This window comes from Cuculus canorus, chromosome 5 (genome assembly GCF_017976375.1).
Source record: "Cuculus canorus isolate bCucCan1 chromosome 5, bCucCan1.pri, whole genome shotgun sequence".
NCBI classification, from domain to species: Eukaryota; Metazoa; Chordata; class Aves; order Cuculiformes; family Cuculidae; genus Cuculus; species Cuculus canorus.
Window position 1 is genome coordinate 30,236,031 of NC_071405.1, and position 102,868 is coordinate 30,338,898.

Sequence of the window (102,868 nt, forward strand, 5' to 3'; positions counted from 1 at the left end):
CAGTGACACACCAAGCACCGGAACGAAAGCCGGGGACACCAAGGAGTGCCCATGAGTGGCAGGAGGAAGCATCATGACACATGAGTCATGATTTTTTCCTCACAATACTACATGATCCTCACAAAAGAAACATAAACCACACTCTCCATCTCTCCTTTTCAAGCCCACATTTTTCTCAAGGAAACCAAGCCCATGCCATCACCCGCTCTGCAGGCAGCACCCTGAGGCTGCTCCCAACTTCCCATGCTGATGCTGCCAGACTCTTGCTCCAGCTCTGCATGCATGACCACTCCTTGTGGGGTGATGGTGGGGGACCACGAGACAGGAGCACCTCACGGGCACCTCCAGTGAGGAGTCAGGCGCTGGAGGTTTTGAAAACCATGCTAGGCAGCAAACAGAACCTGATCACCCTGCATTTGAAAAGCTTGTCTGGAGACCTGAAATAACTCTCAGAAAACCCTACTTGCCTCAGTCTTTCTTTAGAGACTAGATAAAGCAAGAAAAAAGTTTGCACAGGAGCTGTTTTTGCCTTTTGACAGCCTTGTTTCTCCAGAAAAAAAAAGATAAAGGGAGCTCTATGGGGAAGAGAGTTTCACTGAAGAATATTTCTGAGTCACTGATCAGTGAAGGAAATAAAGGGCCTTAGAGCTTCTTTCTCACTTAAAGAAAAAAATGGATCATTGATTTTATTGGGACTCCCCTAGGCAAAGCAGTTAGCTAAAGTAGAATATATATTTTATTGTGCCGCTGGGAACTGGATGCAAACAGTTATAAATCTTCATTTTAAGAGGTTATCACTCAGCCATTTTAAATAGCTTTGTGTGATGCAAATATCCTTAAACCAGGCACCTGTTACATTTCAAAGATGCCTGGAGGGAGGCAAGGGTCCACATTTGGAAGTGCACTGCTTGCTTTCATGGATGAAGCCTCCCTCCCCAACAGGAGGCCCCCAGTGCTGGCACACAGTTCAGGACCCACTGGGGCTGGCCCAGCCTCAAAAGGGCAGTGCGCAGCTCCAGCTTCTGCGGAATCCCCGGGGACAGGCTGGAGCCAGCAGATCCCCACTTCAGCTTGACTGGATGCTGGGGCAGGCAGAAACACTATGGCTCAAGGCTACCGGAACCAGATGGGATTAGCTGCTGGGCACTACTATGAGGAACAGAGTTTACTCATTTAAAACTCACTCAGATATCCCTGCATTTACAATGCTCTCTTCAGGACTGCAAAGCCAGCACAGTGTTAGCAAGATGCAGCTGTGTTAAGATAGTGGCAGTCTAAGGTTGCAAGAGAAGTAAAATTGCAGGAAGATATATCTATTCTCATAGCAGCTGATATGTCAGAAGAACTGGAGAGGGCCATGTGGGACTCCTTGCTGCATGATGTTTTGTATGCTAAGAATCTGCATGAATTCAAGAGGAAGCTGGAGAAATTCCTGGAAAATGAATCTGCTAAGTACTTCTACACACATGCTGCAAACCACATTTAGCCCAGGAAGCCCCTGAGCTGAAAATTATTGGAGGCTGGAGGAGTATCTAATATATCCGATTTTTTCTTACTTTTCTCTGCTCACTTGTTTAAAATGGCTTTCAGAGACAGGATGCTGAGCTAGATGGACCTATGGCCAGATCCACTATTGCCAGATCTGTGCTCCTTTAGAACAAGCCACACTTTTCCAAATTGTCTTTACACCAGTGTGACAGTGTCTGTTCATTGTGATCAAAATAAACTACGTGGGACCTGTGTAAAGGAAGGGATGAGGGATGTAGGAATCTAAAACAAGAAGTGAGAAGAGAAGCCAGATCCCAGGAGCAGCTGTGCCACAGAAAGCAAAGTTTTTTCTGAATGATGCTCTAGCCCTTCTCTTTCTTCCTTGGGCCTCAATGAGGGCAGCTGCACCTCTCCAGCTCCTGGACCAGGATGGCCACAGTCCGCTTAGCAGCCCCAGAAGGGGACCCATCTTAAGGGACATAAAAATACAGATAGGAAAGGAGCAGTTCCTTTTTGGGCTGAGGGCCCACCATTGCTGCTGCTCATAGGGAGCCTTGTTTGCTTGCACAGCATATTTTGTACTTCTGTGTCTTGGAGTAGCAGCCCCAGATAGAGGAGCAGACGGGATACAATGCATGGAGTTCAAACGTACAGCTAATCCTCACCCCTAAACATAAGTAAAATAAAGTATTCTATGAGGCTGATGGTGCTTTTTCTCCATATTTTGAAAATGGTAAAAAAAGTAATTTCCACTTCTTCTGTTCCTGATGTTGCCCTTGCTTCCTAAACACTGATCTCTCCCCACCTGAGCACTCCAAGGTAGCAGTGCACATACTGTATTTGGAGGCATGAGCATAGTTTGGCCAGCAACACTCTGAGGTGGTCTCTCCTGACCAGGGAAGCCCAGCAGAAGCAGTGGAGTCCCTGGCCAATGCATGTGGGCAGAGAAGGGCGCAGGAGCAGGAGTCACTGGAGCTACTGGCAGTGCTGGGCAGCAGCACAATACTCCCAGCATGGGCCCATTAGAGCCAGTTTGCTCAGTTCTCAGACCTTCTCAGTTCTAAAGACCTTTCAGAAAACTCAAGGAATAACAGTAATTAAATGTAAACCAATGCCTGGACAAGATCAAGTAGTGCTGGCCTGAAGGATGTAGCAGAGGAAGCCAGCAAATGTGTACCGTAGGGTCAGAGTAGCGCGGGTCTGTTCCTGCACCACTGTGAGTCTCACCAAGGCCACCAAGCATCAGAGAAGCATGAAATCCAGTTGGCAATAGGCAGTCAGTCACAAGCATCTTCCTGGAGGCTGTTGACATTATTATTCTAGATCAAGAAGCAAATCCTGCTTGTTAGTTACTTAGTAGATGAAGTTACCATGCCAACTCATATGTTACCTTTTTATTATTATTATTATTATTATTATTATTATTATTATTATTATTGCAAGAGTAGGCAGCACCCCCTTGAGATTTCACAAAAGGGGAGGAAAAATGTCAAAGTGCCAAGAATATAATGGAATTTCTACTCTCAACCCTCTTCCCAATAGATCTGTTTTTCAGCATATACCCCTCTCCTTCTCATGGCAGCAGCAAGGCTAAGGCAAGAGACTCCCCGAATGGTAATTTATTGGCCAGCCCACATTATTGTGGTGTTACACTTCAGTAATCTACAGCTCTCTGCCCCCTCCTTGCACAGTTTTCAGGGGAGTAATGCAAGGAGATGGTGCCAAATGACTGCACAGCCTTGCCCCAACCTCTCCTTGACTTCTTTGTATTTATTTTTTTCTTGTTCACTGTTTCTCTCCCATCTTCCCCTCTGTCTTCTTTTCCTCTGCTGGAATTTTTTTATTTCTGCCAGTTACTTTACATTTTTTTTCTGCCATTATCTTTGTTTTCCTTCCCAAAACATATTACATTCCAGTCTCCCCTCCCCTCCCATGCTGCCCCTTCTGTTCTCCATCACCTCTAAGGCCCCCTGCAGAGAATGCACCCCACAGGGGAGCAGATGCAGGTGCCTCCAGCATGATGCTTGGAGACAGGGGATTAGCTGTTTGTACCAGTTACAACTTCAGATAGAAACCAGTTCAGCACAAACACAGGAAAACCTTTGCCTAACAGAGCATAAGTGCTGCTGCGCCTAACCTTGCTGGAAGCAGAGTCCAATGTCTACCGAAATTTAGTGCACTTTGCTTTCTGCCTTGGGATTAAAAGTCACTCAGGTTCAAGAACTGTGAGTGTTGCAGCCTCTCCTGGGGACATATGAAAAGAGAAGTGCTGCAGGAAAGAGACTGGAGGCAGGATGCAACCACTATCTTCCTACACCTCTCTGGAAACCCGCAGAAATCTTGTTTGTTGAGGAACAACGAGACTCGAGAGTCTACAGTAAAAAAGGGTACATTCTGTTAAATGCAGCCGCTCCTGGCACTGCCTCCTGGCACAGCTGTGAGTCCTGGCACAGCACTCAGTTGGATCAGCGCAGGAGACACTTGTACCCATACACCCAATGGTTGGTTGTGTCAATGTTGCTGTTTAATTGGAAGATATTTACCAGTGTCAGAAAGAGGATGCCCAGCAGGGGCTGCATGCCTGCAGGGAAAAGACAGGGACAGTGAGGGTCCCTGAGCTGCTCACAATGGTGGGACAAAGGGGGTTGGGCAGTTGCTGTTCCTCCAGCAGATGTGGGCAGGCGGACATCAACCACCATCTTCAGATTGTGGTCCAAATCTTACATCCCTTGTTGTATGAAGACGCTTGAACCCAAGGTTTACCTTCACCACCTGGGAGCTAACTCTGCCGCCTAAGAAGGAAAAGCACAGATATTTATATTAGTTTTATTCTCCATATTCTTTAAGACCTCCATGTGAACCAAAAAAATTAGGCACAGACCTTTTTATCAAGTAAAGGTTCTTTCAGGACTTGCCTTGCATCATTTACCCAGCTTGTCTGTTCACAATCTGGTAAATTGTGCTAAAGGATGTGATATGGGTCATGACTAAGCAGCTGGCTGCGGCCAGCACCAAACAGGATACCTTAATTTGTCCTGGTCAACATCCAAGGCCAAGTCCTGGTTTTTATCTTATTTAATGATCTTGGCTATTGACCATTGTATTCAAACACGGTCAAGCACAGTGAAGACAGGCCATCCAGAGGTGCTCCTTGGTTTTTCACAGACAACACAGCACAAAAATATGAATAATTACTACAGTTCTAATATTATGTAACGTATGCTGATGCCTGGCTTTTTGTGGTCAGGTTTCACACATCTATTTGATTTCTCATGTTACCACTAGATCCAGCAACACATGAAAGCCTGACCTAGGAAAGCATAACGGAGCTTCCCAAAAGTGGCCAGAGGCTGCCAGCTCTTCTCCCAGTGAGGCTAGTGGGCATGAGATAAATCCACACTGACTTCACACCACCTGCTTCCCCCTCAAATATAAGAAATATTTTAGAAGTATGAAGCTCAAGCAGAAGATATCCTTAGACTTTGGAGAGGCTGCTTACAGGAATGAGGACTAACCCCATATATCAGGGCTGCTGAAGGGTTGGAGAAATTGAAAGCTGTGATTCAAGGAATTACACTAATGCAATTACAGGTTTGCACATAATGACCCGAGTCACGACTTGTGAGGGGCTTATTTTCATCTCAGCGTAGTGCTGTAGCATGGTGGCATGTACAATGTGATGCAGTGTGTAGTAAATCTGAAACCAAACTGCACTTGCACTGAATAACTCGGAGCCTGCAATCACAGCTTGAGCAGAGGGTGAATTGCATTGCAGAAGATGTTGAAAAAACACCAAAATCAAACCAACAGAAGCCCAGAGAAGTTTAATAGGGAAATTTTAAAAAGCTTGTTGGTTATTTTCTTTCCATCTGACAAAAGTCAATAATGTATTAGAAAGAAGAGTTTAACAGGTCAAAGAAGAAGAGATGACTGATGTTCCTCTGTCATGTGGTACAAAAATCATAGAATCAGAATTATAGACCCACTTGTTTTGGAAAGATCTTTGAGATCATCAAGTCAAACCGCACCTGTCCACTACTAAGCCATATCCCTGAGTGCCTTATCCACCTGTCTTTTAAATACCTCCAGGGACAGTGACTCAACCACCTCCCTCAGCCTGTTCCAGTGCTTGATAATCCTTCCGGTGAAGAAATTTTTCCTAACATCCAGTATAAATCTTCCCTGGCATATCTTGAGGCCATTCCCTCCCATCCTGTCACCTGTCACTTGGGAAAAGAGATCAATACCCACCTCACTACAATCTCCTTTCAGACAGTTGTAGAGAGTGATAAAGTCTCCCCTCAGCCTCTTCTCCAGGCCAAACAACCCCAGTTCCCTCAGCTGCCTCTCATAAGACTTGTTCTCCAGCTCCTTCACCAGCTTCATTGCTCTTCTCTAGACACACTCCAGGACTTCAACATATTTCTTGTAGTGAGCGGCCCAAAGCTAAAAACAGTATTCGAGTTGCGGCCTCACCAGTGCTGAGTACAGGGTCACAATCTCTCCCCTGGTCCTGCTGGCCATGCTGTTTCTGCTACAGGCCAAGATGCCACTGGTCTTCTTGGCAACCTGGGCATGCTGCAGGCTCATTGTCATTCAGCTGTCAATCAACACGCTGAGGACATTCTCCACCAGGCAGCTTTCTAGCCACTTTCCCCCAACCCTATAGCACTGCAATGGGTTGTTGTGTCCCAAGTGCAGGACCGAGCATTGGGCCTTGTTGAATCTTGTAGCATTGGCCTCAGCCCATCGATCCAGCCTGTTCCAATCCCTCTGTAGACCCTCCCTACCCTCAAGCAGATCCACGCTTTCTCCCAGCTTAGCGTTATCCATGAACTTACTAAGAGTACATTCAATCCCTTCACCCAGGTCATTCATAAAGATATTGAACAGAACTGGACCCAGCACTGAACCCTGAGGGACACCACTTGTGACCGGCATCCAACTAGATTTAACTCTATTTGCCACCACGAATCACTGCAAGGCCAAATATTTTTCAACATCAGTTTAGCAGACGAAGCCAGAGAGAAAATTAAAATGCAGGAGACAAAATGTGCGATAGCCACAGAAGTAATACAAATTTGACTTCATTGTTTATCTTTTGATTTTTGAGCAGTCTGGGGAAGACATTTGTGTTTGGATTTAAAATGTGATTTATCAGTCCCGTTGCTATTTTACAGTCACAGAGAGGGTGGGTTTCTACACCTTAGTGTTGTCTTCTCTCATCCTCATTCTCCTCTTCCAAGAAAAGTTGTCTCAAATGGCTCATTAGAAAACAAAGAATGTGAAAACTGGAGGAACATCCTTGGACCTTTGTTAATTCAAACACTTCTATGTTTGAGCTTTTGGGGAATTGCTAGAAATGGCATAAAATCCAAATTCCTACATAAGAGAGAGCTGAAGCCTGACTCCAAGCAGAGCTGTGTGGTTCCAGCATGCTTGCAAGGTACTGCCCCAGAAGGAAAGTGTCAGCCTTGCTTTTGAAACCTGCTCTGCTTTGCACCAGCAACAAATCAGTCCCAGGTGCAAGCCTGCGCAGCTGCCTTTGGCTGGGTGACCATGTATATATCTAGGTGAGGGTCTGGCTGGCGAAGGTGTGCTTGCACGACAGGAGATGCCAAAGAGGACACCAAGGATCACATTCCATCATAGAATCATAGACTCCTTTAGGTTGGAAAAGACCTTTAAGATCATCAAATCCAACCATATACCTAATGCTGCCAAGTTCACCACCAAACCATGTCCCTAATCACCATATATAAACATCTTTTAAATAACTCCAGGCATGGTGACTCCACCATTTCCCCAGGTAGCCCGCTCAAATGCTTGACAACCCTTTCAGCGAAGAATTTTTCCCTAATATCCAGTCTAAACCTCCCCTGGCACAATCTGAGACCATTTCGTTTTGTCCTACTGCTTTTTACTTGGGAGAAAAAAACAACCTCCTTGCTACAACCTCCTGCTGAAAGCAAAATGGGGAGAGGGGCAGGAAAAATTGGGAAGGATTTCATACAAAACTCTAAAAAGAATCAAAAAAATAACCCAAAAATGACATTTAAAATTCAGTTGAGTCATTAATTGAGTTCTCTCTCCATCCTGCCCCAAACCATTGAGTGTGGCTGCTAGCCTGGGAAACCAGGCAAGAGAGATGCCCCGTGATATAGCATCAGGCTGCCATCCATGCTGTGGATCCCTCTGGATCCACTCATCTCCAAGATATCCATCTGTGAAGACATGGCAGAGCTCTGTAGCCCTGGTTGGAGTGTGGGATGAAGATTTGAAGCAGCAGGGTGCTGAGGAGGGAGATGCTGCTTCCCTGTGGGAGAATGGAAATATTCTCCCTTTGGGAAGGGACAATGCTGACAACCACTGAGACCCAAGGTCTCATACGGGGCTCCATAAAAATATAGAAATAGGCAGAAAGCTCAGCCCCCTCCCATCTGCTAACTTCAAGATTGCTTAGGTTTTTTTTCTATCATTTCTTTCCTCTGCAGCAAGAGTGGGAAGCCCATCCAGCACTGACGGCATTGAGAAGCAGCAGGGATCTCGGAGTTCCAGGGGGGGATGCCTGTCCCTGGTGATGATGTGGGTGCTGTGCCCATGGGGGTGCACTCAGCAGGGGCACTGCTGCTAACAGAGGGGCTGCCTGCAGGACACAGCTCCCAGGCAGAGGGATCAACACTCCCTGGAGAGCATAGCTCTGCAGTGGCACAGCTTAAGAGGGTTGCATACCCACAGCACTGAGAGCTTCCTCCATCTTCCAGCTTTCAAACTAATGCCAGGCTTTCCAGCACATTCTGAGCTCTACAGAGGCAAGTTTGGCTCAGCCCCGGGAGGGATGTGAACTGGAGTTTTCTGCATACCAAGGCTATGCTGTAGCTTGTAGGGCATATTGTGTCCTCAAGACGTTTGTCAATAGCATTAGGTCAAATTAAACCACATCTCTTGGTGAAAAAAAGAGAGGTTGGCAAGGTTTACTCAGAGAGGAGGCAGCACAGACTGATACAGGTTGCTCACCTCAGCCATTCGAGGGCTTTTTTGGTGCTGCAAAAAACACATAGACATCACTTGAAGGAGTTTTCCGTGAGCTCTTGGCCCCATCTTAGTAGTGAGGGGGACAAAGTATTCCAAGCCAGGCTGCTGGGCTTTGCTCTTGACAGTCATGTGAGTACCAGGGCAACAATAGGGCCTGGTCTGGCAGAACACAGGGCCATGGGGGATCGAGCCCTCCGAGATCTTCATCCTGCCCTCTCCTGCTTCTGCAAGCACTGCATTTCACCTTCCCAGCAGGGCAGAAAGAAAAGCTGGGTCTTAAGTCTGTTACCATGTTTTACTTCCGTTCCTGCAATATTTACTGGGCAGAGACAGACTGACTTTCTGACCCAGGAGAGGAAGATTTCTCACCAATGTAATTTAGAGAGTAAAAAAAAATAAGGTTGTGCTTTAATCCTCCTCACTCTATCAGTGTTAGAGCATTGCAGAAGGAAGGAAGCAGAGAGAAACACGGGAGTGAAATGTGCCCTGCTAGAGTCCATGTGGAGGGAGATGCAATGGCCTGTGGTCCTTCGGTGTCCCCTATATATGTATATGTGTTGAACACACCTGTCTATCTATGCCAGCACATGCAGTCAGATTAAAAATTCAGCATGCATTGGGGTAATGTAGTGGCACATGGAGTTAAGTAAATATTCAGTAGATCTGAAGCCTTTGTTTCCCAAGTTAGAACAAAATCAGCTTTGTCTCCCCCGGTCCAACACTGGAGAATATTTTTGATGCTGAAGCAGATAGTGGCAATAAAGCAGATCTTTTACCTTCTGGTTTTGGCTCCAGTGCAGTGAGACTTCTGCAAGAGCACCTCGGGAGCTTGGGACACCCACACAGCTCTGCCCCTCAGCGGCACAAACCCCGCAGCGGAGGGGAGTGCGCTGCCAGGCAGCCTTTCCTTGTTTCAGCCTGGATAAATCACAGCTTCCTGCTAACGCATGCACAAAGCCAGCCCGAGCATTGCAGAATTACATCTGCTTCACTTGCCTCTTTTTTTTTTCTCCCTGGGAAAATCTTATATATAGGGTTTCCTTAAAGGGCCACACGGCACATATAAATATCAGTCATCGGGGTGTGCACTGCAGCCCCATTTTGTGCAACAGCCCCGAAACACCACTGATCAGTAGGGGAATTGCTGCTGCTGTACCACACCATTTCCCCGTGGCATTGGCAGCCCTGGCTTGCTGGAGGAAGGCAGGGCTGGGGATGTGGAGGAAGGGGACAGCCAAGTGGTTTTCAGAGTGTTTGCTGACAGGAGCGATGCCAGAGGAACCAGGCTGCTGCCGCCCAGCAGGAGGACATGCATGGGAGCCCGTGAAGGCTGGCTGGGGAGTGATCCTCTTGAGCAGCTGGTCCCTGCTCTGCAGCAGGATGGCCCATGTCCCCAAAAAGCTGGTCTTCATAGGGGTGCCTGTACCCCAACAGTGGACTTCACCTATACCCCTGTGATCAGGGCTCAGTTGGACCACGGTAGCTGGCTGGCAGTCCCAGCTTCTCCAGCAGATGCGTGTGCCACCATACACTGCTTTTTCACCCATTTCTGCAAGAGCCGTAAGAAGGAGGGGCAAAATCTACCAGTGAGTGTCAGCAATTCATTGTGCTCCTGTCATCACTTTAAATCAAATTAAACTCTACAAAAAAGAAAACAGCATATTTACAGTAGCACCCGTTATGCTATTGCAATTAGGGCTCCATTATAGCCCTGAAAGGCTATATAAAGCCTGTTGGACTGAAAAAGAAAAAAATTGCCAGTGAGCAGGTCTGTCTGGAAAGAGCGGTGAACAAACAGGACTGACAGATGCCTCTCAGGGCTGAGTGCTTTGGGGGTACTCAAATTATACACCTGAGCTGCTTGACTGCAGAGGTGATATTCAGCCAGGGTATGAGCAATAGCCATTCCCACCAATCTCCTGGGCAGCTGCACACGCTCCTGCTCCTCCACAGGGGTTCTGAAGCCATTTTCTACTGGTCTGCAGTTTTCCATAGGGAGTATGCCTTTAATAAAATAAACAATAAATTCCTAGGACTGGTTTACAACATCATCATTAAATGCACTCCAGTCAGGCAGAAAAGGTGTCCAGTGTTTTGCAGCAGCAGCAACGGTTTGCAGAACACTAATGACTGGTTAGGAGTGACTGCCTTCGGCAGCTTAACAACCAGCTACAGCTTAACCAGTTCACTATGAAAAAGGCAACATCATGATTTCCATAGTGGCTGGATGCAGACATGCCAGAAGGGTCTGACAACCCCACCATTGCCACGCAGAAATGATGCACAACTTGCTGCAAATGAGAAGAAAGACTGTGAAGGTCAGATTGATGGATCGTACATGAAGTAGTCTGGGGCAAATCAACTGAAGAGAGTGACCGGGCTCTGATGCTCACTCTGAGCAAGGCTCAGTTATAAAACCTTCAGCTGCCTTACACCAATGAGGCCCCCCTGCCATTACTGACCACCCTCCCTCATCCCAGCAGCTCATTAAGTGAATTATCTCCACACTGATGAGCCTCTGCAGGCTTTCATTGGCACAATAGATTAGAACAGTTTCAGCAGATTTATGGATTTAGGGTTTATAGAGTCATTGATACATGAATTAAGCACTGACTGACTAACTCTTCAAAAGGACTCATTATAATCTCTACAGAAATATAATGATTTCAGTGACAACATCTTCAATGAAACTTCAAAAACACTTACTTAAAAAAAAAAGGTACAGAAATATATATTTAAATAAAGTGCTAGTTCTCAGTTTTTCCCAGCCTCCAAGTGCAAGGAAAATTCAGTTTTCCAAAGGTCGGACATTCAGGCTTCATCTGGGAAGATGTTCAGTAAAAGCTGTTTCCCACTTCCCTGGGGCATTGCTGTGGGCATCACAGCCCACAATTTTGGTCAATACAAAGGCAAGATACATGTGCCCCCTGGCACTGGGAGAAAGCAATGGACTCATAGTCTTATACAGATAAGAATCAGTCTGTACCTTCCCCCCTCAGTTAAACTAAGCCTAGGAATAATCTGGAGAAAATTCAGCCAGGAAGAAGAGGCCAAAGAGGATTCTCACAGCAGTGTGCTGTTTTTTATCAAAGTCCTTGTGCTTGAGAATATCCTGCAGCAATGTGGCAAACAAATATTAACCTGGTTTTGGTAAAGTAGCACTGTAGACTGGAAATTTTGGTACAGTAAAGCAAATCTCCAAAATGGAGGACAAGCTTCTGCTGAATTCCCCTCCTTCTGCAACAAAGGCAGTGCTGAGCTGTCAGCTCAGTCCTCAGCTTCGAGGACACATTTGCAACAGAAGACATCTAGCTGTGGTGATATGCCCAACAATCAGCTGCCTTTGCTCCAGAAGTGGTCTGCTGTTAGCCACATCATTTAAATAACGGAGTGGTTGAAGTTTGCTTGGATTGCTCAGCAGGGCTTAAACCCGCTCACAGGCTGCTGGCCACAGGGAGCAAAGGGGAAACTGTTCTGCTGGGTATAACCACCTCCAGGTGACGGGGCTGGTTACTCACCCAGTACTGACTAACCTCAGACTCCAGCCCACCGAAAACTATGGAGTCTTACCATGGTGAAAAACTGTGGCATCAGGCTGGTGTTTTGGTAAGGTGTAGGACAAATTACGAATGGAGGCACAGCCATTTAGATAAACCATGGTCACTGTCATGCACAAAGTACTTCTATTCCTTGAGGTCTGGCTCAGCAGCTCCTGCGATGAATGGGCTGAGGGTACCCTGCTTGGTAGAACAGCAGCCTCTTTCTGAAGTCAATGAGCTATGACATTTCAACCTCAAGGCTGCTGCAATGGTTGGGGTGACGGACTCTACCATGGCCTTGCTGAGGTTCACTGCAAACTAATTGGGCCATTGAGAGCACAACCTGGACAGCTAGTTCTTTAATTACCATCTACCCACTCATTGTCTCACGACTAATGAAAACAAGCAGAAGGAAACACTCAGCAGACAGCACTGCACCATTTCCCTTATGCACCAGCTGAGCATCTCCAGGAGCAGAGCTGCTGCCAGGGTAGAGGGGAGCACATCAGCACTGCACTGTGGTCCTGACTGCACCATGAGGCGCCCGAGCTGACAGGGACAGTCCATCTTGTGCTGGTGAAAAGTACTTGAGGGGCTGCTTCATTGAGTGGTGAGCACAGGATTTGTAGCTCAGACGGCCAGTACCAGATGAATGGGGAAGCCTGGATCTCAGCCATGCCATCCCCATTGGCCTCATCTGAGTGCCAGCACACTTCAGCACAGCTCCTGGCATAGCGCACAGGGCTGGTGGCTTGCTGAAAGTGTTAAACACTTTCATTACACTAAAAAAGAAGAAAAATAGCTCACACAGGCCTATTTCAGACCTTTCCTCAGAGGAGGGGAAGAAAAAAAAATTATGCTTATCCTTTAAAAACAGCTAGGACGGGCTTTTGCTGCAGCAGCAGCTTTCATGGAAAATCCTTTTGGACTACTTTTCTGCTATGAAATGAGCACTCATGGTTTCGTCACCCAGTGTAATATTTACTAATTCCAGTAGTCTCCTTCCATGGCTACATGTGGCTACACTCATCCTTGACTCAGGATCACCCAGGCAATATTCTTGTGCTTTGTGGAAATGCAACTCCTATATGCTTCCGTGGAAGCCCAAGGGCCAGCAACCCCTCTGCAAAAGTCAGTGTCCACATCACAACCTGCTAACTGACTCAAGGCTCCCCACCTCACCCCTACACCAGGATGGAAAAATATTGCAGGTACAGCAATATATCTCATTCCACTGCAAATCACCCACCAGGAGGCAATGGCTGCACAGGCACATGCAGCCTCTAATCATGCCTTTACTCATCCATCACCAACAATGCTGTTAAAAATATCAGACCACTTTCTCTGCTGCAATAAATCACTGCAGCTCCAGGCTCTCCTCTGCCCACACAGGCTGAGATTTTGGCCCCACCACAGGGTGAATAAAACCTGCAGAAAGAAGGTGGGTCATACCCCACTGAGGTCATGCCAATTGGGCTGCCGAGGCTGGGAGTGGGGATCTGGCATGGCTTTCTGCAATTGCATTGGAGCAGTATCTTCCCACAGCTTCAGCAATGGGTTTTTCTTCCGGTACTTGAAGCTGATTAAAACCTTAGGACTCCAGAGCAGTTTTTGAGGCCCCTCCATGCCACTTCCTCTGCTGTTCTACCCCACTAAGGAGCATTGCATCTCTGGAGACCTTCACCATGCTCCAAAGGTGTCAGATGCAAGAAAATAAATAAACAGGAAGAAAGTAAGTAGGAATAATTAATGCAGAGAAAGGAAGAGTGAGAAAATAAGCCTCAAACCAAATATTGAGAAGGGTCGAGAGGCAAAGTAGCAGCTGAAAGCCTCACAGATCTTAGTGCGTGCAGGGCATTATGGAGCTGTTGACCAGCAACACCACTGCAGATTTGGGCTGTACATGTCCTCCACATCATGGCCGAGGAAATCAGAACAGCCTGGAAATATTCTCATAGCAAGGGATCAAACACATTTAATCTATATGACCCTCCCAAGGAGAGTAAACCAAATATCTGCATTTCACAGATGGGGAAACAGGGGCCAAGTGCACAGCAACATGCTCCAGAGGTTGTCCTGCTTCCACTGTGCCTGTTAAACCCAGATTAAGCCACAGCAAGGAAAAGATAACTAAGCAAAAGGGCCAGGATCATCTGCAAGCTGTAAAAACACCCAGTGGGAATAATAGACTAATAGAATGGCTTGGTTTTGAAGGGACCTTAAAGACAGTCCAGTTCCAACCCCCCTGCCATGGGCAGAGACACCTCCTACCAGATCAGGCTGCTCAAGGCCCCATCCAACCTGACCTTGAACACCTCCATGGATGGGTCAGCCACAGCTTCCCTGGGCAACCTGTGCCAGCACCTCACCATCCTCATTCTGAACAACTTCTTCCTAATGTCTAATCTCCTAGCTCCTCTGCATCCACAGCAGCCTGGCATCCAGACATCAGCAACTCTTCACCATCATTGTCTATCAATAATTCAGCTTAACCTAAAAAGGTAGAGTGCAAACACTTTGATGCTACTGCATGATGAAGTATAGCGATAAAAAGGGAGCAACGTCACACAGCCAAGGAGCTGAGAGCAAGTTTGATTTTCCATTAAAGCTAGACTGCAAATTTCACATTGAAGGTAGCTCGCACAAACTGGCTGCTGAGTTGCAGCAGCCACTTGCCACTAGATCCCTGAGCACAGATCTGAGGCACTGGTGCTTTCACCTGGATTTGCTAGGTTTCCTCTTACTTGTGATTTCTCAACCCATTTTTGCCTCCTTTTCTGTCTCCTTCTCACGAGCTGAGTTGTCCTGTCTGGAAGATTCAAGCTGAGCGTGGTCCACCAGCCTGCTACCAGCTCAGGCTGAGAGCATCTATATTCAACCCCCTGGATGATGATTAAGCTGCTCTCACAAGATTAATCTGGTCTCCAGGAGACCTAAAAGGCTGGTGCTGCTGGGTGGAAGGTAATTTCACCATGTTTCTTCCAGATGGGCATACTTTTCCTTTTTCAGGAAAATGTATTCCCACAGACAACAGGGCTGAAAAATCCTATGAAGTGCTGGCTGGGATACAAAGGCTGGCACAGCTGGGATGCTGCATGGCTCTTGCTGCATTGGTAGGTGGATTAGCAAAGGCTGAGAAGAAGACAACCCAAAGCACAGCTGGGGAAAAACAATTGGGAGGTAGCTACTGCAAGGATTGGCTTTTCTCCCCTGTTCACTCATCCACTTCAAATTAAGAACATAAGTGTGAGTTAAGCATCAGAGGGCTGTGCCTTCCTGGTGCTTGGGAGGGATGGAGGAACATCATGGGCCTGCGATCCCTGGCAGGGCTGGCTTGGGTACCCCACAGCTCGCTGGAGATGGGGTGGTGCCCATGACACTAATGACCATGTGCTTTTTAGTGCAAAGTTTGCTGAACACTCACCAGCTCCACCATGGTACTGCTGAGAAAACATACACCTTATGATACTGCAGGGCTGTTAATGGTGGTGTGGGAGGGAGCAGGACTTGTTGAAGACTGTTTCTCTCCAGGGGCTACAAAGAGTAGGAAGGTATAGAACTATTATAACATCACCCAGCTTCACCATTTTATTCAACTTCACGATAATCAGTGTCTGTTTTTCTTTCAAACCCCCTGTTGGAGTAAAGAGACCCTTAGATTTCCTTTTTTAAAGCAAATTAACCCTCACAGCTAGCTTGAGGGTTATGACCTTCTAGCAAAATTGAAGGAAAATGGCAAATAACTACACAACATAGTAAATTTTTAAATTTTCATGAGCTTATGCAGCCAGACTCCTGGAATCAGCATTGCCCCAATGGCATTTCCAGGAGTAAGTGCACTTCTTGCAAGTTGGTGCTGGGAGAGAGTAGTGGAAAAAGCTGTGGGGAGAGAGGTGACCTATGCTGTGAGGTGCAGAGCTCCCCCCTGGTTGTGTTTATTAGCGTCTCAGCAGGCCCTGGTGCTATGTGTGTTTTGGGGTTGCTGGCAGCTCCCAGGGAGGTCCAGATCAGACTCCACCCATTTCAGACCTGCCTCCTGCTCTGGCTGCACCCCAGCTGTAGCAAGCCTGTCTGTACAAGCCAACATGCAGAACTGCCCAGCGGAAGAGACAATTACCAACAGGGATGGAGAGAGGTTTAGCTGGACTTTGTGTCTGAAGGAGATTTCCACACACTAGCATGTACCTGAGTAAACAGCTCCCTCTTTTTATCCCTGTTGTCACCCTGCCAGAGTAGCAGAAGTGTTATCCATTGAGCTCCATAGCCGCAGCATGGCAGAGCAGTCTCCGGCCTAAATGTAGCTTTGGAGAACATGAGGACAAAAATCTCAGGTCTGGGCCCCTGGGCTAGGGGAGGCTTCAGGCAGGACTCCCCATACCTTTAAGGCAGCCTCGAACAATGCTCTGCCCGTTCCAGTCTCACCATCAGGGAACCTTCCTGCAGCCTGCTCTACTATTTTTCCTTGTTTAGTTAATCACAATTTTCCCCACCCCATACACTCTCCATTACTCTTCTACCCTTAGGGAAGTTATGAAACTTTCTACTCTCGTCTACATAGAAAGAAGTTCAAATGCCACAGGACTTTATTTTATTGCATCAGTCCCTCACTAAACCCTTTGATGTCCCTTATCACTCTGGCATGTGATGCGCCAGCAGGCTCCTAAAGCAAAGGAATGCATGTTTCCCATGGCACAGTGGCACCTACTGATTTACCGCTCCTGCTTTACACCAGGGGTCTCGGCTGCCTGGGAAAGCTTGGTGTGCCCAGCCAGATAGCCTGGCTTGCTACTGTCACCACTCAATAACAAGACAAGTGACTATCCCTGAAGTTGTTCAAGGCCAGGTTGGATGGGGCCTTGGGCAGCCTGATCTAGTGGGAGGTGTCCCTGCCCATGGCAGGGGGGTTGGAACTAGATGATCTTTAAGGTCCCTTCCAACCTAAACTATTCTATGATTCTACGTCTAATGTAATTTAAACTTTCCAGATGCCTTTTTTTCTCCTTTGCTTTGAGTTTCCTCCAAGGTCCCCAAATACTCTAGGGATGGAGGGATGCAGGGCCAGTGTCCCTATGGAAATAAGTGCCCTTAAGGCAAAGCGAGGAGTGAGGAGGTGAATATATAAATGTATAACTGCAGGACACAGCTTTCCTTGTCACTCACCCACACCTGTTAATCATTACTGCGACTGAGCTACCCATGACCTCCAGAAATGGGGCAGAAGGGGGTGAAATGCAGCCATTCCTAGTCAGCAGCTCTGGAGCTGCTTTCGAACCCCAACACCCAGATACCATGGGGCTTCAACTTACCAGGTGAGGATCAGGTGCCAAAATCCTTCTCCCCTGGCTGCCCAGGGCCACCTCAGCCCAGCAGCTCACCCCGTTATCAAGACCCTGGTCTCACCTCCGTCTCCATCTGTAGGGTAAATAATTAACGTTGAACACTTGGAACATTTCTCCCCGGCCTCTTCCCTTCTTTTAAATGCCCTGACATAACGAAAGTGAAAACAGTGCCAGAGTCTTTTCTAGGAAGCAAACGGGTGAAAGTGCTGGAAATCTTTGGAAGGTAGGAACAGGCCTTTTTTCTCCTGCTTCCAACCACCCTTTTGCAGAAGGTAAAGGAGAATGGAGAGCGGCATCATGCCTGGAGGGAGCCCCTTAGCCAGAATGGGCGTGTGGGGTGATGCTCCAGTCAGCTGAGGTGGGTGAGCTCACCTGGACCTCAGCACTGCAGAGCTGGCCACCCACCACTGCATCTCCTTGGAATTTCCTGTGGCACGGAGGCACTCTCGACTTCTGTGGATTACACTTGCTTCATCTCAGCAGGCTGCAGAAAGGATCATTCAGTCAGTACCAAGGTATGTATCCCTTCTTCTCCCTTGACGATGGGGTCATATCTTATAGTCCTTCTGCCCTCCCTCCATCTCACAGCTCACCCCTTTGATTGCTGCTGTGGCTCTGCTCTGGCCAGTGATCCCCCTGCAGGATTCAAGCTGGGTACTTGGCCCCCTACCTACTGAAATCCCTGGAAAATGGGATGCCCTCCTCTCCTTCCACCCTCTGTATGGGCTGTGATGGGGTCAGCTCCTGAAAGAGGCAATGAATTCCCTGAATGGGGGTCTGACACAGGATCTCAGCCCCACTGCGCTAACAGTTCAGCAAAACCCCAGAAAGGCACAGTCCCTGCAGGTTATAACCTGCGAAATACCTCTGCACAAGGGAGTGAAAATTTGGCCCTACTCAGACTGAGAAAGGCTGAGGTGTATTTCCAGAGTCCAAACATGTCTGTTCACTATAACTGTATTTCAATCTCTGACTCTTGTGAGCTGGACGGACCTGAGGCAGGCAGTTCCTGGTGGCCTCAAACAATAGCTAATTCTAATCTGCTGTTTGTAAACTGTTTGCTGAGCTGCCTTGAGCCTGCTGTGGGGAAACGCAGCATTTTCCATCCTCAGAGCTCTACAGCACACAATGTCCCTGTGAGTGGGTTGGGTTAGTCAGTGACCTGGTGAGATGCCTTTGAAAGGGAGGGAAAGAAAGACAAAATCTCTCCTTCTGCCCCCTTCCCAAGCACCTGGGTCAGCCCTCAGCGTGGGCAGAGGGGAAACGAGCTGTCTGCAGCCAGGCAGGAGCTGAGCAAGTGCAGAGGGTGTGAATACAGCCCAGGAGAACGGACAGGAGCGCTTCTGTTGGTATCTGAAATCTCCTGCAGCGTCCCCTGCAGTTCATGCAGGGGCTTGTTTGGCCCTTGAGATACCCATTCTTAGCATGTCAGGATGCAGTGCTCTGAGGCAGGATGAGTGCTGAGAACCTTTACTGCATTGTACAGCCTCCTGCACTGTAACCATGACGATTCGAAGTGCAGATTTTGCCGTGAGTTTGGATGGAAGGGGCTAGACCAGAAGTCAACAACCTGCCACTGTGGACCACTCACCTCTGGGCCATCTTCCAGCAGTGGCAGATCAGGGCTCGAGCAGGGCAGAAGCAGCATGACCCAAAGTAGCCATAGCCACATCAGAAAGTGGCAACACCTCAGTGAGACTAGGGAAGCATTATCGTCCCTACATGGCTGGAAATACACCTAGAAGAATGGAAAGTAAAAACATAACTTTGTTACCAAACAAAATGGTATGTTTATGCAGTTTTCAGCACCTGTGTCATTTAGTGATTCCTTGGTACAGAGGAAATAGCTGACACCTGCCTGATATAAAGAGTTACATAGAGCCTTCCAGAGCTGAAAGCAGGACCGCTCCTGGTGTCTGTGGGTAGAGAGATCATTTCAGTAGCTATAGGGTAGAACAACTTGCTCTGTCCTTGGAAAGAGATGGGCCAGTTTTTCAGTTCAGCAACACAGCAATACTCTGTTATGAACCTCTCGTCTAATTCTGCTGTTTTGTGCATTCCAGCGATTAATGGCAACCAGTTTGGAAACCCCATCATTGAAAGGCAACAAGAGAAATAGAAATACGGAGTTAGACTCAAGTTGCATAACCTCAGAACAAACCTTTCCAACGAACAGAGTAGTGGAGGAAAAGATGGAGGTTGCTTCTGAACTGAGCAGGCGAAATTCGCACAGTGGGGGCAATGGGTTCTTTGAAAGAGGTGTTAAAACAATAATAAGCTTCCGGAAATCAAAACAAAGTCTGTACGGAGAGAAAGGAAAGGAAGGCACTGTTACTTGGAAAGGAATACGACTTTCTCTGCGATCCTCCAAGACCTGCGAGGAGGCCAAAACCACGATCTGTAATGGTGTGGACGAGATTAGTGAGAAGATAGCAGCAGAGCCCATTCAAGGAAAACCTCTTTCAGGTAAGAAGTGAAACCACCAGTGTAAATTGCCTGACAATATATATTAACGTTCAAGCAATTTACACTTTGCAAGTCTTGGACCCAACAGAGATGCTGAAGAGCCAGGCACCACACTACAGGGCAGAGGCAACTGTTACCCCTTGCACAGACTCATTAGGGTGTTACCTGGTAAGGGTGGGCTGGTCGCCACTGCTCCGTGGCCTCCACTACACTAGTTTAACCTTATCTACAACCTGCCTACAAACAACACATCAGCCGGCTGGCTCATATATCAGTGGATATATCACACATCATACGTAGCACTCACCAATATGCTGAGCCTAGTTTGGGAACTTTTGGTCTAACAGTGTCTAGTGGTTATTCCTACGCTATTGCCTACATTGCACTTTTGGACAATTTCTGCTCTTCAGCTGTCAGATTGATGGCCCCCAGAATGTAATCTGTAGGTTGCTGCAAGGTCTTGAAGGGGAAAAAAGATTGTTTAGATGTGATCTACTTTGGCAATTCCACCTTTGTTCCTAATCTCAGAGACTGCCTTGCAAAAGAACCTCTGCAGAGGCCTTTACTCTCTTACATTGGCTTTCAATATATTCTTCTCATGACAGCAGTGCTGCAAGTATGTTTTGTTTGGTTTCCCCAGGCTACTTATTCTCATGCATTTTGTAAGCATTATATAGTTAACTCTTAGTCGAATTATAATAAATAACTTCAGCATAGCTCTCGCCTTTCCCCAAGTTTGGGCAGACTGCAATGAATTTTATCTTGGTTTGAGCACAGTTTGAGCACTCCTCCACCTCCTCAAGGCAGAGGTACTACAACACATCCACCGGGAGATAGACTGAGGTGGGTTGACATTGCTTGACCTTTCCTCAGCCTAAATTTTTAGAAAGAAATCCTTGATCTACTGCATAGGATATCATGGGAATCAGATAGAAGGGAGGACATTACCTCACGTGCTCTGCTGTGCCTGGAATTCATTTACTGCTTTGCACTGACACATTGAGCGGTTGATAAGCTGCATCTGAGCCCATAAACTTTCCTAGTCCGTTCACAAAGGGTCATAGATGAGGAGAGACAAGAAATTTTACCATAGGCCCTTTTCATCTCCTGCAATAAACAAGCGGAGGAATTGCACAAACAAGGCCCATCCTGTGCACAATAACTCATGATTGGCCTTGACTAGAGCAGCTCTGTCAGAAACACTTCCCATTCTGAGATAAATGTCACAAGCGATGGAGATTCCACTATGTGCACCATTAAGCTGCATAATCATTAATTGCCTTTCAATTGTCTTCCTTCAACTACCAGCTGGTTGATCTTGTATTTCTAAACTAAAGATCCATTTAGCACCCAACATCACCTCCCTGAATAATTATCCTAGATAATGATTAAATGGTGTTTTCTCACTTTGATAAACAGAATAGAATGTATTCCTTCAGTCTCTTACTGCAAGGACTTGTGCAAACACAGGTTTTATATTAATTTGTCTAGAAGAGACTAAGTTAACTGGCATAATCTCCCTCCCTTCTGAGTGCAGAAGCAACTGTAGATCCATACAGGCACTCGGAGCTCAATGCCTTGTACGCTGCATCAATAGTTGGATTACTTGGTGTATTTCTGTCTTTACACAGATTTTCTTGCTCCACACAGGTTATTTGATGCATATGGTATAAAACCTGCGTGCAGACAAGACCAAGGGTATAAGTTATAGGCTATGAAATAGTCCTTCATGTGTTGAGTGCTTTCCAGTTTTCCTGTACCATTTTATACATCTATGTCCCAGAGGCCATGGCCACACATGTTTAAATAATACTCTTTTCCCTCTCCTCACTACTTGGAAAACTAGTGTCACTGGTGAGAGGTAGTGCTTGGCATTTGATTGTAGGTTTATATACAGGCGTGAACAGCCAGGTCATTCAACCCTGAACTACTCCAGGAGGGTGAAATTCACACACCTGGCATACTTTGGTGTTTTTCTGTTTCATCCCGCTGGGACCTTGGGATCACCATCGCAGAGACTCTCCTCTCTAGTCAAAGCATTATTGCAATTGCCAATAATTGCAGAGCTGAGAGGATGAGGTGTGTGGTCCTCCAGAAGTACCTCTTTTTGATTAAGAAAAGGATGAGGACCACAAACATTCACAGGACATCTCCTCAATGTCAGGAACAGGTAAGCAGCATCTTTCAGAGGCCATTTGCTTGGTAGGCACAGGCTGGAAAGGGTGGCCAGCCATGAACAGGCCATTGTCTGGCTTGCTACCTCAGTCCCTCCATCTCAAGAAGTCCTCATCATGCAAATCACCATCAACAACCTCTGCAATTTGTGTTAGCATTTTACTAAGTCTTTAGAAATTCAGGATCTAGTTTAACCATGGCATTAGTCGGGAAAGTGTCTTAGGAAAACTTGATAATGCACAAATTCAGGACAGGAGGAAAGACTAGGATTTGCTGAGGGTTACATCTGAACAGGCAATGTTCCCAAAAATTTAACAGGAGCATCCCCAAGCCAGTATCCCCCAGGACCTTAGTATCTTTGGAGGACATCCTAGTGAGTAGGCTGGGGTTAGACACAACTCTCTAGTGAGATGTCTGACCCAGGAGCTCACAGGGACCAAGAGGGTCATGTCCCACTATGCTCCATCTACCCATCCAGCTAGACCCTTGGGCACCCTCCTTGCCTTCTCAGGCAATGCGCTGAAATGCCCTTTCAGCCAGAGATACTGTGGCCGAAGCAGCAGCAGGGCTGTGCTGAGCACGCTGCTGTGCTGGGAAACAAGGGCATCCCCACTAAAGGAAATCTTGCAGGAAGGGTGCATCACAAACTGTTCCTGCTGCCAGTCCTACTTCAGCTCGACACTAGGAGAGGGGCAGAGCCAGACGTGGTTTTATGCAGCCTGAGACCCCGATGCCTCTCTATGCAGTCTCATTAACCATTGCTGGAGGATCTCCTGCAGGCCATAATCATTTTTTTTTGTATTTCCTACCTCTGAAACCAGCAGTTTAGAGATGTGGTTAAATTTGCGGTGAGTGCCTTTCCACTACTTTCCTCTCCTGTTTCAAATGGTCTCAGGGGTACTGCTGGGACCTGGTTATTCAGGCCCTGCAAGCCTCCCTGTGGGGCATCTTGTCCTCTTACAATCTGTCAATCTCCTAATGCCTGCTTTTTCCCAACCCGTTCCCCTCTTCTTTCTGCAGTCATGGAAATCAATGAACTTATACAGAAAAGGCAGCTTTTGGAAGCATTTGCAAGTATCAAGTACTTGGAAGATGAGACAATAGCTGAGCGAGATGCTGAGAAATACAAAGATAACCCCCAGGAGTTTGTGAGGAAATCCAGGGATGTGGATTTGCTTTATAACTCCATCACAAATGCAATCCAATCCATTGTGGTGGGAACACTGGAGCATCCCAGCGTAGAGGATACCATGCTGACCTCCCTGGTGACTTTAATCGCCCGTGAAGAAGCAGCTCATCCTAATACAGGCAATAATATTGGTCCTGGATTGGACTTGCTCGGCACACCCAGAAAGTGGAGGGAGGAGTGGAGGGAAGCTATCAAGGATAGTGCTAGAAAGAGAGTCCAGAGCATACCCATGACATCAAAGGAAGAAGAGAGTTCTTGGCTTGATCTCCACTTAGATGTCCTCCAGAAACACCTGAGGGAAGACTTACTGAAAATCAAGTTATCAGTAAAAAAGTGCTATCCAGAGGAGTACCAGGTGTGTGACGTGTATGTGGAGGCTTTTCACAAGGCTATTGCCTCACACTTGCAAGATCTCTCCCAGAGACTGCTGGACTTCAGTGAGCTCTACACCTTGCTCAACTGGGTGGCCAACACCTACCACAGGTAAGATACTGCACTTACCACACTGCTTCAGCAGGGGAGAGCACCAGGGCCTCAGGGTGCTTCAAAAGCACTGAGCTGTTTTCAGTTTCCTGAGTAAGCAAGAGAGACACAGTCAGTTCTACAGTAGAGCCAGATAGCTAATCTATTAATAGATGGGGACAAAGGTTTGTGGATAAAACACTTGCTGCTTTTCACAGATCTAAATTACCTTGTTTTCCCCTCCCTCTCCCACTTACTGTTCTTATATGCCAGGAAGCTCCTCCTTTGCGGCTCTGATAAACCTGCTCCCTTTCTGCAGATATTTCCCAAGGACCAGCAGCTGCTTGGTGACTTTTCCAGGCACAAGGAGGGACTTGTGGGGGAGCTCTAACTTCTTCCTGTTTAATTAAAACTATGATGCATTTGGAAACAGGCCATGTTACCTGCTGTGTTCAGGGGTCAGAGTCATCTTGAGGAGGTGCCAAGACATCGTCCTGTGGAATTAGCCACATTAAAATAAAGGCTCTGTATTGTACATGTCCACTAGTTGAATGGGTGGTCCATGGGTTTTAGGACCTCTTGAATCTCCCTGAAGTTCAGGGGTGACTAAAACACTCTAGAAGCTGCATAGACATATCAAGCACCATCCTCAGGGCATCCTGGGGTGGTGGGAGGAGTAAAGGCAGGAATTCTTCACAACAGTAAAATCTGTGCTGCTGGATGTGGCCTCCTTTTACAGCCAAAGGAGAAATATAAGACAGGCATCTGTTGAAGGTCCCTAAGAACTCCCAGACTAAAGCCCAGCAGAAACACACAGTGAGGTGGGAAGGAGCAGAGAGGCAACATCCACAGGACACGGGTCTACTTACAAGAACAGCCATGTCAAATTAAAATTGTGTCTGATCCATTAGCTTGCCTTCAGGAATGGCCTGAACTAGATGCCCAAGGATAGGACAAACACAAACCAATTAACAACCCTCAAACAAACAAACAAACAAACAAAAAGCGAATGGAGGCAGGAGTACCAACACAGAATCAAATAGCTAGCAAAATTTAATAGGGAGGGGCAGTGGTAGAACAGGGCAAGCACCAGCGACACCCGCCCAGAGCACTTCTAGCTTGGGGTGTCTTTTGGCTCAAGGACACTTGGACCACAGATGGTCATTGTTTTGAACAGCCCTTGACAGTTTCATTCTGTGAACTCAGCCAGTTGCTCCTAAAACCCCCGTTTACAGTGTGCTGACCATGATGACATGTGTGCAACTCCCTCAGCATCATGACACTGGCAGCACTGCTATGGCGATGACACTCCCACAGATTGCTCCTGTCCCTCAGTTGTCCCTGATGATCTCATCTGGAGGTAAATTCCTGCATGTCCCCAGCGCCTGGCAACTATACTGCACAAGAGTTTTGCAGAAAAGAGGGGAAGAAACAAGCTTTGGCATCCAGATTCCACACCAAAGAAAAGCATCCCAAATATATTTCTCTAACTTGTTGTGTAAGAGCTGATTGAGAGATTGCAGCAGTTTTGGGCACTGCTTGCAGTCACTTTGCTGAGTTGGGATGTTTCTATTTGATTTTCCCATTCTAAAAGAACTTCATTCCTGCTTATAACCTATCCCAAAAAGAAGAAATTAGTTGACTCAAACTCGTTATTGATGCTACAATTCGAACAAATGGACAAAAAGAAAGAGAGGGAAATAAGCTCCTCTGGTATACATTTGAGCCAGTCCTTTCAGTGATGGTGCAGAGTTTGTAGTTAGATCTGTAGCGCCCTTTTAAATGAACAGCAGACTCCTGCAACATCTGGGGTGTGGAATGCTCCACATATGCAGAGGTGCCTCTATGGGAAATCTGAACCATGACTGCAGGAACATTGATTCCAGGGCACTATCAGCAGGCTGATTCTTTTTCTGCTGAGCAGTCACTCTGCACCAGTCTGACTTTGTACAGTACAATCCTCACTTGGATCCAAACCTAATCGTGTGCTCAGCGCTGGTTTGGCAATGGGAACCCTTTTCAGTCGTCAAACAGACTGTGTGTAGGACAATGAAGTTGTGTTCCTTGAGAACCAGCTGATTCCTTGCAACTTATTCAAATGCCTGAATATTTTCTTCTTTCCCTTCTCCACCTTCCTCACTCTGAAAGATGCAGTACCTCCTTAGTCCATGGCAGATTTCAGGGGTAGCACATTTGATTGTACAGGCTAATAACAGGTTTCTCACCCTGGAAGGAGAAACACAAGCACTCCCTCTCTTACCCTGCCTCCCAACTAATAAGCTGGCCTAATTACATGGCAATCCAGAGGAAAGTGAGGGGCAAAGTGTCAGCTGAGTGTATTTTGGAGTCAGACTTAGCAGCTGCACATCTGCCCACCACATTCATTCTATGGAGGAACTGTGGTGCTGCCATGGCCCATGCCCCAGGTATGGGACTGCTTCCAGAAGCTGCCCTGTGCAGGACCCGCCTTGCCACCTCCCCTTGCTAGGGATAGCGCACAGGGAGAAATAACAGGCTGTCATAAGCCGTGAAGTGACACTGGAGATGAGCCAGGGAGATCAGCTAACTCCAAAGCAGCACGCTGCTACAGGAATTACCGTGAAAGGCATTTCGCAGGCTTGTAGTCAAATGAATCAGCTTCAGGTTGTTTATTTTAAAAAAGTAAATTCTCATAGCACTTTTCATGTCCAAACAACTCAGAAGTCTCATGATTTCTAAGGTGGGCTGGAACCTTAGATCATTTTGATTCTGAATAATTAGGATTTTGAATAGTGAGGAAAGATTTTCTTGTTAAATCTTGAAAATAAGCATTGCAATTTAAGCCTTAAGTATATTTCTCACGGCTTAATAATTATGTAGCTCATGCCACATGAATATTCCATCAGTTTACTCACACTCTGAGGCAACATAATTTGTTCATTTGAATCTTTCCAGTGAACTCTTTCTGGGTCACCCTGATCTCAAACCAGAAGTTAAAACAGAAAACCTGTCTCTGCTGTTAACACCAGATGACTGGGATAAACTGAAAAACAACTACGTCATTTCTGCAAAGGTGAGAGTTTCAACCTTATTCCCATATGTCCCCAGGGAGAGTATAGAAGCCCTCAGGCTCCCAGATAGAGGGCTCAGGTGGCTGCCTCATGGTTTGTAGCTCCACCAGGTGATGAGTCTTCTCAGCACCATGCAGAATGGCATTTAATGAGAAGCAAAAAATTCGTGACCACCAATTCTGGGACTGAAGTAGGCCATGAACTTGAACCTGGATGATCACAGAGCCAAATGGGTTGTACCAGACCCCATACATGGCAGAGGCTCATGGCAGAGGTCAGAGCTGGGATTCATCAGCTTGAATGCATGGTCAAGTTAGGTGTAAAGGCATTTTAACTGCTACTTGCATGACATGTGAGCTCCTCCAGCACTTCTGAGTTTTGCTGTAGACAGACAACTTTGGGCATGACCCCAACAGAGGACCTCCCCATGGTTCAGCTCCTCCTAGGAAGCCCTTTCTGCAGCTCTCTGCTGCCCTTGGCTGTGACCCTGTGCAAGAATACATGCTTTTCTGGCTCTTTGCTGGGCTCAGACATTTTCTTGCAAACCAATTCTGAAACAGGGCACTGTTCAAGGTGAGCTCAAGGTACCTAGCTGAATAAAATCAGTGTTGCTCCATCATGCTGGTGAAGGATCATTTTGTTTCACTGGCAACAAGATTGATTTATCAGCCTGGACTGAACAGTGCTGCAACTTACTCGAGCGGCTGTACTGCCAGAAAGGAACAGTTTGATCTTTAATCCTCCACACACTGGAGGACTTTGTGATCAAGCAGTCAAAAAGCTGACACAATATTTCTCTGCCAGAAGAACAATTGTCCCTTGATTTGTGAGTACCTTGCCCCCACATAGCACAGTTCCTGCTTTTTTGCAAGATCCTGTGTAGATTAATGGGGTCTGGACCAAGGTCTTCGATTCTTACCTTTCTGCACTGCACGCATGAGCCTTACACACATGCCGACAGAGCAAAACGCTGTGAGCCATTTTACTAATGCTTGCTTCATTATTCTAAGCTGTGTGTTTCCTTCCTACATTTAACATTTAGGAGAAAATCAAAAGCTATTTTGGAAATATCCTGAGACTGGAGGTCACGGAGAAGTGGCAGAAAGAAGTTCATCCAGAAGTGAAGGAAAATCTCTACCACTCCTCTCTCTCCTTTGATATTCAAACGGTATTTAATTAGCTGGGGCAAAGTGTGGGGGGCTCTATGGCTCTAGGGAAACTGGATTGTTGCATTCTGGGGTGGAGGTACCGCCTCCTGTGATAATTTATGTTAGTCACGCACTACCAGAATACATTAAAGCAGAAAATGCCATTTATTACAACTTTTAGCTCTCCTGCTTGCCTTCTAGCTGCAAATTAAACCTGCTGTCAATTGTGTCAGCAACATAATAGGCAACTGATTTTAAAGTCCTTAAATCTCTTTGATTAGAAAGATGAAAGAGAAAGAGAAAGGGGGGGGGGAAAGCAGAAAGAAAAGTTGTTTTAGAAAAACCCCTTGGCTGAAAGAGTGACTTTGTCCTGGGGCTGCTGCAGCCATGGAAAGGCTGTAGGCAGTGACAGCCACTCCAATTTAAACAGTACAAGAAACAAAAGCTCCTACTCACTTTAGGGTAATAATTCCAGGAGGGGTATGGATTCATTCTTCTCACTCGAAAGGTTGAGTCATTTCAATTAAATAATACCAAAAAGAAGAGAAGGAGAGAGAAAGAAAGAAAGAAAATCAAAGAGTTTTCCTGTTGCAGTGACTCTTTTTCCTTAGAGGAATATTGCACATTGTGTGACCACAGGGAAGGCAGGTCTGAATTGAATTAGCAGATGAGTAGAATGTCTCAGGAAGCACCAGAAGAGAACTGCAGCCTGCCGCACCCCAGAGAGGGAGCTGGGTTTATGGGAATGGGAATTAGGGAGAAGCCCCAGTGCAAGCAAGATTTTAGGGTGATGCCTGACCTTCTGTGCAGCCCTGTTATCACTCCTTGGCTTGCAGAGCCCCCCAGGGATGGTGCTTAAAGCCACCCTTAGCAGGACAACAGGGGGACAGCTCAATTCCCTTTGGATATTGTGTTGGGGACTGAACCCTCCCGCAAATCCCTCAAAAAGAGGAGGACAGCACAAGGGTGATTTGGGGCCTCAGTCATCACCATGTCTAACTCACATTCAGATGAATGAGTATGTCACAAATCAGCTTGTGCCTCTTGGCCCATTCTAGATTATTATTTTTAAAACTGCCAGAGAATAATGAAAATTGCCTGGCAACGAGTCATCTGTTTTCCCCTCTGGTAGGCGAGTCATTTTTGTTAACCAAAGCTGCATGAGATCCTTGTGAAGGATGTTTAGCCCGTGCTTATCACATTCACCAGAGTCTTTTCATGCCCTTTTCTAGATCATTGGGGAGTATATGAAGATATCTGGAGTGATCAGCAGAAGCCTGGAAAAGAAAATGCTTGAGCTGAGCATGGTAGAGCTGCATGAATTCATACCAAGGTCATTACTGCTCTGAGAAGCACATTCCTTCCAAATGAGTCCTACATTGGTAAAAAAGCAGGGAAAAAGTCCATGCACTGGGCCAGATGCTGGCACTGAGCAGGCATGAGCCTGTTCCTGCGAGAATTAGAGGTCACAATGAGCCCAGTAATTAGCAAGCTGCAAAACAACTTGGAAGGAGTCATAAACAGACCCAGATGGGACATTTGCAAGTTCCAGAATCTGAGGTCAGAGCTCCAGGAAGGAGCTGCTGGCTGGAAAGAGATGGGACCACTGCAGTCCCATCAGTCTGGGACATCTGTGGCATTGGATGCTGGTTGCTTGCAGCTGCAGCCAAGAGCAAGCAGCAGTTATGGAGGCCCAGCCACAGAGCCTGCTTGCCCAAAACATCATCTAGGTGTCCTGGATGAGTACTCCTGAGATCATTTTCACCTGCATCCCATAGCTATGGACATAGAAATGGCCAATGGGACCTTCTCTATTACAGCTGGGAAAGACATATAGCTAAGCTTCCTTCTGAGTCTTTTTAAAATTCGTCCCATGTCCAAATTATGCAGGAGCCTGTCCCTTTGCTGAAATAATGTTTTCCTGCTTGGTAGTCCACAAGTTATGGCCTCAGATCGTATCTCCCACGACATGATTTGGAGATGCTCCAGGGAAGGTTTTGGCTTGCAGAGGGTCATGGCACGGCAAGGTGCTGTCCCTTCCCATCAACGTGGCTGTATTTCAGGGGGTCACAGCTGCTTACCAGAGCCACAGTCCACAGAAAGGAAAAAGGCCATTCGGCATTATTCGACTCCCAGTGAGACTAAAAATAATTTCACGTTTAACCTTTGAAGTTTCCCATCTCTGGCAGGCACTGAGTGGGACAGTGCCATAGACATTTTGCAGGAGTAAGGGTGGGAAGCCCGAGTGCTGCTTTCACAGATCGTGAACCCAGGGCACAGCAGGTGTCCAAAGTGTGCTAAAGGCAATGCTTTCCTTTCTAACCCCTCATCTCTAATAGCCCAGCGATCTGCACTTGTTTTCAATACCCTGAGTGAGCAGGGTAGTTCAAAACAGTTATTTGACTTTGAAATCTGCCCAGGTTTTTGAGGAGAAATGTAGTACTGATGTTCCATTCTTTTTTTCTTCTTCCCCCCCCTTTTCTCTTTTTCTTCATTTTTCCTCTTATCTCTTCTTTTTTCTTTGTTCTCTTCTTTCCTTTTCTTTTTGTTTAAACAAAATTGTTGTAAAATGCAAGCCAGGGCAGCAAAGGCTTCCAGATGAAAAGGTCACTGAAATGTAAGCTTTTTCCTAAACACACCCTGAGGCCAGCCCAAGCAGCTTCCTTTACCTTGACAAAGAATGAGACCACCAGGCAAAGCCTGCCTGAGCACGCAGCCTCCTGCCAGCAGTGCAAACCTGGCTGCAAAACAGCTGTCAAAACGGTAAAAGCTGTGCTACAAAGAAAAAAGCTACCTAACACACCACACTGAGGTTACAGGGGGGAAAATGTAGGTGTGCTGCCCTGTTGCTATTCTCCTTCTGTTGTAAAATCAGCCCTGAGGTAAATCCCTTCCTTGTGTGCTTAGGAGACCAAATGTTGTATCGTCCCAAAAGCCAGAGAAACAAAGGACCAGACTGATAAACCTGAGTACCATGGCTGCAACTAATCCCTCAGCATGAAGAAAAGTCAGAGATTTGGCATGCTGAGATCTCTGGCATCTCTCCAAAAGTGCTGTGTACCAGCTCGGGCAAGCGCACCCTGTAATTATCTGCCATCTATTCCTCTCCAATGCACACGCATGTTATTACAACTGTAGAAAACATGTCCCCATATAGAAGGGTTGGGTTGGGCCAGCCATCAGTGTCTCCTAACACTGCAGTGTACACGGAAGATGAGCCATCCTCCATGTCCCCACTCTTAGCATTGCTTGTGTGTCTTCTCCTGCAGGTTTGGAGAGGAGTTTGTGGCTTGGAGCACTGCCCAGGACAGCTCCATCTTTGCACCCTATTTTGCTGCCTACATCAACAGCTTCTACGACCTGGTGTAAGTCTGCTCCCCCTGAGCTGAGCTGCCACATTGCTGGGATCTGGGAGGGTGGCAGCATCCAGAAAGGAAAGACCAAGTTCTCCTGGAGCGCCCAGTAGGGTGCTGAACCTTCAACCCTTCCTTACCTCATAGGGGGAATGTTCCCCAAGAGATGCAGTAAAAAGTCACTTCACTGAGTCGAAAGGGTGAAAAGACAGAATTGGGGATGGATCTGGTGTGGGAATGGACGTGCTTGCACAAAAGCTTTGAACTAATTTTTACCCCATCTTTTTCAGCCTCAGAAAAGGTTGGGTTTTTTTTGTTCTGGAGGTTAGCAGAATAAACCAAGCTACACAGTTTGATAGCTGCTTTTGGTGATGGGCTGGAAGAAACTCTATGAAAGCACTCAACCTGCAAATAAACCCCTGCCACAGCTGCTGGCAGGAGGAACTTCTAGAGCTTTGCATGTGTTAATTAGTTATTTGAAGCCATGCATTGAAAAGGCTTCTGATAAACAGGTATGCCCACCAGCCCTGACTACAAAAGTAGTTTCAGGAGAGGGGCACTCCCCACATAAGTAGGACGGTGCCAGCTACTGTGTGTCCCAGGGACTGGTCCATCAGCCCAGTGCCGTGTCACATGGTGACCCTGCACTTCCCACCCTATATCCGCCTGTACAGCTGGTCCAGCGCTCCAATGCCAGTGCCGTAGGAAACTGGGGCTGTTCACAGGGCATCTACCCCAAGGGCATGATCTGCAGTGACACAGGGACACAGCCCACTGAGGCCCTGGGGCTCTTCAGCATCTGAGGGTCATTCCTGTCATACAGATGTTGTACTTCAGAGGCCAACCCAGACAGCTGACACACAGCTAACATCAGGGATCTGGCCACTGGGAAGCCTGGGTTGCCTCCAGCTCTTGCCACCGCATTGCTGCCCGGCACTGCCTGCAGCAGGGATGCTATATGCCAAATATTATTCAGTGGATGCAGAGTATTTCATGTTACAGTGTCTCACAGGAGCTGACAGCTCCAGCCGCAGTGAGCACTACAAGTCTCTAGATGGCACGGTCTCTCCAGCGATGCTAACCACGTGGAGGAGATGGCTTTCCCTCCTCCTGCCCCTGTGGAATATTGCTTCCTCCTTCCCTGCAGGGGACTGGAGAGATGGTGAGGGGAGAAGCCAGACACAGAAAGGGAGTTGGCAGAGATTTAAATGCTGGATTTGCTCCGCTGGGTTTATTTCTGCATTGAGGTAAATATTTGTCATTCTGGGGTCACGAGTTGCTGAGCAGAGGTAGGTGCCCTGGTGCACGATTTTGTGGATGCTGGATGTGTTCAGGTGTTTAGCAGGAGTTATGGACATGAGCCACAGCCTGGGGTGAAAGGGATGCTGCTCCTGGACAGCCTCAGAGATCTAAACTAGCTATCAGGCAGTGACAGGAACCCGCCACACTTTCTGACCAGGGAAGCCCTAGACCACTACCATTTTGGTGGTGCTGCCTCGGTTCCCCCCAGGGTAGGGATGGAAAGTGAGAAGAAAGTCAGGAGCGTCCAGTGCCCCAAAGCCCACACATATTTATTTCATTAACCTCTCAGAAGTTGTTTTTTCTTCCTTGTTAGCATGAAACCTTGCAGAAGTACGCACTGTCCGCTGGAAACTCCACAGGTTTCCACAGTTCACTGTCCCAGTGATACTCATATATGCTCCATGGAGTGAGTCAGTTGGGCTCTGGGGGATGCAGGATCAACAGCTTTCCCTTCTCTGGGCCCTTGGTGCTCTCTCAGGTACCTGCAGATCATTTAGCAAAAGCGTTGCTCAAGTGAAAAAATAACCAGACTGCGCAATTGCTCCGTACTGGTTGAATCGTCCCACCTGATGAGGAAATAGGTAGTTTTTTAAGCACAGTTACTCAGTTGTGATTAATTTTCATCATGTAGGATCGTGTAAAAAGACTCACTATTTAGATCGATTGTTTCCAAAAGGAAGTATGAGGTACACAAATTTATTTCAAAATAATGCTCAAGATGTCCATCTGGCCAAAATGCTTAGGGAAGTGTAAGAGTTTACATTTCAATATGAAACCACTGGTGGTATCTCTCTCTTTCTCTAGGTCAGGGTTAGAAAAAGCATTTAAAGTCAACACTGATGAACTACAGAAGATTTTGGCAGCTCTGACAAGGAACTTCACAAATATATTTTTAAACAAATTAAGAACAAAAGCACAGGTAAGAGGATCTTGCCAGCGTTATTCTTTAAATGTAAGGGGTATGTGCAAGAGCACTGCAGAAGCTGAGGTCCATTTCCCTTTCCCTGTATCACCAACTAGACCTCATTTTGCAATGCATGACATTATGGTCCCTCTGAAATGCATTGTGCCTAACATTGGTACAAATCATCCTTTAATCACTTTAACCTAAAGTGCTAACTTCCAGCATCCTCAGAGTTTTCACTATGAGCAATGTTATATTTGTCAAGCTATTTATTTTAGTGCAATGGCAACCAAAGGAAAAGGGGGTGTAGTGGCTTCTAGCATCTTGGGCAAAGCAGTGTGTTTGGGGAAACCTCACCTGTAGTGAAGCACTGAGGAAGTCAGCCAGGCAACACCAATGGAACATTTTTTCCTTCGATCAAAACATTTGTATTTTTCAGGACTTCGATTTTCTCTTACCTATTCATAGATCTGCCATCATGGTCCGTTATCAACTTTTTTCAGACAGAACAGAATTCATTCTGGTAGAGGTGATTTTTCCAGGCTGTTTCCATGGTGAAGAAAGACTGATTCTTTCAGCCTGAGGATAATAAATTTGTGGTACTGGCTGACAAAGTTCTGGTACCAGCTTAAATTCTGTTAAGAGGCCTAAGAGGCAATGTGCTGCTATGCAGTTTGTGCTTCCCATGTGCTGTAGATGGGGTCTTTCTGCTCTCAGTTTGACTGGGGTCCACTAGCTATACCTGGTATAATGTGAGAGATGGGGGAAATTAAGCCTTTGGTGCCACTCTTTTTCACTCATCCTCATTCACTTTCTAAATCACTGAGCATAACCTTCAGAAATCAAGAGAGTCACGCAACTGCTCCAATCGAAGCCAAGGTTGCCTGGCCAAGGGGACTTTCCAGTGACTGCAGAGCTTGGCTCAAAGGCTAAGGGGCAGGCAAGGAAGGAATCAAGCCAAGGCATTGAGCAAGAGAGACAAAATGCCGTGAGAACTGAGAGTGGCTGAGGCAAAGCATTTCTAAACACCCCTCCAGCAGGCTGGGAGCTCAGCAGGAGGACACAAGTAGGGGAAAAAAATTGGGAAGGATATTGCCAGGAATCTAAAGACTGAGATCCTGAGGGCTAACAGAAGTTCAAAGGGGATGTGCCATAGAAGGGATATTTTGAATATGGCCCTTAGGGGAGTCTCTTCCAGGTGCCATCAGAAGCTTTTAGCAGATATTGCTGTGTTTCTATTACATGTGGAGGCACATTATCTCTAGGGACCTGGCAAGGGAACTAACCTACTGGAGAGACTTGGTCAGAGCACCCCGTACCCAGGGCAGATGGGAAACGAGGGCATCACTCCTATGTCATCACTGACCACTGGGCATCAAGTTTGGGATGCTTCCGGTTGCTATTCCTCCACCACCACATCAGAACAATGAGCAGAAGGAAAACCCCAGTGAGATCTGAATTCCCTGGTGTGGAGAGAGAAACACAGCCGCCCCTGTGCTCCTGGTTCCTAACTCCTGATGTGTGTTCACACACAGCAGATGCGCCATCAGCACTCTGTGCTTTCTGTTCAAGCTCCCCCGAGCAGGCAAGCAGCTGTGTGCCTTCAGCTAGTCTGAATATTACTGGTGCCATCAGTGAGTTGGTCTTTTTTTTCAGCCCCTCCTTAAGAAAATCCTGACCAAGGACTGGATTTTGGCGACGGAAAGGCCAGACTCACTGGCGTTAGCAGTCTCACAGTTCTCCAAGCACCTGCAGCACATGAGGGATCCTATGGGGCAGGTAGGCATCTGGTCTCACATCCAGGCACAGTGATGCTGTGGGTTCCCACTGTCATTTGCAGGTTGTGGGTTGGACTCCTCTATAGCTGCGGCAGCTGTTTATAAATGTGGGAACTACTGAGGTCAGGGAGTTCAGGTATTTTTTACTTCCATATAAGAATAAGCAACAACTTTCCTTTCTGCTTAAAACACAGTTTAAATACAGGAACTGATTTCTTTAAAGAGGAACAAAAAGGTTCAGTGAACCTTGCCACTGAACATTGTAGTTCCACATGTTGCAGTTTTATATATTCCTTTCACATCTGTGCAGTTGTGAAATAACTGGGTTATCATTGTAACTGACAACAACTCAATGTTTGAAATCTGCAAGCACCATCAATACCTATTTTTAAAACAACCCTAAATATCCCCTTTCAGCTACCAAGGAGCCAAACTGCCAACACAAAATCATGGGCTATTTTAAGATGAGGAGTATTTCCATGGCATTGGACAGGTACAGTTGGAATTGATGATCTCAAAGGTCTTTTCCAACCTAATGATTCTAGGATTCTATTCCCCTGGGCACTGCCACTGCTCTGTGCTGGAGCAAGAGTCTGTGAGCCACTGGTTCCCTTCAGCATGGCTGGCCTGAGCAGCATTTGTGTATCATCTTCTGGGTGTCCTTGCCTGATGCTAAAGAACTCAGGGTTTTCTCTGCCCTCTCTCGCTGCTGTGGCCTTGCATAGGAACTACAGAAAAAAAAAATATGAAGTTTTCTTTTTTTTAATCAGGAGCTTCTGCGTGATATTCATAAGTACATGGTGAAGCAATACATCATGCAGGTCATCAAAACCAGACGGCAAATGAATGGGGAGACACGTCAGCAAGTGAGTGAAAAGATGAACCAGGAAGCCAAAATCCTTAATAATACACTCATTGATCAGGTATGTGATTTCCTTCCTGGCATTCCCTAGCTGGCCCATTCCCAGAAGTGCAATATCCCTGCGTGGGATGGGGACGCAAGCCTGAAAAAATTTGATAGTGCTTAAAAGAGTGAAAGCAAGGTGGTTACTGCAGGTTCGTGATATGGACTTCCAGCCCAGTGGCTACTCTGCAGTAGTGACTTGTGTGTGCTCAGTTGGTGGCTCTCCAATTGCAGCATCTGGTATTGAAACACACCCCCCCAATGCACAGGCACTTTGCACAGAGTGGCTCGTGTTCTGTAGGATCCCACTCATCCCATGGCAACTTCTTCCTGGGCCTGTTCCCTTGGGCCATGGGATGCACCTTGTCTCCAAACTCTGCCCTAGGTGCAGGTCATGGAGATGAGTCCATTGAGAAGGTTCACCCAGGCACATGGTCTGCTTGGGTGATGAGGAGCAAATTGTGGCTGCAGTTTTTTGTGATTAGGCAACATCAGTCAGGGATTTTCAGGGAAGTCAATGTTGAATTCATTGGATTTTGCAGAAAGTCAGGTGTCTGGGGCACTAAATCCCACTGGGACAGACTCCTCTCAGAGATGAGGCACACAAAACTTATTAGACCATAGGAGGTGAAGTCTCTGGCATCCGCTGCTGTGCCAGACCACAGTCATAATGCCCTGTCCAGGGTCCAGCTCGCTGGGGTGCTTGTGAGCATCGGGGAGTGCAGAGTCAGGTCTCAGCAGAGTTCCCAGAGATGCCTTGCCATTGCCACCCAGCACCCCACTGAGCCCCTGGCTGCACCATCCTGCCCAAGGGCAGCCTGTCCTGCCTGCACCAGTACTTTCTTACACCAGTGAAAACAATCAGCTGTCATGCTCTGTGCTGCAGGTAAAAAGCATTTTGCAGGTGCTCAACTCCTCTGACATCCTCGTATATCCTTGTTCTCAGGGCTCTGACTCCGACTGGCTGCTTCCTGCCATACATCACATTGCCAACATTATTGGGGAGAAGAAAAAAGACAAGATCAAGGAGTATGTCAAGGACCTGTGTCAAGATTACCCAGATATCAGGTACATGAATCAGCAGTCACCAAAACTGCTGGGCTCCAACCCAAACAGCATGAGCTCACCCCATGCCTTCCTTAAGCTCTTCAGCTTCTCTTCTCTGCTGTTAGCCACATGTTAGTGGTCAAGGTGCCAACAACAGGGGGAATATCACTTTATTTTTCTTTCTTTATGGCAGCATCCTTTCTCTTTTTTTTTCCTTGTCTGTTGGATCTTATAATGTACACAAGTTACTTTAAAAGCCCTTATAGACCAGACCGGAATGGAACGGAATGGAACGGAATAGAATAGAATAGAATAGAATAGAATAGAATAGAATAGAATAGAATAGAATAGAATAGAATAGAATAGAATAGAATGAGTTGAATTGAATTTTTTGGTTGGAAAGGAACACTTCAGGGCTGACAAAAAGTTAAAGCGTGTTATTAAGGGCATTGTCCAAATGCCTTTTAAACACTGACAAGCTGGGTGCATCTACCACCTCTCTAGGAAGCATGTTCCAGTGTGTGACCACCTTCTTGGTAAATAAATGATTAATTAAGTCTAAACCTCCCTTGACACAGCTTTGAGCTATTCCCATGTGCCCTATCATTGGATGACATTTTATTGCTCCAAATGAATCTTGTTTCTCTGTAAAGCTCCAGGTAACTTTTCAGCGCATGACCAGTATTAGCCCAGTTGGCCAATTTGCAGGCTCCAGCTTTGGAGCAAATAGTTTCTCCCCTGTTCTCATACTCAGACTTTAAAGTGCAGTAGACATTGACACAGTTCATCTGCTGTTTCTGAAAGGGCCTCAACACAACCACTATATTTTGGAACAGACTACAAATTCTTTCTTTTGTACATTCCATTTGCTGTTCCAAAGCAGCATCTGCAAAATTTAAGGCTACTGGAAAAGTAAACAAACAAAGTGATGAGCAGCTGCATATCAGAAGTTACCTCCTCTTCTATAGCTCTTCTAACAAACAGTGAGAAGGAGTATCAGTGGCACAGCTTGCAAAAGATTCCATTGCAAAAGAGTAATTTCAGAAAAAGACCAAAGGTCTTCGCACTGTGTTACAAAGTTCCTGCTGTCTAACATTTATACAATCAAAATAAACTATAAATTTAATTAATTGCTCAGAACACTGAAATGGACCCTCAAATATTCAGAAAAAAAATTACATTAAGTATATTTTCCTCTCCGCAAAACTGAGGTTCCAAATTTTTCGCAAGCATATATAATTTGAGTGATTCAGGTATGCTTTAGTTTGGGCTTGTCTGTATGGGAAAATTCAAGACACAGACATCAAAGAGAATAATTGTTCCTGAGTAATTTGCTGGGTGAACACATCTATCTTAAAAAAAACACAAAAACCACAAACCAACAAACAAAGAAAAAAAACAAAACCAAAACCACCTTAATCCCAGTGGCCAGACTAAGATGACAAAGGAGGCAATGCCTGTTCTGGGAAGGATGTCAGAAGTAAATGATGGCAAGTCAGCTATCTGAAAATAATTTTCCAAGCAGAAAAGCCATTTACAAGGCTATGATTTGTGATACTTTTTCATCAGTAGCCTTAGACTAAAGCCAGGTTTTAAGGCTCGTCCTCTTGGTTGATCTATTTCCTGACTTTCCATTATTGAATAATATTATTTTTCACAATTAAGTTTGGAAAACGAGGCGGAAACTCCTGGACCTCCATTGCTTCCTGTTCATGTCTCTGTTAATTCTTCCCCTGAGCTCTCAGAGACATTACTGAAATTGTATATATCAAGATTACTGGAACCAGGGTATGTTTCCAAGTTGGCTTTCCTATCTGTAATCTAATTAGTGCCTGTCAGCTTCCTAAATATTAGCACTTCCATTACTCAACTCAAAATAATCATTAAGTAAAAGGTCTGCAGCCTCTCAGGCAAACTTGCAAAAGAAGTCATGTGTGTAAGGAGATGGAGGAGGAAATTCCCGAAGCACCAGCAGCAACAGACTGTCCACCAGCACAGGGGTTGGGAGCTGATGCTTGCTGGCTCTGAGGGCTGCAGACTCCCATCTTGGTGGCTCCTTCCACATTCCCTAGTGCTTTGCTATAGCCTCGTTCTGTCTCCAGAGTGGTTGTTGCTTTCTTATCTCTGGCTTGGTTTTGCTTGCCAGAACTGAGCAAGGTCTTGTTTGGCTTCTGCAGGAAGGAGCACATCCAGGCGATCCTCACGCTCCGGGGGCTAGGGCGCACCAGGAGAGCAGCAATTCTTCAGCAAGGTTACTGGGTGCTGGACAGCCCCGATAGCAGGGAAGGCAACACACTCTTCGCTGACATAGATGCCCCTGTGATCATCAGCTGCTTCTAAAACACAAATAAACCAGCATCCTCCCTCTTCCTACGCCACCTCTATGGCATGACCCCAAATCTGCCACCATACCTTGCTCCTCTGCAAACACAACTGACTGCTGTGGGAAAGTCATTTTCGGAACTTGATACCATGAATTCAGAAAACAAAGGCAACGACTGTGCCAAGACACTGACCTCCAGCAAGAGCCCTTGAGCAGCAACTCCAGTCCAGACGTCATGTCCACCCTGCACTCAAAATACAGATTTTATTGCCTGGAGGCTGCTCTGTTGTTTAGTCCAAGACTGAATCTCTACTCAGAGAACAGGAGAAAACCAAATGCAGTTCACTCAGAGCTATATTAAGGCTTTGACTGTGTTGCATAATTATACAGCAGGAGAGCAAGAGCCTCCTTCATTAGTGTCGCTGAGCAACCACGAGGGCAGAGCTTCAGCAGGGATGTGGTAGTGCACAAGTCTTATTTCCTTCCTGGTGAACCTGATGGCATCACACAAGGACATCGTGACCTGATGCCACAGACCACTGCCTGGGTGGGGAGGAAAACCTTGGAGGGTAACCAAACCCCACAGCCAGGATATGCAGTGCACAGACCTCTCTGGACTCCAGGATGGGCACTGTGGCCCTTGTCCCTTCTTATGTTCCAGTAGATTTTCCTCACTCATGGGCCACCTTGCAAAATTCACACTGGACTGAAGATCTTTCATGTCATCACACTCTCTCAGTGCAGGCAGAAATGCCGCGAACAGAGATGCTGTGGGGAAGGAGGCTCCAAGTCCTCCTTGCTCCGGGAAAAAGGGTCACCATGCCCCTAGTCCATTTTCTTGTATGTTCAAACATATTTTAACAAATCTGGTAAAATCTGACTGCAGTATGCTAATGTGGGCAGACATAGTGCTGTGGATTAGATCCTTATCTGGTGCAAAAAAGCATGACCCCATTGATTGTCATGAAACATCACTGGTTTAACTCTGAGGAATCCAAAGCTTTACATCCAGCATCTGCAGGGAAGACTAAAAGAAACATGAAGCAGCCTGCAGACACACAAATCTAATTGTATTTAATCCAATTTATCCTTTAGGTTGCACTCTGCAGGAATGAATCCAAGACTCTGTACAGAGACATGTTTACTATCTATCAGTTAATGTGATATATATGGACATGGTATAGCCTTGAACACAGATTGCACCTTCACAATCATCATATGAAAAATTTTGTAAGGTAGGCTTGCTATCTACACAGTCAAGATGAGGGATTTTCTAACGATGGCTTTGAAAAATAGGGTATAAATTGAGACTTTGAGGCCGGAAGTATTGGGAGAAATGTTCTGCCCTGCATCATTCTTCAATACAGCTCATGACAATTCCTGCAAAACCTCATCTTGGTGACTCTCTATATTTGCTATTCAGAAGGAGAAGTAAAATATCATCTGCATCTCCCATTAGGTGTGCAGAGATCAGGAACACCTTGGAGCTCCCCTTCCCTGTCCTGGTGCAAGGAGGTAGCCCTGAATTACACCCCTCCATGGGTGTGTGAGCTACATCCTCCAGCCCAGGAGAGGGGCAGGATATCAGCACTGAGAGATTTACATTTATGTCAAAAGCATTGACTGAGTTGCAGAAATGAAATGGGAGATTTCAACTTTGGCATCCTCAGTCTGAGATACCTAAGACTGGATTTTCAGAGAAGCACAGGATTTGAGGCACACAACAAAGCCAGTGGGAGTTTTGGCGCATTAAAAATTTCCCTCTGCCTGTTAGCATTTTTTAACCAACCACCTCACGCAAGATGTCTCTGGCACAGGAGTTTTCCCAAGTGCATTAAATGTATACTTGGTTTTCAGTCTTATTATTTTACTGGCAATCTCTCCACAAAGCAGCTGCCTTTCCTCAGACTCTGGCTGATTGGCCCTGGGATTAGATAAGTCTTCCGTTTTCTAATAAAAGCAAGTTGCTACCCTGAAGTCAAGGAGGAAAGCTGGGCACAATGACCCACCTTTTGTGACAGGCTCTCTTGGGACACTCAAATCCTGCAGCCTGGTATCCTGTGAGCTGGCAGCAGGAGCACAGCTTACTTCCTCTGGGAGCTGCTGTGCTTCTGCTGCTTGCTTTGGAGCAAACCACAAACCAGTTTAAGGTTAAACCTATTAGAGAGAGACTACAGTTCAGTCTCCAACCTGTCCCAGTAGCCATGAAAGTGGAGAGGGAGATCCAGGGCAGGGAAGCAGGGTTGCCCCCTCAGTCAGGGCTGCAAGAGCAGCTGCCAGAGACACTGGAGCAAGGAGAGAGGAAAGGCTAGGAAAGGCTATACACTCCAAAATGAGCTGCTTCTCCAGCTGTCTTCTGTGAGACATCCAGTGTTGATTAGGACCACATTTTACATTCCAATAAAAGAGAAAACAAGGCCTCCCAGAGCTTTTATTGTGAAATATGTTGCTCTTGTAGGAAAATGCCAAGGATCTCACTTATTACCCTGTTAACTACCCCGGTTTGCTGTTACCCTATGGTTTCCACCATTACTCCTATTCCTTTCCTCACACAGAGTTACGTTCCCCACCAGGAGACACAGCTCTCTCTTACCCTGGACGTTCCAAGCTACCAAGTGCAGATATATCCTCTGATGAACAAGATTTCTCAAAAGTATCCAAGCAGCTGGAAAAGCCAAATTCTCTCCAGATTTAGCTTCTCAGAGGTGAATGCTGAGTTTAGGGGGAGAAGCGGTGAGGGGAAGATCTGGCACAGCTCACAGCACTGTGTGGGTGGTGACAGATTTTTTTTTTTCTTTTGTTTCAGAGGTCTCTGCTGTTTCACAATACTGTTTGTTTCTGGTTTGGGGTGAAAAGTAGTGCTTCCAGTACTCTCTGTCCAAGGGAACTGCGTCTGCTGCCAGGGTGGACTATGGGCTGGGGTTTGCCTTGTGTGACCAGCCTTCAGGTACCGTAGTTTAAGCAATTTCACTTGGTGAAATTGTCTTTTCCTGGGAGCAAACTACCGCTCTTTTTGTCACCCCTATAGATGGAAAAGTTTCAAATTGCCCATCAGAGCAGCTCCAGCCCGCAGCGATTCCTCCACAGGGAAGGGCAGGAAAGGGCTTATAGGGAGAGGCACTAGTCACAGCTCCTGGCTCCTCTCCAGGCTCTGCCAGTGCTGATGCTCCTGCAGCCAGGCTCACTCACCATGGGCATCACCTCTGGCTGCAAAAGGGAAAGCAGGAGCTGGGCTAGCAGTCACTGACTTCTTCAGCCTGTGCCCCTGCCACAAGCAGAGGTGCTCAGTCTGCTGTACAGATGCTGGCATAGGCAAAATCTAAGTTTCAGGCCTCTACATTCAACCGTTAATTATTTTGCAAGGCAAGTGAAGAACTATGCTGCTTTAAGATGTGGAAAACAGGTTCTCTCCAAGAAATAAAGGAACAATACAAAGACATTACAGTGAAAGCACAGGAGGCTGCCCCTGAGCTGAGGATCCTAATCAATCAGTCAAAATATTCAAGAAAAAGCCTTTTAGTGCAGTAGCACTACAACATTTATCTCCCTCCCGTGCTACCTCACAGCAAAGAGCTCTCAATTGGAATAAAATATTATGGATGTTCAGTGAGAAATGGATTGCAATATTACATCCACTTTATGAGCTGGGCTATGTGGCCAGACACCACCCAGCCAACACGGCTGGGATGAAAGTAAGCACCAAGATGTTATTATCTTAGACGTGGCAGAAACGTAAAGCTGTATTAGTTTTTGGCTTAACTACTTTCATAATGACACATCAGAGTTCTCCTAAGCACTGGTGTTCAGCAAACATTTATCTTCTGTATTTTGCAAATCTCTCCAGGAAATCTTGACAGAGTTGGATTTACAACCCCAGGGCTGGTCATTTCATTTTCCTAGGCAGATACAGGAGCGCTCTGCTTAGCATCACAGTGCACTTCCACCTCTTACGGACATTTTTATGTGATACTGCTAATGATGACATAATGTTAGCACTGGGGTTGGCCCACCTCTCCCATAAAACCTATCCAAGAGATCAGTCAGATTGCCGGAGCACTCATTGGATATATTATGTTTAAACTATTTGCTACTACTACTACAATAATAAAGGCATATTGGGAAAATCTAAAGACTGTTGTCAATTAATGTGGGGCAAAAGTGTATTAATATTAACTTTCAAAGTACTACAAGAACTTTCTCTACTCCCACAGGCACATAACTGGTCCCACAGGACACTGAGCAAATGCAAACTTCGCCCCTTGTATTCATCCCGGTCACACACAGCAGTGCAAAATAGCCTCTAATATTCTTCCAGTGTAGCACCCTCCATTTATATTTATAAAATCGTATCAAATAATTCAAATATATTATTCCAGAAAAGGAGTAAAGCAAGCAGAGAAACCTCTAGGAAAAGGCTGTTGTAGTTTTTTTGCCATCTTGATACTACATGACGACTCTCAAAATGCCTGTGTAAGGCTGTTAGCTGCACAGAGATTAAACCTCTTGCTAAATGAGGCAGAAAAAGAGAATGGCAGATCAAAGATGAGCACCTAAGTCCCAAGGTATCTGACCAGGCATAGCTTACATTTAGCCATACACGAAATTGTGCCTGGCAACACAAGCAGGTCTGTAGCCTGAGCTGTGTAATGAACGCGGGGCTGGGGAGCTGCCATGAGCTTCATTACAGGATGGAGGATTATGCCTTAAGTCCCATGGCTATGATGAGACTGGCATCAAGAGAGACAGAACTGCTTTTTTTGTGGACAGTGTTACACAAGTACAGTAAAGGCACATCAAGCCAGAAGGCACAAAGCGATCCCCCAGCTGCACTCAGGACTGGCAAACTGCAGTCAGGAGAAAGATATTCAGAAGAAAGCTTAGAAAACAGGAATGATCTCACAAACTGCATCCGCAGAAAAAGACAGGTGTGCTTAACACCTGTCAGTGCAGAGCAGTGGCCTTCAGACTATTTCTGTCTTTGGACTAAAAAGTACTTTCAGGGAAGGCACATAATAAAGACATGATAATCATCTTCCAGTCATTTAAAACATGACAGCTAAAGGGAAGGAATAAGTTCTTCTGGTCAGGTGCAGAGAAGCAAGCTTCTGCTACAGCAAGTAGATACAAGTTAGATGTAGCAAAACCACTGCTCATGCTGACGGGGCTGAAGCACTGAGGACAGCATGGCACCCGCATCATCAGTGCCCTTAGCAGCAGGCCCCACAAATACCTGCGAGAGATGTGCAGGCATAGCAGGTCCTGCTCTGCAATGAGGACAGATGTGCTGAGTACCTTTCAGTAGCACTTCATGACCACATGGACACAGGAGCAGAAGTGTATTTGTGACCTGAGCCACCAGGCTGATAACATGCCGTGACACCAACACCGTTGCTTTCTTGGGCTGCAGTGATGCAAGGGACCATGGGGCCATAACCAGCCCTAGGGGGCTATTTTACCTACAGTTGTCAACCTACAACGAGGAGCTGCATCTTCAGTGGCCCACAGGGCCAGCAGCAAGGAGAAGACCCAGGAGCTTCTCTCACTTTCACATGCCCATACCAAACACTACTTTCTGCTGACATTCATACTAGAACTGACATTAAAGAAAATCAAGGTAATCATAAGAGGGTGGCATCCTGAGCAAGGCACAAACCGAAGGGCATCATTTCCTGAGAGAGAGAAAGCACCACTTTACAATACTTCTTCTAGAACTTGTGGAAAAAATATTTCCTGGAGAAACAGTGCTATGAACGGAAGCCCATTGAGTAGATAAGAGTCAATCATGGAATTAATCATCAGGGACTCATTAGGAGGAGCAAGGCCAAAAAAGCTGGTGCTTTTATCTCCAAAAGCACGTCACTTGCACACGTGGACTGTCGTCTTCCCCTCAAATCACTGATTAGAGCGCAAGAATGCAATACACATGCTTTCACCTTGAGAGCTCTTTAAATGAATGGACCTTGAGCCCTCCAAAGCACTAGAAAGCCCACAGTGCCTCTTCCCCTCAGTGATCTCAAGGCTGAATCTACTCTGCACGTGTTCTCGCTAAGCAGCTGTTAGTCACCGTCTGAAGCAAAGACCGTACTCCAGGATAACATGCTGTCTTTAAGGAGATGTGTAGAGAAATAACAACCCAAAGGGCCAGGCCAGTCTCACTTTGCCCATGGTAAGAAGTTCTACCAGCAAGCTCAGGGAGGATCCGTTATTTGGAAGCACAATTGCTTATGACTGCTGAAGGATGCACAAGATACAAGGATCGGGACACCTTCTTCTGGATCTGATAAACTGGGTCCTGATGGCAAAGAGAGGGGCAAAGGGCAGACAGCAGGGTGCATGGAGGGGAAGCATTGATAAATAGTTTGTGCCACTCATCCCATACATCTCCTGCCTGCAGCCCAGCCCTCCACCTGTATTGGCCCAGCAGAAGATGATGGCCCTAAATATAGAGACACCTACAAAGCTCTGGTCCTGCATCCCACCTAGCTCAGGAGTGTCTCTGGCCCTAAGACTTGATGTGCAGCTTTGAGGCATCACATGTAAAATGCCAATTTTGGTTTTGTTTGTCTGCAGTTCTGTTTTATCTGAAAAAAACAACTCTTTTTTTTCCTCTTTTGTTAACCATATGACCTCTGCTCATAACTTCACTACCAAAGAGCACAGAACCAAATTCAGCCTGAGCACAAGAAAAAATAGATTCATGGGACTGTATCAAGTTATGGTCTAAATCTTGACCTGATTGTGCAAGGAAAAAGCCACCCTTGAGAGGAACCTGTGCTTGCAGTGCTAGCCAGAATCTCGGAGCAGCTGTAGCACTCCCCTAGGCTGCGCATGCCTTTGGTATGGCAGCACCAAGCTTTGAGGCAAAGGCTACATATGCCATGGCAAGAGAGCACTCCCAGGAGTGCCCATGGTGGAGTCTCATACATGACATTTGAGTGCTGACATGACATGGGGCGGGGGCTGACCCTGAACACACCATTTCCTCTGGTTCTGGACCCAATCCTCAGGTCTGGGGTTTCTCATTTCCATAAAAATATCTTTTGCAAGTGATTAAATACTGAAACAGCTCAAGGTTGTCTCTTCTGAGTGAATTAATTAAAAAAAAACCAACAAGAATTCATTTGGCTTGCAGCAGGGCAGGAATACTTGAATGGATGCCTAGTTTTTCTCTATTAAATATCAGAGTAGGAGAAAATCTTGAGTTAACAAAATTGTTTACAGACAGGCAGCACAACTCACAGCAATATTATTCAATATCCCCAAGTTATTTCCAATCCATTGCAAACAACAACTCTTGTGTCTCCACAAGCAGTTAACTTTGGGCCCTGGTGTGTGGATTTAGATACCATTGTTTTAGTCATGAAATGAAAAAAAGAATTGCCGTGTTGCTGTTACAGCTCTGTTTCCTGGAAAATGCTTGCATAGGATGTACCAAACAGAATCCTCAAATGACTATTATTTTCCACAGTTAAAAAAAGATAAACTTTAGCACTGTATGTAACAGCCTTTTCAAGCTCTTATAAGTGAAGCTGCTTCTTCTTAATGCAGGTGGACAGGAGCCAGAAGGAGTTAAAACTGCACACATGAGGTTTCCCTTCAAATACTGCATCCAATATACTGCCTTTAAATAGAATCATAGAATCATAGAATCTGAGAATAGTTTGTGTTGGAAGGGACCTTAAAGACCCTCTAGTTCCAACCCCCCTGCCATGGACAGGGACACCTCCCACTAGATCAGGCTGCCCTAAGGCCCCATCCAACCTGGCCTTGGACACCTCCAGGGATGGGGCAGTCACAGCTTCCCTGGGCAACCTGTGCCAGTGTCTCACCACCCTCATCGTGAAGCAATTCCTCCTTATGTCTAGTCTAAATTTGCCCCCCTCCAGTTTATACCCATTGCCCCTCGTCCTATTACTATAAACCTTTGTAAACAGTCCCTCCCCAGCTTTCTTGTAGCCCCTTCAGGTACTGAAAGGTCACTATAAGATCTCCTCTGAGCCTTTTCTTCTCCAGGCTGAACAATAGGCATTGCAATATTTGTTTTCATATCCATCACTCATCTTTACTTGCTTCAGAGCTTTTCCTCTGTTATGAAGAGAAACAGTACAACAACCTCATCTCACACTGGAATGGTTTAAGAAGGATCTGTGTCTGGCCACTGCCCTGTTGGGACAACTCCCAGGAGAGCAAATATGTACAAAGCACCTTACCCAGCTCAGCAGTGCAGGCACTGCCAAGGCGGGGGAAGGCAAAGGAGAAGGTTATCATGCTTAAGAGCTGGCAGAATTCCTTAGACGTTTGTTGAGGAAAGAGGAATATTTTATTGCAAGGTCAGTGAGAACTCCAGTCCTTGGGAGATCTGTAAATCTCATTCAGGAATATGTCACTACTTATGAACAGATAAAGAGCGTCTCTCTACTGCCAGTAAATTTGATAGCTACACCTCAGTTGATTTCAACAGTGCAAGATAAGAAATTAATTCTTTGCTGAGTCAGAGGGTTTGAAACACAGGCTATTGAGTCCTCACTACCACTTGGATTTCCCCTGGAAACTTCCCTCTGTGCCACTCACTGAGCCTGAATTTGCTTGGACATATGAGGATAACCCAGCAGGAGAAAGCCCAGAAAGAGCAATGGGCAAACCTCGAGGATCCAAAAGGAAGTTTAAAATAGAACTTCTTGGTGTCTTGCTTTCAAGATCTCAAAAGGAGTACTGCTTTTGCAGTTTCCCACATGGTTTCCCCCCAGTACTTTCCACCACGTAGTGATGGGGAGTTTCTGGGCAGTCTTTCCTGTTGGGCAAAGAGACACCCCAAGACAGCAAGGCCTAGGGCAGGGAAAGTGCCTGGGCTGGAGGAAAACAACTGCAATGAAAAGGCTTCCTGATCAGTCCCACCAGGTCTGAACACAATGCTGCTACCCTCCTGAGGGCCAGCTTGGATTTGGTCCCATCCAGTGACCTTTGGGATCACTGTTGCCTTCCCTGATCTAAAATTAGGCCTCTAATCCCCTGCAAACAAGCTGTGTGCCAGCCCAAGCACAGCCATCAGCATCTGCAGAGGACCCATGAGCTGAGAACTAAGGAGGACAGGCATGCCCTCGCCCCAGCTTTTAGACATTGACGAGCACATTTCTCCCACACCCATGGGCAGCAGGTATTCAAGTAGCATCTCTGGCATGGCTGAAGCAGCTCTGGCAGCCACAGGGTGGTTTTGGCAGTGCCAGGGCTCAGCTGGCAGCTGGCAAGTCTTGTTTTGAGGTGGCTATTGAGGATTACCTGACTTAAAGGCAGCCCAGTGCAAGCGTTAGTCTCAAGCTTGGTTTTGTATTCAAGACCTGACACTGCAGAGCAGGCACATCAGGACCAGGAGATGGGCAACCCAGACCTGTGCCGTGCAGCACAGCTGTGCTACCACATCTGGGAGCACCGAGCCCCGCATCAGGGAGAGTGCAGGTGTCTGGTGCTGACCAGGATGTGGCTTCCTACACCATTTCTTGTGAGGCAGTTCCCCTTTGCCTTCCCTCAGACCCTGGCTGTGCTGACCTCTTAGGGTATCTGCATCAAAAATGGCCCTTTCTTAGTGACACAGTTTTAATGCAGGAACACTGTGAGAAAAACAACATGCATCTTGCAAGCTTGTGTGCAAGCACACACATGTCTGGCTTTACAGAGAGCTGATCTTTGCGTGTTTATGCAGCACACCCCCAGCCCTCAAGGTCATTAAGAAGCTGTAAACCGAGAAGCTGCATTATATAAAGGAGCAAGAGTAAGCTGGAAAAAATAAAGAAGAACTATGGTGTAGGAAGCGCTGGAGTACCTGGAAAATAGGGTCATAAGAACAACAGCGCTTTTCTGATCGAGGGTCTCTGAGGCTTCTCCAAAGCAGTAAAGTTTCCCAAAACATCTCTAGCACCGGCAGACTCTCCCCTGATTCCCCCAGCTCACAGCTCTTGCATACCTGCTCAGAGCATCTCGTCCTGCCCTGTTCCAGACCCAAGACTTGTGCTGTGACCCCACAACATGCCCTCCATTTCCCAGCAAGAGTAGGATGGTAAGAAGAATGAGAACCCACTCCTCTGGACTGAGATGTGTTGAGACCACTGGACTTCCACACCAGGAAAAATCACTGCGATTTCCTTCAGGCAAAGAGTAAGAAGCTATACCCTTTCCTCAGTGCCCAGCACTCCTTCCCAAGGAGAAGCACGGCAGATGTTGAGGATGCCCGTCAGTCTGCAAGCAGCTTCAAACATGGGGACAATCTCACTGTCTCCATTTCATGGAGGAGGGCTATTTGTCCCCAAGCTATGAAGCTGCTTGGCTGAAGGTCTAGGGATAGCAAACTGGGAATGCCCAGTTGCCAGGGTTGTCAGGACAAGGGGATCTCACTTCCACCACATGATGTCCCCTGCCCACTGTGAACGTGACAGCAATAGCTGGGCCCAGCCATACCCTCCAATATGGATCCCTCCTTCAGTCTCCATGTCAGGGCAGACCAACCTCAAAAATGCATACCTCCCTCACACAAACATGAAAGGGAGGGTGCCAGAGTGGCCTCAGAAACTGATGCCTTCTCTACCAGAAATATTGTAGTGAAGGTGTCATCAACTTCAGCTATGGACCACTCCTCAAGCAGAAATATCAGGCTGGGAATGCAGCCCACGCTTGGATACAAGCCTTTCCTTTGATGAAGATTTAGGACATTCCTGTCAGTTTTGAATTCTTCGTTACTGAGACATGTAGGATTTTTAAGGCCAGTAGAAACCAAAACTGGAAAAGCTCTGTACAGTTAGTTCACTTCAGATGTGTCTGGAGATGGTAAAACTATCATGATGTGAGTTTGTGACATAAGTAGCGAAGTTCTCAAAAGGGGTTCACACAACTGATGCTACCAAATGACAGCTTTGCTGCAGGTCAAACCGCAAACACGAACCTCCCTCGGATAGATGGGTAAAAACATGCATATTCACCATTTGGGGAGAAAGAGAAGGGAGCCAGAACTAGAGGAGAAGAATGAAAATACACTGCTGAGAGGCCTGTTGCTGCTGAATATGGTTGGTGAAGGTTAGCCTGCCTGGCTTACATATCTAGAGCAAAGCCTGACTAGATTAATCTTCTCAGCACAAGGAGAGGCTTTTCCCTGGGGCAACAGAGCCTGTGTTGGAAAACATACAGGATATTGTAGAAGAAAATGAATAGTAGAAGTTCGTTTCTTGGTGTGTTTCTCTGATCATATTGAAAGTCAAGGGATATTGCACTTATAACCATATATGTTAGCAGGTGTCTTCAGGCAAAAAAATCATTACAAATGCATCATTTTCAAGAGCTGCAGAGCACAAATGAAAACAAAGTTGAGCCAGGAAAGCAGTTGATGAAATAAGATGAAAAATGGAAGGTTACATCCTGTATCTCACACAGGAACGCAATCTAAATACTAAATGTTTCTCTAAATACTGTGGTGAACTTGCTAACTACTTGGCTATCTTGGAGCTGATGTACTAATTTCTGCTTGCTGTACCTCCCTTTTCCTAAAGCTCCCTTGGTTAAAGTATAGAATCATAGAATGGTTTGTGTTGGAAGGGATCTTAAAGATCACCTAGATCCAACCTCCCTGCCATGGGAGGGACACCAGAATGACCCATACTGGCTAGAAACAACAGTCTAACCAGCCTAAAAGGCTTCAGACTTCTGTCCCAGCAGAATTCTCCCCACCAAGAGGTGCTCTCCACTCATCCATTGAAGCTGGGCCCTAGGACATCCAGAACCAGTTCAGTTAGCTGCAATCTAAGAGGTTCTTGGTTCATTGTCAACATAGAGAAACTGCAAGAGGAAGCAAATTTCATCATAGTGATTTTGAGTACTGCCTGGAAGGGGAAGTCCTGGGTCCTCCATCTTTGCTCACCACTACATATTTATGTCTTTTACATGAAGCAGTCATCACCTGTCGTAGGATCTCTTCTCACAGTGGTTAGTACAGTGTGACACAACCTGCATGTGAACTCAGATTCTCTCACCTCTGACTTTCCATGCTCTGTTCCTACTGTTCACAACTACCCTGTTCCTGTGCCATAAGGCAGATATTTGGATATATCATCACAACTCTTCTGAGCCCAGTTGCTGATGGAGAAAAAGAGCTCTTGTTTCCATTACTTGCAGCCATCATGAATACTGGAAAGGAAGACACCTCAACCAATCAGAAGTAACATATTTTGGTGAGCACATCACCCAAGCAATCCTTTTAAGACCTGAGTCGTCTACGTTAAAAAGCACAACAGCTTTGAGAGCTGGATCCATCACCTCTCAACTCACCAGTTACCAGCTGCTTTGCCTTAGCTGCTGAGCAGTGACAGTATTTTTTGAGCCAGCAAGTTCCTCCACAACTTAATGATCTGCCATGTCTCAGTACTCATGAAGAGGAGCTGAGGCCTCTCGCAACCTTGCTGCCATTGCTCCAGCCTGCAGATCTGACTCAGACTTCAGAATTAAAACTTTCAGCCTTTTTGCTGACCCCAAACTTTATAAACTTCTGGGCAGACCTGGATAAATGTGGTTAGTGTTACCTCTTGGTCTTTTAGCCCCTAGTTTAATGAGGCCTCCAAATTCTCCTCCGTTAACCCTGTTTGCACATGCCCCCAGTTCTATCAAAATATTGCACAGTGAGCAGAAATAAAAGAAATAAATTTCTGTGCACAGAAGCAGTGAAGCAATCAGCTACAAGCAGCTCGGGGCACAGGAGATGCAGCCCCCATCACATATTCACTCACATGCCTCCCCCAGCACTGCAGGGAGGTCAGCCAGCACGGTGACCTCCTTTCCCATCCCTCTCCCTGAGCTGCTGCACCCTCAATCCCCCATGTCACATGGAAAAGTGAATATTACCTGGCTCAGGTTTTCCAGTCAAATTCCACACTGAGAGCAGTTTCTGATTCCTTAAGTTTTGTCTCAGTCAGGTCTATCTGCACCAGCCGCCCCATGTGCCCCACCAGCTCTGGGAAATGGTTCCCAAATCCTCAACAGAAGGTGAGAGAGTGGTGTCTGCTCATCCAGAGGGCTGCTGCCAGCCACCTGCACCCAGACCAGCTGCCTTCCTAGCACTGAAACATGCATGGCTGGTACTGCTTAGGACAAATGAGTTACAATCATGGAAAATCCCATAGAAAAACTGACAGGTCCTTTGTCTGGTAATAATGGTAATTGAAACAAGCCTGAACAAAATTCTCAAATACCATTCAATGAATAAGCATGTCGAATTAATAGATTCCAGGAAGAAAAACTTCCTGCACCAGGAAGAAAACCTTTACCCCCATAACAATTTCCTCCTCAGCTGGCACCTCCACCTGGCAACAAAGGATAACACTCTCTGGCATCCTGAAAGAGGAAATTAGAACTTCACTTCAAAAGTAATCTCCTCATCCACACCTCTTGTTTATAGTCTCTTCATTTCTACAGGTAAGACAAATTTCCATTGCCTAGTGCAAAGGATTCACAACATTTTTTTAGTAGAGGAACATTGCCTTTGTAGACTTTTGCCCAGCTAAATTTGGATGTTAGGACTGATACTGAGAAAGTCTTTGATGCACAAAATAGAAGAGCTGAACCATCCCATGAAGTTCGCTGTTCAAATTTAAATTGTGTTGCTGCTAAATGAAGTTACAGATCTCTGAAGTACCTCTTGCTTTTAAGCGCAGATTGCAGCTGAGAAATATATAATTTATATTATGGAAGTTAAGCGCAACCGCCCCAGACTTCTAAAAAGCAGAGATTTACAATAACTTCTCAGATAGCATAAACTATAAACACAGAACATCAGTGTAGCCCTGTGCAATACACTCTTGAGTAGATGCAGAGCACAGAACAATTCCCATGTGGCACTAGAAGATGTGCAGCCTGGTATAACTTGGTTAGCCACTACTCAATATTCTATAAGTAAATACAAGATGCTTATCAGGGAAATCACACTAGACAGACAATGTCATGCTAGAGTATCACCAGGAAGTCAAAGTGCAGCGACAGGTTTGTTTCAGTTTAACAAGGGCTCTGCCCTAAGCTCTAGTTTTTAATTTAAGATCCAATTACAAGATGCTTCTTGTTCTCCTGACTCCAGTGAGGTTAACTTACAGTAGATAAAGACAAGGCCCAGCAACAGATTCTTCTATGTGAATCAACTCTGGATCCCACATAACTGTTCTGCACAGATATTTACCCAATAAAACAATCAAGGCTGTCTGCAGCTTTGCAGCACATTTGCTAACATCAGCTAAGCCTCAGGCTCTCTTGGTCTCTCCCACATCACTTGCTCCAGGACTCTCCCACAGTCAGGGCCTCCTGTATTAAGCTGGGGATGAGATATAGGTCTCATAAACCAGTAGTGCTGCTGCTGAGCCAAATGGAAAGACTCTCTAAATATTTAAAGAGAGGTTTCAGCAGGTCTGAGATACAGTCACTTCCCACTGCAGATTCACAACACACCAGACAGCAGAAACCCTTGTGTCCTGCAGAGACCATACAACTGAAGATGCCGGAAGTGAACCAGCCCCAGGGTCCTCCCTGCATCCAGAACAGCATCCTCTGCCTTCAGACAGCCATGAATCCTGCCTGCCTGGCCATGCCAAGACCTATGTGTGTCTGTAAACCCCAGGAATGATGTCCTTTTGCCTCCTTCTCAAAAGGTTCATTGGATGCAGCACCAAGCTCACCTCCAGCTGTGCTGTGCTGCCCTAAAACCAGCTTTAACTGCAGACCGCAAACCTTGCCTCTCCCCTTATGTTTCCATTGGAGGAGGCAATGAAGCACAAAGAAAGTTACTGCACTTCAGGGCCAAATCTCACACCATTTCATGTTTCCAATGATTTTCCAACTGACGTGGCAGCTAGCATTTCTGTCCCATGACAGTTGTTGTTTCTGGCCACCAGTTGTCAAGCAGCAAGGGCATTCAACCTTAGGGCAATCCCAGAAGGGGATCCTGCATCCAGCTCAGCTACAGGCTGGACTGAGATGAATCATTGTTTTCAAGAGACCAGAGATCATGGGTTTGTCCATTGCAGTGGCCCCTCCACTTCTGCTTCCTGTTTCGGGAGATGTTGGAGGGGAAAGTTCTTCTCCCAGGTACCATGGTCTTTTGGGGGATAGAGTCTCAGAGCAGAAAGCAGCAGCCTCGAGGATGTCTGCCAAAATGGCACAGACTGGGAGAAGCATCTGCTCTCCAGCATCACGTCTGCTCAGCCAGGCGCTTCCTTCTTGCACAAATGTTGGCCCCAGACCATGTCTGCCGCTGGAGGAAGACCTTGTGCTGGGCCTGCATAAAATCATAGAATCATAGAATAGTTAGGGTTGGAAGGGACCTTAAAGATCATCCAGTTCCAACCCTCCTGCCATGGGCAGGAACATCCCATTAGATCAGGCTGCCCAAAGCCCCATCCAACCTGGCCTTGAACACCTCCAGGGATGGGGCATCGACTACTGGATGAAAAGTGACTTGACTGCTGGATGAGGGAAAGGCTGTGGGTGTAGTCTTCTTGGGCTTCAGTAAAGCCTTTGACACAGTTTCTCACAGCATTCTGCTTCAGAAACTGTCAGCCTCTGGCCTGGACAGGCGCACACTCTCCTGGGTTGAAAACTGGTTGGATGGCCGGGCCCAGAGAGTGGTGGTCAATGGAGTTAACTCCAGATGGAGAGCAGTTACAAGTGGGGTTCCCCAGGGCTCGGTACTGGGTCCAGCTCTGTTCGATGTCTTTATCAATGACCTGGATGAAGGCATTGAGTGCACCCTCAGTAAGTTTGCAGATGACACTAAGCTGGGTGGAAGCGTGGATCTGCTGGAGGGTAGGGAGGCTCTGCAAAGGGATCTGAACAGGTGGACCACTGGGCTGAGACCAATCAGATGAGGTTTAACAAGGCCAAATGCCGGGTCCTGCACTTGGGGCATAACAACCCTATGCAGTGCTACAGACTAGGAGAAGAGTGGCTAGAAAGCTGCCTAGAGGAGAAGGACCTAGGGGTGTTGGTTGACCGCCGACTGAACATGAGCCAGCAGTGTGCCCAGGTGGCCAAGAAGGCAAATGGAATCTTGGCTTGGATCAGAAACGGCGTGACCAGCAGGTCCAGGGAGTTCTCGCTCTGTACTCGGCACTGGTGAGACCGCACCTTGAGTACTATGTTCATTTCTGGGCCCCTCACCACAAGAAGGATGTTGAGGCTCTGGAGCGTGTCCAGAGAAGAGCAACAAAGCTGGTGAGAGGGCTGGAGAAAAAGTCTTATGAGGAGCGGCTGAGAGAGCTGGCGTTGTTTAGCCTGGAGAAGAGGAGGCTGAGGGGAGACCTTATTGCTCTCTACACCTACCTGAAAGGAGGTTGTGGAGAGGAGGGACCTGACCTTTTCTTCCAAGTGACAGGGAACAGGACAAGGGGGAATGGCCTCAAGCTCTGCCATGTGAGGTTCAGGCTTGACATCAGGAAAAAAATTTTCATGGAAAGGGTCATTGGGCACTGGAATAGGCTGCTCAGGGAGGTGGTTGAGTCACCTTCCCTGGAGGTGTTTAAGGGACGGGTGGATGAGGTGCTGAGGGGCATGGTTTAGGGAGTGTTAGGAATGGTTGGACTCAATGACCCAGTGGGTCCCTTCCAACCTAGTGATTCTATGATTCTATCCACAACTTCCCTTGGCAACCTGTTCCAGTGTCTCACCACTCTCATAGTGAAGAAATTCTTCCTAATCTGTAGTCTAAATCTGCCCCTCTCCAGTTTACACCAGTTCCCCCTCATCCTATCACCACAAGCCTTTATGAATAGCCCCTCTCCAGCTTTCCTGTAGGCCCCTTCAGGTACTGGAAGGTCGCTATAAGATCTCCTCTGAGCCTTTTCTTCTCCAGGCTGAACAAGCCCAACTCTCTCAGCCTGTCCTCATATGCAAGGTGCTCCAGCCCTCCGATCATCTTTGTAGTTCTCTTCTGGACCTGTTCCAACAGCTCCATATCCTTCTTATGTTGAGGATTCCAGAACTGGACACAGATGAGACCAGATAAGGTCTCACAAGAGAGGAATAGAGGGGCAGAATCACTTCTCTTGACCTGCTGCATAGCCCCCCAAAGTTGTGCAGCCACACAGGCACCGAGTGTGAGCATCAGCAGCACTATAAAAGCTCATTGTTCATGCTCAACTTTAAGGCTCAGGAATTTTTTTTTCCATTTTTTTTTATTAGCTCACAGCTGTCAGATGCAAATTAGAAATTGTCCCGGGCACAGTAACCAGGCACTGGGACCTGATGGCTGACTCTTCCCTGCCCCACAGAGGCTTCCCAGGAAAGGAGAGAGTTCAGGCTCTGCAGGACCACAATATTTTGATTTTCTGCCTGCAGGGCAGCTGCTTCAGTTCAGATCTCACCCACGTGGGTGCAAAGATGCTCCACATTGAGGCTATGTAGGCAGGAGAGAGCAAAGCCACGGCAGCCTTCCTGAAGCCTCTGCAATTGCGCCCACAGCCATTGCTGTCACGCAGCTATCCCCTGGCTGTCCTCCAGCCACCCCTTGCCATGGCAGCACACATGCTGTCCCAGCCAACGGGCTCACCAAACCTCGATGGACAGAGACGTGCGCGCCTAGGAAATCAGGAAGACAAATGTCGTTTCTGCAAGGTTCAGAGAGGCTTTGGGGTGAGTAAGGAAGCCCGTGTCTCCCAGTCCCTAGGCAGAGACTCACAACCATCATACTGAAGGTGCCTGATAATATTAATACCTCCTAGGAGCACCACAAGCCCCACTCCAGGAAAGGCGCTTCACCTTGGGCATGATGCAGGGCTATAGAATCATAGAATAGTTAGTGTTGGAAGGGACTTTAAAGATTATCCAGTTCCAACTCCCCTGCCATGGACAGGGACACCTCCCACAGGACCAGGCTGCCCAAGGCCCCATCCAACCTGGCCTTGAACATCTCCAGGGATGGGGCATCCACTGCTTCCCTGGGCAACCTGTGCCAGTGCCTCACCACTCTCACCATGAAGAAATTCCTCCTAATGTCTAGTCTAAATCTGCCCCTCTCCAGTTTATATCCATTGTCCTTCGTCCTATTACTACAAACCTTTGTAAACAGTCCCTTCCCAGCTTTCTTGTAGCCCCTTCAGGTACTGGAAGGTCACTATAAGATCTCCTCTGAGCCTTTTTTCCAGGCTGAACAGTCCCAACTCTCTCAGCCTGTCCTCGTAGGGAAGGTGCTCCAGCCCTCTGATCATCTTTGTAGCCCTCCTCTGGACCTGTTCCAACAGCTCCATATCCTTCTTACATTGGAGATTCCAGAACTGGACCTGACAGTACTCCAGATGAATTCTCACAAGAGAGGAATAGAGGGGCAGAATTACCTCCCTTGACCTGCTGGCCACTCTTCTTTGGGTGCAGCCGGGGACACGGTTGGCCGCCTGGGCTGATGCGGCAGGCTGTGCTTTCAGGCACACAGACCACCCCTGACAGCCTGCCCTTGGCAATGCCCTGCGCACGGGGCACAGCTTTTGGGAGGTACCCTCTCCATCCCTAACGCCAGGTTTCCAAGGCTGCAGTGGAGGACAGACACATCATATACGTTTCACAAAACGCTGGGGCAGCGAGGACAGGGTGCTCCATCCACTGACCCACTGGGACGGGACCCTGGGACTCAGCCCCTCTGCAGGGACCGAACTGGGTCAGCCGCGCCAGCCCTAACCCCCCTGCGCGGGGACTTCTTCCCCAGCGGAGGGGATTTCTAGCTTCCCGTTGCCTCGTGCCCATTTTCCAGAGCGGGAGGAGGGATTTTCCCAGCCACGGGGCTCCCCGCGGGTCTCCGCCTTCTGCTCCCTCCCCTTATAGCGCGGCTGCCCCGGGGCTCCGCAGCCAGCGCCGCCCGCAGCCAGCGCCGACGGGACCCGCCGCGCAGTAAGTCCTTCGAGCCTCCCCTCCGTCCTGCCCAGCGCGGCGCTTTCCCCTTCCCCGTGGGGCTGGTGTCTCTCGCTTTTCCCGAGCCTCTGCCTCCCCGCGGGCTCACTTTGTTGCAAGGCAAGCGAACGCCAAGCCTCTCTGTTGTGTCTGAGAGAGGGGGGTTGGAAATAAGTGGAAGGTGTGAAAGGATGGATTCCTGGACGAAGCAACTGATTTCAGCCCCACCTTGTAATTAGCAGAATAGAGAATAACTCGAACTGCTGTTCCAGCAGCTGCGAGAAGTGCAGCGGTTCCAGACACGTCGCAGGGCTGGGGACCACAAGAATATGTGTCTGGCAATTGCATTTTGGCAGCTGGATCCGATTTCTGCTGCTCATCCCTCAAATGTCAGGGCATGAATGTAGGCTGTGAGCGGTGATTCCTGTTACGCCGGACTCCCCAAGCCCTTCTCCAAAGCCTGTTCATAGGTCTTGGGCACCAAAGCATCCTAAACCCAGATCAGGCACCAGGATCCAGATTCAGCATGATGCTTTCCACACGCTCCTCTTTGTTCAGAATGAAATGGTTTTCCCTCAGATCACAGGGAAATAATTGGATTATGACTCATTCAGCTCTACTGCTCTGGAAAAATGTAATTTCAGTGCCTTGATCCTGGATGGTCACAGGCAGCCTCCGTATCCTGCACGCTGCCAGGGTCACTGTGCCAACCTGGTGCACTTCTGCATTGCTGTTTTCCCCATTTTGTGACTATTTTTCCCCCAGTCATGGAAGTGCCACTGCCACTAGGACATGCCTTTTCCTAGAGTACAGAAGAGCCTGTTGAAATTTTCCCTTATCCTTGGGCAGCTTCCCCACATCCACTGTTTCGATTCCTCTGGTACAAATTTTCAATTAAGATCCTCGCTGTGTTTAATGTAGGACTACTTCTTGAGGCTGCTGCAAAGTAGGGAGATTTTTGAGTGGAGCATATGGCTTATCTAGAAGCCACGGTCCCTTGTCATCATACCCAAGTTCGGAGCAGAAAACCTGAAGACAGCGTCATTCTCCAAAGCCTTTAACTACCTGCCCCACCAAGGGACTTTGAGCCTTCCCAGTTCCAATTAGAGCCGATCAAATAGAAGCAGAGAGCTTTGAAAAACTGAAGTTTGGATTTGCTTTTGTCACCCGCTCTGTAAAAAGAGGCCTGGGAAGCCAAAGAATCTGAACGTGCCAGCAGACATGAGTGCTCCAGGAGCTCTAGGTCTAGCTCCCAGGGAATTTGTGTGTCTTCTTGGTCACTGTTAGCTCTAGCAATGAATTTTGGAAACCCCAGGCATGAATGCAGAATGTTCCTTTAGGAATAGTAATAGGAAAACAAAACCGTAGACAGCAGCATCTGTTTTCTCTTTCAGCAGCAGCAGTTTAAAATTATACTACCTAGATTTGAATTGAGAAGAAAAAGAAGCATATTATGCTGCATTTTCTCTACTTTTTCCCAATAACAATATTTATGTGTAATTTTCTCTTCTATTTTGCTCTTTGAAAAATTCTCACTAGCAACAGGAGACACTGGTTTACAGAACCATTTTCAGTTGTGCCTCAGTAATTTAGGGAAACAAATTCTCATTTGAAATGCCTCAGTAATTTAGGGAAACAAATTCTCATTTGAAAATGACGAAGGCACTGTGTAGCAATATCTATGCTGTTCTCAAGTCCAGTGACAACATGGTTTAAAGTACCCCATGCTAGGTGAGGTGCCTTGGAATCTTCTGCCTGGTTTGCCACTGCCATTCTCCTGGGTCCGTTGAATCCCCCATCATCCCCAGCCCTATGGAGATGCCCAGCACTGCTGAGGTACATGAATTTGGGTCCACTGGGGATGCTCTGCTCCTGCTTGACTTCTTTACCAGAGACATAGGTTTTGTTTCCCCCTCAGTTTTGACCCCATTAGGACCAGAGGCTGGCCACTAGCAGGATGGTGCTGGAGTTCATGGGATGGTTGGTGTCCCATAGGAGTCCACAGGAAGGAGCATGGATTTGAGCAGCACAGTCAGATTTGAAGGTGGGAGCGTTGGTGGCCAAGTTCATCTATGAACTGTGATTTCCCAGGCAGAACCAAGTGGGTTCCCCCAGCTTCATTGTGTCTCCAATGAGTATCCAATCCAGCTAACAAAAATTGGTAGGAAAAACCCACCCCCTAGGAGGGCTTCCCAACTTGCAAATATTGGAGCTGCATCTCTGTAGACCCTTTGCTTTAGTTTATTCGTAGGTTATTTAGGTGTCATTGCATATCCTTAGGTACACTAAACTCATACTGGCCGTGCTGCTGTACTGCTTCAAAAGATGGTTTGATCCAGTGTGGTTTTTCTCATGTGGGCAGGAGTGACCCCGCTGCCATGGGGAACGAGGAGGGGAAAGAAAAAGCTGATGCAAATTCAGAGAACAAACTTCAGAAAATAACTGGATTTCTGAGAGGCTGTGGGAGAGTGGGGTATTTCCACTAATACGAGACATAAATCCTTGTGGCCTAGGATATCAGCAGGTTGGAGAGGACTAAAAATCCAAACAAATGCTTGCTCATACTGGCAACAGCTCAGGAAAAAGTGATCAAGAAAAAGATCAGCAAAAGTTTGAGAATAGGGGAAATTAGGAGATCTCTTCCCCCCGGGAGCTCTCTGACACAGCACGAGTCACCTCTCATGAATAAGGTCATTCCTAAGAATGCGGCATGAGAGTTGTTTCCTTCAGGGAGAAAACTGAGAAAATGGGAAGCCACCATGCCCAGAGTCTGTATTGCGTCCTTCTGTGTCATGGCTGCACTCCAGCTGTCTCCCTTGCCCTTACTGCCCATACCAGAAAGCCTCCAGCTCATGGGTGTGCAGTGTGATCAGCACCATGTGGAGAGCTCGCTGCGTCCCTCTCCAGCTGTGCCAACAGTCAACAGCACTGCAGTCCTCATGGTACCGGGCCTCTGTACAGGGCAGCAGAGGAAACCAGAACTGGATATACTATGTCAGAAATAATTGGAGCTAAAGAATCCACCACCACAAACTATAGTTCTACTTAATAAGAATGACGATCATGATGATGTAACAGTAAATTAGTAATAATAATGAGTTGGGATCTATGTCAAGTCTTGACATTAAATTGTAAAATTTGCTGAGATTTGAATTCAAGCTCTATGCCTGGGAATTGATTCAGTGTTTCCCAAATCGTTAACTGCTAAAATAATTAGGAGCCTGCTGCAGTTTCTATACATTTTGATTTGGGAGCTCCTGGCGTGTCCTGTCTGCTGTAGTGGGCAGGAGCAGGTGCTGGGGCAGGGGGAAAGGAGCAGCGCCTGCATGGGCATCTCCTGCCTGTGGCCTCCAGCTGTAGCCGGTACTACCTCCTTTTAGCTCAGTGTTTTTTATATAAATTGGGGGGTGTTTCTAAATTTCTTATAAGCATTTCTTACAGGAAGTACTTGGCCATTTAGTGATAAAAAGGAGAGATGGAGAGGGAGTTTTTGGTACCACTTGTCATAAGCAACCTAGGCTGCATTTCAAGGCAGAACTGAGAGCTGGGATTTACTAGCGTTCTCTGCTGGAGGTACAGTCATATGCCACAGTGGCAAACTGATAAATGCTAGGTGAGCATTCAAGTTGGCCGAATGTGAGTGAGCTTGGCAGCTATTGCATTAACAGCCTCACTCAGATGCTTAACTCCTTGGGTGTTTATTAGTTCAAGATGAAAAGCACACCCTGACATGCCAATATCATCAGCAGTTCTCATGCGGTTCTCTAATGGGCAGCCCTGAGCAGAAACACTGGAGTTGATTTTTTCTTCTAATTTGGCTGTAGGACACTCCTTAGGCCCATCAGGGCATAGGGGTGGGCTGCTGTTAGTGGCTCTGTGTGCTCCACAGAGGGACCACAAAGTCTCACGCAGGGTGCAGCCCCCAGCAGCATGCACTCAGCCTCCCAGGCATCACCAGATCCTGCACGCAACCCTGCAACTCTTTCAGAGCATTACCAGGGCAAAGTTCTACCAGCCTTTAAAAACTAAGCTTTTAACCAGCTCAGTTGTTCCTTTATGGATTCCTTTACGTGTAGTGTTGTTCCAATGGTTTTCAAAGATACATGACATTTATCTTAGTGTTGAAGAAGCAGCAAAACCATTTTGAAATCCACTTTTCTGATAGTCATTCATAAAAATAAAAGACTCTGACAGTCATCTTTGGCTATAGGAAAGGGAGAGGTACTTTCTCTGTTTAGAAACAAGAAAAAAAAAAAACAATAAATGCTCTGTTTGGAATAATAGGAGAGGGAGAAAGGAATCAGCTGGGTCTGTGCTTGAACAAACAGGAATGAAGAGATTTGGCAGAATTAATCCAAACATAGCATCATCATACTGGGAAATGCAGGCTAGGAAAACAGCCCTACAAAAAGTGGGAAAGTCCCAAGCACTTACAGAGAACCCCTGTTATGATGATATTTTTTGGAAATGAAAATGTATAGCTCTTTTCCACTGTTTTTAGGATTCTAGTGGGGCATCCTGACTAGAGTAGCCAGAGTGAACTGCACGGGGTTTTCCTCCCTCCCCAGTCGGTTTGCTAGGGGAAGAAGTAGGTGCATAGCTTCATCCTTGGCTCACTGGTGCTGGGCAGCTCTGCTGGTGGGGCCCCCTTTGCTTGCCCACACAAATGGCCCCGCAGCCCTGGGGAATGAGGGCATTGCTGTGCAGCGACCTGATGCCTCTTGGCAGCCACCACAGTCCCACTCAGCAGTAGCAGCACCTTAAGTTTAGATTCGCACTTTGTCCTGGGTCACAAAGCACTGGTTTAGCTGAAAGCCAGCCAGATCTTGCACGCTCACACCTTTTTCTCTCCTTCCTAAAGGAGTTTTCATCTTCACTGTGTCTTAAAAGCAATAGCATTACGAATTCTGAACGTGACCTGGAAATCACAGCACAGAGGAGGAAAGCTTTTCAGCGACACCAGACTCTAAGCACATTAACTTGATTTTCTGAAGCTTGCCAAGGTGCCAGGAGACAGCAGGAGGAATCACAATTAAAATGAAAAGCCACAGTATCCCAACCAGTTTGTCCAGAAATGAGTATCATGGTTTGTATCAGCATGATACATGTCAACAGCGTAAACTTAACAAGGGTATTTGAAGATCACCACATTGTGGCCTTATGGCTGAAGCCCAAATTCCTCCTTTATTTAACAGTCTAATTCCTCTCCCCTATGCAGTACAAATAAGCCAGAACTTATCTCACAGGTGTTCATAAAGAAGTATACTGGTCTCCCAGAAAGTCATTTTAAAAGTACATTATTAGAACAAGGACTGGAAACTATGAATCACTTTATTTATTTATAATAATTATGTAATTGCCATCATTATAAAAATATAATTATGCAAATAAATCTATAGCAATATATTAAATGATACCTGTAAAAAAATCTGAATGCAAATTCTAAAATTATGGTGTTACAATAACAAATTTGTATCGTTAGTTAAAAAACTTTCTATCACAGGAGCAAGCAGGAGTCTCAGTGGTGGAGCAGGACTGTGGCAGGATAACGTCTGTTTAAACAAGGCTAAACCACCCTTATGCTCTTGGCTTGTTCTTATTTCAGCCAGGTGAGAACTGTTCTTATGGCAGCAGCCCTGGTCACTGATTTCATTTAGCACCTTTGGGATAAGTTCCGTCTGCTTAATCCCTGCTGTCAGAACCTTCCCTCCTCCCACCACCCCATTTGACTAGCATTTCGTTCTGCATAAGCCACGTCATGCGCTACAGTCCCAGATTTCAACATAAACACATGGGACAATAATTGCTCCCAGGCGTTTGAAAACACCCTACAAGGTACAGTGAAGTTGCAACAAACTGTGCTGAAAGTACCTTGTGCAGGGATGCTGTAGTCACCCCGGGACTGTTTCGGAAGTGAGGTTACGTAGACTGTGAGTGGGTTTGAAGGGTCTGAACGCATCCCTGAGCTTGTGTCTGTCGCTGTAAGGAGGCAGGCAGCATGTAGAGTGTTGAAGTTGTGTTTTTGAATGGGATTTTTGGGCTTCAAGTGATAACTCTAGTAATGCTCCTATCAGGAGATACTGCTGTGCTTCCCGCATTCCCATCCTTTCAACCATATTTTTCCCATTTCTGATGTTTCTGAACTCTCATCCACCTTGTCAGGGACCTCTTCATAGTAAAGCTAAGAATTTTATTACTAAGTTCAATGAGGACACAGTTAAACAAGCAGAACTTTTGCTCAGTTGGACTGATTCCTCAGCAAAGGTTGCCACATACCTGGCTTGGTAGGCTCATCTCATTTTCATGCTGTGCTTGCAAACTCAGCATGCAAGAAGCTACGTGGGTACTTCCACAACCAGATCTGCAGCCAGATGAGCAGACATCAGCAAAAACAGATTCTGAGGAAGGGTATAATTGATCCCAGTGCCAGTACAGGAGTTTTGTGGTTGCTTTCAATAGGCACAGGACACTTCTCCCACCTACGCACAGTTTTTGTGTGCAGCATCCCATGGGGGAGCCCTGCTCTCCTCTATCTAGGCAGGATCAAGGTCTCAAACCAGGCTGTCTGAATGACTCTTAGAATCACTCATTGATTTTCAAGAAGTTATTTTTTAGACCAGAGAGCGGCTTCTATCTCTCAGTCACCTGAGGTGACGTTGCTCAGGAGCTCTCCTGCAGAGCTGTGCTCATACTAGACACGTGTAGCGCGCCCCACACTACCCACGCAGGGATGAGTCATCAGAGATATTTTCTTTTTAATGGGAATACACCTTGCCACATTGTGCCATGGTAGTTTTTATGCAAACTGTTGTAATCTGACCAATTCTTTCTGAAATTTACAGGCTAGAAGGAAATGATGAAAATGTTACCTTTTTTCCAAAGTGGTCCTACTGGAATACGCAATGGATCAGAGGGTTGCATTGGTGTAAACAGGCAGCTTGCAAACCCTTTGACATCAGTAGCTGAGCAAGTCCCGGCCTGTTCTGAACCTTCTGGGGACAAGTTCTGGTCCAGAGACCAGGAGAAGATGAGTAAAAGGCCAGAGACAGCCTGCAGAGCCTCACGTGCATCTTCCATCACAAGCAATGAGAGCTACACCTCTGCTGGGGACAGCCCTGAAAAGGCGAAGAAAGGAATAAAAGAAATCCTTACAGGTGCATTTAAGAAGATTAAAAAAAACAAGCCACCCAGTGGTAAGTGCTCCTCCTTGCCCCACCTCATAGGACACAGTTATCTCTAGAAGGGTAGCACAAGGTGGAGAATTGTCCTCTTGAGAAACAAGGGCATTGACAGATTCAAGGGACTTACCCAAGGAGTCTGGGGAAACATGGGCTGAGGGGGACATGACCTCAAGTCTTACTCCTTTGTTACCAACATCACACTCCTTGAGGAACCACCTGTTTGCAGGCTTTCTAACCAAAACAAAATTTATTTCTGCCTCTCATGGTGGCACAGAGATCTATGGGTGCGCAAGAAACCAAGGCATACCTCTCTGCTCTGTTCCTCCATGAAACCACTACCCTATGAAATCATCTCTTCCACCAGAGACTGCAGTGAGCACCATGCGTAGGCCTTTCCCAGGGGCTGATATCTGAACAAATAGATCCTCCAGTTGCAGGTACCATCCCTGCAGAGTGCTGAGAGAAGCAGAAAAATACCCGCTCAGAGAAACCCAGAACTGAAAAGAAAAGTGCCCCTTGGCACTCCCAAGGCTCACCTGCCACCTCAGATGATGTATCTCATTACCTGGTTCATAAACTTAGCAAGCTCTGCTTTAAAATAAGCTCATTTTTCAGTCTTACCTCATTTACTGGGGGGCTCTTCCTTAGTCTTACTGGTTTCAGTACAAATGATCTCATTTCCAGGCAATCCTTTACCTGTCTAATTGCCTTCTCTTTCTCCGTGTGTCAAATATTTTCCCTAAGTGATGGTTTTCCTTCTTGTCCTTGAATTTGCTCAGCTAAATGAGCTGAGTCTACTGAAAGCAGACCATTCATGCCTTTGTTCTTACTGCTGCATTGCCCCATTCCCAATGTCTTTTTTTGAAATAAAGCAATCATGATTGCAGAAATGAGACACCACCAATGCCTGGTACAATATGCTGCCATTTTCCTATCTCAGTTGAACATTCCTCACTGGGTACATCCTGGGGTCATATCTGACTTTTTTGCCATCATCTCACAGTAATGATTTACTAATTCTCCAGGCATCTGTCTTTCTCCTCCATCTCAAGCTGATTCACATCCCGCTTGCAGCAGAAAATTCTATTTGTTGCTAAGTAACTTTTGTTCTATTGAATCGGTATCTTATATTTGTGCTATTAAATTTCAACCCATCTACCATTCAAGTTATCCCATTGTCCCTGTATAATAGACCAAGCCCTCAGTTTCGGTAATGTCTCTGAACTTTGTGTAATCAGCAGACACTGGTAGGGCACTCCCATCGTTTGTGCCACAATCTCAAAGAAGAATATGAAGTAAGATGAGTTTCATGAATAATGTAACTTTCTCCACCCAAGGTTTTCCATACAGACCGTACACACCTAAAAACCCCTAATTTGTGAGTATTACTTCACCGGTTTAACTAATAATTTTCTAGATTGCACAGTATCGGGTAACTGGCTATAGTTCAGATAGGATAATTCAGTTGTATTTATCTTGACCGCTAAATGTATCCTCCAAAAACACGTCAGATTTTGCTAACCTGGTTCTAGAAAATCCATGTGGTGTTTCGTCTAGCACATTGTATTTAGCTGCATATTTCTGTCTACATTTTCTTCTAAAGCCATACTTCTTACTTGAGGCCATATTAATGGGAAGGGGAATAATAAATAAATAAATAAATAAATAAATAAATAATGAATAAATAATAAATAATAAATAAACCCCCCAAATCTAAATTTTTTAAATTATGAGTCCATATGAAACACACTGGTACTGGGTATCTAAATTTCCATTGTCCCAGTTAGATGCAGGCTAGAAATAATCTGATCTTTAAATAAAATGAAAGATTTTCGGTATGGTGAAGGAGACTAAAATCAAGCATTATAGAAAGACAAACATTTTTTAAAAAGTATTCCAGAGCCATTATTTTTTATATAATAGAATTTTAAAAATTCACTATCATCGGGTAAAGAAAGGCTTTTTCTTTTTTCTCCAGTCAAACAAATCATGGATCTCCTTGAAGAACAAAAGCTTTGCGATGCTGCTCAGCATCTTATTGTCCTGGAGAAGAGCCTGTCTAGCAAAAGTGAGGAGGGACTGAATGCCAGTCAGCAAGACATTGAGTGCGTCTATGAAGTTCTGAAGCACAAAGTCTTCAGCATCTTGAAAGACTCAATCCTTCTCGCAAGAACAAACCTAGAACTGCTGCAGCAGGCAGTAGAGGCACTGAAAGAGCAGGAGAAAGAAGATCAGAACTATGCATTAGAGAATCCACCTGACCAAAACAAGCCATTTAGACCTAGAAAATGGAAGGAGCTTTGGATGGCTACAGTAAAGGAGTCAGTGGAGACTCAAATGAAAGACACAAGTCGTACTCCTAAAACTGAGAACCTCTCTACAGTTGGCCAGAACCTCCTGCACATGGGGAAAACAATGAAAGAGGACTTGACAATAGTTGTAAAGTACATTAAACAGCTATATCCTCCTGAGTTTAGCGTTTTCAGCACATATGCAGTACTCTATCACAATTATTTTGCTGCCCAAGCAAAGAAAAATGCTGAGTCTCAACTAGAAGACAAGGATATTTACCTTCTCCTCTCCTGGGTACACAACATTTATCCAAAGTAAGTGAAGCTTTTACACATCTTTATTGCTGGTGATCAGCATAGGTTCACTGTCTGCAAAACCAGACATTTGCTCGGTGTATGAATCAATATCACTGCAATGGAGTCTAGTCTGTGGCTAGGTTTTGGTGTCACTGGTGTTGTGCAGATGTACAGCAGCTGGCCAGGAGAGTTGGAAAGGGACGCACTCAAGGCTGCTAGTCTGTAAGACAAGGGTTGACCCCACCCACAGACACACAGGTGTTTATGGCTTCACTTACGGAGTAAATTGGGCAGGTTTGTTGCCCCGATCTCTATTCCAGTTGCAGACCTGAACTCATTCTTGGAAAATTTGGAAATTTCAGCCCTCTGGACCAGAGGGCAGCCAATAAATAGAAAAAAAACTGTGGTGCTTTTATCCTGAGCATGGAGGATATTGCTGAGGCATTGCCCACAGACTGTGCTCTCCTCAGTGTTAGGAGACCAAAGAATGGATTCCTGTGAGAGGACATTATCAGCCAAAGGTTGACCTTCATTATCACAAGCCCTGTATGTTATAGAACCCAAAATATTCGTTGTTGTGGCTTACAGTACTGATGGATAATTGAGGGTTCTCAATTCTTAGGTGAAAACCAGTAAATACACCAGCAGTGTTTCTTCCACTGCTGTAAAGCCATCCAACCTTCACCTCCGCTTTTTCTTTCTGTTGTTTCACTGACAGAGTATAATGAGTCAGTGTTGGTCCTGGAAGCTTTCCAGGGTCAGTGCTGTGCTCTCAATCAGGATATTCAGGCCTGAACCAGCATGTGTTTGGAAATCAGTAGCTGCAAGGAGCAGGGCTCAGCCAGAGCTGGGGACCGCATTGGCTAGGGCAGCAGCTGCTTTGCAGGGTGTTCCCAGGAGCCACATCTAGGGGTCTGCTGAGGGAGCACCTCTCTTCATGGATGGCAGTGACAGGAGCAGTGAGGAGGAGCAGGAGGTTTGCACAAAAGCTTGGCCCTAGCTTCCAGCATCATATCAGAAACAGCCCATGTGTGGGAAGCACAGCGGTGTACCCCCATGGTGCTGGGTGATGTGCAAACACAGGACTTGGATGATGTTCAGCATTATTCTCTGCAGCCCAGAGGGAGAGGCTGCTTCCAAATCAGTCCCACCCCCACCCAAGTTCTGGCCTAAGCCCCCACAGCTGGCCAGGTCCTTTCCCTCGAAGCTGATCAGGAGCTCCAGGCTTTGCCAGCATGCGGTGGGGATGTGACAACAAGGAATGAAACTGCCTGCTCCATTCATAGCTAGCCACAAAAATGCCAGCTTCTCATCTGATCTTCTCTCTATACTGAGGGAGAGAGGCTGTGTCCTGGGACTAGCCCCTCCTGTTGCTCTGGGTCCTCCATACCCAGAACAGTAGCTGGTGCTCAGAAGGTTGGCAGAAAATGACTCGATTCTCTGGGGTTGCTCAGGATCCCACACTCACTGGTCTCAACATATTCAGCTCCTCAAAGTCCTGACTGGACTAAGGACAATGCATATTCCAATCTGTTTTTTTCACTGATATCCTCAAAAGAGTTTTAGTAATTTGCATCAACAGCTGTCATGAATTACACTGCCCTTGGAGAATGTGATTGTTTGGCTTTTTCATTCCAGAGATATGAGGAAAGATCATGCTTTAGCAGAGGAGTTGGAAAAAGTTAAACTTGGAAGCCTTTTGCCATCAGATCTGATCAAAAAGCTTGAAAATAAATACCTTGACAATGAAGAGGTGAGAATCTGTTCAGACCCTCCTCTTCCCATTACTGCTTCTCTATGACTTCTTGGAGGAGCTCTGACTTGTTCTGCATGCACACTTGTCAACTATGAGTCACATACACTTCTAGAGAGAAGCAAAAACAAGAACGCTTTTGTTTGTTTCTGGACACAAGTCGGCTTTCTGCTAGATGAGACTTTCAGAGCAAACTTCTGGTTAGCCCTAGGAGCCATCAGAAGAGAGTTGCTTTGTTGTTGCAAACCTCACGGTAGGAAGGCGGGAAAAAATCCAACGAAAATTCTTTATGAGTAACTTTCCAGTTGTCTGTTAAATTCCCAGAGGGACTTAGGCTCCCTCTGTCAGATGTTGGATTCAGAATTACTTCTGAAGCAATACCAAACCTTCTATGAGTGCAAAGCATGAAGGTCTGGTCTTCAAAACTCTGGTCTTTGATGGACAGTCACCTGCTCCACAGAAAATAACAGTTGGTCTGGTTTTTGGATCACTCTTTCCTTAATAGAAACAAGAAGCAACCTTTACGCTACTCCCATAGCTTAGTGCTTTTGGCAGTTTGGCCTGGAATTCTGGGAAAATGGGAAGACAAATTCCAGATATAGCTGTAACCTGTGATGGTTTGCAGATGGGAGAGGTGGGTGTGAGGGCTGCAAAGCACATGAATGATTCACTTGGTCATCAAAGATAGTTGCCAGCCACTGTACAGACCATTTCCAAAGCCCTGCTGCACAGTGTGCTTGCCAGAGGGGTCAGAGCAGAGAAAAACGGAGAACATCTTGTTTCACTCTCTAGTGCTTCTAAGACGTCAGAAGTGGTCATGAAAAGGATTGCAAAACGAGGCCCAGAGGGTAGCACTGACCGTGACACAGAGGCGATGCGTGGCTGGGGGAATTTGGGCTCTGGCACACATAGCTGCCTGCGACCTTCCTACCCACCACTCCCCTCTCCTGCCTTCAAGATTGCCAGTGACGTTGTGGGAAGGGACGTAGATCTTGATCTTGATTCCTACCCCAAAATATTCAACGCACTGTTGCATTGGATATTGTGAGGGGATTATCCTTGTGGCTGTGAAGCTGTGGATAAGGCATCTGATAACAAAAAGCCTTTATTTCTCAGCCAGTGCTGAGGGGAAAGTTTGCTCAGTCATACAAATAGTGGGTGGGCAGGTAAAACTTGGATAAGGGAGGAGCTGCTACATCTATTTTGTGGTAAATGCTGTTGTTCTTCCTTCCCTAAAGGCTACTATCAAAAATTCGCTGAGCAAATGTTTAGATAAAGAAATACAAAGATGGAAAGAAGACAAAGAACCAGAGAAACTAAATGGACATTTTGAGAGTGAACTACTAGGAATATTTGTTATTCAGGTAATACAGATATATATGAAAAATAAACAATTTCACCCTGCACATGTTTAGGATTTGAAACTAACAATAGTCAATGCAGGAGAGCAAAATGCCAAGTTGCTTGTCTAGGGTTGTAGCAGAGGTGGACGGCATGAGGGACGCCAAGCACTTGATCTGCCATGGTCCTGATCTGGCATTTACTGGACACAAACTTCTATAGACAAAATTAGCAGGAAAGCTGCCTTTGTTTCTCCCTGTTCAGTCTCTTCTGCACCCCCGGCCAAAGTTAAGCCATTAAACGTTTGATAACCTAACGGTGGAGAGACAAGAAACAGGTTTAGCTGGGCGAGGAAGCAGCGCTGTGCTGTGGCCCTGCCGGCTCCCAGGGAGGCTGTCATGGGCAGAGCTGCTCCGAGTGCTCATGCCCTTTCCCCAAGCTCAATGTTCTCCCTCTTCTGGCTGCAGATGATTAGCAGTTTATTTTTTAAAAAAACAAACCTTTCACATGTTGAGGTTGTTGTGCTTAATTTTTTTTTTAATGCAATCATATGACATTTGGTGAAAAAAAGCAAAAACCCATATCACTTTCTGCAATTTCTCAGCTGTTTTGTAGATTTTCTTTAATGCTTCATTCTTTTTCACTTCTCTCCCTATTTGAAAATGGAGTTCAAAGTTGGCTTGAACCCACCAAATAAGTGTTGCTGCTCTGCATGGTCCCTGCCTCAGTCCCAGGGAAGGGTGCAGGAGACCTGGGCACAGTTACTGCAGTGAAGGATCTGTAGCATTTTTAACCAGCAAACCTGGCCTTGTTGGAGCAGATAGTATTTTAAATTGATCTTGTTTTTTTCATTTGTTAGAGTATCTACAGTGGGCAGAAGCGAGCCAAGGACATCAGTGCGGCAGTGGGCGAGGAGCTGTCGCATCGCCTGTCGAAGGAGCTGCATGCCTTCCTGAAAAGGTGCGGTATGGCAGCATTGGGCAGCAGGGCTGGCAGAACTGCCCGGGCCGTGCACTCATCTACCTCTCTTCTTTTATCTCCCCTCCAGCTACAAGGATGCTTTTGAAGACTTTAAGGAGAAGGGCAAGAAGCACAGATACTACAAGCCCATACTTATCGCAAATATTAACAACTGCTGGAATTTTAGGTAGGAGTCCAAAAGAAAAGGCTTTGCTCTTTCCTCTACAGATGAAGGCCCATCTCCCTGCAGAGGAAGGTTTGGACACCTCTGAATTTCTGTATATCTCTTTTGAGAACAGATTATTCTCACCCTGCTGATATTTCCTTGCAGAGACTACACAGAGAAGAACATGGCAGAGAAGGATGAGAATAAAGCCAGTATCCTCAGCACTCTTAGTGATGTTGAAAACAGTGGTTTTGACGTGCTGCTTCAACCGCTGTTTGCACAGCTGAAGGTATCCACACCCCATACCCTCCAGCCCTATGACTCAGCCTGTGCCAGTGCCTGGCATGTTCTCCCACTGTGCTATCGCTTGCTCAAATCTCTGCCTTAAATGCAGCAAAGTTCAGAAGGGCTGTGGAGCAGGTCACCTCTTGGCATCAGTCAGAAAACTCCTGATTGCCTCTCCTTGAACTTGTCCTCAAGCCTGCAGGGAAAATTGGCACAGCTACATAGGCATGCCTGTGCAAATGGACATGAAATGTGCTGATCATATCTCAGATAACTGCTGCAGGAGTCTCAGCCTGCGAGAGTTTACACTCCAAACTGTAGGAAGCAATCACAAATTACGTGAACTGCAATTACACAGCTTTTGGCTTCTTAAAGGTGACCTGGAAGGCACTTTTGGATTCTTTGTTTTTTTCCTCCCTTTTTTTATATATAATGCAAGCTTTTTAAGTTACACAGGAGTAACTTAAAAAGTGTGGTGGAGGGGAAGATGTAAGATTCAGGAATGTTCAGCCAGTCTCTCCTGCTTTCTCTGCAGGGCCTTTTGGAAGGCCTCTGACAGTGCAGGGGTGCTTTTCTTCATTTTCATGTTTATTTACTGTGGACAAGAAAAATTGTGATTGAAAACATCTTATAGTGATTCTTTTTCTTCCCTGATGGTTCCATAATCCTGGACAAGGTGGTGTGGACAAAGCATTAAAAATGTGGAAATTAAAAAAGCATCTCCGATATGAGCCTTTCAAGTCCTCAGTTTTCTTCATCACGAGGAACCAAGAAGAGGTTACAAACCCAATATAGCCCCCTCTTCCCCTCCCCTGTAAGTCATCATCACACATCTCTGCACAGGACTGCATGCTGCGCTGTCACTATGTAGGATACGGCACATATATAAATGCTAAATATGCATGTGCATAGAATTTGTTTTGAGGGAATTAAAACAGATTTTCCTTTTTTCAGCCAATCTTTAAGAAGTTTACAGAAAATAAGTGGGACTCCAGCAATGAAATTATGAATGAGATCATTAAAATAACCGGCAAACATATTTCTGACTTCCAGACCCTAAAGAACCCTTTCTACCATGTAAGTCAAAGAGAAATGTTGGAGGGGTTCTGGGATGCTAAGGCTGCTTTTTCAGCTCCGATACTCTGCAGCTGGAGTTGTCTTGACCATGTTAAGCTGGTGAGCTGACCTGGCATTAGAGAACCCTCTCAGGCAGTATTTCCATCAGTGTGCAGTTTACCCAGATTAGCTATATCAATCTTACTCCTCTTCAGAGAAGCTGTAGCTCTGCTGCAGTGTTTGCAGAGAAAACCACCCTTACTGCAGAGAAAGTGCCTTAAGGATCACCAAAATAGATCTTTATTTGCGTATGGATTTGATTTAGCAACCTTGAAACACAGATGCAATCACACAGTTCTGTCTCCTAGCTCCTTTGATTATCCTAAGAACTGGAGGAAATGGATGCAACTGGGACAAGTCCCAGATAACTGAGCCACAACCACATTTTCAGTGGTGCTGGTGTATACACGAAACATCACCATATAAAAAAATCTTTTATTTCCTGCCTTTGTCTTTTTAGTAGATTAAAGAAAAAATATGGTGTTTTGTGTATTAGAGAGAGGAACAGGAGGGGCAGCATGAATTCCTGTTTCTCTGAAGTACTGCTGCTTCTTCTCTAACATGTTACATCTTTTCTTCAACTCTTCCCAGAATGAAACAACATTTGGAAATTCCCACACCTCATTAGTTTTAGTATAAAGAAATTCTCGGCATCTAGGATGTCATATAGCCAGTCATGGCGAGGCTGACAGCCAGCACCATTCCTCCCATGCAATCAGCAGTAGGCATTTGATGGGATATGTCTTACAGCACCTAAGATGTTTTGTACCCAAGCAAAAATAGAGATGGATGATCTTCCCTCTCCTTCCCAACAGGCTATTATTGAGAAAATCCACACCCGTTTGGTTAAAGACTACATTGTGAGGCTGCTGAAGAGGAAAGTCAGCCTGAAAACTCCTGCACAACAACAAAACTTGGCCCAAAACATCTCCAAAAACGCTGCTGACCTGGAAGCCTTCTGCATCAGCAATGTACGTGAGTGCTCACTGCATCTGAAACAGCACAGGGCATGGGCTCACAGAAAAACAGGAAAATAAATTTTCTGAGATCTCTCATTAACCTTTCCAACTCAGTTTAATTTCCTGAAAGGCAGAACTAGGTTTCCTAGTGCTTGTGGGCAGGACGGCTCCCCTGCCACCAGTCTGCCCTAGCCTGAATGCAGAACAATGATTTCATCCTCCTTTGTCCTGTAGGCAGGAGTTTCCTTTTGAAGGTTTATATTAATAGGGTCAGACAATTTAGCTAATCATCTCCAGCTTTAGTACAATTTGCATGGAGTCTGAGTTTTGATTCTTCCCTCTCACCTTTGATTTCCCTCACTCTGCTGCTTTAAGGTCAGGCAGAGGCTGGAATGGGCAATGCGAGTTCTCTGGTACAGGACGGTTTCCTCCTTGAGAGGCATGGCTGAAACACCCCTCTCTGTCCTCTGAGATCACCTCCCACCTTTCTTGCCTCTAAATTTTAATAAATTAAAAGTTAAGCCGTACGTTGTCTGTTGCCGCCCCATGCACGTTTCACTGCAGAAGGAACAAGCCTGAGCATCACTCGGCATGGGCAGGAGACCAAGTAGCTGGTGCCTTGGGATATCCAATGGTCACAAAGCAGGTCCAGTCAGGGCTTTTACCTCAGTGGACAGAGAGTGGATTTTGACAATGCCTGGTGATATTAAAGGCAGGGTTATGTGCGGAGCTGGGAGAAGGCAGCACATGGCAGTGCATTAGCTGGACCATCAGACCTCGTACGCACGCCAGGCAACATAGAAACACAAGGGATGGAAAACATGATGAGGTTGTTGAGCAGAGAGAGTCTGTTGAGATGGATGTGGGAACCCTATACCACTTGTGTAAAAGGATTTACAACAACCACAGAACTAATTCAATTTCTCCAAGACTGGCTCAGGCAAAGTCTGGGATATAAGCATCACTAAAAACAATGAGACACCTAAAATCGCTGCCATGTACTTCAACTCTTCACCAGGAAACAGCCTCGGGAACTGGCTTGGTTACACCCCTGGTGAAACATAGCTCCTGGGCTGGCAGAGGTTTCCACCTCCACAATACCCTACTGACCACTTTCTTTTCTAGCAGGGATCTCAAGCCACGTGGCTGAATTCAGCTCTCCCCAAACTGGCTGAAATAATCCGACTTCAGGATTTAGGTGCTATTAAGATTGAGGTTGCAACACTCGCCACAACATACCCAGATATCCGGTAAGACATGCTGAAGCTGTTTTGCAAAAACCTATATGGAATTTTAATTGAGTGAGGAAACAGTCAAATAGGATCATAGATGAGGTTCATATAGCATGAGTCTATAGGAATGGGTTAGGGGATGCCTGCTGGGCGATCCCAGTGCCATTGGACAACAAAATAAGCCAATAAAAAGGGCCTATTTATGTGTTCCAAATTCTGGTTTGATTTTCTCCTTTGCCTTGGAGATTCCCTGCTCTGCCCTAGACCTCCTTGGTCAGTGCAGTGGTCCCGTGTAAGACTGCCGGATGACATCTGCTGGGGACCTGAGCACTGCTACAGTGTGGGGGATGCATCCTGGTGTAAGGAAGCCAATGCGCAGAGATCTATGGGAGGAGATAACACCTGCCTCTTTCTCTCGCACAGCAAAAGACACCTGGAAGCGTTCCTGTACATCAAAGCCAACTTGTCACGTGGTGAACTCAAAAGCATCCTGGGCTACTTGGCAGACAGCACAGCATCCACACTGCCCGGGGTGCCGCTCTTCTCCAACATAAACGTGTCGTAGGCCAAGGCACTCCTGGGCACCCTCCTTGTGCTGGACTGTAGGCTAAGCCAGGGATGGAGACAGTTCCATGGAGCGATGCACAGTGCACACTGCCACCTTTTCCTACGGAAAGTACCTTGTCCTAATACGGTGCTCAGTATCTCTATGGGAATCATGGTCCTCCATGCACAGCCAGGAAAACAGGGCATCAGTGGGAGGATCAGTCCTTACAAGGACTGGGGCTGCTCCCTGCAGCAGCCACAGTGCCCTCCAAGGTCTCCTTGGTGCCTCCACATTGTCTGTCTGGATGCTGTCCTGGTGTTCTGATCTCCATCTACCTCACAGGGTGCCATGAAGGACATGTTGCCGATTCCCCAGCTAGTCCAGACTGAGCAGACACCTCCTGTCTAGCTTTTTGTTTTCTAAGGAAACAGAGGGGGAAAATGAAGCCAAAATTTAGAGATGCTGGAAAAAATCCCATGTGAGCATGCTTGTACCCCATCTGCTTTCCTCTGAGCTGGGCAGGGGTGGCTGGGCAGGTTGGGCTGAAGGGAGAGGCACCAGGTTTCAGGTCAGCAGGAGCTGCCACTCAGCCATGCCAGGATTCCTGCAGTCCCGCTGCACTGCAGCATCCCAACATGCGGGGCTTGGAGTAGCTCTGGCTGCATGCTCTGCTCCATGCAGCAGTGTTGTCCAGGGTCATTGTGGTTTCCAACCCAGCCCTGGACAGCCTTGGCTGGCCTCACAGCAGCGGTCCAGCCAGGGCAGCGTATGCTTCCTTCACATTGGTGAGATAGGAGCACCCAGTGCTGCCAGGAGTCACCAGCCCACCTACAGTGACCCTGTCCAGGGCATCTGCACTGGAGTGACACCCCACTAACAGAGGATTAGGAGGAAACTGCCTATTGCAATGGATGATGTGGGCTAAGCCCTAGCATCTAGTAAAGCACTTTGGATATTGCTTAAGCCTTATTTGTCATGGAGACGACTTTTCCAGACCCTGCTGACATCATAAGCTTTGAATGGGTGGTGGAACTGGTGTCCAATACATTATACTGTATAGAGCATCCTGTACGTATCACCATTTCATTGCTTGCTCTTTCCACTTTTGCTTTGTGATAGATATGATGTGAAAACACAAATGGGTCTGTTGTGAAACTGTTTTGTTTTTACAGCCTAGTTTTTTTGGGAAGCGAATCGCTTGCCAAAACAGGTTTAGTTGAACACCTTTCCCTTCTGTTTTTCTCTGTTGCAACTTCTATATCAGGCTGAGGAAAGTCAATACGGAGGGAAAACACATAATGACTGTGCAAACCATATAATGTATTTATATACATATGCAGTATACCACTGGTGTATTTTTGCATCCAATTTTATTTTTTCTCAGTTAGAGATATTCATTTGCAATGTTTATATTTAAACACTATTCAAATATGCTAGAGAAGTGACTCATTTATTCTGTCTCTGGCTGTTTTTTACTGCATCGTCACATGTAGTCCTATGTACCCTTTTGGAAAGTGCCAATTCTTGCACTCCCAGCCTACTTTGCTAAATGTCACCCATTGGTTCCAGGTAGAGTGGGTCTTCCTGGACAACAGACAAGCTGGAAAAGCAGAGGCATCCTCTGTTTGTGTTGTATATTTGTCCTATAGCATGGCTTTTCTTGCTGCCTACAGCAAGGACTGTCATGTCCACCGTGTTTATGATACCATAACAAGGTCCAAAACATTGGACTTTAAGCACTACCACGGTCTCAATGTTGAATAATAAAAAGATATATATTTGACACACATCTGATCCTTAGTGCTTTGGCATCCTCCTTCCACCATCTTAGTTGACTCCTCCTGTTCATACTAGTCTCTAGCAGATGCAGCCCACCAGAATTTGGCCCCGGCTGGCTCTGCTGGCCCCCTTTTACCCTCCTAGCAGCTGCTATTAAACCTGTGGCTTTGCTGCTGTCTGTGATGAGACAGATGCAGGAGTCCTCCTCTGCCAACAGGTTAGGTGAAAATTTTGTACACTGGGTGGAAAACTGTGCTTTGGCTTCAGTCTGCTGCCTGGCCATGGGTAGTGGAAACCTCCTTCCATAAGCACATTCATGGTCTCACAAAACTTAATATATACATGTAATTTTACTACACATTATTTAAACACTCACCCCAGCAACAATTTAAAGGCAAATGCAGATATAACTTCTGACAGTGCTGAGCATTCATGACAACTGTCACCTATTGCGACACATATTCTTTCCCAATTAGTGAAAGGCCATGTTATTGCTATAAATGATTACATTTTGATTTAGAGACCTGTTGAGGACTTACAGAAATGCATCGTACAAGTGATTACACTGGTCTTTAAAAAAAAAGATTCCCACTAAGTCCGTGCTCAAAGGAAAATAGTGGATTTATTTATATAATTAGGTTGGGTAGGAGAAAATGGTTTTCATAAACGCTTCATAAGCCATATGGAACTGCATTGTGCAGTTCTTTTCATCCTGCTATAAAACTCCAGCTTTCAGCTCTAATGAGCTCAGGAAACATCTTTATTTATCTTCCTGTATGACTCAACATACACAATGGCATATTACACATGGTCAGGTACTTCCAGGAGGTTGCCCGAATGTCTTCTGATAACAGTGTTAGATTAATTCTGATAAACAGCACTCCTATAAATGAACTAAATAAAATTTTCTGAGGTCAGTGTGGCTGGATTTTCTTTATCATGCAACATCTGCTAATGTTGATGTCTACCTCTCCTTGGAGGCAGAGCAGGCCAAGACGAGAAAAAAAACCAAATCAGCTTCATAAAACAGTTAAGAAAGCCGGTTTCTGGGCACAGTTGCTGGAGTGTTGCCAGATTACTAAGCTGGTTGTCTTCAGTGCCACCAGGACACCAGCCTGCATCAGCCATCACTTTGGACACAGGCTGAGCTCGTACACATACACATACTCCTTGCTCCCTACCCATCCATCCCACCAGGCTCTTCCATCATTTGCCATTAGAGTGGTAATTTGCAGTGCAAAAGACAGAGGGACACAAAGCACAGAATACCTAAGGGTGGACCGAGGCATTTCGCTCTTCCTCTGCTCCTGCAGGAACTATCTGCTGCACGCCAAGTCCCTGGCGACACCACAAGACCTCTGCCTTTGCTGCAGGGGAGGCCAAAACCAGCCAGAGAGCTCCTGGACTCCTCCCAGGTGTGACCATGGTGAAAAAAAAAATCCAAAATCTTCTGCTCGAGCCTGCTAGGGAACTCTGGGGTATCCAGACCTGGAAATGAAAAGTTAACAAACTAGAATGCCTGAAATGCCTCCCCTTTGAGGCTGGTTGTTCTCATGAGGTTACTCTAAGACATGGCAGCACTGGACTAAAGGCCATAGGAATTATTGATGTGCTGATTTTAAGAGAGGTACTCTAGACCAAAGTGCTTTGGTAACTGTGCCTTTCCAAATTCAGCCCGCATCTCCAAGCGCGCAGTCATGGCTTCATTCACGTGCACAGTGACATACACAGGTGACACAGCTCCTTACCTGCTAATCAATGTAAAGCACAAGGAATACATGCAATTACATATTTACAAATGGCATGGCAGCAATTTGCTGATGTCCATTTGCAAATCTTGTATTTAATTTCACTGGTACGAATTTTCATAGGAGAAAACCTGGAAAACCCAGCCTAGTAGTAAGACACCATGAAGCCTGGCAATATGTGGAGCATCCCAAAGGAAAGGCAGTCCTGCTATGAGCTGAGACAGCAGAGCCTCCTTCTCCAGGAGAATTAGGGCACACCAGCTGGGGGTCCCACATCTTCCAGCACAGCTCTTGTGCCGCCCCATCACCTGCCTCCACTTTGCACAGCTCAGGTCAAAAGCTGGTGCCAGAGACCAAATGGACAGAAGTTAGCATCACTGAACGTCAGGAAGGAAGGATATTTTGGGAGCAGGTTGGAGGCTGGTAAGCCTGGGTGTGACACTAACAAGATCCTGCTTGCATAAAGCTTTGCCACACTGTAGATTAAAACCCATGGTTTTGCTGCCTTCCTGAATGACTCAAAAGAGGATGTGGCCATACCACCCACACCGATATCCTTGAAATACAAAATAGCTCTTCTGCAGCCACAACAATAGACATGGCAGCTACTGTTGGGGGACATCAAGAATTACTCATCGGTGCAGCGACCACAGGTTTCCCACTTAGCAAAGGTGCAACTCCACATTGCTGGGGAGGAGATGAATCTCACTTCCTAAAAGGGAACCAGAGAAAATGCGATGGAGCAGATGCACACACCAGGCTGTTCGGGTGGACATTACTAGGGGAAGGTTAATTGTTTTCTAAACCAAGACAAAGTTTTTTAAGGCTACTGAGAAGTAAATGTTGCACCTACTGAACACCATTTCTCCTTGCTACCCACATCTTTCTCCTCTAGAACACAGGTTAAAAAAAGTCCTCTTGAACTGAACGTATTGCAAGCTTGTCTACAAACCCATTTTTCATCTCTTCTCTAGGTCTTGTCCTCATCCCCTCAGAGGTTTTCAGTTGCTTCTTTCACCTCTCTACAAATCCTAAATGTTTGCCCTAGATCCCCTCCCAACACTACCCAGTAGTGCCCTTGACCATGTTCTCCTAATTGTCCCACCCTTTGTTCAGCAGATGGGACACACCAGGGTATGTCATGTACCAGCACCAAGAAAGACCATTATTTGAGGACAAGGAATTCATTGCTATTTATCTAAGTAGTTTTTATCCAAATAGAGCACTTGAGCTATAATAACTCTCCTAATGGACTAATAAAAGAGGAAAACTTATCATTTAGCAGAAAAGCTGAGCTTTCAAAAGTACTCATTAATGTTGGAACAGATGCGATGGGGAGAGATTATCTGTGAAAGGGAGGAGATCATAACAAACTCTCGGGCAGAACAATATTGGTCCTGGAGTCTTGAAGAGCTTTTGAGTTCTATCCCAAAGGCTGGAGCCCTGTCCCAAAGGCTGGACGCCAATCCCGAAGTCCTACTGGCAAGAGCAGTGCAGCCTGAGAGATAAACCAAGGGTACAAATTAAATAAAGTATCAGGATAAAGTTAACAATGTTATGTCCTCGTTAACAGAGGGTTCTTTCTGCTCTTTGGTTTTGTTACAGTCCCCTCTGCCCTATACCAAGGCTACAAAAAGCAGCAATAGCCATCTGAGACATGGGGCAGAGACTGTTATCTTCACGCTCCTGCACAGCAGACTTCACAAGTTGTGACACAACCCCTTCACATTCTGCATGGGGCTATAAAGACCTAACCAGGTTTGTTGAAGCTACTCGCTCCCTCTGTTTAACATGTAGGGAGCGACAGGTATTTCCAGTGCCCCAAGAGAGACATTCAACCCAGCATGGTCCTGGCAGCCATCTGCCTGTGACAGGCTTGTGCAGACACTCCAGGACCACGGTGGCCTTTAGGGCGCTTGGTCAGAAACCAGATGTGAAGGGAATGTCATCTGCAGAGGCTGCACTTCATTCAGAGGCATTGTTGCTGTCCTGCCTGGGTTTGCAGAAAGCAGCTCTGAGCAACCCTGAGTCCCTTCCCCAGGGTGCTCAGGAAGGGGCATCCCATTCTACCTCCGAGGGATCACATCGCTTGGGATAACTCGAGAGAAGCAGGTAAGACCCACAGACTGGTCCTGTTATCTCACAGGGAAAAAGAGACCCATAAGAGTTACTGGAAAACAGGGGCAAATTGGATTAGGGTAACGACTCTGGCACATGCCAGGCAGGCTAGACCTGCCCCTGGAGGAACCTCAGCAGCTTTCAAAGATCTCGCAGGTAACACTTTCGAAACACAGCACAAGCAGTAATCTAGACAACCTTTGCTGTATATTACAGAGAAGTACAGGAGGTGCCCTAGAGAAACAAGCCTACAGAAGTAAAGAGTGAGAAGGTGGGATAGCAGCCTTCGAGTACCTATCATGCCTCTGGCTGTGCTCAAAAATCTTTTGTTCATCTTCAACTGTCCGGCTCAGCATCGCCTTCTGATCCATTAAAATATCACAAAGGCTAAAGTATTACTGTGGAATGCATGAACTGCCCAAGCTCCCATTTTTGTTTGATTTGATTTCTCTACAAAGTCTCCGTCAAGGAGCTCAGATTGCATTTACTTGGGGAACATTTTGCCAGATCAGCACATACTGCATGAAATCAATAGCAGCTTTTGACATAAGACCAGATTCATCCATTGTCCAGAACAACCTCTTAAGCCAACTTTTCTTGGGTAGAAACCACAGTTAAGAAAAGAAAAAGTTGCACTTTCCTTCCACCTACCTCAAAACCTCATCATCCATGTCCCTGTGGGTGAGTGGCAAAAGTCCATCTCTCCATGTAATACAATTTCTGTACAAAAAAAAAAACGTTTCTGTACAAAATAACACTATTTCTGGCCAGGTATGATGATGTTCTTTCCAGTGTAAGTTTCTGCTGTCTCATGTGAACTACTCAAGATCACAAGCTTCTGTTTATTATTCATAATCATACTAATTGTCCATTTTCATACATTTCAATATAGCTTGACTTGAAAAACAAATTTCTTCTTTCAGTGGTGCATGAGTAATGCTTTCACGCTAATGCGCAAATTATCATGAAGAGACTCAACACAGAGCAGATTTCTGCAGTCTGTTTACCTCTCTGTATACACAGAAAAAAATTGTCACAGGGCTGCTTTCAGGACAGAAATGGAGGCAATAGAATCTATAGGGTTTTGTGAGCTGATACTTGCTGTAGTAATGTATACTTAGATCATTTATTAGTCTCACTCCTGCATCACTCATGCACACCGTGGCTCCGCACAGATGCTACTACCAAAACATCTATTTTTCTTACAAACATTCTGCCTCCGGCCTTTTGCCCAGTTTCAGCCCTTCATAGAACACTCTTTTATGGAAATTCAACATTTTTCTCTATAGAAAGTGGATAAATCAGAGTATTTTGTTTGGCAAACTCAAACAGTCAAGTCTGGGATCTGACAGCTGATCATGCTAATTTGTGAAACCTCTTTCCTCTTCCCACACTCTGCCACAGAGTCTGCTTAGACAAGTCTCAGTGTGGGTTTTGGTCATTATTCCTTCTGGTCCCTTTCTCTTCAAGGAAAACATCAGAAACTTCAGGCCGTGCAAGTTCACAGTGTTGTAGGAGCTATGAGATATTCTGAAAGAAATACAAATAATGTACGGGGGGTTTCTCTGTCTTTTCCAGGTTTGTGAGCCATCCAGACCCTTAATATTTTCGTCATGCAATTCCCACCTAATGTGCAAAATAATTTAATAACCAGAAAACATATTACGATCTTACAATCTTACTCGATTTCCAGTACTCAGGACTGACAAGCTGGGAATCCTGATATTCTAAATTCCTTGAATTCTGAAGCTTTTGGCAGAAAGGGACAAATATAAGCAGGGTATGCCCAAAAAGTGGGCATCAGACCCAAGCGGGCGATGTGACTGGTCTTAGGAGCCAGTGATAAGCTAAGTGATTGTTCTTTTAAGTATTTCCCCTGTGTGTCATCAGGACAGCCTGTGAGGTCCAGTGGAGGAGATGTTCCTCTCTAGGACAGGCTGAGAAGCCACCCAAGTGTCCAGGCCAGTGTCACCTCTCCTGGCAGCAAAGAGCCATTTGTGAAACAGTCACTACAGTAGGGAAATCCCTGCCTACATGTGTAAGGATGGGAAATGACCATTGCCGTCATCAAGTGGTTGTCTGTCCCCTGGATAAAGAAGGAACAAGAAGACTTCCCAGGACAAAGGTGACAGGATGTCCTGGGATGATGTGAGAGGGATGGCTGTGCTGTGGGAGGGATGGGTGGCCTAACACCAGCATCAGGAAGGGGGACCCAGAGCTGATGTCTGAGCAAAGCCTTTTAAATATTGCCTCTATCAGAGGCTCCCAAAGGGCACGAGCCAGAGTGCAGGAGTGGGAAGAGGCAGGGCACCTTGCTGGTGTAGCATTAGTGCAAGCAGCAACACTTGCATATCTTTCATATCTTCATTTGCATCTCTCATGACCATGTGCAGCAATGTTTTCACATGAAAGAACGAATTATGAACAGCTGGCTCTACTTGTGCTCTTCCTTTAACCCGGCTTGGCTGACTGCAGTGTGAGGTGACTGAGTAGCAGTGGGTTATCCCAACAGACCGATGCACGCATTCTCCAAAAACATAGCAAACCCATAATCAGTTGCTGGATCAGAATAACACCTTGCCCCAGCTCCCTCAAATACTACTAGCCACAGCATGAGATGTGAGGGCAGAAAAGGCATCTCCTGGGGACCTGGTGGCTCTCCGGTACGCAGCACAAGCCAGGGGCAAGTGCTTGGACATGGGCAGAGCCACAGAACGGACGTCACAGCTGTGACTGAAAGCCAGAGAGACGCAGCCTTCAAGGCCAGATAATGACCAGCTTATGTTGTGTGGCTCTATATTTGGAGGTGATGCAACTAGCTAGAAGCAAGTGCTCATTTCCCATTGATCCGTAGGCAGGGCAGCCGTCACCAAAGGTAACATGAGCACTACCAGTGACAGACGATACGTTGTCAAGGTTCAGATGATCTGACTCTCCTGTCTTTCTGCATGCTCAACAGTTCTTAATGCAGTTTCACTTCTCTTGGGAAAAAAACAAGTAGAGAATGTATTGTTTCTTTCCTGCTATATAGTACTAACCATGTCAAGAGCTGGTGTGGTGTTTCCACAATCTGAGGCAGAGGTTTCCTTTCCTAGCCAAGATTTCTTTGTCAATCTGCAAAGCTTCAGTGTGGTCAGCCACAGCAGTGTTGCACACAGAAGCCACTCTGAGGCCAAACTGCTTTCAAAGACGAAGTTGCAGGCAGTGGTATGTGCAGAGCCCAAATTTAGCTAAACAGCAGGAGGAACCTGGAGCACAGAGTACCTTACTCTGTCCTTTGCTGCCCCGCAGCCACAGGAACCACAGCCCTGCAGATACACCTTCACCAGTCTGTAAGCAATCAGTCCCACAAACAACAGCATCTTGTCCTAAATTCAAACCTGCCTTCAGCCACAGCATTCAGAAAAGAGAGGCCTTTCTTGAGCTGCTTGGCCAAAACACTTTCCTAGCCCAAATTTTAGCTGCTGCTTGCCCAAGGCAAGGCACTTTCTTTATGGCAGAGGAGTGTGTTCCTCAGCATGTGTCTGCTCTCCCACCATTTTCTGCCCTTCATCCACCTGAATTCAAGTAATGCCATTAATGAAGGTCACCAAGCATCACTTATCATCTCTTACAGCCAGACCAAAATGTTTGAATGCTGAACACTATGCAGATCAGTCGAGGAGTGAGCAGGAAGAAGAGGGAGATGACTGCAGAATAAGAGAGTATTCACATGCACTGCACAACACTGGAGCCGTGGGACAGAAGTGCTTCTGATTTGCACCAAGCCAGAAATATGCTGAGCTGTGTCTGTTGGAGCCCCAGACCCACCACTCCCAATGGGCATTGACACTGCTCCAGCAACTCTGCTGGCCACCTGGCACGTGCAGTATCAGCTGATAGAGCCATGATCAGACACATTCAGGCCCCCCTGGCCCTGATTATGCTGTTATCTCACTAACTTCTGGCAACAACGCATCCAAGCGAGGAGGGAGAGGAAATCTAGGGATGAACTGTGTTTGTGCAGCAAGGGGAGCTGGCTGTGGGAGCTCAGAGTGCATGCTGCCAAAGTCTGGGGTGAAGACTGTGGCCACACTGCAAGAATGCTGAGTCCTGAAGCTTGGTGTCAGGGACAAATGGTGTACGTCCCAGAGGAGATCTGGTAGCTCTGGAAAGGAAATTGGTCTTTCTCCCTTCTCACCTGGAGGAGACAGGTAATTCATCAGTAATATGTGAAATTTTTAAGTCCCTGATGTGGCTGCTCAGCTGTGAAAAGAAGGAAACCTCTACAGTCTAAGCTGGGGTAGCAATTGCACCTTTGGCTAAAAACTGCTCCTTCCAAGAACTAACTAGAGGGACTGTCATGGGCAAACAGAGCACAGAGGTGCACAGGGAGCCACGGCAGCTGAGCATCCATCAGAACAGCAGCTGAGCAAGTGCTGTCTTCAGTCTCCCTCCAGCCCCTGCCACGGGACCATGGGCGCTGTGTTTACCCTGCACAGAAGCAAGACGGTGATTTCACCAGTCCAGGAATAGACATGCTCTACAAGCCCTTGGTCTCACATTTCTTCTGCTCTGTGCTCTCTCACTTTTCTCTCCTGCCCAACATCCTCTTTAGCCTGTAGCTCTTCAGGGAAGAGGCTATTGTGTGTGAGGCTGGCCTGATGCCCAGCCAAATCCAGTTTTCAAATACAAGCAAAGCTGTCAAGCATCTCCGACAGAGTCGCACACACAAGTTTCATTGTGCCCCAGTCCAGATTACACAGTCATAACGTGCACCCACCAGGTCAGCCCACAGCAAGCAAAAAATGGGGACATAGGCATTATTTTTATTGGCTTTCCTTCATGCACTTGAATTATGCTTGCTTCGCTTTTGGCCAGTTTCTTTTAATTTGCCCATCATTACAGGAAAGCATTGGCAAGAGAATTTTGAGCAATCTCAAGTGTCATTAACAATGGCTGGGAGAAATCAAACCCAAACACCCTGCATAATTCAGTCAAAGCCCAGTAAGTTGACTTAATATAATACAGTCCATATTGCTACGCCTATATTTAGTTTAACCCACACAAGTTATTTCAAGTCATTTTGTTCTGCATAGATTCAAGCACATACGTAAACTGGACAGGGCTGGGTTTAACAGCCTTTGCTACAGCATGCTACCTGCTTTATATTTGCAGGACAAAGCACTTACCTGCTACTACTGAAACACGATTCAATTCGCGATGTAAATGGAATCAAGTCAAAATATCCTTCCAGAAGTGGACTACGCTTTTTTCCAGACCAAATGCAGAGCAATAACCCTGCAGAAATCACATTATGTTCAGACTGTGTTGAACCACACTGTTGTTTCACTAGAGGAAGCGGTATTTGGCCTTGTTACTCCTTGGAACCACCTTGTGCAGGGGAGCTCACAAACTCAGTGTCACATATTTATTCTCTCTGCATACCAGGGAAAAGAGCTATGCTGCATTTTACAGACCAGGAGATGAAACACAGATGTGAACAGTTCTTGGACATATGTCACGAGCTCACAGAAGGACACAGACTTGAGCCCAGGCCCCAGGGTCCCTGTGCAATCTTCAACCACCACACCAGCTTTCATTTTCAATCAGGCTAAGGCAACAAGTTTGGAAATACAGAATAGTCTTCCTCCATCCTCCTTTCTGATGTCTATTATGCAATACTGATGGCAATGCAACGCAAAAAGTATAAGGAAGATGTAAGCTATGACTTGGCAAGTCCCTGTGTTGCATGCTACTTAGGGCTGGACGTGGCAGAGTGCATCACTGTGGGCATGCCTGGGTCTCAGATTCCTCCCCTGACCACCACGAATGGCTGGGTTTTGGTCACAGTGGTGGTTTGCTTTTTCTCTTTAACTGTTGCAAAACTTACGTGGCAAGGATAGCAGTGTGCATGAGGAATGGGCACACTATGAATAATATAAACCAGTTTAATCACAGACTACCTGGGTGGTTTCAGTTGTGTTGGACCATACTTGTTCCAAGATTTACATCAGATGATGCTGTTACCATATTACTGCCACCATCCCTGTTCATCTATGATGAGATGCATGGTGGGGTCTGTGTGTGAAATGGGGAGTCTACTTCAAAGAGCAGTTCCTACCCCAGTGTGGTTAAGTCTACCCCACCATCCTTGCAGAAAGACCTAGATATAATATTTTCCTTCTACACTTGCCGCCCTGCAACTCCCATTCCTCAGGACTCCCAGAGTCAGTCTTCACCCTTAAAAACTGCCATATCCAGGGAGTAAGAGAAACAACGGGTATGAGAATCAGAGAGTGTCTAAAGGTCTTGCAATCAATTATCATAATAAGCCTGTGGCTCTGCCACAACACCTTAATTCCCTTGTCACTGACTGTGAAGTGGATAACTCTGAGTTTCCTTGTTTATTGCTCAGCCCATTTCGCCTTTTTCAATTCTTTCCTTGAAATCCTCTGACCTCAAGCAAAGTCAGTGAACTAACAGCACAGGATTTAACAACAAGTTTTCTGTCTTCCTTGATCATATCTGTTCACATTGATCTTGGATGGCTGCAATGGCCCCCACACTGCCAGACACAACCTCAACCTGCAACACAATCAGCACGGATTGATTGGCCACATGGGCCAAACATGCTCAAGCTGTCTGTGCTGGATTAGGATCAGGGTGTAAAAGTCACTAGGTCTTGAAAGACTGTCTTTTTTCTCCATCCAGACAGCATATTTTAGGTCAGAATTGTCTTCCTGGAGCATTTTGATGGATTCCAGCAAGAGGTCAGTTTAGCTGAGGTCTGGGTATCATAGGTTTTGTTTCATTTGTAAATTGTCTTTTGCAGACAGGAACATACAAGTTTTTAACTACCCCATAGAAAGGAAGGGACAGAGAAAAGTCACTCTATTCTTGGCCATGGAGAACACACCAGCCAAGCCAGGCTGCACAACATGCAGAGGGAATAACCCAAACTGTACCCTGTGCCCCAGGGCAACTGTCCATCTCCACACCTGTCCAGAACCCCGGGACTCACCTGAAGAAACTTGACCGCTTTGGGGCAATTTTCTTTCTGGGGGCTTCTGGAAATCTGACAATTTAAATCATTTTCCTGGACCCAAAGTTCTCCGCATCTTGCTCTGAAGGGCCTCCCTTGAACCTCATGGGCTTTGCCCTGCTGTAAGCCAGCAGCAATCAGAGGCCAGCCTCATGTGGGACACACCGAGAGAGGATCACTCTCATATGAATGACATCCCCAAACATGTGCACTCCCTCCCATTCACAGCTGGGTCATTTTCCCATTGCAACTAAAAGGACTGTTTTTCTCATTAAGCAATCACAAAAAAGCATCTGAGTGTTTTCCTTAGTTGCCATCTATGAGTCTCTTCCATGGACACTCTTCTTGCCTGCTGTAACATGCTTCTAATATATTGGTTTTCAAACAAAAAAAAAAGCATCTCCCAAAAGGATACACAACTGGAGGCCCCTCTCTATGCATCCAGCTTTGCTTCAAATCCCATTTGCTTGAAATTGAGTGAACAGTCTCGAAGGTTGTCAGAAGGAAGGAGGAAAGCCATCATCATGGACTGGGTGATTTGGAGGAGAGGAGGTGCAAATGCTGTAGCCTAGTGAGATTTCCAAAAGGCAATTGACAAGTTGTTGCCAAAGGCTCTGAGAGAAACTGGGAAACAGGATGAAAAAGAAGGTCTCACAGGGATAAGCAACAGAGCAAATATGTGAAATAAGGAGTAATTTTCATGTTGGAGGTGTGTTCCCTTCCATGCAGGGTTGCACTGGGGTCTCTGCAGGGGTGGAAAGGCTGGTGACAATGTTTGTAGAAGAAACCAAATGACTCATGGCAGTAAAGGTGACCTTATGATGCTAAGGAAGCAGGTGTTCAAGTGGCAGAGGGGATCTATGCAAAGGGATGCAAAATCCTTGTGGTACAAACAAAACGGGGGAGCAAAACGAGACCCAGGGCAGATAGCTCTGCAGAAATGTTACCTAATGCAAGGAAGAGAGAAGAAATCACAAATGAAATGTGAAGAGTTAATAAGAGAGAAAGAAATTAACAGATTAAGAACAAGAAATTATGCCATAACAAAAACTCATGGCAGCCCCAGGTCGAGGCCTGTGCACAGTTAGAGTCCCCCCATTTCAAAGAGTTTCTAGCAGAGGAGCAGAAGGTCCAGAGCACAGGATTAGCAAAGACACGGCACAGCTTCTGAGGGAGCAGGACAGGACTCTCCAGGCTGGAAATGGGACAACTGAGGTTGCAGGTCTACAGAATAGTTGAGGACTAAACAAGCTGGAAAGAGGAAAACTGTCTCTTCCCATACAAGATGTAGCAGATGAAGGCAGTAGGTGCAAAATCCAAACCAAGAAAACTGAAGCTTTTATTTGGGCAGCGTGTAAGTGCACTGCAGAATATTCTGCTGCAGGACTCTGTGGTTGCTAAAAGCTAAGCTGTATGCAGAAAGCAGCCAGACAGGGACAGAAAGGGTGCAAGAGGGACAAAACAACATCCAAGAGTCTTAAATACAGACAGCTCTGGCTCAAAAAATATGTAAGCAGCAAATTGCTAATGTCTGGGAGAGTATTTGGGGATGGATCATGCTTTCCCTGTGTATCATTTCTGGCCGCTGTCGCAGAGAGGGCACTGGGCTAGAGACATGTGTGGCTTGACCCATGCAGCTATCCTGCACCCCTTCTTGGCTCCCCAGATGTTTGAGGCTTGTGGATTGTGTCATTTGACTCCATACTATCTGAATTCTGTGTTTATTTTAATAATTTTGATGTCGTGCCTAGAGATTCAGTAGGAGCAGTAAGTGTCTCTATGAAAGGACACCCTCTGACTCTGCCAAACCCCAAATGCACTCATTTTCAAGCTCAAAAGCAGCCTGGGAAGTCAGATTGGTAAATTAGCCTTCTCATAGTTCTCCATAGCCTAAACTACTTTAAATATTGAAAATATCTTTACAAGCGAAGAACTGCACTTATAAATTCAAGTCACCTCCTCAAAAACTCCCCAATCTTTTCACCGTGGAGTTTTGGTTTCAGGAGAGCCCAGAGCCCTGCCTTTCACCGCTGTGTACAGCTAGGACATATGTTTATGCTTCAGTCATGTCAACAAGAACAAACATCCAGAGCAAGAACCACTTCTTGGTTCAATGCCTTGAGAAAATAGGTCCTTGTGGGAAATTCTACCCTTGCCACAGATTTTTGGGAGGTCTTACTTCCCAGGAAGTGATACAAAAATGTAGGTCCTTGATGCCAATAACCTTCACGTGGGGAAGGACCATCAGTGGCACAAACAAATTCCTATCCTTCCATTTTGTTCTTATCTGGTCCCTGGCAGGAACTTTGGCTGTCCTACCCAGTGTGGTGTGTGGTGAAGAAAACACACTCCTGACTTTGAAGAGATACAGACCCCTCTAGTCTACTCTTAATTATGTTTTCCCTCTCTTTTCTTGCCCCTTCTTTTAGTACAATAGATTAATGTTTAAAAATTACAAAAGGATAAGAGTGTTCTTCACCCCAGGTCTCCACAGCACCAATCTTCCTGCTTGGGAAAACATTTCTTCAGAGAAAGTTCACAGACCCTTCACCTCCTGCTTCTTTTCAGACAGGTGAGAAGTGATGATGCATTACACATAAGCACTCAGACAAGGTATAAATGAGCTTGACCTGGCCATAAGTCTCACAAATGACAACACTGCTGGAAGGGTGCTCTGTGGGCCTCCAGCACACCTTTCCATTCAAAGCGGGATCATCATCAACACTTGCTCAAGTCAGCCCATGTGTTTACCTAGAAACATCTTGAAAACCTCTACTTGGAGTCCTCTGTCTTTCTGGGCTGCATTACCTGACAGGGAACAACTTTTTCCCTCATGTTGAACCTGAACTTTCTGAGCCACAGCCTGTGCCCACTTCCCCTTAGTATTTCATCTACTGCTACTGAGATGAGTTTGACTCTTGTCACCATTGTAACCACCCTTCATGTAGGTTGCTATCAAATTGTCCTTTATCTTCCTTTTTGTCAGGTTAAGCAAGCCCAGCTTCTGCAATCTGTTGGACCCTCTCACTGAAAATACATCCATTACTGGGGCAACTCTCTTTTGCAAGTGTTTTCGGATGTGGAGGACTTCAGCAGAGATCCTTCTGGCCAACAACTGTGACTTTACAAAACCAGTGGGTGTTCAAAGAAAAGCTGCTGCCTCTGTCTGCAAGTCCTGACATTGGTTCCTAGCTCAGCCGTGGGGAGGATGCTGGAGGTGTCAGCTCAGATAGGAGAATAGGTTTTGCTCTCAGTGTCTTTACAGAGTCAGCACCTCAGCGGTACAGGAATGCTGCACTGCCAATGTTGACGGAGCCCAATACTCTCAGGACAACCTGGCCAGCAGAGGAATTTGTCCCCAGCCGTCACATATGGCCAAGAGGGAGGAACCCAGCTGCATCCTCTCTGAGGCAAAAGGGGAATTTCATCAATGCTGAAACTGTAGGAGTCTAGCATTGTGCAAAACATTTGAGGCCAACATAAACATTTCTGCATTCATGAAAATGGAAATCAGATGGTGCCTAACTGAACCCAGAGTGCTCTTCCTTCAGGGCAATGCTCTATCATTTCTCCACGGGTAGAGGAGCTGCTTGTCTGGGAAAAGTATGGCTTTTCCAATCAAATTACTCACGCCACACTCTGCCTTTGTTAGTAGCTACAGCCTTGCTTTGATACAGTCCTTAAAGCATGCAGAAATGTGAGCTTGCATCATGCCTGGCAGCCGTAACTGTTTCCAAAGGCCTGGGGAGACTTGTGATTTCCCAGAATCACTTCTCTTCCCGTATTCCTCCAGCCATGCCAGGCCTTAAATAATACTCCAGCACTCTGCTGGGACAGGAGAAGGAAAGCCCTAAAGACAATCCTTAACCCTACTGGACTTGGCAGCTCCATCTCCTGTGAAGACCAGTACACACAAGAGCCAGACACCAGCTTGGCTTTGTCTGCATGGCCTTGCAACGAGGCCTCTTCCAGAGGCTCAACTTAGCCATAAAGGTGGGCTGCCCTAATTCGAACCCCAGGGATGCCCCTCATGAGCCTGAGCCTCCATAGGTGCTTGGAAAGTGCTTCTCGCCCCTGCACCATATAAGCAGAGCTCAGCACCACTTTCCTGATCCTGCTTTTCATGGGGTGGGAAAACAGACCTGGCCTTGGGCAGAGGAAGGCAGGCACCAGGGATGGGGACAGCAGAGAGACGCTGATTCTCAGGACAGGAGGAGCAGGAAAAATTAAGTCAATGGGGGCAGTTTGCAACAGGCAAAGATGAGACGGGAGAAGCCCTGGGGCAGGTCCATCTAGGAGGAACTAGAATTTAAAGGAGCAGGCAGATCCTCCGACAACAATATTTATGGCATGAAGAAATCTCCTAGTGCAAGAGGAGGACATGCAGTATGATGGGAATTCAGCTGAATCATAACTTACTTAATCCCCTGAAATTTAAGAAGGAATTATAGAAATAAGCAAGTTATTCAAATTCCAGGAGATCCAAGTGAAACTGTGGCACAGCCATCTGGGACTCAACTGGAAAACCAAAGCACAGATACTGGTACCAAGGAGGAGAATCACCAGGCAAACACAACTGTGAGTGCTGGAAGGTGCAGCTGCTCCAGATGCAGCCTTGGATCAAGCAGTCCCTTCCACCACCATCACCGCTGCCCCCTTCCCAGCCCCCAGCAGCTGCTTTAGCACAGGGAGGGGGGAACAGGCAGAGTGGGCTGCTTACATCAATGATGCTGCCAAAAAAATAAATGAAAGAAGATAATGCTAACAAACTGTGCATTCAGCTGCAGAGCCTAAATAAACCAGAGGCTTCCAGAGGCAAATTTCATCCTCCTACCTTATCCCATCACAGAGTGTCTGAAAAATCAGTTGAAGCCATCTGGCAGCCATCTACCACAATGGCCGAGAGCCAGGTGGCTCCCTGGGCAAGGGCAAACAGTGCTGATCTTAAAAGAAGGGAAGGAATAAGCCCTGGGGTTATTTCCTGGGAAAATGTTAGTACAATTAAAGAGTCTTAAGCATGAGAATGATACTAAGACAATACACCAAGACTGTTTTAATCAAATGTCTTCTGCACAAATCTATTTGCGTTCCTTCCATGGCAGAAGTTTATCCACCCTGCGTGCAGAGCAGCTGCATATGTTGGGAATTTTGGCTTTGGGTTTTAACACCGTCTCAAGTACCATTCGTATAAATAAGTGAGTGCCAGGCCATGCCCCTGACAGTGGCAGCAGGGCTGAGGCTGTGGGGCAGCAGGGGTGTCACTGCTGGTGTGGCTTGTTGCAGGTGTGGGGAGCATCTCACATCTCTCTGGGCATACAGACCTTGGGGTAGGGGGTCTGCTCTTGCGAAGTTGCTGGGAAGTAGACTCAAAACTGGAGTCATGATCAGAGCAAAACTGCATGGGATGTTGAGTTTGTCCACAGGAGTCTGATCTGAGCCAGGCTCATTAATGATTTGGATACCGAGATGCTGAGGATGCTCATGAGATCTTCAGTGACTGCAAATGTGGTGGCCATAGATAGGGGACAGAACCTGATCTTGCAGCTATCTAGAAAAAAATAAAATCAGTAGGATGCAATTCAACTAGAACAAGAACAGTACACGGCGATGACACAGAAGTAAACAACAGCACAAATACAGGGAGGGAATTGCACGCATACTAGTAATTCTGCAAAAAACCAAACACTATGGAGTAATGACGGGTCATGAACAGGCTGTGTCAACACATTGCTGTAAAAAAGGAAACCTCCAGCTGGTACTTGCAAAAAAGAGTGACACCTGGACAACACAGAAAGAAACTCTCCCGCTCCAGCTGTCATCGTCAGAGCTCAGCTACTGTACAGTGTCCACTCTTGGCATGTCAGAGCCCTAAAGACAAGAGAGATATTGACTGATGGTTCAGAAACATGACGTCTGAGAAAGCACTGAAGGAAATAATATACTTTAATTTAAGGAAAAATACAGGGCTAGTAGAGATGTTAGCTTTCAAACACATAAAATGTGCTTCTAGAAAGAAATGCAACAGCAGAAAGGCAAGCCAAGTCTGTCATTGGAGAAATTCAACTCCATGCTAGATTTGATCCCAAGTCCCGGACACACAATGGCAGCTTTTCCCCAGCCACTCTCAGGAAACCACTCACTTCAGACTTCCTTATATATTGTGAAGGTACAAGGTTTGCCAGCAGCTCTGCTCTCATCCTGGGCCCTGGTTTTTGAGCAGGCAATAGCGAAATCTGTGCCAGAACTCTGCCCTTCAGTCCCCTGTCTGCCCCACAGGACACGAGCACTTGGCTCCTGCAGTCACTGTCACCTCTCCTCCCTCCCCATGACAAGTGTCTGATACACAGAGACGTTTCCCACTGTGCCCACACAGTAATCCGGGCCCAGGCGGCTATCAGGTATTCTTGGGGAAAACACCTCCGTTGTGACTATTTTTAATTACAATCTCGTAACCTCAGCTCCACATGCCTGGGCTTGTTTTCTCGAAGAAGGAGCTAGAAGGACCTGCAGATAGGGCTGGTTATCAATGACATGTGGGACATAAAACAGCAGGAAGCTCCTCATTACCTCCCCACCAGCCAGGGGCGGTCTCTATAAAGAAGCCACCATAGGCCCAGGCTTCAACTGCATGCCCCCAAATCATAGAATGGTCTGGGCTAGAAGGGACCTCAAAGACCATCTAGTTCCACTAGACTAGGACTGAAGAACCAGGAACAAGCACCATGTACCAGGCACGGGGCTGAGCCAGGGCCAAGGGACAGCCAGGACGGACACCGCGCAAATTCCACAGTGGCAGAGAAGCTTGGATGCAGGGCTTTCCCTGGGGCAGAGGAGGAACAGGCTCCAGCCAGGCACCTCTGGGATCAGGTGAGATGTGACCACAAAGCAGGGCTAGGATGGACATGGACCAGCTGCAGCAGTTTTATTGTGGCTTATGCACCAGCAAGGAGTGAGCTGGTGGGGATTTACAGGAGACATAAGTGTAAGCAGAATGGCAAAATGAAGAACATCCATGGTAATCCTGCCAGTAAGGGGCTCCACAGCTCCCTAAGAGCTGGAGGACTGGGGAACCCAGGCCAGAGCCTGCAATGGGTATTTGGCAAGGACACAAGTATATCTCAGCCTCATAGTGCTCTGAATAGGAGACAGAGTTGCCTCTGCAAGCGACTCCAGCTCTGCTGTCCTGTGGTTTTAAGCTGAAAGATGGTGCGACTGGGCTCAAGAATACCAGATAACAGCAGTGGGGTGAGAGTTGGCCTGGCACTGGGCACGTGTTTGGAAGGAGAAACCCTCCGTGTCTGACACTGCTGACCGTGCCTGCTGTCCCCTGCACACAGGTGACCATCTTGAGTAGTGCAGTGAGGCAGGATGGTTTGCTATCCACTTCAAGGGGCTACAGGAAAAGCTGAGGAGGGGCTCTTTATCGGGCAGTGCAGGGATCAGATGAGGAGAAACAGTTTTAAGCTAAAAGAGGGGAGATTTAGATTAGATATTATTGTGAGGGTTGCCCAGAGAAGTAGCAGCTGCCCCATCCCTGGAGGCGTTCGAGGCCAGATTGGATGAAGCTTTGATCAGCCTGGTCTGGTGGGAGGTGTCCCTGCCCATGGCAGGGGGGTCGGAACTGGATGATCTTTAAGGCTCCTTCCAACCCCAACCATTCTATGATTATCTTCAGCAGTGATGGGCAGAGAGGAAAGGGGCCCCAGCATCTCCCCGGGATGAGAAGCATCCCTCCCCCGGGGCACAGCCCTGCTGCATCCCCGCAGCATCCCAGCCCCACGGGTGGCGCCGGGGGTTCCTGCGGGTTTTACCCCCATCTGGTGGCGAGCCCGGGCTTCGCAGGGACACCCCACCAGCAAAGAAATGCCATAAAAAAGCGCCTGCAGCCTTGCTTCAAGATGAGGCAATCAGGACTCCTCACTTTTAGGCGGGCAAGGTCACCACACGCGGGTGCGGATCTGCTCTAGAGCAGGCAATGGAGAGCAGCCCCTCTGGCAGGGCAGCTGCTCAGGCAGGGATAAGGCAATAAATAGCTCTTATTAACAGCTGAATTGCATTAAAGGGAAGGGAAGGTTGCAGCACCCCAAGCCCAGGGTTGCACCTTGGCATAGGGGTGGTCTCTGTCTTTGCAATTCCCTTTGTGCTGCTCTTAAGGTGAACCGGCAGAGCCAATCACCCACGCGTCCTTGCGGCTGGCCCAGGGCCACAGCCCGGTCATCCAAACAACATGCAAAAGACAGTTCATCATTAAAGGGTCTTGAAGCGGTTTACAATAAGGCCTCTGAGACCATTCACATACTGGTTATCAGTTGAGTCGGCCCTGGCAGGGGCCCTGCATCACCCATGGACACTCAGGGAGTGCAAACAGGCAGGAAGGTCAGATGTCCAGCTACCTGAGCAGCAATTGCCTGAGTCATCTCTCAAGACAGGCACATCACAGTACGGAGGAGAGGGTTCATGATCGTTTCACTGGGAGATCGGCCCTTTCCCACCTCCCACCCCACACTGCATAGGACCAAACTGCAGACAAGTGCTGCAACTGTGGGTGTCCTCTCCATCGCTTTGTGTGCTTCAGCCTTGTGTGTCCAGGCACCACAACTGCTGCCTGTCCACAGCTGCATCTGGGGCAGCCAGCACCTCCCACACTCCCTGTCTCCACTGACAAACCAAACCAGCCTCTGGCTGCTCCATCCAAACAGCTTAGCCTGGAGCTGCAGCAGGGAGAGCCATTGGTGTAATGAGCAGCTCAGACCTGGGGGGACAAGGGTGCCCTGGGACGGCTGCAGGCTGTATCTGCAGGAATAGATAGGTGCTGCCACCCACACCAGGCCGCTCATGGTATGATGTCACATGTGCAGCAAGGCGAAGCCACTGACATGTGTGGCAGTAACGTAAAATCCAGTCTTGTGCAATGACAAATCTTCCTCCATGCTGATCTTCATATGAGTGCTCCACATCAGGCAAAGTATAGCTCTTTGCCTGTGCACAGAAGAGCTCCCTGTCTTTGGCAGAGCTTTTAATGGAGAGTTTGTTTTCAATGGCTATGTCAGCTCCTTTCTGACCTGCTACACCTCAGCATGGGCTTCTTCCCCTTGTCAGATCCAGCTCTCCCTCCCAGGCTTGGTTCATGCTGGATGAGACCCCAGCAGACACAAACAAAATGGCCTGTGGTCCACGTGGCAGCATCAGCAGGAGCTGCAGCTAGTGCATGGGAATGGAGATTCAGATCTTCCCAGCACTGGGCAGTCTGGAAAGGAATTAAATGACATCATTTGGTATAGCTGAGGCCTGGTTTGTTGGACACAAAAGGTAAGTGTGGAGAAGTTTGGAGGATGTAATTCAGTGAAGGAAAAAAAAATCTGATACTCATCTGTGAACCAAGATTTGCTTTACATTTTTTCCAAAACCCAGCAAGGATGTGTGATATAACAAACCACTCCAGACAGTCTGCTCTTGCAAAAGTCCTTGCAAATACTTTGTGCCAGCCCTGAAACACAGGGGGTTTCCAGCAGCTGTTTCAAACCCAACTCTTTCATTTTAACTGCTTGCAGACTGGCATCAGCCCTGCTGCAGGGTGAGGGCTGGAGTGGGGGCAGCTGGAAACAGGCTGAAAACCACAGACCTAAAACCAACTAAAACCTTATCCTAAAGCCCTTGACCTGCTAGAGGAACCCAAACTCTTGCTGAGAGGGAAGAAATTAGTTCCTTGGGCCCTAGTTCTGCAGCACTGCCTCTTGACCCCTCCTCTATGCACTCACACACTCCAACTGTTTTTACAAAGCACAAGAAATATCCTGACAATTCTGCTCATTGTCTTTTGCAGTCTTTCCCAAAAATTGTTGGTTATTTGGCTGGAAGATACATCTACATACTCTGTGCATCCTAATTTACACCCAGATTCCCAACTCTGTTTCCCTGCAAGCCTCGCACCCCGATGAGGAGCCAAGGGGACATGAGCGACACTGTATACCACTCACACAAATGGCATGCCATGCAGGCAAATTCCCCATAGTGCTCTATAATACCGCGTAAAAATGCTACGAATAATAAATAGGAAAGAGATATGGCTCTTTCCGTGTCCCAGTACCACTAGATGGCACCAGGGGTGTAACTCTCCCAGCCCGTGCTGCCCTCAGGGCTACCGGGAGGCACTGGAAGGATCCAGCCCAGCCCCTGGTGCAGAGCAAGAGACCTCAGCAGATGCTGGTGCCTCCTCCTTCTCACGCAGACCACGGGGTGCTGAGGTGAAGGCAAACATTTAAGCCTTAAAAACAAACCTTCAGCCATGTGCTGTGGTGTTTTCCTGCAGGGGAATTACCTGTGATGGCTTTTCTCATGCTGCCGATCCCATGCACGCACCCCTTCCCAACCATGGGTCAGGCACTGCTCCCTAGATGGGTGCTGACAGAGCCTGAGGCTGGAGAGGAATGCTTCAAAGGCAGGTGCAAGTTTTTCCAGTTAATATTTTGATCAGTGTATGGCTTTCCCAGCATTGACAGGCTCCTCTTGGGAGGGGGGAGGAAAGGGAATAAAACATAATTTACTACATCATTCGCAGTGAGAAAGTAGCCTGCCTTCTCTGAGGCCGCCTAGGTTTAGGGATTGATCCTCTTTGTGCACATTTGCAATACAACAGAGCCCAGCATCTCCCAAATCCTCAGTGTGACCTGTGTTTTCATCACCAAGCTTTCCATTCACTGTCACATATCCTTGGCAAAGCCACTAAGTAAACTGGGGAAGCGCAGGTGGCAATTCAGCAATTGTCAGGTCTTTCCTCAGACCTTGCAGCATAATTAAGGAGTGTCTGTTTTCCATTCTCTTCAGCATCAAGCACTGAAGGTGACCCCCAGAGACAGGAGCTCAAATGACAGAGGTGGCTGGTGAGGCTCTGCTGCACACAGCACTTCAAAGAAACCAGCCAAACCCCAGCTCCAGGCAGTGTGGGGGACACTGGTGACAAATCATTGCTCAACACAGAACCCATCAGCCCAGTGGAGAGCCAGAGACGGGACGGACAGAGAGCTGCTTCCAAAAGAGCCAGAGTATCAAACCACTCCTTGCTGCCCATACTGTTTGGGTGGTAGGTGAGCGTGGTAATGGTAGGACCCTGCTGCCAAGGGAATCCCTGTAAATCAGTGGGTGTAGCAGGAGTGGGAGAGGGTCTTGGTGCAGGGAGTTTCTGGGTCCTCAGCTCTAAGTGATCCTATCCTGCTGACAGCAGTGGAGCTGCTGGACACAAGGGCAAGCGAGAGATGCTCGGCACAGCTCTGTGGTGGTCTTGGCACACTGATGGCAATGGCACTGCTCCCCCTGCCCACATCCCAAGGCCGCAAGATAATCCTGCAGAGCCCAGCTTGAGTGTGACACTGCTTCCCTGCCCTCCACAAAAAGCAGCACAAATCCCACCTGAACGCTTTAACCCCAGCCTAGGGTAAAGGCTACAAGGGAGGTGGCTGGATCACTTGGGAAGGTCAGGACATACAGCAAAGAGGGTTAGAATCCCCCCAAACAGGGGAAATCCATCATCCCCTTTCCCCACAGCCTTACCTCACCTCCCCGATTACCCTAGACAGCCCTAGTGAGTGACCCAGCATACCCTCTGCAGCTGCCTCCCCTCCTAGGAAGCCACCAGCAGCCTCTCCACACACCATATGCTCTCCCCAGGAGACTTGTGGGTGGCTGAGGACAACCCTCCCACACCGTCTGCCTCCACACCAGGCTGTGTCTTCCCATCACCCCCATGCCCACCCCAGACAACATCCCTCAGCCCTCCAGCTCCAGCCTGATCTAGTGGAATGTCCCTGCCCATGGCAGAGGGCTTGGAACGAAATGATCTTTAAGGTCCCTTCCAACCCTAACTATTCTATGATTCTATGTGCCACCAGTGCTAAACCTAGTGGACAAGTTCAAGTCTTTACTTGCCCTCTCCACAACTGGATGCTATACACAGGGTACATAAACTTGCTGTTGAGAAATCTTATTGAAAGTGTTGCTTCTACACACACACACATAGAGCAGAAGGTGCTGCCCATACTCTCCCCGCGCCGTGGGGACAGGCACAGCAGCAGCCGTGATGGCACAAAGCTTGTCCTCAACCATCTCATCCATAGGGTTGGAAGCTACAAGCTCAGCATCCCCCATGGCTCCCAGCTGCTGCTTGCAAGCAGAGTATACCCTCGTCTGCCTGCAAATGTCAAATGGCAGACGTACATAGACATCGAGATGTATGTGGCAGGAGCCATCCACATGCTGTGGGATTATTTTTAGCCTGGCCGTGATCGAGATGTCAAAGGGCTTTTTATTTATTTTCTCTGGAAGGCTTGCTGCTTGAAATCCCCATTGGCAGACGCTGACTCTGACCCTGCTGTCACAGTCGGGTTTGTCATCCATTCTTGCCCTTGAAAAATCTGTGCAATTAGGCGGGAGGGGAGGGGGACTGGTCCAGCACACCTGGCAGGGCTGTCACCCTTTGGAGCAGGTGCCCACCCAGTCCCACAGCCTGACCCATGCCCACCTGGCCAGGCTGCATCTCTGCCAGCTCCCCACATCCCGGGAAAGGTTTAACAGAAGCTGTAATGGACAGCTATAAAAAGCAAAGGACGCAGGAGCTAGACCTTTGAAGCAGATATGCAGTCAGGAAGAGCAGGCAGGCCATGGGATGCTCTTGCTGCCCTTTAATGATGTGAGGGATGGAGTGGAATGATGCTGAGGTCTCATGAATGAGTGCCCTGAGAGCCCACAGAGAACTCCTTGGAGATGGAGCAGCCTGCTCCTTCCTGCATCTTTGCCACTCATCCCATACTCAGAGCTGTGCCCGGAGCAAAGCTCATGACTGTTATAAACCTGCTCCAGCTCCCGTCAAGCTCACAGGACCCCATTTGCATGAAGGGCTCTGGGTGGACAAGCTGCCCTGAACTGGGACAACCACATTCCTGGGGGCAGCAAGGCACTGCACACTGTGGCAGCACCCAGCTAGGTCTGTACTTCCCCAAGGTCTAGGACCTGATATGACCCCAGCCATGCATACTGTTGGGTTATGCGTAAATGCCCCTTGTCTTGTTAGGGAAGCAGATTTGAGGGGGAATGGGCACTCAGAAAAGCACCAGCAGGTCTGAGGTAGCAGAGCTTTTTTGCTTGTTTACACAGCCAGAGAGGAGCGGTAATGGCCTATATTAACACAATAGCAAAGGAGGACCTTGAACCAAATCCAGCTTGGAGGTTGTGACCAGTCCATAGATAACTGGGAAGAAAAATCAGTGTTTTCCTGACAGAACTACCTATTTACATCTGAAAACGGCACAGACCTTGCCCAGAGGCTGGGACGAATGGCTCCTTTCACTGCCTGCTTCCCAGGAGGTCTTCCCCTCCCTCTCCAAGAGGAAATTTCCAGTAACTAAGGTATAAAAATGAACGCAAGACTCTCCTCCAGAGCCAGCTGTAAAACTCATACGGGAAGAGCTCCCCATCCCACAGTCAGTGCCATGGCAGGCTGCCCACAAAGCAGATCAGTCTTTGTGTATGCGGAGTGAGGGAAGAGGCAGCTTTGTCTGCACCCCCTCCTGGTGCAGGTCAGGCTTTGAGGGAGTGGATCCAGGTGCCAAAAAACCCACAGGCACTGCTAGCACTGTGGTCTAGACAGGATTCCCTAATGGAGGGTCCTGGATCCCTGGAGGAGGCT

General features: G+C 46.8%; 2 protein-coding genes and 1 long non-coding RNA gene across 5 annotated transcripts; 2 read left to right on the top strand and 1 right to left on the bottom strand.

The window, feature by feature from the left end:
* Window positions 1-17,773: 17,773 nt before the first annotated feature.
* LOC128852368 (uncharacterized) lies at window positions 17,774-42,236 on the bottom strand. Of its 2 annotated transcripts, none has more exons than XR_008450166.1 (4): window positions 42,096-42,236; window positions 23,733-23,803; window positions 18,993-19,139; window positions 17,774-17,885 (listed from the first exon to the last, which is right to left on the bottom strand). It is a non-coding gene; the product is annotated as an uncharacterized LOC128852368 (long non-coding RNA). The 2 variants fall into 2 exon arrangements; XR_008450167.1 differs by lacking the exon at window positions 42,096-42,236 and adding an exon at window positions 23,951-24,051.
* Window positions 17,781-42,096, top strand: EXOC3L4 (exocyst complex component 3 like 4). The gene is made up of 12 exons (XM_054068763.1): window positions 17,781-17,916; window positions 19,465-19,867; window positions 23,063-23,714; window positions 26,628-26,745; window positions 27,786-27,911; window positions 29,124-29,224; window positions 31,161-31,256; window positions 33,351-33,465; window positions 35,107-35,229; window positions 35,999-36,151; window positions 37,079-37,200; window positions 39,357-42,096. Exons 2-12 carry the CDS (start codon window positions 19,471-19,473, stop codon window positions 39,517-39,519), a joined length of 2,166 nt encoding a protein of 721 aa, XP_053924738.1. The 5' UTR covers window positions 17,781-17,916; window positions 19,465-19,470; the 3' UTR covers window positions 39,520-42,096.
* Window positions 42,237-58,252: 16,016 nt separating the features above from the next.
* TNFAIP2 (TNF alpha induced protein 2) lies at window positions 58,253-77,970 on the top strand. Of its 2 annotated transcripts, none has more exons than XM_054068542.1 (12): window positions 58,253-58,393; window positions 65,236-65,586; window positions 67,553-68,180; window positions 69,801-69,915; window positions 71,154-71,279; window positions 72,116-72,216; window positions 72,305-72,403; window positions 72,548-72,671; window positions 73,622-73,744; window positions 74,599-74,754; window positions 75,871-75,992; window positions 76,398-77,970. In XM_054068542.1, exons 2-12 carry the CDS (start codon window positions 65,247-65,249, stop codon window positions 76,537-76,539), a joined length of 2,076 nt encoding a protein of 691 aa, XP_053924517.1. In that variant the 5' UTR covers window positions 58,253-58,393; window positions 65,236-65,246; the 3' UTR covers window positions 76,540-77,970. The 2 variants fall into 2 exon arrangements, with proteins under 2 accessions (XP_053924517.1, XP_053924518.1); XM_054068543.1 differs by lacking the exon at window positions 58,253-58,393 and adding an exon at window positions 63,909-64,002.
* Window positions 77,971-102,868: the final 24,898 nt, after the last annotated feature.

Coding starts and splice junctions, on each gene's coding strand:
- TNFAIP2 (XM_054068542.1), top strand. CDS start 65,247: ATGATGAAAATGTTACCTTTTTTCCAAAGTGGTCCTACTGGAATACGC. Junction 72,217..72,304: donor CTGCATGCCTTCCTGAAAAG/GTGCGGTATGGC, acceptor TCTCCCCTCCAG/CTACAAGGATGCTTTTGAAG. Junction 73,745..74,598: donor TAAAGAACCCTTTCTACCAT/GTAAGTCAAAGA, acceptor CCTTCCCAACAG/GCTATTATTGAGAAAATCCA.
- EXOC3L4 (XM_054068763.1), top strand. CDS start 19,471: ATGGCAACCAGTTTGGAAACCCCATCATTGAAAGGCAACAAGAGAAAT. Junction 33,466..35,106: donor AATTAAGAACAAAAGCACAG/GTAAGAGGATCT, acceptor CTTTTTTTTCAG/CCCCTCCTTAAGAAAATCCT. Junction 37,201..39,356: donor CAAGATTACCCAGATATCAG/GTACATGAATCA, acceptor TGGCTTCTGCAG/GAAGGAGCACATCCAGGCGA.